The sequence below is a fragment of the Melopsittacus undulatus genome, chromosome 2 (genome assembly GCF_012275295.1).
Source record: "Melopsittacus undulatus isolate bMelUnd1 chromosome 2, bMelUnd1.mat.Z, whole genome shotgun sequence".
Taxonomy (NCBI): domain Eukaryota; kingdom Metazoa; phylum Chordata; class Aves; order Psittaciformes; family Psittaculidae; genus Melopsittacus; species Melopsittacus undulatus.
This window is the reverse complement of record NC_047528.1, coordinates 69,507,397-69,651,575: the sequence shown is the minus strand read 5'-3', so window position 1 is coordinate 69,651,575 and position 144,179 is coordinate 69,507,397. Positions and strand designations below refer to the sequence as shown.

Here is a 144,179-nt window from a genome sequence, read left to right as displayed (position 1 = left end):
ACTTAATTACAAACCACAAAAAGCCTAGAGGGAGGGAATAGGTAGGAAAACCAGACATATTAATATTAAATGTTCACATGGGGGGAAAGGAATTAAATCTTTAACATCATAAACTGATAGGTAATTGGTATATAGAGAGCAAAATGTAGTACTCAGCATTTTTATAAGGCTACAGATGTTATAGTATTAGGATTCCAGATCACAACATGTAAGGTATAAGCTGAAATTCCAAGGGTATTTTGACATGTTTGTCTACTCACTTCCTCCTAAGCCTACAGATGTGGAAAAAAAAAAATATTTCAGGCCTCCTAAACCATTATTTGTTCTATTTAACCCTTCACAGCAAAGCTGTTTCATTGTGGCTTTATTAGGAATGTTCCCACCACCACTGATTTCTGAAGCAAAGCTGCATTCCATGAGACTGCAAACAATATCCCTGATCAACCTGCACATCTCCTTTCTGCAGTGCTGAGGTCATTTGGGTGCTCAACTGTTGTAATTGTGATGGACAATTTATTTGACTTGTGATTTTAAACAGGCAAGGGGATCTACTCTGAAGGCAATCCTCAGTTCTGAAAGACAAGCTCTCTTCTGCAAGTCTGCAATACAAAAGTACTATTACAAGGGACTTTGATTTAGCAAGAATTATTTTTAATCTTCTGTATTTACAGGTCACTGTTCTCCTTTTTTATCTCCATTGGGTTTTTTTGGTGGTGACAATTACAATTAGTAAGCTTGAAATCAAAATGTGTCATGGCTTTTGAAATGCTAAACTCAAAAACTGATGCTTATGGCAGTTGCCAGAAAAATACTGAAGAAAGTTTTAAGCCAACTTGTGAATTGTAGTAACAAGGAGCAACATGTCTATAAATCTAGAATAGTAACCATTACCAAAATGTACTCCAGGGTGTATTTTTGACTTTGCCTTTGGATCTGTTTGCAGATAAACATGAGTGTTGTTCTGAACCCTGCAAGGTATATGCAATCTGTATGCAACATTTGGTCTCTGGTACTGTTTCCATTTCCCAAATCCTGTGTCATGGATTTCAATTATCACTTTCTAGTAGACAGAAAAAAATGACCTGAATATGAAATACTCCAATTATCAGGCTGTTTATTTTACTAGAAATTTATATAATGTCCAATTACTAATAACCATTATTATTAATTGCTAATTAATAAGCAATAGGAACTAAAGCCTCCTATACTTCATCCTGAAAGTCTTTGATGAAGTAAAATAGCACAAAGGCATTCCTGACTTCATACAACTCAAGTTTATAAAAACATTGAAAATCTGTGATACCCTGTTGAGTGTCTTATCTAGTCTTTATTTAGTGACACTGGTGGCTTTTGTTTTTCTACTGTGTTATCTTATAAATTATCATACTAGAATTATGCTTAGACAACACAGTAAGCTGGGGTTTTTTTAATGGAAATATACACCAGTTTTTAGATTTCCTTGAGAGGTTAGGTGGTGTGCAAATAATCTGTAACATTCTCTAAGATCTGTATGCAGCAGTCTTCCAAGCTGAGCCTTAGGCAGGAATTGGGGTATCTGAACTACTGCTTTACTCCAGGCCAGGAGTGCACTTTGGAAGTGACTCTCCCACTCATCCCCATTTACCACACTTTGGCAAACAGTGCAGAGCAGTCCTGGAGTGCACAAGCTAGGTTCCTTCCCAGTGTCACAAACCTCTAGTACATGCTCCAGGACAACAGGTAAGGCTCTGCAACTGCTCTTGGGCATTCAGGCCTTGAAGATCTAGTATAAATCAGAGTTCAAAGAAATAAAATCATTTTAGATCAATGTGCAATGACTTTTGGAAAGGTAGAGTGTCAATCAAATTACAAATAATATTTCAAAAATAAATTAGTCGCTAGAGGGAGCTTTTTAATCATCGTATGCTAGTATTAAACTGCTGCTAACTTGGACCTTCAGTTCTTAGATGTTGAAGTACTTTAACAGGGTCAGTACTACTTCTTCCAGTACTCAGCTCAAAGAAAATGAGAAGAACAAGCACTTCTGCAAAATTCCCCATCTGTTCCACATTCTAAACAAATACAGACTTTCTAAAGATTTTCACACAGAAAAACAGGTACATCTGTTTAGTGGGAACAGAATTAGCTTTGCCTAGTCCCTTTAAAAACGCTATCTTTAAGTGGCATCAGTGAGAGTCCATTCACTTTTCCCTCCTTCAAAGATCAAATGCCAAAATAAGCACAAGTTGTCGGTGTAAGAGGAAAGTCTTTAGACCACAGGCACTATCCTGCCTCCTTTATCCTCACTGCACCATAAATGTGCACATGAGGTAATTCCCAGAAGCCAGATTTCAGTAAGTGCTATTTACAGTGGTGATCTGCTCTAGCTCTCTCTGTGTTAGAAGAAGGCTATGTACAAAACAACAAAGTGTTCATGCATTGTAACTGTACACATGAATTCAATTTTCTGCTATATTCTAAATTTGGTAAATAACATAGGAGTTATAGTTTGTGGTTCTCTGGTATAAATACCATAGAATTTGCAAGAAGTCCTAGAAAAACACAAGAATACGAATGTTGTGTCAGAGACCCCATCTGCAAGGGCCTGACTGGAACTGTTTGCAACCCAGACAGAAAACCCAGCACCTCAGAAAGGTGCTTTCTGATTAGAAAATACACAGCAGCAGAGGGCATCAGACAACAAAAAATCCCATATACCTTAAAGAATCCTGAAGGGCTGAACGAACAATGAAGGTGAATTGGAACTGGAAAGGTACAGACTGAGATGCTGTAACATGGATGGGGTTAATGAAACAAGCACTGAGAGAAGCAAAACCAGACACATGGTTTCTCCTCTGTGTGTTGTCTGTAACCATTCCAGTATGGAAACTCTGGGGTGGGAGACAGCAGGGGAGGGATCACCTATGGTGCTGTAATTTAACTCCACTAGAAAACCAACCTGAGCATTGCAATGCGTGATGAACCACCAACTCACAATATCTCCCTTCTCTTTTAAGATATGAAAACAGGAAATTCTCTGTCAGTAAAACAAGATCTCTGTTTGATAGTATTTCATGCTGTCCCAAAACACTTAATACAACAGGACTCAAAACACTTAATACAACAGGACTCAAAGAAAAAAATCAAGAAAACAAGCATTAGCCAGCATGTAGCCTTAATTTGTCCCTTTGAGTGATGAATGGAAAAAAGGAAGCACTCAGAAGTGAAGCCAAATGACTCATTCTCGGGAACAACAAATTCAGGTATCTTGCTGGCATTTCCTCCCCACATCCTAAAACAGTTTCTCACTGCGTGTGCAGAGATAACCTCGCCATCACTGCAGGCACTCGGGGCTGCCACGAAGTGAAGATATTTGCTCAATTTTGATTTCTATAGGCAAAGAATTGCTGCTTTGTAAGTACAGTGATTTTCTGTTTCTGTGTTGGAAAACTGGGGAGCTTTAAAGGGAGCTGTTATTTATAGTGCCTTTCATGGGAGTGTCTCATACTTGAAGGAGGTCCTTCCCTCCCCTTCAGAAACTGGTGGTTGGACAGAAAGTGTTTTTAGCTACATCTGTGGTGCTCCCCATGCTGGCCCTCACTGGGAGTATGAATGTCGCATTGTGCAAACAGCAGTGGGACATGAAGCTTTAGGTTCTCCAGGATGCATTAGACCACCCAGCCGCTCGCAAGCTCTGATGTAACATGGCTTTCCTGTGCAGACTGCGCATGAGCAGCTAGGGCAGATTTAAGGAATGCCTTCAACAACAGATGTTAGACACTGTGCTGTAGCAGCAGTTGTTGTGCTGGAATATGTGGAATAGCTTTAAGTCAACCAAAAATAAGTTCACCCTCCAGATTATCAGCTGCCTGCTTTGAGCATAACTTGACCAGGTACAGTATTCCTCCCTTACTCTGTTGGGAATGCACAGGAAAATTTTACTGGGTATTTGGAAAATACTGTTTTCTTTTTGGCTATGTAGATAAAAGTATCTTGAGAAACTTTTTAAAAGGTATTTTCCTTTACAACATTACTTTCATACAAGCCTATGTATAAAGTGAGAGTTGCAGCTATTTGTTACCATGAGGGTGGCTTTTATTTTGTCAAGTCTACAAAATACGCTTTTTTAAAAGGTATTTTCACAGACTGAACAGTCAGTACTATTCTTGTGAAAAGTGTATCTGAGTGCATCTAAAATGATGAATATTTTCTCTTATGCGAACTGGCTTGAACAGGGATTTCAGTATCTTTTAAGTATTTGATAGAAATTAAAGACAGACTAGAACATTTCAGTCAGTAAAGGAAAACAGTTAACAAAATATGAAAGATATGCAAGCTATACCCCCCTGAATCATTAAAATGGCTGAAGGGATAAAATCTAAATTGCTATGGAAGAACTAAATAATGATAGAGGGAGAAAAGAGTTTTTCTTTAAGCTGAAGCTGGATTCAATTCAGATAAGAAAGGGGACTCTGCTTGCAGCATGGCTTAAGTGCCACTTCAGCAAAAGTGGTCCCAAAGAGGCATCCTCTAAACTGCTTGTGAGTGAATCAAACAGATGCTTGCTGCTGCCCCAGCTTCCGGGGCCCAAGAAAGGAGCTGTACTGCTGTGTGGGAAGCTGGGTTCCCCCCTGCTTCTCAGCAAGGGAACAGAGCAAGCTGCTTTCACTGCCCCTCATGCTCCCACCAGGGTTTCTCTGCTAAAGTTTCTCTGACTGGATTCCCATTACCTTTCACTAGGGAAATAGCTTGACAGGGATAACATCAGTCAGTTGGTTTTTTTCTATACCACAGGCAGCTTCTGAGGAAGCTCAGCCTTGCGCTCCAGGTTGTGCTTTGCATCAGTGTATCACTGCTGTGAAGTACAGTCAGTTAGTGACAACCAGCAATGGAAAAGAATTTTAGTATTTCCAGCTCCCACTTATTTCAGCTGCTTTGGAGGCACATAAGATGTAAATGACAGCTGAGGTGTCCTCCAGTATCTCTTCTATACCTACTTAGGATGCAGCAAAGGCACAAATCTAAATGCAGGAAACTGAGTGTCTCTGTAAACAGCGATGCTGCATCAGCATTGGTGTTCATAAATAAGTGTTTAGAGCTGTTTGGATGCCAATTTTCTAAGCATAGAAATTTATATTTTCCCATTGAGACTTGCAGTATTGATGAACAAAACGTAAGAGCTGCTAAATACTATTTCTGGAAAAAAAATAAAGTAAAGCCAACATAATATATGAAATTGGGACTCTTGGGGTAGCTTAACCAGATATGGGATAAACTTGAAAGCAGCCACTTTTAAGGCCTTTGAACTAAGGGCATTTGGCCCACTCTTGAGAGGCTTTAAACAGTTGTCTCACCCTGCCAGTAAGAGAGAAATCCCCAGAGGAACCCTTGCAGAAAGCTGTGCAGAGAAGGGAAAAGGAGCATCACACTCAGAAATCTGTCACGTACGAAGAAGGAAAAGGCTCAGCTCAAACAACAAGAGTTCACAAATTCAGTGTGTTCTGAGAAAATGTTATTGTTGGAAGAGGATGACTAGAATTCCTGCAACTAAAGATAACTCTTAAAAGCCTGAAATGAAACCTGGCACGTGAATAAGCAGCAGTCTGCTACTCTCTCTGTGATTACAGAAAAATAAATTATATTGAGGACTGGATTTATAAAGCTCTTCTCTTCCTTTCTGAACAGTAAGTATTTTTCATATGGCTGAGTCGTTTAAGAAAAGAGAATTATTTTACTATTTTAAGTTAAACTTCTCTAAAAAAAAATCCTCTAAGAAGTGAAGAAGTGCCAGCAATAAAAATAACATTACTGCCTTTACCCTTCTTCTTTTAGGGTATGATCTATGATGCACTGAAATAAATGAAACAGAGAATGTTGATAGGCTTTGATTAAGTTTTTTATCCATTTTTATTGCAGCAGCTACTAGGCAGATACAAACATGATAAGGCTCTCTCTCTCTTGGCTTTGCAGGATCTGAACACTCCAAACACAGAAATGATTTGGCAACTAACATCTTGCTGGTAAGAAAAGAGTTCATGATTTATTGCTATGTCATACTTAGATCTGAAGTGAGAAAAGTTTAATAATGACATAATACTGTATTATAAAAAAGTAGTGTTACCTATAAAGTATACTCACAATGTTAATTTTGTTTGGTGGTTGTGTTATTTTCTTATTCATAACTTTTTCATAACACAAAGGTTCCAGTCTGGACAAGAAGGATGTCAGAGGAAGTTGATTCCATTCTCAGCTTCTCAGACCAACTCCTAAAAAACACCCGAAGCCACTAAAGCAACAACATTTAAACATCATGTGTCACATGTAAATTCCCAAGCCAGCGTGTGAGAATAAGAAAACCAGGGTTTTACAGTTATGGTCCTAACATTTTCCTTTTCATTAAATCTGTTTGGGTCAATGATTAAAACTTAACACTCCCTCTGTACCTGGGCAGAGAGTGAGCTGGTCTGCAGCCAAGTAGACCATTAGGGTGCAGGAAGGTGTTCAGCCACATGCAATGGTACTGGGGAATGGCCTGGTCATCGGCTTGTTTCTTTCTCCTGTGTTTCAGGACATACCTTATCAGATCCCTGATATTTGGTCTACTTCTGCAGACTCCAGTTGCACAGCTTTCCATCATCACACAGCCAAATATAGTCCTACTCATGGCTGATGACCTTGGCATAGGAGATGTAGGTTGCTATGGGAATGATACCATCAGGTAAGGAAACTAAGCATAACAGGGAACAGAGCTGGTGTGCTATTTAACATAGGGCTGCAATTCTCTGCCTCTGGTTGACATCATCAGCTATTCAAGCTGTCTTCAAGTTCATTTCCTGGAGAAATCAGAGGATTTCCCATGGGTGCTATTAATGGTAAATTTAAAGCAGTACCGGGATTATCTCACAGCCTAGAAAGCATTCCGAGGGCCAACTTTGCCCTCCAGAGCTGCTTTACTGTGGGCTTATGTCAACTATTCTTGTGTATTCTTTAATTGCCTGACACTGAGAAACAGCTATGCTCTTGCATGTACCCAAAGATAGAAATGTTATCCCTCCTTCAACATATCAGGCCTCAGTACCTCATTTAACTTTATTCTGCCATTCTTTCCCAGTCTCCAATCAAAATACAGTATAAATCACTTCAACAAGCTATGTTACTAGCAAATATGTCTCTTTTCAGACCCAAGGACATAGAGTTTGCCTTGGTTTTGAAAATCATGCCATAGTATTGCCTCCTGGCTTCCTACCAGTTTGTCTCTTCCTTGGTACAATCCCTACCCTCGTCCAGCAAAGTAGTCAGAATCTCACCCTGATTAGTACCAGCTGGAAAATTTCTGACAGGTAGCTGATAATCACAGGTACCTGATGAGGCTCTTCATGGCCGGGCCTCTGCTTCAGCACAGCAACATGCTCAAAGCATGAATTTTCTTTTCAAGAGCAGTGAGGTATATTTCTGCAAGGCCCTTCACAGGGCTCAGGAAACATGGAGTTGTTTGAATGATTGGCTTGAAATGTATCTAGGTAGAAATTGTTAATGAGGAAAGAAAAACTATATTTTCCCATCACTTGAAGAATTTAAAATGAAATAAGAAAAGTATTTCCTGGCCATCTAGAAACAGAATAAGCTTCCCAAAATGAAGATAGGTACATGATTCCTCATCCCTATTCCCTCAAGGACTCTCTGACAGTGTTGGTTGCATTTTTAGGACCCCAAACATTGATCACCTTGCAAAGGAAGGAGTGAAACTGACCCAACACATTGCTGCGGCTCCACTTTGCACCCCCAGCAGAGCAGCTTTCCTCACTGGCAGATATCCCCTCCGATCAGGTTTGCGTTGCAAAACCAAGCAGCCTTTAAACATTGCTTTGTTACTGAAAGAAACAATGTCATATATTGAGACCAAAAAGAAATGAGGGTGTACAAATAGAAGGGGTGCCACAGATGTGTCATCCCTCACTGAGGCACACAAAAACACACCAGCTAGGATTTACACCTTTGAGGTGACATCTATATTTATAGGGTACAATGAATTGACCTAGGGGGAAGCAGAGCCCAGAATAGCCAGCCCTGCAGAGCAGCTTGGTCCCCCCAGCTCACAACTTCAGTTGCCTGTTGGTGCTCTTTTGAACAGACTGCAAGCAGAATGGAGTTAACACAAATTGTTACATTCAAAAAAAGTCGTGGCACAGAACATGAACAAGAATAATACATTTCTAAAGCACTAGTTACATTAATTTCTCATGGATGACTTCTCATCATGTATCAGAAATGGCTTGGCCCTGCAGGGAGCAGCTTAGATGTATGTAGATGTGTGTCCATTCCCTCCAGTCAAGGTGCAGAACGAGTAATTTACAAGAAAGCTTTGTTACCTATGTGTCAGAATTCATCTGTCCTATGAAATAACAATTTGACAGCTATATTATTTTTCCCAGTTGTTTCTGACGAAAAAAATACTATCCTGTCAAACCACATCCCTGAGATGAAGAGGTATGAAAAATAAAAAGCTCTGCGTGTTTCTAACAGCAACTCTCTAACATTTGTTCTATTGCAAACAATCGTCATTCATTCACAAGGCATTTTAAAGCTGACACGTCATCCTGCTTTTGTCATGACAGCTCCCACTGAGATAGGTAGCTTGAAAATGCACATGAGCTTGTACAGACTCCCTCCCACTATAACAATGGGGCCAGAGACATTCAATACTTCCACAACAGATTGTACTTCACGTAATCTTATACAATGGGGTCATGCCACTATATAATGCTCAATGGCAGGGCATAAACCTGAAGGTGAGGAGAAGATTGCAGAGCTAGCTAGCTACTCTGTGGGTTTCAAAAGTCACTTACCAGCCATGCCACTGCACAGGGAAAACTTGAACTCCCATGCAGCCTTCTGCAAGCTGGAGTTTGAGGCTGATGGAGGGCTGAAGTGTCCCTACCCTTCTCCCTACACTCACAACCATGATGAGTAAGTGCAGTACACACAGCCTGGATGCCACTGAGCCATTCTAAATACAATGAAATAAAATGTCTCAGTATGAGATACAAAGAACAGGTGTTACATAATGGGGAGTCTTAACTCTTTAATCTTGAACAGTCCTAGATTCATTTCTCCAAACAAGCAGCATTAGGATAAATATTTAAGACTGTAATATCAGTAAAATTAGGAAACAAGAAATTTTATTTCATAAAAATACTTTACCAGCTACTCTTACTAAGATTTTTATTACTGTATTTTTAGGGATGGATGCTGTAAACAATTATCGTGTTATCTTTTGGAATGGTGGCTCAGGAGGGCTTCCTCCAAACGAAACTACTTTTGCCAGAATACTTCAGCAGCAAGGCTACAGCACAGGACTGATAGGTATGGGAACACTCCTGAAGACAGCCTAGAATGTCCTGCACATCTCACACAAACTATTTGTTATAGTAAGCAACTGCTCATACCTCAGTTGTAATATTATTATTTCCTGATTTAAGAATATCCTGTAAGAAGAAACCCTGAACAAAAACAACTTCTCTTGAAAGAACAGGCATTTGATAAAGAGAACAATTTTTACTGCTGACCTGCCTTCAGGCACAGCTGTGGTTGTTAAAATATATAAAGGAAAATGTTAAGATTTCTTCAGTATTTTTCTATCAGGAATATGGTAACTATTCCAATACAATGTGATTAAAAACAAAACCATGAGTGCCATTTAAATATGCATGGTGATGCTTTACACAGCTCAGAGCAGATTCACAACAAAACAGAACAGCTGCTGCTTAAACCAATAGAGCCAGTTCATAATGTCACAGCATTTGTCCTTTCAAACACAGAAACAAATTTTTTTTACTTACCTCATGCCACTATAGTTCACCAAGATTTCAGCACAGCCCATAAAACACTGCCTCCTTCAGCATTAATACAAATGCCGTTTTCTTTATATTTTATAGGACTTTTTTTTTTATACAGTTGTAACTTTTGGTGATGATCCAATTTCAAATAATTGTCTTACACGTGTCACATAGTTCCACAAACCGATAAAACACAAGCATTCCTGAGAAGAATTTTCAGCTATTTGCCCTACCCCTCTGAGCATTTAAATGTCAATATCCAAAATCTATGTCTGACACATAAAAATACTGGCTACACAAATAAACTGAATTTACTAATAAAAGTGTCTGCAGAAATGGATTTGTATTCATTCAGCAGAATAAATCAAAACAATAAGGACAATACTAAATTAAGATCTCCACAATTTTTGGTTCTATATTACTGAATCTTCCCCTGTTAGTTTTGTACCGCTACAATTTTAATTGCTTTAATTAGCTCATAAAAAAGCCCATGTCTATTAGCCACGTGCTTCAGTTTGGTTTCAGATGTTATCACTAGCAAAACAATCAGATTTGTCTCCACTTTGTCAAAGGAACTGCACTGCAGGGAGGTTTTGCTGCATACCTCCTAGAAGCTAGCTAGCAAAATGGGCTGGCATTTTCCCTGTTGGCATCTCAGCTAAAATCGTACTATAGACACCACTAATATAATATAAGCATCACTTACTTTAACCCAGTTGACAGATTCTGGCTAATTGCACTTTAAGGGATAATGGAAAACACTGGTGATAAGTGGCAAAAAACCCAACAAACCCAAGCATAAGAACTTTACATTCAATTCATGAAGCAAAAAATCTTATGCAACATCTACCTATGTCACCACAATTGATCGAGTACTAAATATTCTCACCTGAACGGTTTGTGATTGTTTTGCTCTGAGCACAGTTTAAAAGTTAAAGCCTATTAATAACCTGCAGCTTGATGTGTAATAAGATTTTTTTGTAGGGAAACTCTATGCAGTCTTTGTAGTCAAAAAGCCAATGTTGTGTAGCATATACTCTCAGAGATTAATTTATCTTAATTATACATTTAGTTCATCTTCTGGAGAGTTCAACTTTCGTAGCATGTCAGAAGCCTCTATCGACCTCAGTTGGTGATTTAGATGTTGGAGTGCATCTGAAGTCCAACAACACTTTAGCTGCACCTGTATTTATGATCAATGCATCTGTGTATTGATTATAAACCTGTTTCATTCTAAAGCTGGCTTTAAATGTTTGAAGAGGTAATCTGAGCAGAAATTTTAGCTGAAAGCAATTCATTTACCTGGAATGGAATTTTCATTCTTTCTTTTAATTTATATCCAAAAAGTATCAATTTCTTTTTCCTCTGAAGCAGCTTTTTCTGCTCCTACTGTAATGTATGGAGATTCTATTGAAACCTGCTCAGTGTTGGCTGCTAGTATATGTATTTGTAACTTCATGAATGGTTTGTTTAGGTTAATATCCTTATGTAAGTGCACAGTTGCTTAGTCCACAATATTAATTAGTTGTAAATCAGTTTTCAAGTAAAATTCCAAATGTTCATTTTTGTCTATAGATCTGGTATTCAAGGAATACTTTACATCAGAGATCATAAAATTCAGTTAAACTTGATTCAAATATTCACAAGCCTCAGTGTTTAAGTCAGATGATCCCACTTGTTATTTCTCCATGTAAGTGCTTAACCAGTCTATTAGAATAGACAGGAGGGGAAGCAAAAGCATGGTTTTTATATGCCATTCATCATAACAGCAGACATATGTTCATAATAAAGAACAAACTGCATCTCAAAAGGTCAGGAGATGCTCCTTTTGATATACGAAGACTTCAAGATTTAAAAGGTGGCTTCAACTTTTAAAACTGTGAAGAAATACAAGTAAATGGTAAAAATATTCGCAAAACAGAATCTTTTATTCTTACCTAATATATGGAGATACTATTATAAGCAAAGTTTATGTACATATGTACGGTTTCAGAAAAAATCCTTACCTCCTGAGCTCATAGTCTCCTGAAATTGGTGATTTGCTTTGGCAACCCCACTGCTGACCTGCCAGTTGCTTGACTATACTGTCCCTAGCTTCCCTTACTAGTCTGCCACCAACACATTGCTGATTGTTGCCATAGTCCTGACACTAAGTTATTCAAAACTTTACAGAAACAAGTCTGCATAGCACATTAATAACAGGGTAATGTTATTTTATCCTGTGCTTACCAAAGGACTTCCTCCTATTTCATACCTGACAGATCTCCAGGAAGGCTGTACATTTTTGCTCAGTTCTGAATATTTGAATTTTCCCCAATTTACAGTTTCCTTTGTAGTCCAGGTTTTTATGCTTGCTAGAGGACATGAATATGTGTATAGAGAACCAATTTACAAGTTTTAGGAGTTCACTTTCAACAGTCATAACATGCATCCCATTATATTGCTACACACTCAGTATATATGTGTAGGATGAAGAAGTTATCACAGGTAGGGATTTTTTTTTCAGAAATGTATTGTATGAGGAAAAGCACATTGTTTAATATTATCTCTTTACATTTCAATAACCTATATTTTCAGGGAAGTGGCATCAAGGCGTTAACTGTGAATCCCGCAATGACCATTGTCATCACCCTTTAAAACACGGGTTTGACTACTTTTATGGGATGCCTTTTACGCTAATAAGTGACTGCCAACCAGCAGAAACACCAGAGATGGACAGAGCCTTTAGAAGGAAGCTCTGGTTTTCCACTCAGATGATTGGCCTAGCTATACTCACTGCTGCTCTGGGAAGACTTACTGGCTTGATTTCAGTCAGCTGGAAAACACTGACCTGTCTTGCCGGGCTTAATCTCCTGTTCTTCATATGCTGGTTCTCCAGTTATGGGTTTGTACGATACTGGAACTGCATTATGATGAGAAACCATGAAGTTACTGAGCAGCCAATGGTGACAGACAGGACAACAACCCATATCTTGAAAGAATCCATTTCATTCATTGAAAGGTAAAGTATGTTTCCACTGATCACAATTTTTCCAGTTCTTACATGTCAGCTTTTAAATGTCACTTTCCCATGTGAAGTCTTTTATAATTTTGTAATATTATATAGTATTTATTATAAGTACTATTGTGCCAATTAATTATTAGTGAAATGCTATTAAACAAAAAAAATAGCTATGCTTTAAGGATGTCTGTTATTCACAGCTTCACTAAAGCTGATAACATTTCCAAATTTCCAGGGAGTGGATTGAGTATTTCTAGGCTATATTGAGTAAATATATATTTCTGTCAATGAGACCAACATTTCAGCTTTAAGTGATAATAGCTGATGGCAGAAATACATGTGTGGGCTGAGGAAGGAGAATTAGAGCTGTCATGTAGCCTTATCATATGCAGTGCTTTGTCCATATGGACCAGCTGGCAGGAGATGAGCTTACTGCTTTTGTTTCAGTAGCACAGTTGAGGTTTGCAATGGCAGGAAGTAGAGCTTCAGTCTGGATTTTTTTTAACTATGATTCAGGGAAAAAAGACAGTCATTTTATATTAGCCAAACATTATTTTAACATGCAGATCTTAATCATTGTGGTTTAATTTCTTACAAAGTAAGATGTTCCTGAAGTGATTTTCGAAATGTGTATATATGCAAATCATAATGCCATTTTCCATTACCACTGATCTCTGTATGTATTGAGAACCTTTCTCCCTAATAGCAAGGGGCTTTAACTTTTAAAAATCTGATGAAATACAAGTAAATACCAAAATTATTTATAAACCAAAATTTTTATTCTCACCCAGTATATGGAGATACTACTATTAGCAAAGTTATGTACATGTGTACAGTTTCATGAGAAATCCTGATCTCCTTAGCTCATGTTTTTCTGGAAGTGGTCATTTGCCTGGCAAACCCACTGCTGAGCTGCCAGTTACTCGATTACACAAATAACAAAGTGTTGATTGAATTGATTTCTGTTTTTTAGAAATAAGCACAAGCCATTCCTCCTTTTTCTTTCCTTTTTACATTCCCACACCCCGCTCATCACCACAGAGAAGTTTCTTGGGAGGAGCAGCCATGGTTTATATGGAGACAATGTAGAGGAGATGGACTGGATGGTGGGTAAGTCACCATAGCAAATAATGGTGTGTTCAACTACCTAATACCTTGGTCTGAATATATAATAAAAATGTTACTAAAAGAATGAGGAAGAGAATTAAAAACAAGTAGGAGAAAAGTTGTAAAGTTTCCACGAACATCTATCAATTTTGTATGAGCACTGTTGGCTCACAGAGTTGGCTTTTTGTTTTCTCCAGTTTTGAACCAAATGAGTCTTTCTGTTCATTCAGTTTTTTTGGTCTAGTGTTTACCAGTTTTAACCATATTTCCACATTTACAACCATGTCCCCTTGGCTCCTTACTAGAAAAATAAGAATTATTTAGTTTTCTGTGATTATTAAAGATCAGGGAATTTCAGCTTCTTATGTCTTACCTAAGTAGGACACATCAGAAGGTGATGAAACTGACAAATGAAGTAAATCTATGTGCAAACCAGCAGGCTATTTCTCTGTGACTTCTGCATTCAGCAGCACAGTGAATATTTTTTAGCCCCATTCATAAATCCAGAAATGTTCATAAATGGTAATTGGTATGCCCCCAGAAATTAGATTAATGTTATTTTTCAGCGTGGTTTATGGAAGAGAAGGAGAATTATTTATCACCCAGTCATGGCAGAGGAAAAGGTAGAAGAATCAGGTACGTATACCAAAAGAACTGGATTACATCCATCCAGTAATTCCATACAAATACTGACTGTGCCCTAGACATCATAATGTGCATGACAATTTTTCATCATTTCTCATTGCTCAGTGATCACCCCTACAGAGATAAAAAAATTACACTGATGAATGTTTACAATTCAGAGGCTAAAATGTATTCAGTGTAAGTGGTATTTTTGGTTTTTAATATTTACATATTCCTGTGTTTACAGGCCAGGTTCTTGATGCTATTGACAAGGAAGGCTTGAAAAATACGACACTAGTTTACTTTGCTTCTGATCATGGTGGATGGCTGGAAAGACAAGAAGGCCAAAGACAGCTGGGTGGCTGGAATGGAATATACAGAGGTAAGAGCTGTCAGGTTTAGTGACAATCTAGCAACAACTAGTAAAGTACTCAGGACACCCTTAAAGTTTAGGTAAGACTATATGCCCAAGGAGTAATAGTGTTTTATCATTGAGAAGCAAATCTATCTCATTCTAATTAGGCATTTAAAAATGTAGACAATTCTAGTCTGTGCAGGTATCCTTTATAAACATGAATTCTCAAACTGTCTTTTCCTCCTGAGGCAAGTGATCACATTACTTTTTATTAAGGTAATGTAACTTCTCACTAAGTATTGTATCCTACATCTGAACCTTTGCTTTAGCTACAACAGGTGTGTTACATGATTGTAAAAGAAAGAGAACTAGGCTTGGAAATGACTTTGTGCCTGAAAATTTTGTTCACAATGAGTTCTGAAGGGGCACTGTGTAAAACAATAGAACAGAGTAAGTGTGTAAGATCACTGGAGGGGTCTCATATAGTGAACACACTTCCACTGAAGCTGAAGAGAAGGAGCTTAGTAGTAAGAACAAAAGGAAAGTTCATAAAGGCAACATTAACTCATGATAACACAGTAACATTGGTCTGCAATTTCTCCTTATTTTAAAATAAATTATTTTAATTTTTATTTTTTCTTTTAATGAAAGGTGGAAAAGCTATGGGAGGCTGGGAAGGAGGAATCCGTGTGCCAGGGATATTTAGATGGCCAGGAGTTTTACCTGCAGGCAAAGTTATCGATGAACCTACAAGCCTTATGGATATTTATCCTACAGTAGTTAATTTGGCTGGAGGGGTACTACCTCAGGACAGGTATAAACACATGACTTTATTCTTCCTTCACTCCATAACAATGGAAAATCGAGTTTGGAAACACATTCTAAGAGTCTGACATTTTTGTTTTCCACTGCTGCTCCTTTTCTAGACTCATAACTGTCACCACAGCCCAGTCACCTCTTATCTACATGTGAAATTCACCATCTACCTGCAATCTTCTACAAGCATCTTCCCCATTCACATGTCCCAGTTCCAGCAAGAGATATGCAGAAGGAACACAGTCCTGTACAGCTTACATCAGTCTGATGGTCTCCATTTTTTCTGTTAGGGTAATTGATGGCCGGGATCTGATGCCTTTACTGCGAGGAACGGTTGAGCACTCGGAGCATGAGTTCCTGTTTCATTACTGTGGCATTCATTTACATGCTGCAAGGTGGCACCAGAAGGACAGTGAGTACAGAACTTTCGCAAGAATTAGGTTCTATTTATGGGAGGGCACATTTGTATAATGCATTTTTTCTGGGATCACAGCTTTCCGAGTAGTTCCAGGTGTAAAGTTGTAAACAACTTACTAGCATTGCCTGCATTGTATGGCACAAAGAGTTTGATCATGGCTTCAAGGCACAGGACATGTCAAGCAGGCTATTGGAGCTCAGGTGGGTCTCACCCAACTCTCCATATGAATGTAAAACCTGGGGAGCCCGTGTCTTATTTGTCTCATGCAGAAGTCCTTGCCTCAGCCCTTTGTCCTTCTGCTCACTTAACAAGGAAGCAAGCTATGAAAACTCCACACCTTTTTTACATGTCTTCATAAAAAACAAAGTTTTTTAACTGATACTTGCTGAAAATTTTGGAGAAATTTCAAATCATCCAAAATCATTTTATATTATTAGTTTATTTCTGTGGCACTTAATGATATATCAACTAACACATGTAGAGCTGAAGTGCAACCAGAAATGAGCATTATTGCAATATTATATCAACTAACAAGTGTAGACCTGAAGTGCAACCAGAAATGAGCTCTAGAAAAACATTCAGTCTTCCAATACCTTGTAATATCCACCAGTATCATTGCAAGTCTTCTTTTTTTTCCTGCCAGGTGGAACCATCTGGAAGGCTCACTATGTGACCCCCATCTTTCGTCCTCTCGGAGCTGGGGCTTGTTATGATAGGGGATTTTGTCCATGTTTTGGGGAAGGTGTGACCCATCACGACCCTCCGTTGCTGTTTGATCTCTCACAAGACCCTTCTGAAGCCAAACCTCTGTCATCTGACACTGAGCCCCTCTTTGACACTGTAATAAAGAAGATTGGAAGAGCCATAGAAGAGCATCGCAGGACACTGACTCCTGTCCCAGAGCAGCTTTCCACGTACAATGTGGTGTGGAAGCCGTGGCTGCAGCCATGCTGTGGAACATTCCCATTCTGCTGGTGCGATAAGGAAGGTGACAATAAACCTGCCAACCTATAAAAGAACAGTTACTTCCTCAAAAGTGTTCTTAGATCCAGAGTGTTTTCTTTATGGGTGCTGATTGGTTAGTTGTTTGTTTTAATAGAGCTTTTATATGAGAATTGTTCCATCAGATGGCACAGTATTTGTCAAAGGTGGTTTTAGGCTGAACACTCTCAGGGCGGGATAAAGAAAGAATGATCTGAAGAGCATGTTTTAACTTGCATCTGCTGACAACTAACTGAATAGTTCAAATGCACTGAAGCAGACCAAGATTAGAGCTGTACAAGTAATGATATAACTTTGGTTTTATTATTCATTAATATATACTTAGAAGCTTTGTTTTATTGTTCTGAGTTTCTAAGTAATTCCTGGACTAAGGTCTCCCTTAATTTTCTTACTGCTATGCACAAGATGCCCCTATAATAAATATTTGCAGACCAGTGCTTCCAAAATAATTAAAATATAATTTGCCCACAGTTCCTCACAGAATCTGCTTCAAAAGTATCTTTCTTCTTTCCTTGTATCTAGTCCCTCTAGCAGCAGTGATGATGGCAGCTTCTTAGTGTGAGGCTTCTGAGCCAGAAGAAATTACCTGGTTGAGGCATAAAGCCTGGAAACATGACAAGCTGGATAACAGCTCTCTGCACTTTCTGGGGAAGATGGGACTTCTCTGATTGGAGTCAGCCTCTTTTGATGGGCAACACTAAAGGGAAAGGTTTTCCCCTTTCCAAAGGTTCCCATTTCACCCAGCTCACTCAGAAGCACTGGCAAGGGCATAGTGTCATTGATGTCCGCAGAATTGCCACGCTGACAAGTTGAGCTATTTGAGCAAGAACTGCACAAGTTACCTTGCTGCCAGTATCTGTTATAACTGATTCCTGGTAACAAGTAGCAGATTCAGAAAAAGACTCTTGGAAAGATAACCAATACTAGTTATGAAAACAAACTCTAATTTACTATGGAAAAGGCATCTGGCAACATAATTTGCCTATTCACTTCATTTCACATTTTTTACTATTTTTCTATTCTGCTAGTACCCATTTTTCTTGTTAATCTCCTTTGATATATATTTATTTTATCTTGGTTTTCTTTCCTCCCATTTCCCACAATTCAGCCACCAGAAAATCTGCAGGTAACCAAAGCCCTACAACTTGAAAGAAAGGGTTTATTTTATGCTGTACCTTCATGCATTTCACAGACTAAGTCACCAAAATGCTCCATCAGTGCTATTGATTAGAAAAAGACTGAGTCTTACTGTGGAAACTTCAAGAGATTAACTGAATCCATCAATTCACATGTACTGGATTGCTGTTTTATTTCCTCCACTGTTAGCGGTGTGTGCTTTATTTCTCATTTGAATGTGTTCTATTTCACTGATCCTTTCTTTGGCTAGATTTAAGGTTTTTCATATTCAATGTGCAGTATTTTCTTTACCTGAAATTACTGTAATCAGACTGGCATTTTCCAATTTTCTCAGTCATTTTCCAAAATCTCACTGCCATTCTCAAGCCAGTTTAGAATCTGGGATTTTACATCTCATCAATTTTTTTAACACCTTTAAAAATATGTGGAAATACCTGTTCATATGATTGAACCAGTTTTCTTGCACTGAAATACTTCATAGCACTGGATATGCATTTGGAGTTTGGGAACAAAGGAAGACATCTGAGCCAGAATTTGTCATGGACAGAAGTGTTTGCCCATGATAGACCAGCCATCAGGCCCTGCTGACATGCAAAGTACCATGGGACCAAAAAACATTCAGGACTCTGTAATACAGACATTACATGTGGAACTATCATGGACAATAATAAAGGTTGCCTTGACAAAACCATACTGTCTTTCTTTTGGGTAGTCAGAAGATGATAGTGTCCTGCTTTCCTGTGCAGTTGCAGCAGAAAATCAACTTCTTAAAATTTGTTTAATTTCCTTTTCCTTTGGGAAATATAACCTTACATTTGTCTATACTAAATGATGTTAGGAGCATAACCACCTCCTCTAGTCACCACAGCCCAGCACCTGCCTGCCCAGCTGCTGGAGCCCAGCTGGGTGTGTGGGGACCTGGGGTCTCTGTCCAGGCTGGGGACACAGCTCCTGCTTTTCCCTTTGCTGGTTCAACCAGTGGTGAAGCTGAACATGTATCCCAAAGATACAGACACACAGAGGACAGTGGCCCAGCCAGTCACTGTCTCCATGTATCATAATCATGTGTATTGTGTAGTCTGAGGAACATGGTGTAGGCATACAAGCAGTTTTAATAGACTCAAAATGGCATTTTTTAGGTAAAAAACAATTGGTCCATCAGAATAGTCTTCTTGACAGCAAATATAATTACCATCTATAACATTTGCCACTGTTAGGAGTCTGTTAGACTGTTTTCCAGTTGAACAGGAAGTGTATGATTAAGGCAGATATTTCTTTAGGGTAGTCATATTCACTTACAAAGAATGTACAATTTCCTGTACATTCTATTAATACCACAGGACTGGTTTCTCTTTTTGCAGTTTTTAACCTCTTCTTGCTTATTGAAAAGCAAGTTATTTGAAAGCCTCTTTTTTTCAGAGTAATTGTTCACCTTCAGGCTATCCCCCTTTCCATTTGTCGTGGTGTTGTTATGGCACTGAGAGTTGCGGCTTCTCACTGCTGCTCTACCAGCTTTTTCCCATGTCAAGAGAGCATCCAGATTTATTTTGCAAATGGAAAGATCTATCAGTAAATATTTACTATGCTTAATCTCAGGTGGAGCATTTGAGCTCTTGTGAGCTAACCAGGTAGTAGAAAGTAATCCAGGTCATATATAAATAATACAGTTAGTATTGAAAATAAAAAAGGGAGATAACAAGTTAAGTGCTCTGTTCACTCCACAGTAAATTAAGCTTAACAGACTTCATATATGTGAAATAGGTCATATGATTTCTGCTAGCCTCAGGAATTTACAAGTTGGGTCATGACATAAGCAACACTTAATTTCACTGAGTCAAACCATCCATCATGACACAATGGGCATCTTATGTCTTATATAAATGAACACATTTTCATTAGATAGAAATGCTATCAGTGAATACTACTGCTCCCAAGCTCTATGCTACTCAAGGTTACCTTCATTCTCAGCAACACTAGTTCTGATAATAATCCAGGATTACAGGTCCTTGGAGCAAAGAGCCTTTGAAGCTTTGCAAAACACATCAACAAAACTGGTGCCAGAATGAAATAGCCACATGAAAAGAAGGAGGAAAAAAAAAACCCATTAATTTATACTCTAAGTGAACCACTTACATTGGGACTGTAAAATATTGACTAAGTAGCCTTGAAAGACAGAGAATGCCTGTGAGATTTTGCCCTGTGTTATAAGTGCTACAATGGCCTTTTAGACTGCATAACTCCCAGCTTTACTCTACTTATGATAGTTTGGATAAACAGCTTTTGAGAAGCTTTCTTCAGCCAAACAAAAATAGTTCATTGAAAGCTCTGCAGGGTGCTGAGTGTTCCTGCAGTGATGGGAACACTGCCTTGAGAGCCTCACATTTATCCAGATGGAATTTTTTTCCTTATTGCAACAAATGTGCATTCCACTCCTGTATCTGAGAACTAACTGAGAGACTGTGTGACCCCAATCTGTTCTGTGTTGTCTCTCCTTTCCTCATTTATTTCCCCCTGAAACTCCTCATGAAACTGGAGACAGGCCCTGTGTCTGGCTAGATTTCAGGGAATGGCCAATAAGTGTCAAGCTCTTGCTCTTGTCCTAGCTCTAGGAAACTCCCCATGTCCCTTGTGACAGGCTTCTGCTCTCTCTCTGCAGGAGATCCAGTGATAAGTCATGAATAGAGAGTGAATTAATTGCAGTCTTGGTGGAGCAGTTGGTCACAGCAAGTGAAGAACAGATAGCTTACCTGTTGAAGATGGCAATAGTCTGCTAATATGCAGCCCCTAAGAATACAAACAAACAAAAAGACTAAAATGCAAATAAATGTAGGTATTATTGCCTGGTTATCTTTATGGACTGCCTTTTAGCTTAGTAAATATCTGTCAGACAACTTAGTCTCCAGGACTAATAAGAACCTTCAGTGTGAAGCACTGGCTTTATAATCAGATGAGTGGCCTAATGCTCACTTTTGTCTTCAAATGTCTTTTCTGGCTTGATTTCAGTCAGCTGGAAAACTGCCATCTGCCTTGATAGGTTTGGTCTGCTTGTTCTTTGCCACCTACTTCTCATTATCCATTTGTAAGACACAGGAACAGCAGCAGGTTGAGAGTCTATGGAATTACTGTAGAACAAGTGGTGATGGAAAGGACTTTATTTCTCATTCTCAGGAAGGTAACATAACCTACTGAAAGTTAAAAGTATATTAAAAGTGTATTTCCCTGCAAATATACTTTTGTTTCTGGAGCATTTTTCCCAGATGTTTGCATGTCTGAGAAATAAACACTGTTTTAAGGCAAGATTTTACAAGTAAGACTGACTCTATACTAGTGATAATGTTATGCCTTCATTCCAAAAGCTAAGGTAGGCCTGAATTTTCCATGTTCATTAGCTCTTTTCAGGCACTTAAATTTTTTAAAAGCTGTCACATTTTGTAAAAAAAAGAATTGTCTAGACTATTCTTAAATAATTATTTATTTTTGCCTAGGAGACCTAAACTTTTTAAACGATTGCAGCCAAAGACAGAAGCAGACAGGCCTTCCAGAACAACACAAACTATGGCAAGTATTTCATACTCACTTCAGTCATGGGCCCAACAAATTATTCACATCTGATTGTACTTTATGTGAGCTATTGACCCATGTATGAACTACAGAAAGGCTTTTTCTACTCTCTACCCTGCACAAGCCAGCAGAAAGGCCTCATCATAACATCCAGTCTTCCCACTTCTGGCAGTACAGCTTAGGGCAGGTTCCACAATGACAAATGTCACTAACAACTTCACTGAGGCATCAGAAGCCAGAGAATCTTATCTGCTGTGCAACTCACAATTGGCTGTGAAGTTTAAAGCTTTTCCCGTTTGTTTCCCAGTCACATATCAAGAAATGCTATCACAGCATCTGTAGTAGTAGCTGATCCAACACAGATCTGTGGAAGAGCAGAGACTGATTTGTTAGTCTAATGTCTGTATGATTAATAACTCTACTTGAAAAAGTCAAATGAAATAATAGGTATGTAAACAAAGTTATTGTTTCATCTGATATTATTTTTTATTTGGAAGCCAGTGCAGGCATTCTTTCCCTTTTAACTCTGTTTATATGTCCACATACCTCTCTTTATCACTGAGAAATTTCTTGAGAGGAAAAGCAGAGATAGTGCAGACTACATGGACTGGATGATGATTAAACTGTCAAATAAGCATATCTTCAACTAACTACTACATAGGTCAAAATATATAGGGAAAATACAATTGCTTATAAAGAAACAACAAACAGAAAAAAACAGATTTTTAAAAGAGAATGACACCTGCCAATTACTCTGATACAAATGTATGAGCCAGGGTTTCAAACACCCCTCTTTATGAGCAAATATTAGGAAGCTTGGGATGAGGAGAAAAGTGAGAACAAAGCTGCTGCAGTGAGGGAGCATGGACTAAGTAAAAGATTGGGTTGGTTTGGGCTTTTTATCTGTAAAGGTGGCCTCTGTTTTTCCTTCAGAGAGGACTTTTTCTTTCTTCCTGTAGACAAAGCTGACACATCTCTGGAGCAGGGGGTGAATGCCCCATTCCTTGCCACTAAACACCAGTACCCAGGACTGCACTGGTGGGGCCAGTGCCTATCCTGGCAGCATTCAGAACCTTTCCCAGGAAGCTGGGCAGAAACAGTGAACTTTGTCCCATAGAGCTGTGCTTTTCCTTGGGCAGCCTCTGCTCTCACTGGCACCTGCCTTTACTCACCCCTGACTGAGAGGCACCCAGCCTCTGCCTTCCAGTGAGTGGATCCACCAGACCATAAATAGCAAAAACAAGGTGTGAGCAGTGTTACAGTGTGTGTATGGGGGAAGGGATGGGTGCTGTAATCAACAACCTGTGTATTCCTTCCCTCTTTAGTATTAAAAAAAAAAAAACAAAACCTCCAGGTTTTTGAGGGTATGTAGTGAATGGCAGATGTTCCACTTTCATCATTATTATTGCTGGAGATACTGCAGGTTTACAATGCTGTGTGCTAAGCACAATTTATCTCTAGATTACTTCCATCTGATCTTCTGTTTTTTTAGCATCAGTGCTCCTAGTTTCCATCCTTTTAATCTCATTTGTCAGCCCTGTTTCTGTCTCCAAATTGTGCATTGCTCTTGCCCTGACTGTAAGGAAAGCAGTGTGTTCCAGGAGGTGTAGTTTGAAGCCAGAAGGCACAACTAGATCATTTCGATCAGGAACTGCTAATCATGATGTCAAAATGCATAAGGCAATTTAAAGCCTAGGGCCAGACCACCCCATTCTGCTGTTGCTCTGAAGGCAGGGTGCTGCTGCACAGCAGCAAGGCCAGAACAGGCTCACCATAATAAATTACAAAATTTTGGTTGCTTGTCATTAAAATTTTGGTTACTGATGTTGCTCAGCAAGAAGCAATAATACAATGCTGTAATTACGATAGCAGATAATAAGTACTGATATTATCCAGGACAGTAAGGACTATGCTTTCCCAGTGAACACTGTTGCAGCTAATTGCCTGAGAGTGCAGAACAGAATGGAAAAAAGACAAACCACTGAGCATCTCCTAATTTTTGGCTTCTACCTTTCTTGCAAGGACATCCCTTGTTTCCTGGTTGATGAACAGCACCTGTTTCTTGCTCACCAGCTGCAAGTACTGAGGAAATGACTGTGATGAAGCTAGCTGGAAGCTTTTTCTTCCTTGTTTCCCTCATTCTTCTACTTGTTGTTTCTCCTCTCCTGAATGCCTTAATGCCTAGAAGCTGTGGGAGAGAGAGAGGAAAAAGACAACAAGGTGGAATAGTCTGTTGCATATGGTATGTTGTGTGTGCTTTTTAAAGAACCATAACGGAAGCCAAAGTTAGTGGGTTTAATTACATTTTAATATAATGCTCGATGTGATTAGCCTGGTATGTAGTATATTTTTATAGAAGGCTGAAAGTGTTTATTCTTGGATCACAAGTAAACAGCATTCCTCTGTATCTCTGCTTGAAAATGCTTGTCCTTATAATTCACTATTTAAATGTAAGTGGTAAAGGGTTTGGGTTTGGTTTTTTTTTCTGCACCAGTGTGTAAATAATTTTTTTTTGGTACCTGAAACTGAACAAAGAAACCATGAAAACAAAGTCTTTTGTTGTGTCTGGTTACTGACTTTTAGCTTAACTGACAAGAGAGTATCCCAAATCTTTTTGTTAGAGTTGTACCTCTCTTAGCATTTTTTAGAATGAGAAGTTCCCTTCAACTCTGAAGGATTCCCACTGTAAGTGGTGATGTTGCCAATTTTCTAGTTATTAAGGTAAAATATGAAATATGTCTGGCATCAACAAGTGTTTTGGTCATGGGCAGATGTTTTTGAAGTGGAGGTTTGCCTTCTTTTTTTCTCTGTAGGACTTCAAGAAGAATAGACTCTAATCTGGGAAAATATTCAACAACTGAAATATTTGGAGGATGGGGAATTGCCTGGAGCCAAGCTGCAGTAGGAAAAGCGGCTAATTATATAGCAGTTTCAGGCTTGCAGCTTGCTTTCTGTGAAGAGAAACTGGAAAAAAAACCCAAAGCAACAAACAAAGGCAGACCAGGGTCTGCATAAGGCAACTGGCTAGAAAAAGCTGTATAGCACTGCTTGGATTTGTAACAAATCCATTTGAGTTAGGCCTACCTAATTTAGTCATCTAATAAACCAAGCAAATCTTGTTTTGCTAAATCTCTTCAAGTAACTGTTGAGGCAGATGGAGGCTTTGTGGCATTCTTGGCAGGGTGAATGAATTGTATTGTAAGTCAATTAAGCCTCAATTAATGTTTGGTGAAGTTGGTGAAGGAAGTGGTAGGGCACTTGTGTAGTATCAGCTGCAGAAGAGAATATGTTTTGGATAGGATTTACAGGCAACCAAAATTGTTTATCTAAGGTGAAGTATCCACACAGCATTGCAATGATCTGTTTCTCCTCTGCATGGGTCTTGAGGGTTTGGCTTAATTTTGCAGAAATGTTTAGACTGAACTATTATAACAGTCCTATGATGTTTTATGTGGAGGTACTAGGTTGAATAACTTATGATGTGTACTTCTGGTTGTAAATGAAGTAATGTTTTTAGCTAATAATAAAACTTGAGAACTCTTCAGTTGTAAGTAGTAAGAGCGGTGATAAATGCAAGACTGTACTTGCTTTTTGTCTTGAAAATAATCAGCTCTAGTAGATGCTAGGGAATCTACAGTTGCTTCCAAGGATTCTTTGCCTGGGGAAGAGTCCCATTGAGAGTAACTTTGTACTGTCACATGTATTCAGAGCCCCCTTTGTCTGCTCAAAGACTAATCAATCCATAGCAGTAGTATTTTGAGATAACTTTGGGATTACATGAACCAGAATTTATATAGTGAGAAAGGTTATTAGTGTGAGAATAAAAAGCAATCTTGAAATAGAAATGTTTTGCTGAGAAGCATCTTCTTCAAGTCAAGGGCTTTTCAAGTTATTTCCACTCCTTAGGTGAGAATCTTAAAATTAGCTTTAATTGAGCTCCTTTAGGTAGATTAGAAAAAGGTGTCTCATGAAGTGGCTCCTGGACAAGGTACTATATAGTTTATAACAGACTGTTGCTCTGATCATCTTTACTGTGAACTGTTAAATTTCAGCTATTACACCACGGAGTCCCACAACTTGTGTTTCCTTACAATACTTTTCTTTCTTTCACTTCAGGTATACAGTCATGATTGTGTTATGCTCTGCTTAGAATGACAATTGAACAACATATCACCTTGCAGAAAATACGTGCTCTGTTTGTCTGACTTCGTTTTCTAAATAGTGGCTCTGTGTCAGCAAAATCAATGAGCCTTCCCAAGACCTGTATTTTCTCCAGATGATTTTATGAGATAATTAATCTTTTACTGTCTTGTTCTTGATTAAGCTCTTGTTCTCTCAAATAATCTTTTCTCATTCTTGAATCATTTATATGACTCCATTAAAAATCATATCATCATTGCTCTTTTCCCTCTGCTTTTTTTTATCCCTCCCTGACTGTGAGCCCCACACAATTCTGAAGTTGTTGTTCCCTTCGTACAAACCCTTAGAAAAGTAGTCTAAGGCACCAGGCTCTTACACAGGTGTAATTCACCAGTGAAATGTAGAAGGAGCAGATTTCTTGGACAGAAGTATGCTATAATCTCATAATGCTGCTTTTCCCTAGGTGTGCACTGAGTACAATAATATCACCTTAAATAATTCTAAGGCAAGTACAGGAACCAAATTTTATAGTTTAGGAAGATTTTTTTCAACAGTTGAATGCTTGTGCCAGTTGTTTCTAACCTGTCCTCTGAATGTCATTGTCAATAAAGCTATGAGACCTTGTCAAAGCTATTTATTTACGGGACAAGGCTTATTTGTTTACAAGACAAAAAATCTTGTAAGTAGAAGTTACATATATTATATACAGTGACCTGTCATTTCCTAATGTTTTGCACTTACATGATGCATTAAACAGATGTTGTAAAATCACTTAGCAATAATAGCTGCCAAATGATTTTTAGGACTATCTCAACTATATACTTATTTCATGTCTTCATGTATTTAAACAATAAGATCTGTCTTTCAAGTGTAAGTCTCTGTCTATGACTTCAACATTACAATTTCCAGAAACAGAATAGCTTTCTAGGTAATCCTGAAAAGTTTTATATCTCTCTATGTATCTGCACATTTTATGTCCTACTTCTTTCAGCCCTATTGCTTTCAAGACTTATCAGTGCTTAGTAATTAAACTCATGCATTCTTCCTTCATGTATTCCTGAACGATGATCAATTTGAGCTCTAAAAATGGTTATTTTATAATGTACAGTATTGTTAGATAGCAGCTTAGGATATAGACTTCAAACTGTAAGCAGGACATTATCTGAGGTGAAATTTGTCCTTGACCCTATCTTAATCCACAAGCAGGATTACCACAGGGATCAGCAAATATCCAGCACTTAGCACTGTGGGAAAACAAAGTGCTAAGATGGGGCTGCAGACATGAGTAAAAGCAGATTTCATCATTCCCTTGGGTTTTTGGGTTTTTTTTGTTTGTTGTTGTTGTTGTCTGTTTGTTTGGGGTTTTTTGCTTTGTTTTGTTGGGGTTTGTTTTGTTTTGTTTTGTTTTTTTTTGATGTCTCAGGAGAGGAAAGCACTACTCTTGTCCCCAGCTTGGAAAGAATGCCCAAGTGAATGACATAGGTTGTCAGGGTCTCCTTATTTCCAGGGTCTTTTAGAGATCTTCCTGCTGCATCTCTGATTGTATTTGTCCTCTGGAAAGACCAGTGTAATGCCCTGTAACTCTTGAGAGGTGCAACACTTGCAATAGAAAATTCTTCTTGCCTTAAAATGAGTAATCCAAGTATAGAGATTAAAATTATCCAAGTACAGAGATGAAAATTACCCACAGTGCTTCTAACGCAAGGTTTCATCACAAAGCTCTGTGCCAGCTGACAGAACTCTGAGCATACTTGAATGGATGGTTCAATGTCCGGCTGGAGACCAGTAACAAGTGGTGTCCCTCAAGGATCAGTGTTGGGACTGGTCTTGTTCAACATCTTTGTCGGTGACATGGACAGTGGGATTGAGTGCGCCCTCAGCAAGTTTGCTGATGACACCAAGCTGTGTGGTTTGGTTGATACACTGGAGGGAAGGAATGCCATCGAGAGGGACCTTGACACACTTGTGAGGTGGGCTGATGCCAACCTCATGAAGTTTAACCATGCCAAATGCAAGGTCCTACACCTGGGTCAGAGCAATCCCAGGAACAGCTACAGGTTGGGCAGAGAAGAGATTCAGAGCAGCCCTGCAGAGAAGGACTTGGGGGTGTTGGTCGATGAGAAAATGAACATGAGCTGACTTCAGTGTGCGCTTGCAGCCCACAAAGCCAACCGTATCCTGGGCCGCATCAAAAGGAGTGTGACCAGCAGGTCAAAGGAGGTGATCCTGCCCCTCTACTCTGCTCTTGTATGGCCCCACTTGGAGTATTGTGTGCAGTTCTGGTGTCTTCAAAATAAAAAGGACATGGAACTGTTAGAACAAGTCCAGAGGAGGGCCATGAGGATGATCAGGGGGCTGGAGTACCTCCCATATGAAGACAAATTGAGAAAGTTGGGGTTGTTCAGCCTGGAGAAGAGAAGGCTGTGTGGAGACCTCATAGCAGCCTTCCAGTATTTGAAGGGGGCCTACAGGGATGCTCATGAGTGACTGCAGTGACAGGACAAGGGGTAATGGGTTCAAACTTAAGAAAGGGAAGTTTAGATTGGATATAAGGAATAAATTTTTTACTGTAAGGGTGGTGAGGCACTGGAATGGGTTGCCCAGAGAGGTAGTGAATGCTCCATCCCTGGCAGTGTCCAAGGCTAGGTTGAACAGAGCCTTGGGTGATATGGTTTAGTGTGAGGTGTCCCTGCTTGTGTCAGGGGGATTGGAACTAGATGATGTTAAGGTCCTTTCCAACCCTAACTATTCTATGATTCTATGATGTGGGAGATCTAAATGATAAAAATAAATAGGTATGGAAAAATGCCAGCAGTAGTAATGCCTGTCAGTTCCTCACTGCAACACAGACTGGGGCAAACTGGTGGAATATCTCTTGATGGTGATGGTTAGATGTAAGGGGTTGAAACAGGGCTCCCAAGAGAAATGGTCAAGTTTATTGCTGACAGTGCAGAAAGTCACAAAACTCCATTGGATCCATTCCTCATCTGTCCAAAGTGCCTTAGGAAGGACTTATAGATACTCATCTTTCACTAGACGCTCTAAAGGATAATTAGATGCCTACTTTGAATTCTAAATGCAAAATCAGTCTGTATGTTGGGTGGACTGTCTCTCACCTAACTTCATGCAACATCCCTGAGGCAGGGAAATGCAACTTGTTTTGCTTGTGTTAGGTAGAGAACAGAGAGGCTTAATTATCACAGTTCCTTAGAAAGGCAGAAAATAAAACCTACTGTATATTGTTGCCACTGATTTTTTTTTAATTTTTTTTTCCCCCAGTTTGATGGTAAAACTGGTGCCAAGTAGTATTTGTTTTGAAATATGATTCTTGACTACTTGAAGTACTTAATATATGCTGTTGATAATGTGATGTGAGTGCCTGCAATGTATGTTTGGCTTTACATCTTGTGAGGAACATTGCTGGCTTTAGATTGAGCTCCTGATGTGGAGTTTGGCAGGAGCAGCCCAGTCTCTGCCAGCAGAGAGTGAAAGGCCCAGAGGAATGACCAGAGCTGTTTCTTGGGAATGGTGTCCAGCAGTAGGTACCAAGCACTGCAGTGGAATACTGGGTCAAGAAGGCTCCCTCCTAATAGGACCACATTTGCCAGGCTGCTGCAACAAGTCTATACCACTGGGCTCATAGGTAAGGGAAAATGTTTTAGTGTGACTTGAAGGGAATTTATGTATCTGGTTCATGTATTCACCCAATATGGTCTGTTAGTCACTGATACAAATCCTCTCCAAAAGGGGGGGGGGGGGGGGGGTGGAAGGGGGAGTAACACAGGATGGGAAGGAAAAAAACCCTTTTAAGATGAGTAAAAATACTGCGGTCTAAAGACTTTTGAGGCAATGGTAATGTCAGTAAAGAGCACCCAAAACAGGAAGAATTTAAAACTGTCTCATGTTTATAACGGGTATCTATTTTCCTTGGCCTAAGATTTTTCAAATGTTGGTCCACTGTGAGAGTTTTTTAGTGTAGAAATTATTCCAAACAAAACAATATCTTCAGTATTTCATTTGTCTTTAGGTGGCAAATGGCAGAGGAACAAAAGAGAATAGAGAAAGGAAAGAACAAAGTTTGTACCCACCAAGCACAAGCATCTCATAGATGAGGCTATTAGGTCCCAAGGATATATGGTGGTTATTTCTTCAGATTAAGCCAAAAATGCAAAGGTGTCAGGGAAGCACTGTCCCAGAGCATCTTCCTGTCTGTGGCTTTGATCAGACATCAGCAGTTTCAAGATTCATCATTCTTTTGCCAAATATTTAAAATATTACATGGAAAAATCTCTTTTCCCTTCCATTTGCTTTTATTACTGTTAAGTGTCAGACACTCCACGATGGATCTCTTCAAGTAAATGAGTAAATAGGGTAAGCACTATGTCCCTTAAAACCAGAGGGTTTTGGGCTGGCTGTGCCAAATGCATTGTCATCTAAAAGTGCTGGAAATAGATGTGGCTGCATTGAATCATGAGCTAATGAACTTCAGTCTTCCTGGCCTAGTCTGTAAATATTCAGCAATCACATAACCCAGCAAACCTCAGCATACTTTGATCCAGCATATTTTCTAAGCAGACAACAGCTTCTGTCTACTTGCTCTGTTTTGGCCAGGGATAAAGTGAAATGTTGGTTTATATCCTTTTCTCCATTTTATATGGAGTAGAGGCATGCCTGAGAAATCATCTTGCTGAATCTGGTGATCAAGATGTTTGTTAACATTGGGTAAAAGTTTAGCAGATCTTAGTTATCTTCTCTATGTTAAAATGAAGTTGTGAATTGAAAGTTTGGAAAGGAATCTGTTAAAGAAGCCAATGAGTTGGGGTACTTTCATTTGCTGATCCTCAGTGGGTGAATGAAATCTCATCCTTATGTGACCCTTTCCACCTCAGTAGCTGAGCATCTTGAATATTTCTCTGTTCATTCCAGGACCATTCAGTGATTGCCCATTATGGTATGACATTCACCTGACCAGACGCTGATTTCATGCAGCATCTTTGTGCATATGGAGAATGTGTTGATACTCTTGAAAAATGGATTGACTCACCTAATTACCAAACAGATATGAACAATGCTATCTTGGGCTCTATTTGAGTTGTCCCCCTTAATGTTCTCATTTTTTTGTGCTTTAAAACCTTAAGGAAAATGGCATTGTGGTATAAACTGTGAATCTTCAATGATCACTGTCACCATCCTCTCAGTCATGGTTTTGACTACTTTTATGGGATGCCTTTTACACTTCTAAACAGCTATCAAGGAAAAAACCTCCAAAGGCAGATGTAGCCTTCTGTTGAGCAGGCAGCAGTAAGAAATATTAGACTTCTCCATAGAACTATAGATGTTTGTAATTGTGCCTCTATAGACTATCCCAATATAGTAGTTTCAGTCTTACTGCTTTCTGTGCTGCTCTGTTATCTCTGCAGAAATATTGTGGAGATGCTGAGCAGCACAGAGTCAATCTGATTTAGTGAGGGATCATCTTCAAGTTGTGAACAGCTTTTTGAACAGACCTGCACCTTTAGCTTTAGCTGAGTACCAATAAGTATCACAGGCAGCATGAAGTACAACATGTTGATGTGCAGAACACCCCTGCAACAGTTATAAAAAAGAAAGATTTTTCTCCTCAGAAGGTGGTCCTGGTGCATGCTAATTTGGTGGAAGCATTTTTATTGCATATGAGATGCCAATAAAAATGGTTTGGATTAATAATTTGCACTATTTCAATGCCAGTTCTGGAAAAACAAGGTTCATTTGAGAGTCATGTTGGAATTAATGCTCAAAAATATTTGACAGCAGTATATATAATTTCACAAACTACAACTTGTAAAAAGTGATGTTGCCAATACTAGTTAAAAAAAAACAACCAAACAAACAAAAAAAAAAGGCAAAAAAAACCCCAATGCATGCAGCAGTGTCACCCCAGCCAGGCTTTCTAAGGAGATGTTACTTTGCACTGAGGTTTGCAGTGAAATTGCAGAGATTTTAGGGCTTTGAACAATATTAACAGCTGTATTTGTGTTGGAGTAGATGAAGCCAAAGTTTATTATATGTGTGCTTACAGAACTTTAGAGAAATTGAGGTTTGAATTTAGTAAATGGAAAAAGTTCAGTTTAGTTTGTTTTGTGTTATTATTTCCCTCTCCCTGCCAAGTAACCCTGGAAATATTTTCTTGCTCAGCCAGCTTTGTTGATTAATGCTTTACTTCTTAGCTCTTAGTGCTTTTTCATAAGGGTGACATAGAAGCAATTTCACAAATTTCTGTTTCTTTCAATATACATTCTTCACTACTGTAAGTTCACTCGGACAACTTGACAAAGGTAGAAAGGACTACATGGATATCAGTAATGCTTTTAGTACTCACATATCTGTGAAAAGCCAGATAAAAAGTGGTACTATACGCACACAATTACTCAAAAAAAGTAAGTTTTTGCTGGCAGAGTATTTGTTTGTATGCAGCAGGGAGTAAACAGAAGCTTCCTGTACTCAGGCACAGCAAAAAACTGGTTAGCTGCAGAGGAGAATACTGCAGGGCTCAAAATGCGCACATAAAAATCACCTCCTTTCTGCCTCTGTTACAAAGCTCTCTTTGTACCAGTGTAGCAGAAAGAAAAATAAATTAAGAAAAGGGGGAGTTTCCCCCTTAAACAAGAAAATTCTTGTTTAAAACTTAGGTCTGCTGAAGACAAAGTAATCACAGCTATTACTTCTGTACTGGGTCAAGCATGCTGTAATTTGAGAAATACAGGTTTTTTTCAAGAACAGTAACTTTGCCCCACAAGCATAACAAGCTGGTTAGCAGACATACAAAACAAGTATTGCAGTAAAATAGGTATGGGTAGAAGTAGCCCAATATGACTAATTTTATCTTGTAAAAATAAGTTAATATAGTCGTAAGTTCAAGGAGGTCAACAAATGAAGAACTTTCACCAGCCCTGAGTCTGATAGTTTAAGCTGCTTTATCTTTCCACCTTACGGACTCCTACCGAGTTTTCTAGAACACAATGTTAAATTCAGCATTCACTGTATTCCAGTAACTTAGAGAACTGAAATGACAGTAAATAGGTGAGATCTCCCACAAGTAATTGCACAAGACCTTTGGAGTTTATAAGAGTTAAGTTCTGAAAGAAGGGGGAAGGACACACTAAACTTTCAGTTCTTGGGGGTGGGCAAAGAAAATGCTGTCTAGATATCTTCAGTATTCTACCTGAAAATGTAACAATGAAGAAAAGCCAACATGACAGAAGGGGGAGGACAAGCTAGTCCTGTTATCCTTCCTGCGACGCTGGAAAAGCAGAGTGGGAGAAACAAATTGCCAGGGGGCTATTATTGTTATTACTTAGAGCACCTCTTGTTATTATTGTTATTTATAGTATCTCTTCTGAGGCATTGAAATAGAGCAGATAGACACAAATCTGCCCGGAATTAACTGGATAGGGAAGCTAGACAAGGCAGTAGCCATGTTCTGCCAGTATTTCAAAAATAAGCACTTTGTACTCCGCCTGGAATTCATGTAGAATCCATGCAGCAGTTCCAGTTTGCTGGCGAGGATCCCAGATGGAGTCTGTGTTGCAGATGGAAGAGGAGGGATGGGAGGGAGGAGGGAGAGTGAGAGGAAAAGGAGCAAGTCCCAGCCTGCTTCCTCCCATGCACTTCTTAGAGGATTAGGACTGTTCAGCATGCCAAGGAGCAAAAGGGATTTCAGAACAAGAATAATTGAGATGAAGGTTTGTTTTGCACATTGTTAAAAGGAGTTGTCCTTTTCTGTTAGTCTTGATGGTCATTTATTTTGTCTTACTGGCATACAGAAGAAATTAGTGTCTAATATTCTCTCAGATTTCTGTAAGAAACTTTGCTGATTTCTAGAAGTTGACCTTAGATTTATGAATTAAGTTGGCTTTTTTTCATTTAACAGCTAAGGAACCTGCACAAGCCCTAGGGGCCCAGGAGTGGATTCATCACATCCTAGTGAGGTTTTCCAAACTCTGCTTTCTAAAAGGAATCAGCCTCTAACAGAAGAATGTGAATATACATATTGATGTTTGAAGGCATTTTTTTAAACAAGTCCATTTGTACTTCTAGTTCTTCAGTAAGTGCTCCTAAAATGACTTGCAGTAAATCAGGAAGCACAGCCAATGGTATTAAAATCCAAGTATCTTTTAATACCACCACTGTGCATCCCTGGTCAGAAATTTATAGCTTTCCTGAGGGGTTGGACAAATTCTCTATTTAAATATCAAAGTGTCTGCTGTGACAGGCTTGATCTGCTGCATGAACCTGTGGGGAGAATGTGGAAGGCAGCAGAGCTCTTGTACCAGCTTGGAAAGCTTATCAAACCCCTATGTGAAATCAAGGGATTTCTTAGATGTCCAGATCAGTCTGGTTCCTTTGCTCCACTACAGCTTCCGAGTCCTGTGATGGCTCAGCTACTTAGTGTAGCCTGAGAACAGTTTCATTGCAATAGTTTTGGCTTAATCATGCACCCAAAGTCCACCAAATGCTATGCTGCTTACCGGTTGCTGGGAAAACAGAGCTCTGCCTCCATTGTTAAAGCAGTGTAAAGATATTCCCATTACAGGTAAGTACCAGAACCATTTCTGTTTCTTTCTTCTCACAGATTAATGCCTTCATTCACTTGCCTGATCACCACCTCAACTCTGTCTTATGGGACCACAAGCTATGGTTCATTGGGGCTTCAGGGGAACTGCTGCCAGCCTGTGATTCTGAGATACTGCTACCATACTAATCAAAATTTGAGATCCTAGTAGTGAGTGAGTCCTTTGTTTCACACTAATACAGGCTGCTTTTCAAAGCATGACTTTAGGCTTCTGGCCTCATCTGCATTAGCAGTAAGGTCTTGCTTCAAACAGCCAATGCATTGGGTAACAGGGATTTTGCTGCTTCCCCATTAATCTCCAACTTTGCCAGTAGGCAGGCAGGATGAGGAGCTCTCAGTACTGCCCTTAAATACCTTGCCAACAAAAAGGGGAAGCGTGAACAACCCTATTGAAAATAATAGAATCAAAATTTTTTATTTTTTCTATTTTTGTTTTTTTTTTAGATTATATTGTCTCAGCCATAGGCAAACAAGCACCTAGGTGTTATTTGGAAAAGTCATCCATGGACCCCACATTCTGACTCTTTTAATGCTATTTTTCTGTGAGGAATAACAACATCTGCAAGTTTTTAATCCTATGTCTCATCCTTTGAAATGCATAAGGCAGGAATATATTCTGACCAGTGTGGTGTTCCTCTGACATTGCAGGTAGCTGTAACACTCTCATGTACCAAAAAGGCAGAAAGATGTTCTCTCAGAACATGCTGTATTTTTCCACTAGAGAACATAATGATTTTGGAGGGGGAAAAAAAACAACAAACAAAACAACAAGTCAAGATGGACCCTTTCAGTTCTCTGTGTTTAGAAGAGACTTTGTGTTTATAAACATGGTTTTAGTTGTTACAGCAAGTAAATATTTTTATTAGCTTCAATCTGTTCCTTAACAGAGCAAACAGCATCTTTGTTCTTGTGCTGGTTTGAAATGAAAAGGTGTGGAAAAGTAGGCATTTCACATGGATGGGATATTTCAGATGCTTATCTCTTTTCACAGTGAAGGAATAAATGTCATCTCTAATTTACTTCAGTGTACAGCACAAAGATGAGCGTCTGCCAGTCCCTGATGGAACTGGTTTACTATGTACTTCTGCATGATTGTTTGCATGATTCCAGTGCCATATTATCTCTTAGTCTGTGGCCATTCATGAGGAAAAGGAGCGCATTTCACAAGCTATTCTTTGTCCAAAGTGAGTAGGTTTGCTCTCTATTTCAGCAAAGAAATTGCTTCCACTCATAAAATTTGAATGTCCTAGATGTCATCCAAACCTAAGGTTGCTACAGTCTCTTCCCAAAGAATTATACTGCCAGTATTAGATTCCAGGATGGCTTTTCTCTAAAGTAGTTATGGTATTTTCTAAGCTCACGACAAGGGTTAGATTCTTTTCCTGGACCTTTTCACACAGAAAAGATGAGAGGTAATGGGCACAAGGGGTAATGGGCACAAGTTACTCTTGTGTCCAGTCAGAATCTCCCCAAGAGGAAAATTTTCCACAATAAGAATCAGCCACTGGAATAATCTCCCCAGGGAAGCGACGGAGTTTCCAATGTTGGACGCTTTAAAGATTTGGCTAGATAGGGACATCTAGTCTAGGTCATTTTTGTCTAGAAAGGTTGGCCCAGATGATCTTTGAGGTCTCCCCCAACCTGGTATTCTATGATTCTATGAAAGATAATTTGTGGTTAAGTAAAAATGAGATACTACTTTTACTTATCATTCTCTTGTCTGCAAAATGGTGAAAACCTTCCTTTTGGTAAACATCAACAGTTCTGTGCATGTATTGAGTAACTGGCACTTTTACACTGTTTAAAGCCACAGACATTTAGCCTTCTTTCCAAATGTCCACAAGTCCCCCTGGAGACATTGGCAGCAGGGAACAGGCCAGATCTTGCTAAACTGCTTGTTGTGCTATCTGACCCTGCCTGTCCTCACAAGAGCCCTTTCTGCCTTGTAGTGTCAGTTCAACAGGGCTCTGCAAACACATGTTTAGGAATGTAAGGACTGTGTAACCAAGGCCCAGCAGTTAAGCCCTTCTCTGTTCTAGCCAGCCACAGGCAGCCACAATATGATTACAGTAATGCAGGACAGGTAATGAGCAACCTCACAGACAAGATCATCACAGCTACTGGACTTTGATTTTATTTTTACTTTTCAATTTTTATCTCACCAGAATGTATGTGGTCATCTAGGTACCTGTTTCGTACAAGGGGAAACAACAAAGTTTACAGGGCAAACAATGGTAAGAAAAGACATTTGTTGTCTTCTAGTGTTGTGCTTAGGAAAATGTAAATTGATTTCTCTTCCCCATCACCTTACCCTCATGAACTCATCGAGAATCTAAGAGCAGCTAATACAGGATTAGCTATTTCTAATTCAAATCCTATTTGAAGGACTTGAAATTTGAAAGCATTTGACATGCCTATTGGTATTTCAGGGCCTTTTAACCTACTTCTGTAGGACATGATGGAAGTTTAGGAGAATATGTAGAATCATAGAATAGTTAGGGTTGGAAAGGACCTTAACATCATCTAGTTCCAATCCCGCTGACACAAGCAGGGACACCTCACACTAAACCATGTCACCCAAGGCTTCATCCAACCTGGTCTCGAACACCGCCAGGGATGGAGCATTCACAACCTCCCTGGGCAACCCATTCCAGTGCCTCACCACCCTTACAGTAAAAAATTTATTCCTTAGATCCAATCTAAACTTCCCTTCTTTGAGTTTTAACCCATTACCCCTTGTGCTGTCACTACAGTCCCCAATGAAGAGTTCCTCCCCAACATCCTTATAAGCCCCCTTCAGATACTGGAAGGCTGCTATGAGGTCTCCACACAGCCTTCTCTTCTCCAGGCTGAACAGCCCCAACTTTCTCAGACTGTCTTCATATGGGAGGTGCTCCAGTCCCCTGATCATCCTCATGGCCCTCCTCTGGACTTGTTCTAACAGTACCATGTCCTTTTTATGTTGAGGACACCAGAACTGCACACAGTACTCCAGGTGAGGTCTCATGAGAGCAGAGTAGAGGGGCAGGATCACCTCCTTCGACCTGCTGGTCACACTCCTTTTGACGCAGCCCAGGATGTGGTTGGCTCTGTGGGCTGTGAGTGCACACTGCTGGCTCATGTTCATTTTCTCATTGATCAACACCCTGAAGTCCATCTCCACAGGGCTGCTCTGAATATCTTCTCTGCCCAGCCTGTAGCTGTGCCTGGTATATAACACATAGTATGATACATTTATTATGCATTTATCACATTGAGGTATCTAGTAAGCCACTAGCAGCCATTTCATTAAATGTTTCATATGTATTTTACTTCAGGTGAACATTTGTAAGCTGCCTCTTACACATTCTGCAACTGACAAGTGCTGAGATATTCTTAGGATCTTCTAGGAAGAAAACTAAGTTTAAGACTGTTGCTGAAACCTTGATTTCTGCAGATGGTACCATGGCTCAAGGAGCGCTTTCCAGATGCTCTGTGTAGCATACAATACGCACACAAAATTCCTGTGCAAATACAAATAAATAAATAGATTATGCTGGTTTTAGAAAATGCAAGAACTTTTGTAAGTATTCAGGAGCTCCATCTGCTGGCAGTATTTCATAGCTGTTTGCACCTATACTGAGTCCCCATAAGACTTTAATAGTTTAAAGACTATTATGAAGCTTACAAATGTTTTCATAAAATTATCTCTTTAATTTAAATTTCAAAAATTGCCTGAACACTTGGTTAATTTTATACTTGTTTCCAAGAACCTATGTATCAAATTCAAAACCCAGGTTTTTACTGATACTGGATGATCATTGTGGTATTGGAGATGTGGGTTGCAACGGCAACAATACAATAAGGTAAGAATGCGTTTAAAAAAATAATCCCTTCCTGGTGAATTTCAGTGAAATAAATCTGATGACACTTAGTATTAGAAGATACATTAATAACAGTTGAAACTAGATGATCTTAAGGTCCTTTCCAAACCTAACTATTCTATGATTCTAAGAATAATGGATTAGTTTAGACAGATCAGTCTCTTTTCAAACCATGTACAAAATAAATGTTCTACAGTAATTCCTGCTGGAGTAATAATGGTTATTACTCAGCCTGCTTGAGCAACATTCTTGGACTTCTAATCTTTAGCATATCCAGTAAAAACTTTGCAAATGTCTGTACACTGCATTTGTCAGGCATATAATTTATAGTTTTCACAACTCCATGGTTGAGATATGAAAGACTAAGACTAGGATTTAATATCATTTAACAATTCCAGTAGGCTTGTTTATGAAAAGACAGCTCAGTTTATGTGATATATTTATCCCCAGTGCAGTCAACAATCTGTATATAGATTAGTTGATAGAATGATTGTGTACCTATCTACCTATATATATATCTATATAGATATCTATCTCCTGTGTTTAACCTGTTATACTCTTGGAAATTGTGTTGTACTGCATCTAATAATGGATCATTTTTCACTATGCTGCATGAGCTTCAGATATGGGATAGACCTGAAATGCCTTCCCTCGCCAACCTGCCCCCTCATTTTATTAATAACAACACATTCATCCATGGAAACAATAATTTCTAAGTACTCAAGGTATCTCAAAATATACACAACAGAGCTTTTCCAGATAAACAGAGACCTTTGTAAATTTCATGGTGAGGTCCTTGACAAAACTAAGAGTGGGATACTAAAAACTTCTGTGTGATATGTCTTTATCAGAGATGGGATTTTTCCCTTTAGGACCCTTAATATTGATGGCTTGACAAAGGGCAGAATGAGACTTTCTCAGCACATTGCTGTAGTTGCTTGTCTGTACTCCAAGCAAAGCAGCTTTCCTGACTGGCAGATAACCTATCAGATGCGGTTGGGCCTCTCTCTAATGGTTCATTGCAGTTTGTCTAGACATTGTTGCTATTGAAAATTGCTTTGAATAAACCACTTTAAGAACCAGTTAACCTAAGGATTTGGGGCCTCAATGAGATGGGCAAAACTAAAGATGACCTGAGTTAGTGATTGATTTCTGTGAGAAAATCCCCACATAAAGCATAAAGTGTGTCAGACCATGGAAGAGCTCTCTGCAATTGCATTTTAAAACAGTTTTACTTCAGCCATGTAAATTCCTGACAGAGAACTTTAGCCACCACATATGGCAGAAATAATTAGTGTAGCTCCTCTGGTGTGATTTTTGACTTGCTAAAGGAGAAATGTAATAATGAACTGTACACTTCAGAAGTGTGTACTGCTGACTCTGTAAGCCTTTTATTCTACTTAAGCTTCTTTTGTTCACCACCCCCTCCCCACCCCACCCCCACCCCCACTTTTCCTTTAGTGTTGTGTTCTACAGAATCAGAGAATAGTTAGGGTTGGAAAGGACCTTAACATCATCTAGTTCCAGTTCCAGCCCCCCTGCCATGGGCAGGAACACCTCCCACTAAACCATGTCACCCAAGGCTCTGTCCAACCTGGCCTTGAGCACTGCCAGGGATGGAGCATTCACAACTTCCCTGGGCAACCCATTCCAGTGCCTCACCACCCTTACAGTAAAGAGCTTCTTCCTTAGATCCAATCTAAACTTCCCTTCTTTGAGTTTTAACCCATTACCCCTTGTGCTGTCACTACAGTCCCCAATGAAGAGTTCCTCCCCAACATCCTTATAAGCCCCCTTCAGATACTGGAAGGCTGCTATGAGGTCTCCACGCAGCCTTCTCTTTTCCAGGCTGAACAGCCCCAACTTTCTCAGACTGTCTTCATATGGGAGGTGCTCCAGTCCCCTGATCATCCTCATGGCCCTCTGGACTTGTTCCAACAGTTCAATGTCCTTTTTATGTTGAGGGCACCAGAACTGCACACAATACTCCAGGTGAGGTCTCATGAGAGCAGAGTGGAGGGGCAGGATCACCTCCTTTGACCTACAAAAAGGATCACCTCCTTTGATCACCTACCATTGACCACAACTCTTTGTGTGCTGCCATCCATCCCATTCTTTATCCACTGAGTGGTCCACCTATCAAGCTGATGACTCGCCAGTTTAGAGACAAGGATGTCATGTTGGACCGTGTCAAACGCGTTGCACAAGTCCAGGTAGGTGATGTCAACTGCTCTACCCACTGCCCCTCAGTTCCACAGCTGCATCACAGAAGGTCACCAAATTGGTCAGGCAGGATTTCCCCTCATTGAAGCCATGCTGGCTGTCACCAAGCACCTTGTTGTTTTTCATGTGCCCTAGCATGCCTTCCAGGAGAATCTGCTCCCAGGTTTTGCCAGGCACAGAGGTAAGACTGACTGGTCTGTAATTCCCCAGGTCATCCATTTTCCCCTTCTTGAAAATGGAGGTTATATTTCCCTTTTTCCAGTCATCAGGAACTTCACCTGACAGCCATGATTTTTCAAATATGATGGCCAGTGGCTTAGCAACTTCATTCACCAGCTCCTTCAGACCCGTGGATGGATTTCATCAGGGCCCATGGACTTGTGCACATTCAGGTTCTTAAGATGGTCTCAATCTTTGATAGAACTTCAGTTGTAATGCTTATATGTCCAAACACAGCCATCTTATTGCCATTTGTAGACACACTACCATAGCTGAGGCATCTGCTATTAGGGCTTGGAGGAGTCATTGTTCTGGGGGTCAATCAGAATCAATCTGGGGGGCATACTAAATGGCTTATAAAAGGGCACTAGGTTTAGGTAAATGAGGCCTATTCATTAGCGCAAACAATCTGAAAAGACTTAAGATCTGAAAACATGCTTCTTTTATTTTATTTGCTCTCTAGACATGGCATCCTGCACTGACAGGTGGATTCTCTTTTAGAATGGATGTTCTGGAGGGCTCCCAACAAACGAAACTGCTTTCAGCAGAATACTGAACCAGCAAGGTTATTCTACAGCACTTGTAGGTAAGACATAGCAAGTTGCTGCCTTTCCATTGTTTGCTATTCAAATGGAGCTGCTGCTGTAGATATTTTTTTTTGCCAAAATGTCTAGGATCAGTTGAACTGGAGTTTCTTGTATGCATAACCTTCAAAATCAGCAGGGTTTTCAGAACACCATTCACAGGCCCCGGTGTCAGCACAGCATATCTGACAAATCCAACATGGAGACATGGAATATGTAGATGTACGCTGCAAACACAAACAAATGCAAAGGAAAGAATCTTGTTTGCCCAGTACACATTGCTTTAGGAAGAGCAAAGATATTCACTGATCCATTAGAGTAGAAACATATTGTTTGGTACCCAGATACCCCAGTGGTCTTAAATATGTCTTATGGCTACATTTTCCGCTTATTGATGCATCTTGCTTGTTGTCACAGTTTAGCTCTAAAAGTAGTTTTTTTCTGAAAACAAGAAACTCTGACAACAGCTGAAAGAATTGCATTGACTTCACAGAATCACAGAATCACAAGGGTTGGAAGGGACCTCCAAAGGTCATCTAGTCCAACCCTCCTGCAAAACTTCAGTGGGTATCAGATCAGAATACATGTCCAAGAAAAATAATCCTATTCACTCTTTGCTAAATTTGTCTGAAGAGCAATTAAAGGCTGTGTCTTTCAAACACTTGTCATTTTCCAACTTTTTGATGTAAATGATGTCATGTGCTTAATTGTAATTACTATGATTTTCACACCTCTACTTGGCTGCAGCACACTGAGGTGTTATTTAGCTCCTAAACTGAAGTCAGCCTTTGCGATGTGCTGACTTCACAACAGCTTGTGCAAAATGGTGAATTTTCCCTAGCTCACTGCAGTCGTCTATCACTTACTACATTCAAATACTTAAGTGCAGAACTGGTTAGCAGTTCTCAGAAGTTATTTATCTAGGTAACAGTCCCTAACCCTGTCCATCCTTCAATGTCATGTTTCAGAGAAAACTCTAGGAACAAACTTGCCAACAAAGTTTTCAAGCTGACAAGCAGGTATTCTTTATTGTGGCACTGGGAGACACAAGGGATAGCTCCTCCTAACATGTGTCTCTCTATTGCTACACAAGCCATCCTCATATAGTCCCTGGGCATACATACATATTCATGAGGCTACGTATGGATTACATCACTTTCCAGAAAGTTCCCCGCATGCGTACAGAATTGTGGTGGTGGTCTCTGAGGGTCGTTTACTTCTTCCAACAATCTTCATCACTTCTGGCAGCCTTTGAAGCACGTGCAGTAGATGCTTATACCAGTTTAATTGGTTCATTAGTGCCAGAAACATAATAATCCTCCTATCTTCCTACTTATCAGTTTAACTGTAGCCCATGCTGGACACCTGCCATTCCCAGATACTCCTTATCCCTGTGTCCTGTTCTTCTAGACTGTTTTTCTTAAAGCTACATCAACTGTAACGATTTATCTTGGACAAGAATTCCCAGTATGCTCTCTGGCTGTACTCTACTTTTTTTTTTCCTATGTATCATGCACCTCAGTAATTTTCCATTGCTACTGTTACAAAGTTATCAAATTTAACATTGCTTAAAACTAATTCTAAAGGTTTATATATTCCATTTTGTGATTTTGTGTCCCCCTTGTTTCAATCAGGATAATGACACTGCTCTGTAATATGACTTCATTAAGGTTGATCATCAGTGTATGACATACTCTGATATGTTCAGTTGTATTGGATAATTGGAATGGCCTAATTTTATTACTCATTTCAGGATGAATATAGACACACAGAGCCAATATGTACACCTTGAAATGTTCCTTGACTGTGAAGGTCAGACAGAATTTGTGCATAAATTGTTTCATACTTCTGTGCTTAGCTGCTTCTTTTGGCACAAGGGTTTCTCCCATCAGGCAACCTATTATTGTGAAAAATAATAAGCACCCATTATTGCAACTTCTTATTCAGGGAAGCCTCTGAGCTGGACCACTGCCCTGTGTGGAATTTTAACAGATAAGTGAGAAAAAAACCATCTGTTCTAGGCAGACAAATTGCCAATGCACAATTGTTCCCTGAGTTTGTCCCATTCCAGACCAGTTCCTCCCTTGGCTGCACCTTAAGCAAGGAGTGCAGCCAACCCATTAGACATACAATCAGACACACCCAAGAATAATGATGTTGGATTGAAGATCTTTGTTTTATTTTTTCAGGGAAGTGGCATATGGGTGAGAACTGCAAATCCCACTGTAATCACTGCCATCATCCTTTAAGTCACAGCTTTGATTATTTTTATGGCACACCTTTCACCCTTCTGAATAAGTGTCAAGGCACAGATGACCCTGAACAGGCCAAATTTTCAAGATACATACTGGCTTTATACTCAGATGATCATCCTTTCCGTGCTTACTCCTTTGATTGGAAAACTCGCCAATTTATTCTCAGTTAAATGGAAAATGATCGCATATCTGGCCATCTGTGGTCTGTATTTAATCTCCTTGTTCTCCAGCTATGCTTTCACTAAGTACTGGAACTGCACCCTGATGAGAAACCATGATATCACTGAACATCTGATAAATCTAGAGAAGAAAAAATAAAATGTTTCTAATATGCTGAAGGAGGCAGTTTCATTCATTGAAAGGTAACAAACAAAATTGTATTGCCTTTCTAAGGATTTTTAGAAATTATGTGATCACTGTATCATACACCACTAGGTTAGGCAACTGGCATGTGCTGAACTATCTGTCCTGATGTTGGCAAGTCCTGTTCTCCTTGACTCTGAGAGTCTGTCACTTTTGGCTATGAACAGTTTTTTAATGTTCTACACATGTCTAATTCAGAACCAGAAAGAGAAAAGGCCCATTATTATTTTGGTCTTAATACAGAATCAAAATCTTAGAGGGGTGTTCTAATCCACTAAGTCTCCCAAAACTTCAAAACTGCACAGATGTCAAAATCAAACATTTTTGGTTTAGACCACAGTAATATTTTTTATTGCGATAGTCACTACAATATCACTGTTATATTTTGGGTTGAGTGAGTTAGCAGAGAAATTACTATTTTCTTTAATTTCACAAACAAATATAGAAAACTTCTTGTTTTCCTTTTACATGTTCACAAACCTCCCATTACCACAGAGAAGTTTCAGGGAAGAAGCCAGCATGGCCTAAATTGAGATAATGTAGAGCAGATTAACTAGACGGTGGGTAAGTGGCCATCTTGAAGAAAACCATTCATTTGAATGTGAAAAAGAATGTAAAGGGGTTGTCACAGAATTCGCTTTTTGCCTTGTACACACAGTTAGGTCCAGAGGATGCCAGATCATCACCACACCTCTTTGCTTTGTTTTTTTTTGGGAGGGTTTGTTTCTTAATTTTTTCTTTAAGATGAAAGCTCAGATTTCCTTGAGAGGATTTGTTCTTTTTCTTTAATGGACACACACCTGTGCTGCAGTGTTAAATGCAATCAAATAATCAAACATGTGCTTGATCATGTTGTTAATCAAAATGTATGACATTCATCCAGCTCTGTCTAGTCTCAGAAGATCAAAGTGGTGCTGATGATATTACATTATACAGTGGCTGATTTGTGTGCTTGTTCATTTTTATCAAATAATAATCTTTGGAGCATAAGCCAGAATTCTATCTTGGTCGAAAGGCCAAGTTAAAAAGCTTTGGAGTTTCACTTGATAAACTGTGTGAAGTCAGTTCATCATGAAGACTCACTGCAGTCTAAATCCAGACTCTGAGTGCCAATTAGTTTTTAAACCTAAGCCTTACTTTGTTGTTCCTTTCTGCTTCAACAAGAGGGAGCTATGGCAGCTGTTCTTGGTGAATATGGTTAATGCAGAAGCTGATGATGACAAGTAATCAAAGAGAAATCATATTCTGTATAATCATTTGATGTTATCAGTACTGAAGCATTCCTTATGAAGTTAGGTTTGAATTGCAGTCTGAAGTTTTTGTCACTGGCATCAAGAGAAGATTTTGGTTGATAGTGTGCAGCCTCACCTCTGGTGTGACACAGCAGTTTTGGATGATTAGGAATCTAGGCGGCGCTGTTAAGCACTACTTTAGCTTTTCAGAATGCTAGAGGCTACACAATAGATAAAATCCTTGACTCAGAATTTACAGCATAAAGGTGACAGTATTCTGAGTACTTTGAATAAAAGGGTCATTCATTTATATTATTTTACAGTTGTTTTGGGGTTTTATTTTTCTGGATTTATAGACATCACAAACAAATTTTGGACACTTTCATCAGTTTTCCATTGGGCTCTTATTATTTGTCTAATGTAGGATTATACTTTGCATTGCTTGTGGTAGCTCATAACAGAACTCATTCAGGTTAATAGAAAGACTTGGTCTTCCTGAATTTTGAGTCAACACCTAAGAAAATTCTGACTGCATCTCTGGATATAATTTTGATGTTTTGCTTTGTTTATAAGCAGACTTTTGGATGTTATTGACAAAGAAGGCTTGAAGAATACCACATTTGTTTATTCTGAATCTGATCATGGAGGATTCCTAGAGACTCGCAGAGGAAATTCTCAGTTGGGTGGGTGGAATGGGATCTATAAAGGTAAAATTTTGGAAGTGTGTGCATGTACAAGACTTCCTCTTAAGAAAATGATATAATAAAATATATCTAGATAGACCATATTTACTAAACTATGTGCTGGGGTGATAATCTTGAATTGCAGGGCTGAGGCAAACTCAGGACATCAGTTATTCATCTTTCTGCCCCCAGACAGCATCACTTTGCCCAAAGCTACTCCTGACAGCTATATTGTCTAACCAATCCTTTACCCCTTGAATGATTTCCCAGATAATCCAATTTTCATTGTCTCTGCTAGTGAGGTCTTTTTCATGGTACCTACCTTGGATTTCCTTCCTGCAGTTTAAGCAACAGATCTTGCCCTATTCACCAGTCTGCGGAGAAGAGATTCTGTTATGTTCTCTCCTTGTTCATCTTTTCCTTGGACTCCAGTACACTTGTACCCCTTTTTAGTTCCATGTTGCTTTTAAGACTGCTAAGCCTTGAAAAGCCACTCTGACAGCTTGGGCAGCTTGGCACTTACTGTATAAGAAAGCATGAAAATTGCTCCTATTAGTTATTTCCTTACAGAAGATTTTGGTGTCTTGACCTTGCTCAGCCCCAAAATGCACATTGTCTAGTAGTAAATTACTTGATGAGCCATACAAGCAATGTGTGATACATCTGAGATCTCATCTGGGAACAGTCCTAAATGTTATAATTAGCCTTCAGTTCTGGATATGAAGCTTCCTTACCAGTAGCACATGCAAGAAGGCCAATGAGCTCACTTGAATAGCTCAGAACCTAACATAGGGGATTCACTTTGATTACCCTAACACAAGTATATCAGTAACAGGAGAGTCTGGAGAGGAAAGGTGAATGTGATCATACAGAGGTTTTGGTGTGAGAGGACAATGAAGAAATCATGCCTGCTTAGAGACAAGAGGAGATACCATATCAGTTTGGAGATTAATTACAGAAAGGCATTCTTATTTATGTTCACATACAGCAGAACAGGGGATGCCCCATTGAAACTAGCTAGATTAAAAACTCTGGTGTAATTCATAAATATCTGTATAACTCACTGCTGCAGTTGCTAACAGGATATTAAAAACAAGAGGATTAAATCAGCCATGTATACGAATAATGATAACAGCTGCTACTGAGTAACAAAGCATGAGATACCATTATCTTACATAGCATGAGGATTACTGCACAAACAGCTGGACTTGCCCTGTTTATAATCTGTCATGCCACCTTGTCAGCCTTTCAAACCGAGCTCTGCTTTTTGGCTGTAACTATGAACGAACCTCTTCCATAGTAAAGTCGGGTGCTACTTAGCAAAGTGATAAGCTAATATAAGCTACCATTCAGCTGGTGATTTATTAGCTGAGCTAATAAGGTAGTTTCAAGTTTTGTTTGCCACTTTCCCTACAATGCTTTCCAGCAACGACTTGTCATTTCTGCCCGTGACAGGAGGAATAACAGAGCAAAGGTCTTATAGGTGCCTGAGCTTCAACATTTTACAATTTTTTGTTTTCTAACTCAACCCTCACCTTGGAATCTCGTGTTTTAGCAACATTCTTTCATATCTGTAGTTGGTTAATGGTTCTCACCTTGAAATTCTATTTGAAACAATAAGTATTTTGAATTTTAAGGGAGCCAAGGGAGAAGCAAATTTAGAAGACCAGAGGAATGGAAAAGAAATCAAGTTAAAACAAATAAATCTTTGGATTACCTCAAGACAACTTCAATAGAAACTGCAGTGGGAAGTCTTCGTTGCTGTAGCATATTCAGAGCCCTTTCCAAGACTAGATGCCATGAGTACGGAGGGTAGAGCAAATGGCATGTGGCCTGCATTTGGCTGTGAGTACCAGAGAAATAGCTTCCTCAACAGTAAACAATTTGTAGCATCTATGTTAGACTCTTCTACAGAAAATGAGAAAGCATGAGTGGCTAAGCCATTCCAGCAAAAAGCATAAAAAGTACTGGTGGTGTGTAACTGTTAGCCAGTTCAGTAAGTGGATTTTACTTTTTTACTCCTTCCCCCAAAGCCTTGAGCTCCCAGAGCTATCAGTGACTTCAGTGACTTTCATTTCAGGGAGCAAAATTGAAAGCTGTGAACCATGCCTTCACTGTGATTATCACTTACTTCCAGGAAAATTACAGTAATGGTGACTTATCTCCCCAGGCAGGATGTGTAAACTAGCTGTAATTGCAAAAGCTGTTAGTAACTGCTAATCACTGGTCTCCACCTATCCACACAATTAAAAATCTTAGGGCTTATTAGCTAAACAGTAGCTTGGTTTAGAAATGAGACTTGAAATCCTAATGTGTTACATGTGGAGAGTGAGTATTGCTCATGCTCCAGCTGCAGGCTGAGATTCTGAAACAATCTGGAGAGTCCATCCTCTGTCATGGCAATCGACACACATACCTTGCGCCTTTGCTGCAGGGATAATTCAGCACTCCAGGAACAAATTCATGTTTCACTACTGTGGTGTGTTTCTGCATGCAGTGCAGTGGCACCAAAAGGACAGTGAATATAAACATCCCCCTCCTGCAGATCAGAGATGAGGCAATGAATTTCCAATAGAATATCATGTAAAAGCATATAAACATGCATCTGGAGTAAGCTTATTGCTTCAGTCTCCCAGTTCTTCTTCAAGATGCAGAATGGCTCTGTTGTTAGCTGTCCTGCCTTGCCTGAGATCAAGGGTTTTGCTTCCTGGGTAGCATAGCTTGAGGAATCTCCCTGTTATTGCAGTGCTTCTATTGCCTTTTTTGTGGAAGCATTTGGGATCATCTTTAGTGCAAGACTGAAGAAAAAGAAACTATGCACATAAGGTCTTTATCTGGATCAGTAGTTTGTTTTCTATAGTCCTATGTTATTTGTTTCAATTCTTTTTCTGCCATGGCATTAGACAAGCTGGCCACAGCTGTAACACTTTCCTGAACTTTCAACAAGCACCCAGTCTTTGCTCGTGTCACCCTCCATAACAGTGTAAAAGAGAACAGGCCAGTGCCTGGTAGCTGAGTCCTCCTTCCTGCTCACACCGGAGGATGACATTTGTGTGACCAAATGCAGCTGCCTGGGTTTGAGCTGCTTGGTGTATAGTCACTGAACAGATGCAGATGTTTACAGGGTACGGTTCACCTCCTTCTGCTTAGCACATCCAGGCTAGATCAGTTGCCCTGTTTCTCTCCACTGAGTGAAAAGGCAGCCAAAACTGACCACGTCAGACAAAAAACCCACCCATTTTTTAACTTAGAATCATACATTAACTTAAAGTTAGTTGAGATGACTTTCATCTTCTGTGACTGAATGATGTGACAGTACGTGATGATGTGACAGTAAGTTGACAAATTCATGGTGATACTGTAAGCAGGGTTTTTCATTTTCACGGCTGGGGAAATGCAGAAGCCAGTGGCCTACTCATCTTCCCATTCTGTAGAATGAGCCATAATATTCTCAGCAATCAGTTTTGGTTAGGGGTTATCTGTCATGGTCTCTTTTGTCATGAAGCACCTTTACATGACTAAAATACGCTAAAAGCCGCTGCAGAAGGGACGGGCGCCCTCCTTCCCCGGTGAGCTCTGCGGGAGTAGCCAGCATTGGAGCCGAACGCTGCAGAGCTGTCAAGAGAATGCGCCGCCAGGGGGCAGCGCTGCACCGCCAACCGCCACAGCAGCCGCCGCGGCGCCACTCAGACCCCAGCGAGCGCTTTGGAAGAGGAGCGTGTAAAAGGTAACATGGAACCAAACCTCCCAGGTTCTCCGGCGCATTTCGCTGCCTTTCGCTTTCACGTGCCCTGCACGAAAGATGAAGTGCAGCGCCCAGTCCCCTTCAGGCTGAGAGCTGTGCTCCGGGCAGCCCCGACGGAGCTGGGCTCATAGCAGCAGGAGCCCTCGCCGGGCCCCCCCCTGAGTGCAGTGGCTTCATTTCCAAAGCACTGTGATCGCTAGTGCCTGCCTGAACCACAGCCAGACCACCAGGCCAGAGGTTTGAGCTAACAGCAGCAGAGCAGGATATGGCCTGTACACCAAGGAACATGGTGCTGTTGCCCATGGAATCTACAACAGCAGAAACATGAGTCACAGCCCTGAATATCTCTCCCTATGTATCCAGTACTCAACAGAGCAGTGATTTTGAGACTGACAAGGAGCTGCCGCCAGAGATGTGAGCGATCAGTGTTGGCACCAGACAGAGGCAATGAGAGGGAAGGCTGCAGCGCAGAGCTCGATGTGTAGAGAGAGCCTGCACTGGTCTGGTGAGGGGAGGGTGCACAATGGGCAGGGCTGCACTCGGAGCTCCCTGGTGGGGGTGCTCCTGCAGCAGGGGCTGAGCTGCGGGGCGCTGTCAGTACCTGAAAGGTGTCGGGAGGTGAGAGGGAGCTGGGCTGCTTGCTCCAGGCCCAAACCGCAGGGGTCACAAACATGCACCGTAGCACATACAGAAAAGGAAGACCAGCCAGATTTGGCAGGTTAATAAAAGGTTAGAACAGTGCTGCCATAGTCAGGGGTTTGGGTATAAATACCATGGGACTGATCTGGGAGGCCAGGTCTGCTGGAGGCTGGTGGAGCTGGTCTGACAAAGAAGGGGAAGACTACAAGAGAACAGACTTTGGCCTCTTTAGGAGCCTGCTTAGTAAGGTTCAATGGGATAAAGCCCTAGAGAGCAGGGAGAAACAAGCCTGCTGGTTGATATTCAAGAATCACCTGCTGCAAGGTCAGGAGTGTTGTGTCCCATCTAGAAGGAAATGTGCCAGGAGGGCCAGGAGATCTCCAGAGGCTATCAGGAGAGCTGGCTACACAGGATTTGGAGAAGGTTGAGGTTCTCAATTATTTGCCTCAGCCTTCACTGCCAAATGCTCTGACCACACCACCAAAGTCTTGGAAGGCAGACGCAGGGACTGTGAGAATGAAGACCTTGGGCCCACTGTAGGAGAGGATCTGGTTCAAGATCATCTTAAGAACCTGAATGTGTACAAGTCCATGGGCCCTGATGAAATCACAGAATCCCAAGGGTTGGAAGGGACCTCGAAAGATCATCTAGTCCAACCCCCCTGCAAGAGCAGGGTAACCTAGAGTACATCACACAGGAACTTGTCCAGGCGGGCCTTGAATATCTCCAACGTAGGAGACTCCACAACCCCCCTGGGCAACCTGTTCCAGTGCTCTGTCCAGAATAAACCCCCCAGGTTTCTCAAACATTCCTCATCACACTTGTGCTCCAGGCCCTTCACCAGCTTCACTGCCCTTCTATGGACCCGCTCCAGCACCTCAATGTCTCTCCTGCAGTAAGGGGCCTAGAACTGAACACAGGATTTGAGGTGTGGCCTCACTAGTTCCCAGCACAGGGACACAATCACTGCCCTGCTCCTGCTGCCACACTATTGCTGATACAGGCCAGGATGCTGTTGGCCGCTTTGGCTGCCTGCCACAGGCTTCTCATATTCAGCTCTGTCAATCAGCACCACCAAGGTCCTTTTCTATGAGAACTTTTCCAGCTACTTTTCTCCAAGCCTAGAGTGTTGCATGGGGTTGCTGTGGCACAAGTGCAGTGCCAGTGCACTTCCTCTTTCCATGTGCAATCCCCCTTCCCAAGAGGCATCTATCTCTTGCCAAGGCACTTAGGGTACAGAGACTTTACCTTCCCCAGATAACCAAGGTTAGAGTTTTGTGCTGAGTTCCAATGTCCTTTAGAGCTGCCCAAGGGGTGAAAAATAAGCTGGACAAGTAAGATTCCTGGGTGTGTAAGTTTGCAACTTTTGAACTGAAAAAACAGAGGGAAACAGCACAGACCATCACCCTTGATGCACAGTAGGAAAAATTACCTGGCAAGAGAAGTGTCCTTTGTTTCAAGCGTCGTTGTGCTGCTTACCAGGACATCCAGGTACATGATACCTTTCCCAGACAGCTTGTGTCTGGGAAGATTCAGCTCTTCTGAGAGAAGGCGCTCTAGGTACTTAGCTGAACCTAAATCCATCAACAGGACCTGAAAGAGCTGGTGAATGAAGTTGCAAAGCCACTGTCCATTATATTTGAAAAATCATGGCAGTCAGGTGAAGTTCCTGATGACTGGAAAAAGGGAAATATAACCCCCATTTTCAAGAAGGGGAAAATGGATGACCTGGGGAATCACAGACCAGTCAGTCTCACCTCTGTGCCTGGCAAAATCTTGGAGCAGATTCTCCTGGAAGGCATGTTAGGGCACATGAAAAACAACAAGGTGCTTGGTGACAGCCAACATGGCTGCATGGAGGGGAAATCCTGCCTGACCGATTTGGTGGCCTTCTATGATACAGTTACAGAACTGATGGATAGGTGCAAAGCATTTAGCATCATCTACCTGGACCTTTCCAACCCTAACTGTTCTAGGATTTCCTAGTGAAAGGCTAAATGCATACTCCAGTAAGAGATGAAGTTGAAGAATTGATTTTCAGGTTAAAAGACAGCTGTTAATTTCTGTTTTTCTTAGGCTATATAAGGTATGTATAGGTGACAATTTTAGCTCAGATCAGAAGTGTACTTTTGAAGCATATCCCTCTAGTATATCCACTCATTGTGCTTTGGGTTGCATTGTGGAATGGGCTTGGAGATCATAACTTTAGATGAGACTAACCTGCAATATAGGCTCAAGTATCATACCTAATATGCTCTAATCACTAAAAATGTTGTACAGAAGGAACCAGACAGGAGTTAGCCCTCAGCAAAAAACCCAGTTAGCCCTCAGACAAACACAGCATGGATGGCATAGAAGCCATCAATAACTGTTCTACTCTATAGATTGGTTTCCAATCGGCCAGAGTACCAGTAACACAGACAATGCAATATGCAGGTGCAAGGTATATTTTATGTTCTTGTGAAGTCATGTGCATGGCTAGGATACCCTGTGTATGCCCTTCTGCAGTTTTTCCCCATTGAACCACAACTGTTCATGACAAGGGTGTTGAAAACAAGGCCATGTTCTGCATATGAAAGACTGGATAATCAAATATTACCATGCAGCCCAGCTGTCAGCCAAGGCAGAAATGCTGATTATTTGCTCCCACTGCCATTACTTCTGACTGGGCTGCCAGACTTTTTAGTCTGTTTTAGCTCATTTACAAGTATACCATGTTCCTATTGCGTATTTATTGTCTATTTACTTCTATTGGACAGGCTAGATATGAAGCTGTTGTCACTTGATATCACCTGGGCAGGACCTATCAATTAAGCCCTTTACTGAAGCAGGAAGAATCTTTTGTCTGTGTGTTAAAGTCTTTTCCTGTATGACAGAACAATAAGTCTTATTAGTGACAGTCCATTTCTTTCTGCTCGTTAAACTGATCGATTGTTACCAGATGGGTTTGAGGGATGTTTGGATTGGAGAAGCAGGTTTCCTTTCCCTTAGACATTTATTAACATCTTGCCCTGAAATTCACATGCATCCTTCAAATTGTGTCGGATCTACTTCAGTAGCAAATTGCATTATCCCTCTTTGCCTCTTGGAGATGAGTGAAACCCCTGCTGCTTCCATCAGTGCTAATTTCTGCCATCTTTCTTGGGGTTTTTTCCTTTATCCTTCTGTAACCCAGCTGCCTACTCAGCTCACCAACACAGGTTAATTACAATTAGCATCACTACGTTCTTCAGAATGAACTAACAAGGACATGGTGCTCTGTACCTCCAGTAATTATTTGCAGCTGTGATAGGACAATTTTGAAATTTTTCAGAATCAGAACCACTCTCCTCACTTTACACTCACTACTCCAAATAACAGTCATAAGTTATAAGCAATTCAGCTCAAGTATTTATGGAAAAAGAATGACTACTTACCTTGTTTTTTCTGAACATCAATCGCAAATTCCTATGTATTAGAGTACTTGAACAGAGCCAATAAATAAGCTGGAAAGGGACCTTTTACAAGGGCCTGTAGGGATAGGACAAGCGGGAATGGCTTTAAACTTAAAGAGGGAAGATTTAGGTTAGATATAAGGAAGAAAACAACGCAGATGGAAGACTTTAATACTGAAAATCGAAGTACAGGTAGCTGAAAACAGCTGATAGTTTTCACATTCACGTGACTGCAATCATACAGAAATATGAGTCAAATTACACTGGAATAACCAAAAGGACATTATTGATGCTTATTGTCCAACCTTTTCTGTTACCCACAAAAATTCGATAAGCCTGTAGTTTAAAAAAAAAAATAAAACTCCTCTGAACATATTCCACCTCTGGGTGACCTGTATAATCTATGCCTCAAGTGCATAATTCTAGATCTTATACCCAAAAAAATGGAAAAAAGATGTCTTTCGTTACTGATTTTCAACTCAAGTAAATTATGAATTATAAGAAAGCAAACTTTAATTGTCACTGTTTTTGCAGGTAATATACTGGTTAAGGCAACAGGACTCAGTCCAGGAGGCAATCTCTATTCAGGCCTTACCTTAATGAATAAACTGTCCTATATCTAAAAGCACAACTGCACACTTAATTTGGAAACACACTAAACCACACTGGCCTGCTTATTTACAGCAATTTTTTGACTTATCTGTACATTGATTTATCTATCATAAAAGAATTCCCAGGAAATACTGAACTAGCAAGTATGTGTTAAAACACAGGTAGCTAAAGTTATCATTTCAGGCTAAGCAGCAAAGTATCTAGCTATTTTTAAATGCTAAAACACAGCAATCCCTGCTGACATATCTTTTCCATGTTGTTAGGTCATCTCACTCGAAGAGCATTGAAAATCATCATGCAGCTGCCCTGACAAGAGGGGTCCCAGATTTCATGATCTGTGAGACCAATTCATGAGCCACATGTCCCACTTGAGTGACAATGCTCCTGATTTCATGAGAGTGCTATTATGCCCCATTGTTTTGTGAGACAGCACTTTGTTTTCAGTAGGAGGTGTTAAAACAAAAAATTACTGCACATACTAATCACTTCAGTGTGCAGGTCATCTCCAAGCCAAACAAGTGTCAGTACTCTATACAGTCATTAGGGAAAGGGAGGGAATTAATCTCTCTAATCCTCTCTTGCTGCCCTCAGTTGCATAAATTAATCTTTCAGTATATAATCCTAACCATGCTTTTGCAGAGGTTTTGTATCAAACCCAGTTTTTAAGTGGAGGTTCCTACATTTTCTGCTTTAAGTAAAAAAAACAAGTAGGTTGTGAGAGAATCTAAATCAAACTTGAAACTCTTAAGCCAAGCTCCATCCCTGGCAGTGTCCAAGACCAGGTTGGATGAAGCCTTGGGTGATATGGTTTAGTGTGAGGTGTCCCTGCCCATGGCAGGGGGTTGGAACTAGATGATCTTGAGGTCCTTTCCAATCCTAACTATTCTATGATTCTATGTCTTCCTGAACACCATGCATTCACTCCTTCCACACAGCCAAATGTCACCAGGATGTTAAAAGTAACAAGAGATGGTAAGAGCAGCACAGTAAACACTTCAGGTGACTTGTTTCCTTAAAGCTAGGTGCCCTGCAGAACCACACCAGTGCAGCTCTGTTCAGTATCAAGATTGCCTACACTTCATTTGTCTCCTTTAGAAATAGGAGATAAGGATAAGGAGGCCACAGCACACTGCTCTATCATCTCAAGTTTCAACAGCAGATCCCAGCCTTTTTCCCCAGCCTCAGGGAAAGTGGATATGTATAGCTAGACTATGCACCTTTCACAGTGTTTTCAGGAAAGCTCCTAACATACCACCCTGATTGGTATGTCACCAGTGTGGTAAATCCCTGTTATTCTGCTCTAAACAGCACAGGTTGTGACTGTGATGTAGCATCAAAGGCAAGTCTCCAAAAAGCTGTCTAGGCATTTCTTCAAGTTATTTCCTGATTCACCATTCCTCTGAAAGGTCACCAAGCAAGTTATGTGGAAATTATGAACCGATAGGACAGATCAGTGTCAGATGTGACAGAAGCATCCAAAAATACATTTGTTCTTACTGCTTGACAGCATTTAAAACCACATCAGCATTGATAAGAACTTGCCAGATTTGACATGTTTCTGTGGCTGACATGGACTGAAAGCAGAGTGGCCACATTTCACTGGATTCATGCAGACAGAAAAGAGCATAAAAGACTATGCATTTTAAAGACAGTTTGACCTATTCAGAAATGGAGAACAAATCATATTGCTCAGTGGGGAACAAAGCCAAAAGGTGTTCTCTAGAGTCAAGCCAGTCAGTTCAGTAACATCTACACTATCAGTTAAGTGTGAGGATAAGCTTTTCCTCAGTTCACCCCACTTACCTGCCTCACCCACCCCATTTATACCTAAGACCATGTCCAGTCCTGGACTAGGCCACCATTAGGGCATTTACCAGGGAGAGGGAAGGTGTTCAAGCACTTAGGCAGCACGCAAGCACAGTTCCAAGCTCTCATTGACAGAATAGGAAGCCCAGTCCATCAGCAAAAACCCTCCACTGCATCTCCAAGCACAGAGCAAATGCCTTCAACCCATGTTTAAATTCAGGGTAAGATTTAGCAATATAAGCTAAGTGCATTTGGATTGGCTTATACCATGTCTATCTTGCAAGCTTGCCCTTCACCTCACATGAAAAAAAAAATACCCTATATAAAAATAAACATTAAATATTTGAGCAACACCTCACTCTTCTGAAAGGTAAATTTATTAAACTGCCATATAGAGCCAGACACTAAGTACTCAGGTGAATATATGTGCTGCTTTCTTGATATCCAGGCACAGAGTATTTAATCTTGCCTGGCATCTGTGGAAAGCCAGAGGGGCTTTCAGGCAGGAAGGGGAGGAAATAGGCTTGGCAGCATAGGAGTGACTAGCTTTTGTCAAGTAACCATTAGAGACCTCCACAAGGTGTAGGAAAATGGGCTCTCCCCACAAACAGGAAGAGGAGGAGGGCAGACAGTGCACATGGAGGGAACCTGCAGAGACAAGGAGAGCAAAGTAATGGGAAATCAACAAATAGGATGTACAACATCAGTTCAAAAAACATGGGGGACAGGAAGGAAGACTATTTTCAGTTCTAAATGCCTTTCAAAGTCTGAAGCTAAAATATGCAAATTTTGAGGAGACAGCAGTAAGCACAGAAAGGAGGGAAATTAATTTACCCATTTGATGCAGATCCTAGCCCTGGATCATTGCAGATCTCTTTCCATATACAGTCTAACCAGAACATGCAAGCTCAGCACAAGCAATTATACTCATCTGCCAGAAATGTGTATTTCTGACAAAGCAGGTGAACCCAGAATCACATTGAACAGTTGTCCTGGTGCACACTTCCATGTAAAATGCATCAATAGGTAAAAAACTGTTAGCATTTGAATAATACTGAAAGAAATAAACTCTTAACTCAGGTACCTAGGGTTGCTTGAAAAACCATCTGTAACAGTTTTTTGCAAAATACATGAATGTAAGAATAAAAACTAAATTATATTTTATCCTTTCTCCCTTTGTAGAAGGGAGCAAGCACAGCATAAAATGACCTGTTGGGAAAAACTGAGACAACCGTCAAGCAGTGTTAACCATAGGAGAATGTGCCTACACATGGTTAAAACATGGTTCACTCCACAGAGAGGGAGGCATTACTCTGTAACAAATAAAGTTTGTTTTTACTGAGAGACCTGTGGCTGAACTGTATATATGTTTGACACTCATGTTGTATGAAGCTGACTTGCACCTAAATAGTGTGATCATTACTAAATGACATTTGGATTTGCTGTGTATCTCAGACTCAAAAAAGTCTCACAGTAGCGTCACAATATGATTCTAACAGACCTCACTTCACCATGTTTAAATATCTGACACATCACTTTGCTGCCTGCTGGGATCAAAGAGAATGGCAGCACATGGATCATAAGATCATTTGAGGATACAAAAAATTGTGTAACAGAAACTGAGAAAAAGCAATTGAACTTTAAGTTTATCCAGCTTGAAATTCCTAAGGACTCCTGAATATATTTGAGAAGTATGTATGTGAAATGACAAAAAAGGAGGAGCAAATACAAAAAATCCTTTGCTCACTACCAGTCTGTAGGTTAAAATACACACACACCCCCCCACACATATATCGGTAGTGTTAAACTGAATAAAATATGGGAGAATTTTTGTAGAATGTTTTGATTGTAACGTTGCGTCTAAACAGCTGTAAAACCCAAACTTATTAAAAACCTGGTTTATCTTTGAATTATTCCATTACTAAGACTCTTTGAAAACAAGAAAAAATATTAACTCTCTCCCACCCCACATTTCTGAGATAAAGGGGGTTCTACAGTTTCCAAACAGCCCTGGCTTCTGTTCTGTCATTTCTCCAAAAGCTGTAAGTAAAAGATTTGGAAACAAAAAGAATTTATGGAGGCAAAAAAAAAAAAAAGAGTCTTTAAATAAAACAAACCATAAAAGAGGTACCCCCACACACACACTAAAAGCAGTTAGTTTTGTTCCAAGTACTTAATACTATAAGAAGGCTTTGAAAGTTTTATTTGTCTAAAATAAATCACCTGTTTATGATACTACACATCTAAAGGCAAAGAACTTGTATTTGTTATGGTTCAGAACCATGTACAGTACCATAAAAGGGAACAAACGCTTTTCTAAGGCATTTAATGTCATGTCATCCTGAAGTGGGAAGAGTATCAAAATAATCCAGGAGATGCAGTCTCCAACTTGTGAATTTTAGGGGTTTTTTTCCCCCTCCAGTTTGTTGAAGTTGAAAGGGTTCTGACAACCATCAGAATAAAATTCAGGAAGAATGCTTGCAAAGCTTTTTCCCCTCCCTTTACCCCTTTATTCATAGTATATCACTGTCAGTCTTCTAACAATTAGTTTTTATAACGTTTCAAGTCAATTATAAATCATTGGTTTTGTTTTGTTGTGGGGTTATTTTGTTGTTGGGTTGTGGGCTTTTTGTTTTTTTTTGGAGGGAGTGTTTTTGTTTTAACTACCTTTGCTATAATGATGGTATGCTACTATTACAAGTTGGAAGTTTATACCAGGATGCAATGTATTGTTTGAGTGTCACCCCTTTTAACTGTCTGCACCAAAGAAACTATTATTTATAAGCCAGCCAACAGGATGAGCAGAGTTTGAGCTGAAGTGTCTTGCAACCAAGATACTGAAAATACAAACTACTTCAATGACCAGCATTAACCAACCCTCATCCCTGGGTTGCAATGAGCAGGGACATACGTAGTCAATTAGATCAGGTTATCCAGAGCCACATCCAACCTGGCCTTGAATGTCTCCAGCCTTACAAAACAACTGCTATGAACTGACTGAACAAGAGAGACAAAGAGAACTTCTTTCTTCAGAACAACCCAGTTGGAAAGGTCGCCCCAAGACACCAGGCAGTAAGTAAAGTGATATTTCAAGAACAACCTCCTTTTCCTGTAGGCCAGGAAACTGCATTAACCAAAGTGTCTAAAATTTTCAATAATTTTCCCTGTAGCACACCCCCACTATCTATTCTTTACACATGAAGAGCTCCCAACAAAACTGTTGTATGGCAAATAAAATTACCCTCTAAGTCTAGCTGTGAATAACTCTAAGCACATGACAGGAGAAGAATCAGCGTGTTTTAAGCACAAGATGTCCTGTTTAAATACAGTCTGCCTCACAGCCGTAGGTCAGAGTCTGGCTTCTCAAAATCCTTACAGCTGCTTTTCAGGTTGCTAAAGCTTAAAGAACACTGACAAAACTCTGTCATACACATGCACAGCCCAGCTGGTAAGAGATCTGCAGTGGTGCTCATTTTAACATGACATTTTTTTCCCCTTCACATTTCATTCAGGTTTTTATCACAGAGGCCTTCCAAATTGCTGAAGTGAAATACATTTTGTTTATGGAGAAATGGTGTCACCAGAAGACTACATTTCTTAACTTTCTTCACCCTAAAAATATCTGGGGCTATACCAAACTTCAACATGGAAGAAATTCTAGGTGAACCTTGCCAACCTGTGGTTCATGGCAACAGGCAGCCCATAACACCCACCAGATCTGCTTGTGGACCCAAGATTTCAGAATGTCCATAAGGGTGAGGAATGCTGCCCAAAGCACAGCACTTGAAAATTCTGTATTCATTGGAAGAGCTAAGATTGTTCAACCTGGCAAAAAGAAGGCTCTGATGAAATCTTACAGCAGCCTCCCAGTACCTGAGGGGGGCCTATAGGAAATCCGGAGATGGACGTTTTACAAGTGCAGGTAGTGACAGAACAAGGGGAATGGTTTTAAACTGAAAGAGGGTAGATTTGGGTTAGATATTAGGAAGAAATTCTTCACTGTGAGGCTGGTGAGACACTGGCACAGATTACCCAGAGAAGCTGTGGCTGCCCCATCCCTGGCAGTGTTCAACCTGGTCTAGTGAAAGGTGTCCCTGCCCATGGCAGGGGTTGGAACTGGATGATCTTTAAGGTCCCATTCAATCCTAACAACCCTGTGACTCTATGATAATTCTCCCTTTTCACACTCTAGTGACAACAGCACTGTGCTAGAATACACTCTGATGCAATATTATTTATAACTAGTTCAACAATTTTTTTGTGTAAAGACAGTACACAAAAGCTCAGGCAGAGTTCTTAACCACAGCTATACTTTTCCATGAAATACAGTAAATCAACTACTGTTGTGCTAATTCAAGAGATCCTAAACCTTATAGTTATATATGTCTGTATAAATAATTATAACTCACACCTTTTAATTGTGTTCAACAGGTACTGATGTCTCAGAAGCAATTAAATAAAATAAAAAAAAATATGAAAGTAACTAGTCACAAATAATACTTCCCAGCATCAATAAACAAGCTGTAACACAGCATCATTTGATAAACACAACTTCATATGTCCTTTCCATTTCCATTTATTTCCATGACATTAGTGTACTACAGTTCTTTGCAGAACATTCCATTTTACATATTAACATTTTCAAATGTGTTCCATGACAGCTCCTTTTACTACATTCATAGGCCTATTTTCAAACATTTCAGTTATGGTAATTTTTCTCCCATAATCTAATTAATGTGTCCTGTAATATCGCATAGTTATTGTAAAAAGTACAGCTGCATGACGCATAAGTTCATATTGTTGACTACAGTTTTACACAGTCTTCAGACTGTTTGGATTATAATAGCAATAATGCTTATACAGCAGAACTTTCTCAGAAGTGCACAAGTTCACCAAGGAACAGAGATATTCGGCAGATGAAATGCTACATGAGCAGGAATACCTGCAGCTGCTATAATCTCCACATGGTGCTGCACTGGGCCACACACAAGAGATACAACACCTACCTGTGTTATCACACAAAGGCTATCTATCTAGGAGAGGTGGGATGCTGAGAGTCCCTGTATGATCAATGGAGAAATTGAGAAGAATCATCTTCTGGACATCTCTCTCTTTGACTTCAGAGACCCTAAACATCTCACTTGAACTAGAAGCTTGAACTCAGCAGACCCACCAAAGAGATGCCCCACTTTAAGAGTGCTTAGAATAAATGAGAAAGAAAGAACTAGATAAAATCAGATATATCCCACAGAAGTAAAAGCAAATCCACTATTTTGAAGTAATTCTAAAATACTCAGAGATCATTTTTCTTTCTTTAAGGGACATTTTGACTCTCTTCTTCCTTTCCTAATTTGTGCAAGTTCTTTCCCCCACCCCCTTTTTGATGGAGGAAAAAGAAACAAAAATTCCTTCCCTCCTACCCTTCCCATTTCTCCATTAGCATCTATGGCAATCCCTCTGATGCATTACATTACATTATTGTTCTTTGAACAGATTTCTAAAGTTATTTCATTAGGTTTATCTGTATACCAAAACTGGTGATATATTAAGACTGAAACATGTTTTGAGCCCTGCATCAGCACTGCAGACATTATTCTAATATTGAGTGGCGTTATGAATAACTGTGTCAAATCTGTTATTATACTGGCAGGTTTGTCAAGCTTCTTTTTGTCAAAGTTGGTTTTTTTCCTTGTTTGTTAAGACAAGCTTGCGAATCTTACTCAAATTCAATACCCAAATTCACCAAGCAACCTCCCATGAGTGTCCTTAATACAATGGAGTCTCATCAGTAAATTTTTCTGGAACTACACTCAGATTTATTAGTTCCCACACAGAGCTATTGTTTAAAAGATTTGATTAAAGGGCCTGTTTACTAAAACAAGTGTCAATTGTGCTTTTAGTGGCACTCAAATTGCCTGTAATATGGGATCAACCATGCTAAAGGAGAAGAATGCCCTTGTCAGCTGCATTTCGTAGTAGTATAAACTAATTGACATAAAATACCAGGTTTACACCATAGTGTCAGCAGTTCTTCCTCTGACTACACAGCACTGAATTTGCAAGTAAAGCTAACAATATTTATAAAAAAAATCAATGATATCCTATAGCAACAATATAAAAGGTTAACACACATTACCAGTCTATCTTAAGATAGATCACACTGATGATGAAGCTGAACAGTTTCCTGTAAATAGGGAGAACATCTACTAGAGATCTCAGATGAAGTCTGAATTGCCTCTAATCCTAAATAGACTTAAAAAGTTTTGTTGCAGATCCCATGAAGTCAGGATTTAATCTCCTCAATTCTTCATGTTGAAGGCTACACTATGGTTGCCCTTGAAAGTGTCAACTTGGTTTCAAGAACAACACTTTCATTAGAATAGTTTTATAGTATCTTTAAAGTACTTTTGAAATAATCTCAAGTTGTGAAATAATCTCAACTTCCAACATTTCACACTCATGATTGTTTTTGCAGAATGCTATGGGGAGGACGAGGGAAGAGTGATAAATGTGAGAGCTCAAGCTCAGATGGTACCATTCATCATACTTCAGAAGGCACTGCAGGAGAACAATGACAATGACACACACATAACAATAAAGAAGAGGCACATTTAACAGTTAAAAAAGTCTGTATCTGTTAATCTTCTCCCAAAATATACGAGGATCCATATCGACCTCTACATCTGGTGTCAAATGAACTATGAAGATAGCCATGTATTCAAGGATTGCATTTATGAAAGAAATATGGATTTGTGATGGCTATTACAATACACTCAATCTTAATGCAAAAATGCATCCAATTTCTTTTTTATATGTTCGAAAGCATCTTTCCCCATATAGTCTATTTGGCCTTCCTCCCATTTCTTCCGTTCATCTTCTGGAATTGGTTCTTGTGGTTTAAAATGAATAGACAGCTCTGAAATGGAATGTGCGACCTTGTTCTGTGGGAAGAAGAACAGTAGAAAAACAGTCAACTGGTTGATGTCCTTTCAGTACTATGAAGTTAAACTTTAAAATGTCAAACTCCTGCTTTGTACATTCTCAGTTAAAACAATAAACAGTATTCAAACATTAATTCCTAGTTTGATAACGTGATCTCATTTTCCCATGCTTTTACTACTTGCCATAGCATCTTTGAATATATCAAGCATTTACTTTACTTGTCTTAACTCAGACTTTGGCATACTCAGCAACAACACAGTATTACAAATACAGCTTATTTAGAGTGTCTCTTACAATAAAGTTAACCATCTATCTGTGCAAATTTTGTCTTTCACATGCACATAAGTTCCTAGAATTTTTGGTCATGTGTTTTATCTGATCTTCAGTGAGATAAGTATTGTTTAGCAGATGTTGGTTGCGCTATGTACTGTACTAGATACAAGTCCCTGACAACCTGTCACCCCTATCACTGCCAAAAGTCTGGCACTAGTGTCACACTGACCAAAGACACATGTCATGCAAGATCACAAAGGACAGCCTAGTAGCTTAGGCTCCATGCCTGACTCACTCTATGCTTATTTTCCATTTGCTTGAAAGATCACTTCAGCAGGTAAAGAAACAAACCAAAACAGAACAAAAAGATCCCAAGCAGCTTTGCTTGTATTAATATTGGAGAGCTACATGCATAATACCACGCATTTATTACTTGGGGGCTAGCACAGGAAAATATACATTTAAAAACTAGAAGTTTTTTTAAAGAAAACTAGAAAGGGACCATGTTCCAGTATTTGGAAGCAATTAAAGATTTGCATGTCTAAAAGCTTAAAGAATTTATTTGCAGATTGTATCATAATTAGTTGAGATTTCCCAAAATGATGTTGGCAGCATCAATTGCATGTTATTGTTAATTGCATGCAATTATCTACAGATGTACAGTGCAGAAAGCTACTTATACCAGTCCTGAGGTTTCCTGAAATGCAGGATGAAAGACAAGTTGTTCTGAAGGTCTGTCAGGCTCAGAGGGATGGACGTTAAAACCGCTTTGTTCAGCTTCACATATGGGTTGCTAAAAGACAGCCACTGAGGTTTTATTAGGATAATATTTTTTTCATAGTTTCCTTATAATGAGAACTCATACAATAGAAATCAGTTTTAGTCTTGGGGTAAGGGAAAGTGGTGAATGAGAGGAAAGGGAATGAAACATGTTATCACCAAAGACAAAATTCATCTTGCTCAGATTTAGCTATCAAAATGGCATTGAAACTAAGCTCCTACTAGAATCAATCTAGGGTAAGTACCTCCAGAGGGCATCTCATCTCATTTTAAAATAGGTTCAAAGTGGCTGTCATTCTCCAGTGACAGCCTAGAAAGCTAGCTTATAATAGATGCCTCCACTCACAAGGCCAAAAAAAAATCTCATTTTAGGATAATCGCTCTATAACTCATGAGGTTTTATATGCATAGAATAAGAACAGAACAATGCATTCCAAAACAGAGGCAAAAGAGATTGTCCAAAAAACACTGCCCAAAATATTTGCCTTTGCCAGATATCAATACATAAAAGAGTACAAAGACCCCAGTTTCTTCCACCAAAACAAGCCCAGAAAACTAAAGCTGAAGCAAAGCAACAAAAAGTGGAATGACGGTGTTCCTCAGCAAGAGAGCCAGGATATTTATTTCTAATTAATACTATCTTCTGATAAAACATTCCTACTAATTAAAAGATGTTTACACTTGAATTAAACTACCTGAAGTGAATATTTTGGCGGTTTTTACCCTCCAAAAAAAACCAACTTGAAAATGTGTCCCTATTTGGTTTGAGCATGTGAGGCACACAAGATAACATACCCTTTGCAAATAAATTATTTTTAAGTTATAGAGCTGGAAAGTTTGCAATTTTCCTTCAGCCTCTCTATACTCAGGGTAGAAAAGAAGGGAAAGAAGATTACAGTTTTATTTTATGGAGTAACTATAGTCTAAAAGGATGAAGCACCAGACTGTCTGTGTCTCACTAGAGGATAGTCCACAAGTTACAGCAGCAGATGACATTGGAACATTAATTTTATATTCTCCCAACTGTACTTTGCTGCAGCATGGTTTGTCATACAACATGTAATGACTTACACCTGCGGAAACATTGTGCTATTATGTCCAGCTTAATTCCTGCATAAAATAAGGAGAGTCAGTGCAACAGAAACACCCAAATATAAGAATTGTGACAAAAGAACCAGGACCCCTGCAGTGTTCATCAGTGCATTATTTTAAGAGACTTATTGTTGCTCAAATCACAAAAATCACGTTTTGTTAATTACCTAATAACTTTCAATATCTAGCTTCTTCATAAAAATTCAATGCAAACTCATTCAACCCCCCAACATATCATGTATGTGTCATTAAAGATTAAGAAATACTCTCTAGACTATTCCTGATGCTAGCAAAAAAAAATCAGTACCTCCAGCTAACATAAAGAAAATAAAATCTCCCAGATCAAACACATAATTTAAAAATATCAGTTTAGTGTATCTTTTACTTTGTTACTGCGCATAGTAATATACAACATACTTACAGCTTCAAAAGCTAGCTCCTCAGGTGAACACGCCACAGGGTGTACTTCATGTATCTGCTCTGGAAGCACAGGCATTTGCAGTGAATTTGCCACACAGGTGCTGACCTTTTTCAGAGTAATTTCAACTCCATTGAAAGTGTGCTAACAAAAATAAGAACATCTCAGCACTGAAATACGATTTTGCAGGAAAGCAATACCTTATTTAAAATAGTTTCACTTCCTTAGAGAAATTGTACTATTAGTGGAATGTTAATAAATGCAAAAATGTTTGCAGTCCAAGATTCAAAGCATGTTGCAATTTACATTTTTAAACTCATGAGTATGCCAGCATCACCAGGAGATAAATCTAACAGGTATTTCCACCTTCATGTTACCATAGCAGAAATAATTTTTAAGAAATTGTGCAGTAAAGAAATAAAGCATATTAATATATGAGATCAAAAGGAGGGAGATAAAATTGGGAGTGAAGCGGAAGAAAAAGGAAGAGGTGGAAGGGAGCTATTTTAAGATTTGGGTTTTATTTCCCATAACCTGACTCCATTTTGAGCTGTAATTAATTAATTTCTCCAAGCCGAGTCTGTTTTCCCCATAATGGTGACTGATGACTGATCTGTTCCTGTCCTTATCTTGACCCATAAGCTTTTAGTTATATTTTCTCTTCCCTGAGCAGTTCAGGAGGTGAGTGACAGAGCAGCTTTGGTGGGCACCTGGTGTCCAGCGAGGGTCAACCCACCACACCATGTAATTCCTTCCTCTAGCAAACACATAATTTTCAGATTTTTTTTTTGTCATTTCAGTATATTCCCACTGCCCCCTTATCAGTTACCTTACATTCCTCAGATTCTGTTTCTTCCATCTTTTGAAGTTTTTCTAACAAAGGCAGTATACTGGCACTGTATATATTCCACCAGAGGGAGAGAAATGATAGTTGATGTAAAGATCCATCAGTGGTGCCATCCTGCATAATTTTCTTTGTTTGAAGGTCATATTTGTAGTTCCAGGGCTTTCTTGCTCCCAGGAAATGAACAACTTTGGCATCTCTACCAAAACTGTAGAGATTAAACACACAGGTCTATAAATTAAGTTTTTGGGGGGTTTTAGCCTATATGAACTGCTAAAGAAACATGCTTATTCTCATTGGTGAGATAATTTTGACATTTCGCAACAGAACACATTCAATACAAGTATATGTATTCATAGTTTATTAGTCTCAGGGATCTTGTTTAGCATACAGAAAACAAAAAACTGTATTGCCATTTGCTTCCAGGTGCTGATTCTAGCAGGAAAGATCACGAAGGAAATTGACAGTCCTCCTGCACATGCTTTCACAAATAAATACATATCACTTCAAACACTAAATCAACAAAATTGGTTATTAGTGAACTCATACTAATACATCACTAAATGCACCACCCTAAGTTCACCTTCCAGCAAGTGTTTTGTGCAACTGGAACAGTAATTCATGACACCCTAAAGCCAACTTGCCTGCTGCCAGAAAAACTTCTAACTGCATTGTTAGAAGTGATATAATTACTAGCATGATTTTTGTTTCATAGAAGAATTTAAGGAATGGATTTATAAAAAAAAATTAATAAATAAAAAAAAAGAGCAACAATGACTCTTTCCCATAGAACTGATTGGGAAAAGAAGGGAACAACTTTCAAAGTAAAGGTGTCGGAACCTAATGCTAAAGTAATCTACATCTGTTCAAACATCACAAAAGCTTCTCTGAAAAAAGACATATGAGACAGTGTAGGCAACTCTGGGACTCTGTGTCCAGATGCCAGACACTCTTATTGCATTTAAGCTTCTCTGCAGTTTTTACATAACCTCATTTGTGAATACTGTAATTTATAATCAACAGAATAGGCCTTCATTATTGTCTCTTATAATAGCATGTTTGTTAGCAGACTACAGAGGTTCACAGTCATTCAGAAGTGTTACTACTTACTGATTGAAAGCAGGAACATAGGTGTATACAGCACTGCTGCTTAAGTTGTAGAGGAAAGGTAAGTGTTTGCCAATGTCTGCTGTTGCCCAGTTGCTGAAGAAGCTATTCAACAAGCCTTGATCACCCCCTAAAAATATACAAACCAGTATTACTGCAATTATCTATACACTCAAATTTATACCAAATTTCAGTCCAAGGATGGGACTGAGACTGGTGTGTTCATGGCACTGTAACTTGGACTTGAAAATATGGCCATGTGAGCAGGTACAAGTGAATAATACCTGATCCACACTGATGCAAGCTCAGGGTAAATGAAGTCCTATTGTAAGATACAAAGAAAGAAGTAGGAAAGGGGTTTGATCTCCCTCAGAGCAGAAGACTGAAGATCAGCTGTATTTCTCTCTCCTAAACCAGACAGCAAAAACTTACTGAGCAAGACTAAGGCACAGTGTTCCTTCATTGCCCTTTTCTGGAAAGCACAGTCCACAAGAAGTCAATGGGTCTTAAGTATACTGTAAGGGGCAAAGGTCTGCACCTTAAACTTTTGTGAGGGCACAACTACATAAAGCCTGAAGAACTCCTGCCTTCCTCTATTCTGCCTGAGAGCACATAAGCTACAGAAAAACAGCTTACTGAGGAGCCTGTCTTGCACTTCAACCTTATACACTGCCTCTTACCATCAAAGCTGCCGTGTTCAGCTGCAAACTGGAGCAGCAGGTTGTAAGTTTTCAGAGAAGGTCGGAACACAAATACACCACTATTAAAGCAGTCAGGCCAGCCAGAGTCAGGAGCTGCTGAAAACTCTTCTCGATCAAACAATTCATCAACATTGCAAAGCACCTTAGAGACAGTAGGATGAGAGAAAAAACTGTTAGAGCAAAGGCTTGTCTGGAATATGAGTTGCTAAACCAGTACCAATGGAGTGAATTGCTAGTTTGGCCAATTATATAGCTTGCAGAGCATAGAAACCAATGACAATGCAAAATACGCTAGGGGTCAGAACCTCTATTTTTAATATAATAAGGCAACATTAATTGTGATTCTCCGTGATTTCTCTGTGTCCTGGATTCAGCAGTAGCAACCACGATAGCTTAAACCACGACACTCTGATAAAAGCACAAAGCCTGTGAAATTATTTCAGGAACCTCAGAGACCCTCCAGAAGGTCCCTTTAAATATTAAAACATACCACAAAAACACCTAGTTTTCTTCTTTCTTAGCTCACCTTCCCGTAGTCCATTATTCTCAGTAACTACAGCAGGGCCAAATGTAAGCTGGGAATCCAAGTAACTTGAGTTAGCAACAGACTGACTGAAGTAGTAGAAGAAAAACTGTCTGTTACCAATTTTCTAATGTAAGCTAAGCTCAGACGTTTGTTTTGATTTGTTTTTTAAGCTTCACAGGGTAGTGGGAAAAAGTCAAAGCAGGTGAAAGCCCAGATCACTTTTAAAGTTGGTGGGAAGACAGCTGTTCAGCTGCTGAAAGTCTGAGCCACTGTGAAAAGCAGGGGAAGAAATGCTTTCTAGGAAAAAGATTACTTCATTGAATTTGAAAATAACTATTTGCTTTCCTCTTTTAACGTAAAGCAGGAAATCATAGGTCTCCCTCCCTCAGCCTGTGAGATGAATAACTTAATTTGGTTGCTAATTTAAATACAAACCTATTAAATTAAAATGCATCACAGTCTTCCTCAGTGAGCCGTGTAAGTGCAGGGGAAGGCTGACATGACTGTACTTGTCAAAACTATGACCATTTTTAACTCTCTACTTTTAAAAAGTAATGTAAAAATATATTTTAGAAGTTATTAACATTTCCAGGCTTTTTTTTTTCTTTTTAAAACTGGCCTGTGCTCCTAAACAAAACCCAAACAAATATGTATGAGAGAGATCTATAATAAACATCTGTAAGAAGCCCACTTGCACAGAATTATTTTGTTATGCCTTTTGAGGACAGCCCTGAGGCTACTCTCAAACCAGGATTAATTGCTATACAGCCAGAAAAACTGTGAACATTGCCAAAACATGCCAGCTGGAGCTCCTGCGACCTTGAGACCACCAACAAATCTGGTCACTTCATGGGACAGCAGGCTGCTTGACAAGAAAGTATCCCACAGTCAAGAGCAGTTCTTTGAGGCAGACACAAACATTTCCACAGCTCCCACTCTACTCACCAAAGTGTCTGCATCCATGAAGACACATTTGCTATAATGAGTAAGAGTCCAACAGTGAAGCTTAGTGAAGGTTACCCCCAGTTCTGGTCTCTGCATCAGAGCCAAATGGACTGAGTCAGCGCTATCAAGCACATTCACCTCGATTACTTCGTCAAATACATTGCAGAGGACAGACCTACCAGAGCAAGCAGTGGAGAGAAAGAAGGGAATTTAGAGAGGTTCAGAGCAGACTTCTGGCATGAGAACAGTGATACACAACACCACATTTACTGTAACTATAGATTGGTTAGGATGAGAAGTCAGAAGTGAAAACCTCTTGTTTAACAGCCTCCTGAAGTGACAGCAATTTATCAGGCCATAAACTACCATTTTACTACCATTCTACTTTTGAGTTGTAAGCACAACTCTGACAACTCAAAAAGTGACAAGCACTATATGGAGAAGAAACCAGTCCTTATTTTAGTTACCTAATCTTCTAGAGAAACACCAAGGAAAATTAAAGCAGCTTCAACCCTGCACAATTGACTCTAAGTAACAGCACTCTCCCGTGTTCCCTGAACATTGCACAGGATGTGGCACACACTGCCAGCACAGACATTTACACCTATTATACCCAAGTATACTCAGCTTCAAAACTGTACCTTTTAAAACAGGCAGTATATACTTGTTTACTGCTACACATCCTTTAAAATGAGACTTTCAGCAACACATCTTTTTTCTATGCATATCTTTTCATGAGAATTTTATAGGGGACACCAAAGTAGGTAATTTTCCTTCAAGACACAAAAGACACTTTTGTAAACTCAGCTTATTTGTTTACATTACGCTTTTAACTATAAAGCTCCTGGATGTCATATAAACACAGAAAAATAAAAGCCTGTGCTGATTGTTTAGGTTGCAGAGTCATTAGCTTATCTGACTGATCTGCAAGGGATAGTAGTTAACTGGGAAAGAAGAATAGGTACAGATTTTTAGAAGCATAGTTCAGTGATGCCCTTTAAAAAAATAAAAAATGCTATTCTTGATTAAAAATATATTAAAGGTTTTTCTCCCCACTGAATGGAGAGAAAAGAACCTGATGGTCTTGATATCCACCCAGGTGTCAAATGTACACAGTATTCCCCCAGGAACGTTCCAGTGTTCTGACAAAATCCACACTCAAAAAAGCAGGGGGAATAGTAGTGCCTTTATCTTGTGTCAAAGCAAGACACGAAAATTGTAGCTCCTAAACTTTCAGCTTATGCTACCAGTTTATGGATTTACGGTAAATTCCAGCCACAAGCTCTCATTCTGCAAGTGAATTCTTATTAGGATTACAATATTACCATGGACAATATTTGGATCTCCTCTCAGAAATCACTAGCCAAGGGGGAACTTCAAGGCATAATGCTGTGAAATCCACAGGAAGCCTATTAAAATCTTCTATGCTGTTGTTTATTCTTTCATAACATCAACCTCCAAAAATACATGAATACTTACCTCAACCGACTGGAAACCTCTGGTGTAACTAGTACTGCCAATTTTCTAGATGTTCTATGGTTCCTCAGTGACTGTCCAAGGACCAGAGCACCTTGACAATACACATCGTTGGTAGCAAGGGTCACAAACGCTTGATCCGTTACTGTAAGCAAATATTCAAAAGTCACTTTACAGCTTTAGATCATCTCTTTTGGCAGGTTCCTTCCTCCTCCAGCTAACCCACAGGCTGCAGCTTATAGCAATCTGCTGCAGTTCCTGTGATAAGCTCTTTTCCCTTCCAAACTCCTCCAGAAGACACAACCAAGTAGAAAGACCAGTGAATATGAGTGTAGAATGTATGTCTCTGAATTTTATTATGTTTTGTTTGCCTCATTTACATAATAACAGCTATAAAGGTTTTGGACTAACCTTAAACAAATAATTATCTGAGTCTTATTGTCTAAACACAACGACAGTCAAAAGACGAACTGCAAATATTTAGATTTTACCTTTAACTAACACAGTGTAATACAACTGATAAGGAAAATGTTCCTGTTTATGTAGTACCAAAACCTAAGGAAACAACAGGCTGTTAAGTATAGCCAGAAACGTTGTTCTTTCCATAACCTCACTGAATCAGCCCAACAGGCATTATTCTTTGCTCTGTCCTCTTAGTACTGGAGTAACTGGGGCTGGCTCAAATGTACATAGAAGGATCCCTACCTCAAGTAGCTCTAAGAAAATTAGAATTGTTCCTTCTTGTCAAGAAACACATGGGAAAAAAACTTGCAATATAAAAGAAAGCAAGCTACATGCTGGCACAACAACTCTGTATCTTGCAGAGATGCCAGGCATGTGACAGTATCACCAGGGGCTGCTTCTTCAGCTCTGACTCCTGACAGAACCACTGCTATTGGGGTTCTCCTAGGGAGAGCCCGAACCTATGATTCAGCAAGGTGAACAGCCTCCTCGGAGCAGAAGGAAGACCTCAGCATTCTAGGCTGCAAAATTAACCAGAACAAGACGAGCGGGTCACACAGATGAGGGGAATTCCACTGAGCTCTACAGACCTTCAATAAATACTTGTTTAAATCCACCATCATCTTAAGAGACAAATAAATTAAAGGAACCAAACAATAACAACATAAACACCCTGTCATACAGTTTCCAGGCTCTGTGAGAGAGACTATGAAAGAATCTCACAGAACTAGTTGCAGAGAATCCAGCAAATGACCTCATGGCTGCCTCAGCCAGATACTGCCAAAATGAACATGTTCAAACCTCTAACTTAACATCAAGGTATGCAGTGAAGAATGGTGAGTACTGGTGACAAGCTCTAGGGTACTAAATATATTACATGTCCTCCAAATCCAGAGCAGAGCACAGACCCACTGCTATGCTGTCTTCTTCACCCTTTCTTGCCTTACTTCCCATTCATCTCCAGCCAGACCTTAATTCAAATCAAGCACACGCAACTTACATTTGCTGGCACTGTAACAGATTCCTACACCTCATGAGAATCCCACTTAGTGTTGGCCAAAAAGAATGAATCATCCATCCAAATTTAAACCAGATTGCAGGTCCCTTTTACCTGGTAAAACTGCAGGCTGAGAGAGTTGGGGTTGTTCAGCCTGGAGAAGTGAAGGCTCAAAAGAGACCTTGTAATAGTCTTCCAGTAACTAAAAAGGGCCACATAGAAAGCTGCAGTGGAACTTTTTAGAAGATCATGCAGCAACAGTACAAGAGGGAATGTCTTTAAACTGAGAGAGAGCTTTGGATTACACAGGAGGAAAAAAAAAAAAAACCCTTTACTGTGAAGGTGGTGAGGCCGTGGCACAGGCTGCCCAGAGAAGCTGTGGATGCCCCACCCCTGGCAGTGTTCAAGGCCAGGTTGGATGGGGCTTTGAGCAACCTGATCTAGGGGAAGCTGTCCCTGCCCATGGCAGGGGACTGGAACTGAAGATCTCTGAGGTTCTTTTGAACCCAAACCAGTCTGTGATTCTATGACCCCTCAGGGAAGCAAACTCCTGCAACATTTTCAATCACAATTTCCAGAAGAAGCAAATGAAAAAGGGAGCTTTCAAATCTCCTGTTATCATAATGGCTCAAGCAAGTTATGGGTGTTCCAGAAATAATGAATAAAGAGTTGCTTACATGGAGTTTTTTAAAAAGACAGTTGTGCAAGTAAACTGCTTCTAATGCAGCTTTCCAAAAGGTTAAGCAAATAAATCTAAGCACACATTAAAACCAATACAAAACAAAACAACTTAAAGCTACTTTAGCAATAAAATTATTCTCAAAAGACACAAAGAGTCAGCAAAGAAAAGCACTTTTGGCAACAAGCATCTTCAGCCGAATAAAGGTAATAAAACAGCCACTGAGAGGAATGTGGGAGGTAGGTTAATACAAAAAGCAAACTGTGAAATGAGTGGGAGTTTAAATTTTAAAATACTGTTTTAAATAACAGCCAGAAAACTGAACACATAATCTTCTTATTGCTTCTGCAAATTCTTTCAGCTACAGAAGCTAAATCTTTACTTAAGTAATACATATAAAAATACACAAGCTACTCATCAAATAGTTCAGTGAGCTGGTATGGTGAATTACCACATCCTATATACACTTCCATGCCCTGTACTGCTGGGGTAAAGGCTGTGGTCAGAACCACAAGGAAGCAAACTGCCAAAAAATACAGCTTCTGAGAAACTCTGGCTAACACCTCACACAGAAAAGAAGCCAATTGTCTGGTTTGAGAATCAGACGTGGGATATATATTATAGCCTTCCTAATAGAATGAATCATTACAGAGATAATTAAACTATGGACTGCAACCATGCAACATTAAAATATTCCTGGTGCAAAGACAGCGGCATGTCCTAGTCATTTTAAAATCATATAGGGGCATCACTGATCTGTTAAGAATCCTTAGGGAGATAAAAAAAAATCCATCATTAATTGTTCTTTCATCTAATCCCCGTTTTCAAGAAAACTTGATTTGCCTCATTTATGAAGTTTAACCATGCCAAGTGCACAGTCCTACACTTGGGTAGGAGAAATCCCAGGCACAGCTACAGGCTGGGCAAAGAAGAGATTCAGATCAGCCCTAAGGAGAAGGACTTGGAGGTGTTGGTCAATGAGAAAATTAACATGAGCTGGCTCCAGTGTGCGCCCACAGCCCAGAAAGCCAACCGTATCCTGGGCTGCATCAAAAGAAGCGTGACCAGCAGGTCGAAGGAGGTGATCCTGCCCCTCTACTCTGCTCTCGTGAGACCTCACTTGGAGCATTATGTGCAGTTCTGGTGTCCTCAATGTAAAAAGGACATGGAATTGCTGGAACAAGTCCAGAGGAGGGCCATGAGGATGATCAGGGGACTGGAGCACCTCCCATATGAAGACAGGCTGAGAAAGTTGGAGCTGTTCAGCCTGGAGAAGAAAAGGCTGTGTGGAGACCTCATAGCAGCCTTCCAGTATCTGAAGGGGGGCTAATAGGGATGCTGGGGAGGGACTGTTCATTAGGGACTGTAGTGACAGGCCAAGGGGTAATGGGTTCAAACTTAAACAAGGGAAGTTTAGGTTAGATTTAAGGAAGAAGTTCTTTACTGTGAGGGTGGTGAGGCACTGGAATGGGTTGCCCAGGGAAGTTGTGAATGCTCCATCCCTGGCAGTGTTCAAGGCCTGGAGAGAGCCTTGGGTGACATGGTTTAGTGTGAAGTGTTCCTGCCCATGGCAGGGGGGGTTGGAACTTGATGATCTTAAAGTCCTTTCCAACCCTAACTATTCTATGATTCTATGATTCTGTAATTTCTTTGGAACACTGTCCCTATAAGTAAACATTTTATTTTTATAACTTACAACTAAGGATCAGGTTTTCAGATACAGTTGTGAAAATACTCTGTTTAATCTGAAAATTCCCATTTAACTGAAATCAAGGACAATACTGTGTTGAATCTAATCTATATAGGGTTTCACTCACTAACTAAGCTGCAAAAGAATATTTGATCTTTCAAGTTTGAAAGCCAAAGGTGTAGGAAACTAAAATTCATTGCAGCTGGATTTTGGGGGCTGTTTGCTTGTTTTTTTCTGTATGTGTCAAGCACACCATTATGCATAACTTGCAATTCCATGTGCTGAATGACAATTGGATTTTTCACAGAAAATACCTAGTGTGAACAGTATTAAGTTTTCAAGCAAATTGTTTTCAAGCTGTGGAACCCTATGGCTAATACCATTAATGCTTAGTGAATTATTAGAAAACTAAGTGTATGATTAGAATCACATTAAACCCATGTTGTACGAATTTATAAATCTGCTCATTTCTCTTGTCTGTATTGCCACATAGCACATCAAGATGGAAATTCAGAAATCATTATTCTCAGTAGTGGCTCCTCAATTTTAATACCTAGTAACAGTTGCTTAGACCAAACCACGGATTTTCAAGGAAGTAAGGTGAATTTTCTTAGCACCCACCCTGCAGCTACAGATAGCAACAAGGATAAGACAGTAAAACTAATATGAATCATTACAGTCAGGGTGATCTTACGTGAAACTTGTTAACAGGTTGCTTTAGCCAAGGATCACCAACTTCTTATGCTACTTACTCATAGAAGGAGTACCTCTGACACTGCCAGAGACAAAATTCTTCAACAGGCCTGAAAAACAATTCCAGGGCAGCCAAAAGCCTTACTTAGAATCTGCACCAGCATGCAAACGGGGTGGTGCTCGCTTTGATGTTCAAAGAAATGAGAGAGGGAATGAATAAACACTAGGTACCCACTGAGAATCAGTACTAACTCATAGTAACAAGCACTGAATGAACTGTATGCACCTGCCAACTTCAAGACATGTTTCAGTGGGGTAGGGTTTATTTCCATAATTCACCAGACATAGCTTTTAAAACATATTTTGGTCTTTCTTCTGATAGAGAAAGTATAAACAAGCTCTAGCTATGGGTCCTGGAGTAATGACTCAAAAATGCAAAGCTGTCCACTCTGAAATTGCAATAGGAGACCAGAGTCATATGCTTTGACTTTCCTACAAGTATATTCTAAATAACATTGCCCTCTGATGCATAAGAGTAAGAGTAGATAAGGGTTAGGGTTAGGGTTAGCTATAATCCTCCCAGAGGCTGGTTAGGTCCCCAGTATGTACTGCCATTCATGCAAGCATTGCACAACTGCTTGCTTAAATTCCTCCCTAGTACAATCTGCTGCTCTTTTTGTCACCTCCCTGCTTCTACTTCAGACACAACCTGCAGTACAGACAAGCTGCAGTCTGGACCTGTGTCCACCAAGCCTGAAGTGCCTTTCTAAAATCCCAAGTGACAAAGACAGAACACAGCCCCAACTCACCACGTGTTCTCTGGCAAGTTTGTTACTCCCCTTCCCACATCTCTGCATCCTCTCCCAGAAGCACATCTCAGTGAAGACATGTTAGACTATGGCAAAGATAACAAAACCTACAGGCCTTCTCACCTCTCTGGCCCAGCACAACCATAACTGAAGCACTTGACACAGAAAGCTTTGCTCCAGTTGGCACCCACAACCTTAAGAGCAGTATAAATAGGTAAAATGAATAACAATGCCAGACAATAACCTGTGTCATACTGGCATCAGAAAACATTGTACAACTTTGCAGCAAAGAGGCAGTTCTTGCCCTAGTAAACATATGACAGTTTTAATCATGTTTCCCCTAGAAGTAGAAATGTTTCTACCTATTGGCCTGGGTCCAAGAGTAGAAACATTTACATTATCAATGAAGGTGGCACAGCAACACTTTACACAGACCTTTTCGTAACAGAATAGAAATTCACATTTGATGTCATGCAATATTTCTCTTGGTCTAACAAAGATCTGCCTGATCCAAAACCAGACTCTTTCTTATCCTTTATTAAAGCAATGCTGAATTTTACTACACAGGATTACAACTGTTACCTTGGAAGGCTACAGAAAGAGGACTTATTTCTCAATTTGTGTAGCTTTTGCTATGTATATTTCAGATAAGAACTGTTACGTTCTCCTTCAAGACCCTGCAGTTTCAACAGAGAGTAAATGATCCTTATGAAAAACCAAATGCAACAGTATTATAACATGCAAATAAGTGTAACAAATCAGCACCCAAAGCTAGTCCCAAAACATTAAGGTGCCAGTTTGGAAATAAATAGTTAAAATTGCCTGAGCAATCCAGGGACAGCTCAGAGGACTTGATAAGTATCAAGTTAGATGTCTCCAGTCTTTCTTCCCCCAGTGTTGAGGTGCCACATCCACAGATTCAAACTCAGGACCACAAGGCCAAATGCCTCAGTTAGGTGTCTGTGATAACCTCCGAATGGTTCAGAGCCTTAAACCAGTACCTCGTGGCTTTAAGGACATCTGAATAAAATCAGTAGCACTGGAACATAGAATGGCTGTGAGAAGGACTTTTCTGAGTCTGCCTCAGGCCGAGGGAGGTCACCCTGACCTGTCAACCTGCAGACGCCTCAGAGGAGCACACAGAGGCCTGGGCAGGCCAGCGTGTACCCACAAGCAGGATACATAAATGAGTTCAGCTCTTCCATCCCACCAGCCAGACGGTTTAAAACCTAATCTGGGAATGCTAATTACAGCAAAGCGGTCTGCGATAACCAAGCAGCGCAGACCCCCTCCCGCCCTCACAGCAGGCCGCGGAGGGAACCGGCCTGTGCAGCCCCACGCCGCCGGCGCTGTTGTGCACAGCGGAGCGGTCAGGGGACACGCGAGGGCAGCTCGTGGGGCAGAGCCCGGCGGCGAGGCCCGCGGTACTCACCGGACATCCTGCGGCCGGCGCGGGCGGCGGGGCAGGGGCGCGGGCGGCCGGATAGGGGCACGGCCAGCGGCGCCACCTCCGCCGCCGCCGCCGCCTCACCTGCTGGCGGCAGGCCCGCTAAGTGGCGCGATGGGATTAGCCTCTTTCCTGCTGAAGACAGTGGTACATGAACTACATCCGCAGGGGCTCCTGCGCCTTGGCCCACAAACGACATTAACGACAGAGACTGCTTGGGAGGGTTAGTACGACCCACCGACCCATCCCGACACCCAGGCACTGGCTTTACCGCAAGGGGCCGTGCCCCCCTCGCCCGCTGCCCCGTGGTGCGCTCCCGCAGCGACCCGTCCCTGAGACCCCCACAACCGCCACAGACCCAGCACCTGCTGCTGCTCCGTGCCTGACCCCTGCCCGGCACCCTCACAGCCTCAGGGGAGAGGACGGCACCGCGACGCCTCCTACCGGTGAGGCGCGGAGGTCTCGCCCCATTGGCTGCTGCGGGGCAGCGCCCACCCCTCCCGCCCGGCGCGGGCCGTCGCTCCCCGTGGTGCTCCCATCACGGCGGGGGCTGACGGGGGTTTTTCTTCTCTTTACTTTTACCCTTCCTCTTCTCCTTTTCCCCTTCCTTTCCCCAGAGAGAAGCCGAGGGAGACGCTACCGTGCAGCCCTTTAAGGGAAAAAACACCAATGCCGTCAGTGGTGAGAATGGCAGAGCATGAGCAGGATGAGTCCAGCATGACCTATGATAACCCAGCCACATGGGGTTCACCCTGAGTTAAGGGAATTTGCCCCTTAGCTTCTTTGTAGACATCATAAGCCTAAGGCTACATACAGAGTCTGGTAACTTGTCACCCAGGTAAGTAAACAGATATTTTCAGAGACATTATTCAGTTCAGAGGGCAATACATACATTTTCACAAATACATACATTAATGCACAGATATTTGCTCAACGTGTTTTTGAGGTAACCATTGCATGTAACTTAGACACACAACCTCTCTGCAAGGTAAATTTTAGGCTAATGTGGTTCAGCCAGGGCATTTCTGTATCTAACTGTTCTGTGGAAGGTTTAAGGTGTAAGGTTTAAACCATTACTTCCAACAATCTGCAATCAGTGTTGCCACTCCAAGGTGCAATATTTATTCTCTCACATGATGGAGGTATCCTAAAGGTTTACTGGAGAAGAGGAGGTTACTGCTTTGGTACTGGCAAAGTGTTTGAGGAAGGAAAGACCTAAATGCATAGGAAATCAAGCTTTACTTATCCCGAAAAAAAAAAAAATAATTGGGAAGTGTGTTCATCATCTGCTTATATAGACAGGTCAACTAAACTGCACTTATGAGTGTCAAGATCTCTGCTGTGGATAATTTTACTGTCAGATCTGTTTCAGCTGGGGGACTTCATAAACAACAAAAGTATTTCCTTGGTAATAAAAGAGATGTCTACACTGAGATGATTTTCTGTTTCACTTGTACGCCAGACAACTTTTTATGGTATAGAATAGATTTAAAATGTCAGAACCAATAATACAAGCTACAGTTCTGATGATCTGACAACCAGCTTATTTTCCTTTGTTCCGCTCAAGATTTAAATGCATTAGAACTTCACTACATAATCCCCCAATTAGCTGAAGTAATAATAATTATTACAATTAATATGAAATTATTGTTATTATTATCATCATCATCCTAGTTAAAAGGGAAATTAACACTGAAAAGTGTGCCTGCATGCTGGTATACTGATTGATTGTGCGCTGCTGTAATTAGACCAAAGAGCTTCAGAGGTTTAAACCCTTGGGTGGGCATGATTTACCAACTCATGTTCATGAGGTTTCCTCCAATTCTCCATAATAAAATCTGCTTTTTGGTTAATACTATTAACACAAGTAAGAAATTCATCTGAAAGTACTGTAAACAAATTTAAATAAATTATAATATTTCAAAACCAAGAATGTTAGCAATGCACCCAGATCCTTCTCTGGACACTGCTCCTGTGGGGGGAAAAAATCTAAAAAAATTAATAATTTCATCTTTTTTCTTCCCCCTCCCCCCCAGTTCTTTAATTTGAAGCATTTCTTTCTTTCCCCTAAGTAGGAGATAGGTGAATTTGTATGTTAAAGGTATCAGCTGACATATGTCCAGAAAGTAATGAAACAAACAAAACTCGGATCATCTTAGATAAAACACAGTATGTGTTTATTGAGAATTCTCAAGAGAAAGAAGTAAAATACGTACTTTCATTGTTAATAACTAACTTGGCAACACTAACTTTTCATTAAAACTTTATGTCCACCCAACAAAATACACAATAATCTGTTTTAACTTTTAACATTCAAAATTTGTATTTTTAAAGAAATATCAAGTGTCCATGAAAACCCATTAAAAAGATGTTCTCATTCACAAATTTAAAGTGATAGTCACAAAGTTCCTCGTTTGGTTTTTGTGTTGTCAAAATGCTTCTGTATTTAAACTGATGTACATTAGAATTTCTTACTTTCAGGATCAAATTAAGATTATGGCAATATCCTCAGTAACTGTTATATATCCATTTCATGCATACTTTAAATAAGATGGTATTTGACTTTATGAGAAGAGTACTTTTTCAGATGATGTCTTTCAATAATTTAATAAACACAAAATCGTGCTTACCTCCATCTAAATGGAATTTCTGTCAGAAAAAGCATCCTACACATATAAAATGGAGATATAAACACACAGACTCCCTCCATGCTTTGAAGAGTTTTCTAAAATGCCTGTATTGCAGAATTACATCAGTGAACTACTAGTTTGGTCAGCTTTCATGTGTATGTCATTCATTTGATAGTATTTTGAATCAGTTAGTGAAATTAAGGCACAGAGACTGGAAAAGTGTTAGTTTTTGTTGATAGATTTGTCTACATAAGGACATTTGTTAACACAGCAAGGCTGGTCAAGAGCAAAGGAAAAAGATGAAACAGCCTTGCTGGCAAAACCATCACAACCATACTTGCATATATGTATGAAGTTTAAAAGTTGGTGTGACATAGATTTGATAGAACAAAGTGTCACAGACTCATTCTAAATGATTCAGAAAACTTTGTACCTATTTCTCCTTTACAGAAATTATTAATAATATGGTTCTTTCTTAAACAAACAAACAAACCATGGCAGATTAATGCTTTTGAAGGCTCCTAGGGCAAGGTCTAAGTTTTCAAGAAGAGAAACAAAATTTACATCAGATTCCAGTTCCTGAGAGAATCTAAACATAATTTCAGTAATAAATAAATTAATAAATAAATAAAATCAGCAATTGTTCCTCTCATTTTTTATTTTTAACAGTGATTTATCAATTTACATGTTCTTTTCATGCAAAATTTTAAAATTAAGAATTAATTTTCCACCTATAACCCCTTTCACTTTGCTAAGATTCAGACATAAAGGAAATGCACTCAAATTTTTAATCCTTTATACAACTTACAGTTTTACTTAAACATTATAGAAAATACAGAAATATCATAGAATCAGATGAATGATAAAATGGTTTGGGTTAGAAGGGACCCTCAAGTTCATCTAGTTACAATCCCCCTGCCATGGGCAGGGACATCTTTCACTAGACCAGGTTGCTCAAAGCCCCATCCAACCTGTCCCTGAACACTTCCAAATAGGGGGAAGAGTGGGCATCTATACACTAAATATACTAATGAAACTCAACATGTATTAATGGAAATGTCAACTTCCTTATTCCTATTCTGTCTGAAGTATTAAGTATTTTGGGTAATTTTAAAAATCAGGGAAAAAAAACTGTTCAGTGACTCAAATGCTCCCAAACCAAAATATTTCCATTTTTAGCTTATATTAAACTTGATTTCTTTGTTGCTTGAAATAACTTCTGAATCAAAATGCAGGTTGGACAGCTCAATAGAATCCCTGGATGTTTTAAGCATGTCTTTGGTGACATAAAGCTCAGGGTGCAAGAGGGATGTCAGATGAAAGGGAGCAGGACTGCAGGGTCTCATCAAAACGTTCATTAGAGGAAGATTTCCTTTTGTCAGTATGAGAAAGTAGAAAAACACTGTCAGATCTGTGGGCCAAATGTCACCCATCAAAGGAGACTGTGATCAGAAGGCGACTCTTCTTCCAGTGATTTATACTGTAGCCCCACCTGAAAGATGAAGATTGAACATTCAGTGCATTCATGATGGATGCTCTTTGCCAGGTTTTGGGGGTTTTTTTTGCCTCAGCCCTCCCCCTTTTTTTCTCACTTCACATTTCCAGAGATACATGAGATCACTGACCTGATGCTTTACTTACACCATGGCCATTCAGACAAAGGAAAATAACTGTTGAGACCCTGATGGCACAAGCATCTGTTTGTGATGATGGCCTTCACAGTACTGACCAGTCTATCCCAGGGCATCTCAAGCCATGCACTGGCTGGATCTCTGCTTCCCAAGCTTTACTCCAGTGCCTAGGAAGCAGCAGCTGCACAGGGCGCCCCATGGCCTCTCCAGGCTGAGTCTTTCTGAATCACTTGGGGGATCCCATATCTCTCAGAAAGCTGCACACACCTCCTGTGCCTCATGTCATAGTTGTTAGTCCCATTATAGAACAAATAAGGTGAATTAAAGGTTTGAATTGACCTCTATGGCAAGGGCAAGATGCCCACCCAGGCCAAAGCTGAAATGGGAGCCCCAGCAAGAAGGTACATGGGGTGCCCCAGGTGAGGCACATACAGCCACATAGTCAGTCACCTCTGTGGTGGCAGATACTTCACATCATGTAATTTTCTTCATAAAGAGACTTACATGCAATTTCTGACCACATTATGGCTTCCTATACTTGTCCTTGATGAAGAACATTAAAATTACCACTGTCTCTTACCACAGAGGGTTTTTAGGATGAGATTTTCAAAGGCCCTCAGCCCTGAGCTGTTTCTGCCCCCACTGAAATTGTCTGTAAAATTCAAATCCATCACTAAATCATCACGGAAATTGGGAAGCTGATTTGGTCTTACCCTGTGGTTTGAAACACAGTTTCTTGTTCTTGTAAGCAGAGTAGGCTGCTATGGATCCAACAACCAGGATTACAAAAGCAGAAATTATAGGAGATGTAACTCCAGCTATTAATCCTGAATCTGTAGAAAAAGTAGAGTCTTTTTCAGAGACACCAAAACTGTTTCACTTAAGCGTATTCTCTACTAAGGTGTGCTTTTGCCAAACTATGAGAATTGTTTGGTGAAATATTAGAAATTCATTAAATAGAATTAAGCAGAAGATTGGAAATCATGTTACATTAGGTGGTGTAAAAAAAGTGTCTGAAAGTCTAATTTAGTGTATGTTTTACTTTTATAAGACTAACATTTTATGACGATATACAAAAAATAAAGAATACATTGTTTACTATACCTGTGTTTCCTCCACGATTGAAATTCTGCTCCTCTTCTCCTGGAATAGAGGATGAAGTTTCATCAAGAAATGTGTTTTATCATGTTTTGAGAACAAAGTCTTTACTCAGTAAAGTGTGATTTCATATAGGAGGTGAAAGGGGACAGCTCGGCAAGACTTTGAGAGAGGAGCTCCCTTTCTAGTCCTGCCTGCAGCTGTGCTGGCTGGAGGAATAACCATCCATCCCCCTGACACTTCATTTTTGGAGAATATTATCCTCTAAAAACAGGATAATACTTAGCAGCCTACATCAAGCTGATTTCACAGGCTGATTTAGCATAAGATCATAGGCACAGTTCCTCTGCTTGCAGTTCTCAGCAGAAGACCCTTGCTTGTGGTCTGTCCTAGCTGTATTCAACGGGATAAATCCTGCAGGGTTCTGGTGTACACCAGAAGGCTACAAAATGTTTAGGAATATAAGTTAGAGTTCAGAATCAAAGCCCTGGCTTGTGGAGGAGGACAACCAGTCTAAACAAAAACAGCAGTGTCTTGTCCTACACCTTCAGTGACAAACAGATTACAGCTAAAGCAAAAGCAGACAGTTCTGATAACAAGTATTAGGGAGAAGCTGCAAGAAGAATTAACAAATACTACCTGTTATGTGTGGTGGTAAAGGCTTCCCATCAAAGAGATCTGAGTCATCAAAACCTCCTGCAAGATAAAGATTAGGTTTTCTATTGCAAAATGTCTGAACTCTGGTAACCCCTTTGGCTCTCTTGTCTGGTCCTTTTGCAGTGTTCTGGGGAGGGCTGAGGGACTTTTGAAATCCCAGCTTTGACATGATGAGTGGGTCAGGGGTCTTGCATTGAATGGTCACCTATTCAAATTCACCTGAATGCTGGAGTACTAAAACTGTTGGTGCTCTGCCTTTCTGCACCTGTATTGGCACCTGTGGGATGTGTGGTTTTGGGCTCTCAGAGGCACAAATCCTTGTCCAATATGGACATCTCAAATCTCAGCAGTTCCTGGAGCAGGAAGCCAATGGGTCCTTTCCAAGAAGACCTGCATAAGGACTCCAGAAGGGCCTGTCCATGGTTCACAACTACAATCATACCAGAAGTAATTATGGGATACATGGTGGTAGCTGGGATAGATCTGCCACTTCCACTTCAATTAAGTATGTGTCTGGGACCCCACTCAAAAGCAATACAGGCTTACATCGATCTCCCCAGTCCCAGGGCCATCTCAGATGTGTATCTCAGTATAGAGTTGAACATAGGCTTACCCATGCCCTGTGGCTAGGTGTCAAATTTGAACCTTAGTGTGGTTCAGTGTAGACATATCCAAACCAAAAAGGCAAGCAAGATGAGTGTTAGTCTCATGCCACTTAGGAGTCAGTGTCCCACATTTTGGCCAGACCACTAAAGCTTTACGGTACCAACACTGAAACTTGGGAAATCTTTCCAAACACTATGTCAGGATCAGTGACAACAAAAGACAGATGGAGGGAAGGGGTGACAAAAATTATTAACAAAGAAATAAGAAAGTACATTATTCAAAATATTTACTCAGTATAGCTCATTGTGATAGATCTTCTTAGGAGAAAATATTCTTACCAGAAATACCATGGCTTCCTGGTCGTGGTGGAAGAGGTGGGTATAAAGGTTTTCTTGAGATGTCACCTATTGATAATTAATATTGTTAGATGTTGGATAGTTAAAACAGAAAGCTGTAAATAAAAAACTTGGCAACCTGAAATTTTATGCCTATTTTTAATTTGTTCTTCTGTGAATTAACAAAAGGATCTTGAAATCAGTTAAGAAGTCTCAAGAAATATATTAACAAATAACTGGCCACTAAAACTGGCTAGAAAGTGAAAAGGAAACATTTGCAAAATTAAAATGACAGGAGAATTCACAAAACTATTGAAAGAGAGTATTTCCCGTATTTCTGGGAAGTGCTGGCATTGTTTAATGCTCACATCTGGGAAGCACAGTGTGTTATTGTCGGTGTCAGGGGTGCAGTTAGCAGAGCTGACAGAGAAGCTGGTGCTCCAAGCTGGGCAGGAGACAACAGATTATCTCTGTATCAGCAGGTATTAATAAAATCTGCAGATTAGTTTCATCTAACAGATTCTGAATTTATCTAGTACATGATGAATTTTCTACTCTTGAGCAGTGCAAAATGAACTCAGACTTGAGCTTTGCCGTTTAAGACTTTGTGCTGGTATTTGGCCTTATTTTTTACAAAAAGTATTAGAAAGAGATGATTTGGGTAGAGAGGGAGATCTGATAACTAATAGCAGTTTCCCGACGGGACTAACAGTGATGGTGTAGCAAGGGCTGGCTCAGGTCTAAACCTGACAAAGTTAACATCCAGGGCTATAACTCTGTCTATGGTGGGTCCTTTTTTGCTGTCCTTTCCCCAACCAGTTCAGTCTCACATTTAACTGTTCTCAGAGCCAGACAGTGAATTTAGCTCTGAATAAATTAAAATTAGGTCACAGAAATAAATACCAGTTTCCCTTCCTCTCCTTGAATCTTTCTCCTTCAATACATGCCACATGCCCTTTTATCATGTTTTCTTCTTGCTCAGCTGTTAAATGCAACAATTCTGTTTGGGAGTAATATTTAGATTCTGATTCAGTAAATTATTTAGATATATGCTTAACTTCGTGTGAGTTCATCCTGCTGCAGTCAATAGATTTTAGGTAGAGTCTTAAAGCTTTGCTGAATCAGACTTTGCCCAATTAACTATATTCAAAAGAAGAAGAGACTTCTTCTCTTCCAGGTCTCTGTGTAATAAACTAAGACTCACCAGTGCACAAAAGCAGAAAACTACTGATCCCATTATTCATTTCTTTTATGGTGCTGCAGCACTTATTCAGTCTTCTTTAATCATAAGAAGATATATTTTATACCATAGCTAGTGAAAAACATAATGTCTTCAGAACTATTGATAGTGAGGTAGATATCATTAATCCTGTTATACTCTGTATGAATATCAATTAAGAAGCTGAACTGAAAATGGAGCAAAAAAATAGTAATTAAGGAAAACATCAATTGCCATCCTCTGAATTAAAGGGTGGCTTTTAGTGAAGACATTTAAGATATACATTTATAATTGAATCAACACCTTCCCCCCCTCATAACAGCACTAATTAAAAACTTGCAGGAATTGAACTGTTTGTACAGGCAAGAAGAAATGACAATATAAATGTAGTAATTATAAAGAAAATTAGATTCAGCTTTATGACATGCAGGCTAATATGTCATTCAAACACAGGTATGAAAAGCCACAGAAAAACCTGGAAATGTGAAAACTATGGAAATGGGAAAAAATAGTGTAAATAGTATGATTCTCTAAGACTGAAACATGAGTAAAACCACTACAACTGCAATCATAATTCAGAGGATCTGTGCTGAGAAGTAATTCTTTTGGGTAGTCTTGATTCAAGTGGAATTTTACGGTTTAATTCAATGTGACTTGCATTTTAGGTAATTTCAATGTACCAGAAACTTCCATGTACCAGAGTATTTCAGATCCCTGGTGTATCTCTAAACATGCTAAGCAAAATGTCATGCAAAAGTTCCCCAAGTCAAGGATTTCCCATATCTACACAGCTCAGCACAGCACCATGAATTCTTCCTACATCAGGTCTGGATGTTGTAGAAACACTTGGAAGTTGTAGCATAACAGCTTGAGTGCTTAAACTTTAGCTATATTGTGCCATCAACGCTCATCTCTGATACATTCCTTCCTGCATTTCTGATTTGTGATCAGCAGAGCTACAACAAGCTCATGCCTCTCTCTATCCACTGTTACCTCTGATTGCTGACCTTAGACTCATTTTCGGCAGCCAAAGAAATAACTGCCATCACGTGCTCTCTTCAGAGGCCACCACCCTGAATGGTGCATCACAGCTGAATGGGCAACACATCCTCTCCCCAGTCATGACTGTGGCAGCCTGGCATGGTAAAGTAAACTGGAGCTGACTTCAACACACACAGGTAGCCAGCCTGCAAGGTCCCATTGCTAGCAACCAAACACAGCCCATCCTCCTGGCTCCACTCTGAGTGATGGCCTCTGGCAAAAGTTGTAATGACTCCCACTACCACAGTTCTGCCACTAGTCACTAAATTTCTTTTCACAAATTAGGCAGACTTCTGAAAAAGACTGTGGAAAAAAGCCTTCCTTATATTGAGAAAAGAAGACAATACTCACCCCCACCAAGAGCACCTCCTAAGTGCAGATCATTGTCTAAAAATGGAAAGGAGGATGATGCAGAGAAGTGAGTTACACACAATTCTTGAGGGAAGTGAAATGTTAGTTTTAATAGAAAACGTACAACCGAATGTTTGAAAAACAACCTTTTCAGGTCAGACACACAAATACAAATAAGGCATTACACTTTTCTTGAAAACTTTTATAGAATGGAATATTTGTCCATACAGCAACTGATAACTGAAACAATATTTTCTACTCAAAATACAAAAGACTTTTGCCTGCTTTAAATAAGCTCAGAATAAATACCATAATGGAAAGAAGATCAGTACCTCTTTAATATATCTGCAAATACATAAATGAAATTAGCTATGTTAAAATATTAAAATATATCTATTTTTTAAATATACTTAAGTATGAACAATGATGTTTGCTGTTAAAATTGGTGTTTGCATGTTTGGCTCAAGTCTAATTTGTTGAACTGCAAAAACTGACTACTCATTTCAAAACAAAGACTGGGAAGTAATAAACCTACTTGAGGAACTAGATTGAATCAACTAATTTTTGTAAGGGTCATGGTGACAAAAAGTTTTGCTTCAAGCAATCTTATGTGCCAGTTTGAGGCTGGGAGATTTCTTTTCTTTGGCTGAGCTATAAAGGTTTTCATATATACATCAATGTTTGCATGTGCATATTACTCAGTGAACAAACAGGTAATGACTATTCCCCCAGCCCTGTACATGTGTTCCACTGTACCTGGGATGGAACTTCCATTCAGTAAACTGTTTATGAGCTGCAGATGCATAAACAAGAGGAACTCCATTTCAACATGTATGACTATGTGGGTGACACGTTAGGGTGTGTATGGAATGATGGTGAGCTCTGCAAGGTCACTGAGTGATAGGCAGAAATACGTTGGATGAATGTCATAACTCCAAGAATCCCCTTCCTTCTCATTATAAATGTGGAGTGCTGGAATGAATCAGAAGAAAAGAGATGGCAAAATCTACCTAAACCTTTATACTGATACTTGTTGCCACAGAAAATTAAACAGACATTCAACTGGGCTTTTTTTCCATTATAATTGTGCCAGAACTCCCAAAACCCAGTATAATCCATCCAAATACAACACCAAGCAGAACTCTGCCTTCTTGTGTTCTTTATATCCAGAGGGAGTGGGAAACTGATTTTGCACAGTATCTAGTCTCAGTTGTGCAACGACTTCTAAATGTTTTGATGTCACCAGGAAATTTGACAGGAAAATAATTGTATTCATACTACATGACTGGGTTTGCTCTTGTCAGGCATTGCTCCTGTCTGTGTGTGGCCAGCAGAAAGTTGCATTTCAAAAATACCTTTACCTGTCAGATGCTAACAATAAGAAGCAATAAACTGCAAACTGGGTTCAATTTATTATCAAGTTGAAGAAGTTAGATAAAATGTAAGGTTCTGCTCTGAAAGGCTCATGCAGAGATTTGTTACAGAAATTGTAAGGCTGGTATGAAATACAAACAGAAATGCATGTGTCTGTAAGGACCAGAAAAACAGTTGAGCAAAGGGTTAAAAGAACAGACAATAAAGGTCACCATTCCCAGCCGTAAAACTGAGGAATGTGTCATGTCTGTCAGAACCACCAGGCCTGTGCTCTGATAAGATGACAACACAGATGACTTGTCATCAGAGTTAAAACAGAAGGGAACTGTAAAGCCAAAGGTAGCAGCATATCACCTGTTCCACTACCTCTCCTTTTCACCCACCCACAATATAGATATAGTCTGTGTGCCCCAAATAAGCAAACCCAGGTAGGAGGCAGCAACCTGGCCTAGGGTTCAGAGTGCTGAAGTAAACAAGATTACAAAGCAAATAACCTCTAGCTGGTAACTCTTAAGAGGTGTAAAAGATCCGTACATAAACTAGCCTGTGATTTCTGATCTAGAATAACCACAGAGACAGCATAAGTACTCAGTAGCTAGTATGTTACGTACGACACTCAACAGACCACCTAAGCACACACATCTTTGAGGTCATGCACATGTGGATTTGAGCATATGGCTGAATTAAATCACTGGCAGGAAGAATGTGAGTGGGTAAACTCAGCTCTTTTAGAGATTTTGTGAATAAACATCACCTTCTATTAAATTTTGTGTTGAATATTGTTACACTAGATGGGAGGTGCCTACAGGAGAGCTTCGTCTCAGGCAGAGGTGTGTGGGAAGTGGTGCCTGGGGGACACAGCCTCTACAGTAAATTGCTTCAGCTAAGCCAAAATCACCGTCTCAGCCAGCCTCATTTCCCAATGATACTGGCTGAATGAGACATAGAGGAAACCCTGAGGTTAAGAAGCAGCATTAGGCAGATACTAAGGCATACTTTTGTATTATCTTTCTGCACTTTCCAAATCCAGTAATTGATTTTTAACTTTTTTTTTTTTAAACAATTTTGGTTGTTTTTACACTCCTTGTAATCCTCCTCAGTGCTGAAAGAGGTCCTGCCATGGTCTGGAAAACATGATTCTTCATTCCCAGGCATCAATGAATTTGACTCAGGTAGGTAATCATCTCATAGTTCATACCTCTAACAGATTTTAAAGTCCCTAAAAATCAAATTCCTTTCATCTGACTGAAGCAGCTTCACTGCAGATGTTGGCATCCCCAGGTGACCTTCAAACACAACCAAGGGTAGTCTTTTAGGGCACAATTCAAGTAACCTACTTGAAATGTCTATAGTAGGATAAGAACAAATTGACATTTACAGTGATATGACCATTCCTATACATGCTGATTTCTCTCCACTGACTTTGAAGGAAGTCAGGACAGTAAGCTCAGTGGAGACAGTGGCTTAACAGTATTTTACAACAGACACTTCTACGGCAAACACAGATTTCCTCTGCAAAACTAAGTGGGAAGGTAAAATGCAACCTTCACAGGATTTAGCAACCTCCACATTCACAAAAAGCTGCCCCTGTTTATTCAAAGAGTAAGCCAGAGAATCATGTGGGAATGTAACTGCTTTCATGTACCTAAAGACTTACTGCAACTTTTATCCAGAAAAAGACTGACGTTGTGTGGGCTAAGGTTATCTTACATCTCCCAGTTCAGGCATTTTGTTTGATAGCCAGAAATTCTTTCAGTATAATTTAGCTGAAAAATCTCTGTGTTATCATTAAATTCCATCATAACTGCATGTGTGTTTTTCTTCTTGTCTGGAGTTTGTTGTTTGGGGTTTTTTTAACAATAACGAAGATCATTAAAAATCATCATTCTCAGGACTGCAGCTAAAACCTGTTGGTTCTCTCCACTGTTCATCACCTTTTTTCCTTTCTTACACAGGTCTTTGTAATAATAAATACTAGGTAATATTAAACAAATACATGCAGAGAAGAAAGAATACCCAGATACCTTCTGATTCTTTTCCAAGTCCATTATCAAGCACATGTTTATGCTAAAAGAAAAGACAATGGAGAAAAGAATAGAAGAACAGTTACCCATGTTTGGCAACAGCTACCTAGGGAGTTCAGTACCAGCTGGAAAAGCATGAAGATCTTCAGGAAATAAACTGCCATCACTGGCCAGTTATACTCTAAAGCCTTACTGGAAGCAGCATGTCCTTCCTTACTGGAAGAGATGTAATTGGTAATAGTCAAAATAACCCTCTTACTTTACATATAGAAGACAGTTTGTGTTCACAAATGATCTCAGCTATGGTACTTTAGCAGATATGATCAAGAATCTCATGGAAGACAGTTTCTACATATCTAAAATAAGTTATGACCAGTTATGTCTTCATTACTTACTCAGCATAGGCCTTGTCGGTCTTCTGATCACTGTAGGCTTCCTGGTAATTATGTCATCTGGAGAAACAATGACATACCAATAAACAATAACAGCTTAATCTTTTTCAACGTCACAAAAGAAGGTATCTGCAAATCTATACAGCTTCATTCATTAAACCTTTATGTATCAGAGCAGAAGCTACAAATTAGGGGATATGTTTTCAAAGCCTTTCTTGTTTGTTTGTTTTAAAGAAATTTTCATTTTAATGAAAGAAACATTGAACTCTAGCATTTTTCAGTTCTTTGTATCTTTAACTTCAGTAGTAGGTACTTCATACTCCAGTCTTCAAGGAAAAGGACTTAAGTTATATTATTGGGTCTAAATGCCATGGTAAAATAAGGATAGGAGATTTACTTACCTGGGTGATCAAGAGCATCAGCTAAATCAAAATCACGTTGACCTAGGAGGAAAGTGACAGAAGGAAAGAGACTAAGTCAGAGGGAAGGTTCCATAACCCTCAGGTCTGAGAGCTCTGGACAAAACCAGAACACCATTAAGAGACAAAAGAAAAACCCATCCAAACAGGAGCAGGCACAGAGTAAGATGTCAGTTGTTGATCCAACACCTTATAGTCCTGAACAACCATGAGGAATGGGCTGATCTAATGCAAAGAAGCTACTTGTTTAGATAGCGCAAAGAGATGCTGTTCTTTCCTGTTATCCATATTCAGTGGCTGTGCAAACATGCCTTTGAAGAACACAGGTTGCCTGTTACAGGGCACAGGGTCACCAGGTCTATTGCTGGGAGACTGCTGAAAGTAGCATTCAGCATAGTAGTTGCATACCGGAATCGTTAGGTGAGAATTTTTGATGTCTTCATTATTATTTTACTAGCTCAGCTTTACTGGCAAATCTCCCTTGTGATCACTTGTAACATGAATCAGCTCTTTCTTATAACTCTTCCTGTAACATATGCCAGCAAGTAAAAGCTATAAAGATGTATTTATCCAATTTATTTTCTACTGTACCTTAAAGAACCTGAAAGGGGAGAAAAGAACCCTTCCTGTTCTGTTGTAGGTGACAATGATGTCACTAAATGTCACAGCAGGGGAATTAGCATCCTGACATTTGAAGTTAGCAGTCAAATGCAACTGGAATATATTCAAAATGTATAAACTGAAGTATATGATTTTCAAATAAACAAACACAGCTATTCATGTGAGTTTTACTTTCCACTCTCTACAATCTGCCACTTTCCCTTTAACAACCAGCCTTCCTGAAACGCCTCTTTGCAGAGTACATACCCATTAATATTCGTCCAGGCTGAAATTTCACCGTCCTCGTGTTTGCACACCAAATACAAGATTAGCCTATACAAACCCACAAAAAGTCACAGTGTGCCATGGCTTCCCTAAGCAGAAATGTTTTATTGTGCTCTATTGAGTAAACCTCTTGATCAGGGTCTGTTTATTATCTCATCCAAGTGGCTTAATACCTAATTCTTCAATAAAGTGTTTTTCTTTGTAAGGATTAAACACTTCACAGCAAGGATTATAAAATGGTTTGGGTTGGAAGAGACCTTAAAAATCATCTGGTTTCAGCCCCCAAGAAAGGCATCATTGTTCAAGAGGGGAAACTGAGGAACAGGAGAGGCCGTCAGAGGTTCTCCAGCAATGCTCTGGGTTCAGCTCAGCCCTCTCTTCCTGACAGGTGCTGTCTTCATGGCATTCTTCTCACTAATCACTGTTCCTGATTAATAGCTCTCACCTGTGTCAGAGAGCTCCTGGGAAGATTAATTGTCAGTGATGAAACACTGTGTCACCCTCAAATAACAATCATTGCAGGAGCATAAGGTAGGAATGTCTTGATTCCTGTGAGGATTTTCATGTAAGTCTGTGAACCTAATTATAGCTGGTGTCTAACAGAAAGGATAAACCAAGGCTGGAATGCAGAATAGTGAATGACTTTTAAAGCAAAACTGTTCCTATAAAATATTATAACAAACCTGTGTTTGAAAGGAAAAGCAGGTAACAGCATAAGGCTTTCCCTGTAATGTTATCAGTGTAGCATTTAATCCCTCATACATTTGAACTGATCTTGGAGTGCCAGCTCATTCAACAAGCTCTCCTCCTGCCCTGGCTGCTCAGCCAACCTAGCCGAGTCCAGTAACCTTAGGACTGGGTTCTTAGATGGGTTGCTAGTTTGATCTATATTCCCCTACCTGCAGGATGACGTCATGGTATTGCCTCTACTAATCTGGCCAAATTATATTTCTCTGAAGCATTATTTTTCAGTGCCAGCAACACAAGAAGTTTGACTGTCCTTTGGGTTTGTCCTCTGGATAAATCTTCATTCTCAATCTGCGTTCCATGTGCTGACAGAGGTTATCTGACCTGAGCCCTGCACCACCGGCAGGGCTCAAACCGTTGCTCATCAGAGCAAGTAATGAGAAACCATTCTGTAACACTAAAGAGCTGTTGGCCAAACCAGGCCTTTGTGGCAGGTCCTGATATGCAGGTAGTAACAATATGGAAAGCAGCTACAGACGTCCTAGTGCTGTAAAGAGAATCATAGAATAGTCAGGATTGGAAAGGACCTCAAGATCATCTAGTTCCAACCCCCCTGCCATGGGCAGACACACCCCACACTAAACCATGTCACCCAAGGCTTCATCCAACCTGGCCTTGAACACTTCCAGGGATGGAGCATTCACAACCTCCCTGGGCAACCCATTCCAGTACCTCACCACCCCAACAGTAAAGAATTTCTTCCTTATATCCAGTCTAAACCTCTGCTGTTTAAGTTTCAACCCATTACCCCTTGTCCTATCACTACAGTCCCTAATGAATAGTCCCTCCCCAGCACCCCTGTAGGCCCCCTTCAGATACTGGAAGGCTGCTAGAATGTGACAAGTTTGTCTTGTGAAGGAAGACTCTGGAAAAGTTTCAGGTAAAATATTTATTTGAAGTTAGGTAAAAGAAAAAATAAATAAATAGGGGTAAATCTCATAAAAAGATATTATGGAATTCAAGCAAGATGATGCAGATGCTCCCAATTACATGAGAACCAAAACAAAACAGCAGACTGAAACAGTTACTAATATCTGCCCTTCTGTATGATACCAACATTTCCCTTTCCTATTGTGTGTCATGTCTGCTCTGCTATCAAATAGGTGAGAAAAGACAAGAGATGGAGTTTTAATCCTGAAAAGAAGAAAGAGAAGACAACTACAGGATTTTTAAGAATAGAAAAGAAAAAGCCTTAAAATCTGCAGGAATTATTCAGATTGGTTTGGGGTTTTTTTTAATTATACCTGATGATAAATGAAGTAATAAAAAAACCCAGACACCAGCACAGAATGACTGATTGGGAAAAAGACAGGGATTTACATTGAAATCTCTTTGGCTGTGTAAATATAAACCTTGACAGATGGGCAAATTGTATGTTGACATCTGTGCACCATAGTAAATGATATTCCAATAAACCAAAAGATTGCTTGGACTTCCATCCCAGCTTCTTCTGGTAATAACATCAAACAACCACAAGGCGTAAGATCTTGTGGAGCTGAATTTTAAGTGCTCATTACCATTTCTGAGACTGCACCTAGACATTTAAAGAATGTAATTTGGCAGGATAACAGATGGTTAAATAGCTGAAAAGCACAGATTTCATCCACAAAATGGTGGGTCTACAAACAAAAACACATTTAGAGGCTCAGAGAATATTTAGCTCAATAGGAACTGGATACTTCAGGGAACTCTGAAGATGAATGACAATGGAAATAAATTAGTCAAGCTGTTTTACAGAACAAACAGACTGAAAGAAATTAATTTTCCACAAACAAAAAATGGCTCTTTTTTCCTTGGATGAGCTTCCATAATAGAAACAGCTGGAAACTTATGAAAATGTGAATAAAAGGAATTTCAGTGGGGGGAAAACAGCTTTGTTCCCTTGGGGGTTTTATTTGATGGTTTGGGTTTTTTTTGTGTGCAGTTTTTATTCGCTTGTGTGTGTGCATAGTCTTGGTTGGTTGGGGGCTTTGTATTGTTTTGGTTTGTTTTTTTTTTATTTGGTTTGGTTTCTTTAGTCTGGATAAAGTTATTAAGAGGTTTAGCTATGCAGGAGGCATTATCTCAAAGTTATCTGTTATTGCTGCTTTGGGCTGGTATGCTATTTCTTGGCATCACTTCTAGCCTTTCTTCTGGGAGTATCCCTGTTTTTAAAAAGAAATGGAACTATTGCAGTGGTGTTTTTTCTTGGGTGGTCCACCATGATTCACAGCAGAGAATCTGAGAAATGTTTATACGCTCCTGCCTGACACCACAGAGTAGTCCTTATCTACAAATAAGAAAGCATTAAGCTAAGAAAGCAAGCCTTCCAGATGAATACACAGTTTGCATTGCAAAAGGACCTGTTTTAATCATGTTTCTACTAGCTGCTCAAACACAAGGAATTAAACTACCAGCAGGATTTCTGCTAGCACTGCCAGCCTTATTTGGGATGTAATTCCCTCATCCCCACCCAACACATGTAGTCGTGCCAGTAAAAAACTGTGTAGTAGACCTGGCCTACATAGCTAACAGTAGACTCTCTGTAGCTGCCAGGCAGGGGAGAATAGACTCCATAGAGCGAAACTTCAAAACATAGTAGTTTAAATGTCAAAGTTGCTAGATTTCTTTTTACAGGCATTTTTTCAGGTAGGACATTTGCTTTCACTAATGTGCATACTTTCTATAAGCCTTTATAACGCCATGTGTGGAAGGCCACTGACATAAAATCCTTGTTAGTCTAACTGTTCTACTATGGAGACTATTATGGCTGCTCTTTGTTACAGAGATCCTAAGCCAGCTTTCAATAAGTTTCCTTGAATATGAGACACATCCTGCTGAAGCATCATGGAAGTGAGGTTGTCCCACCTCACCAAGGCAGCACCCTACAAAGCCATGTCCTCAGGCACACGTGCATTTAATGTCCACAAACTTTTTACATTTACATTGCTTTTCTGAAAATGTGTCCCACATAATCAGTCACTAACATGCAGACAGCAGCATCTTTGTCTATGGTTTGCTTTGTGACCTAAATGTTAAATGGATCCATCACCCTTTACCCATGTAGCTGACTGATCAGAAGGGTCTGAGGTCCCACAGTTTTTGAGAAGGATTTATGAGGAAGAAGGTTAGATTCTGCAGGTGGGTGTTACCTGTTCATCATTACAAATCGACTACAAATTTTTCTGACAAAAGGCTACTGTGGCAACACTCTGTAATTTTATAAACTCCATAAGTAGGCTCAGTCCTGCACTGGATCTATATAAACAGTTTGTGGCCATTAAAATGACACACATTTAAATAAGGCATCATGAGTATTGCTAAATGAGAGTCAGGTTATGAGACAAATGAAATTAACTTCTGAGGCATTTAATATGCATAGTCTGCTATTAAAAATGAAGCTAAGATCCATGAGAAAACGTGTTTCTATTTGTATATACGTGTGCGGACATACATCTTAAATGTATATATGCACATGTGTGTTAGATAAATCCTTTTTTCATTAATATGATTAACTTATGGGCTTTGAGAGCATTAAGATTACCTGTGTTACAAATAAATTAGAAGCAACTAGCTTAGAAATGTGAGCTAGATAGAAAGGGAAAATATGTTGATTTTATATTATTTAAAAACAAGAATAAAAATATTCCTTCAGTGTGATTAAACATGAATTGCTTTGTGAATACAATGAGCTTAAAACATTATGAAGCTGGCAGAGATTGAGGAAGAAGTGGGTGACTCACAAATGAGAACAAAAATTTTCTGAAGAGGAACAATATGTTACCAAAGTCACTCATGGGACCCATTTTATGTTCTTTTTTTGCTGAAATGGTAAGTTATTCTTTGCAGAGATCATTTCTGATTATTATACAATTATGAGGCATATTTCCTCTGTAATAAGAAAATGGAATGTTTCCTCCCAGGTATGTGATTCAGAACATACCCATTCATTGGTTCAACTTTATTCGGGAGCTTTGTTTGTTTAAAGGAAATTACTCATGTAAGAAAAATTGTGGGAGAACATTAAGGCTTATACTCCAGAGTGGACACTTCGGACAAAATCTCAATGAGCAAGTACTATTTCTTTGATGTAATACACTCATGATCCATATTTCCTGATGAGGCTACTGTAGCTTTTCTTTCCATCATAGCCCTTTCATTCCATAAACAACGACTGCCATTACAGCCCATTGATGTTAGGGTGGAAAATGAGTTTGCTTTAAAATCTGTAATTAGTATCCAAGTTCCAGTCTGTAGACCACAGCATATGGACCTGATAATTGGCTTCATGTTTTTTGTTAGGCCACTTCTGTTTACAGTTTGAATTCAAGGGAAATGAAAAGGTCTCCCTCACTTATTCATACAAGAACACATTTAAATAATCACCAGCAAATAAGATGCACTAATAAAGCAGGAGTGGCAGTACTGCTTTAGGTCTGTGCAGCATAGTTTCATCAAACATGAAAGAAAATCTTCTGGTTCTGTGGTGTTTGCTTTGCTGTGGACAAACAACAGCTGTTCAAAGGTAGCTGTCATTCTTTATGATGTGATATGTCCTGCATACATAAAATAGAGCATACATAATTTCTATGTTTTGCTTCAGAGCTGGTGCAGAGGAAGCTGTCATATGCTGTAAAATTACAGGCAGAGCAAAAACAAAGGGCTCTCCCACGAAGCAGCACTATTCGTCTGAGCACTTCAGGTTTTCAGCTCTGTGTCACAAGGAAGCAGAGATCAGGCCATGGCATGGGCTGTTCACCCGGAGCTTCTCTCTGTCCCTGCATGGTTCATGAAGCTATCAGCCTTTTTCAGCCACTCAGTCTGAGAGTGTCAGGCTTAACAATGGTCACATTACATGAGAACTGTACATGAGATAGGCTCAAATGAGAGACCAAGATGAGTGTTCCTCCTAAAACCCTATAGTATGGCACAAGCAGCAGCTGCTCTCATAATGACCACTCACTGCCTAAGTACCAGCTGGCTAATCCATGCTGTCCCAGCTGGTGGGGTAGCGACAACACAGGGAGCTGAAGATAATGCAGGTCAGGCAGATGCCAGGCTTCACTATTTCTGTTGCTCACAAAGTGTCTTTTATTGTTCCTCTTCCCTACATCATCCCAACTACACTAGTAAAACATGTGCAAAATACCTTTGACTCTTCAGTATGGGTAGCACAGATGTCAGTAGGGCTATTGTGGAACTTAACATTGGGTTGAATGTGTCTCAGGGATTCTGTTGTATAACTAATCTGTGCCCCCCAAAGTCAGCATAGCCCATCAGTATAATTATTTATATTTCTTCCAAAGGGGTTAGTAATCTGTCAAATCAAAGTGGACTTTCAAAGCATTTCATACACATTCTTTGCTTGTGTTGAAGATGCAAGACAGAAAAGAATCAAGGCCTGCATCTTCTCTTTCATATCATCAATAATAGGTTTTCTAGAAAACAATAATGCTGGAAGGAGTTGCTGGACATCAGCAAGCAGGTCTGCTCAGCCACAAAGTCTCTGTGGAGTCTTAGGAGCCACCTTCCATCTCATTTGGACTACCTGAGAGAAGCAACCAGGCTCCCTTCACAGAGCTAAAGAAACCGTTGCACATGCCACCAGTGCGCACAAAGAAGCCTCTTTGAATGACCCTGAGAAGAGGGTGATTGAGCATCAGCTGGTATCTGAACTTCAAAAGCAGGAGACTCAGAAGATGATATGGTGGCTTAGCCTTCAAAGGAAATAGAAATCAAGAGTCTTGGCATGCAGAATGCTCTGCAGATCTGGGTTGGATTTCTGAACAAAGAGCCAGCCTTCTTTTTGTTACCATTACACTCAGAAAGCAAGATGTTCTGTATGATCTTTGTGAATAAAAATACCTATCTTGTATCTCAATTTCTGCTCCTTGCTGGTGGCAACCTGATAGAGTTGATTAGTTAGAGTTACAGTTTTGATGTGGTATAGATTGTGATCTAGGAGGCTGTGTTGCCATTAACTCGGGACTGTTCCTAGTGTGGAGTGGGTACCCCTGGTTCCTCCACCACTAGATGTAAGACCTGAGACAAAAGGAAGAACTTTGATTTGTCTGCTAATCTCAGCACCTACTCTGGGCTTTGTTTTCATTTGATCTGGAGCATTGTTGCCCTTTGAAAATATATTGGTGTGAGTTAACTTTTAAAAGAAATTCCTCAGGAATTAAAAAATGCATTGATTTCAGGCAAAGCTCAGACAGTGGAAGTGGGAGTGTTAAATTTTCATAACCCATGCATGCCCTTTCTTTCAACAGGGATGGCCTACTTGCTGTTGTGAGATATTGTACTACAGATGAGATTTTAGATAGTATTTTCCCATAATATTCACACATGTCAACTCCTGGTGGAAACAAAGGAAGACTCTAATCAAAACAATCTGAATCTCCTCCTAACCACGAGGCAAAATGCCACAGAAAGGCATATTTTAATTAATTTTTAATATTGAAAGAATGATGGCATTTATTTGTTTACTTACTACCCTCAATGGGATGGAAAGGGATTGACAATCACTGATGCAAATGACTGAAAACAGGCAGTCTGAGCACTGCTACCAGGCCTGCAGTGCGGCAGCAGTGCTTGAAAAGTGAACTTGAGAAGCTGAGTAATGACACAGGTTATAAGCTTTTCCCAAGCCATGATGTTGCAACAGTTCTGCTGCAGCTACACATGATAGCAGCTCTGGTATTGGGAGTGAAATAGTTTTGGTGCCCAGCAACAGAAGAATTCATTGTCTGACATATACCTTCTGATACCGTGAGTGCTTCAGCATGTACACAAAGGACCTCACATGCGGTGACAGCAAGGACTGGAGCTTGATGGAGCAGTATCAGAAAAACAGGACTGTGTTTTTCATCTATCCTATTCTGTCTTCTAACTCTAGTGAAAGCTACTTTATTCATAAAACTAAGTCACATAGTGTCTCAAATACAAACAGGTCTGTAATTTTCTCCCATAAAGTGCCCATCTAATTAACCAAGAATACAATTAGTTTTGAATTATTACAACAGCTTTGTAAACGTCAGCTGGCCAGCAGTACGTGATTTACTAGTTAGCAATAAATGCTGTTCCCTTTACCTGTGTAGCATACAATACCTGATGGAGTAAACTTAATGTATCTTAAACACCATCAGCCTTTGCACTGTCTTTGTTACTGACTAAACATGTGATCCATTGTTTGATCTTGAAGACCATGGGTATATAGGTTTTATTCTCTATTGGGAAACTGAAGGGCATTTCTGAGCAGTCATGTCTGAAGGAGAGTCTCAGTTGCTTTCCAGCTCTATGTAGGAAGGAGAGAGCCCTTTTGCACAGCTGCCCCACTGCGGGTATGCACACATATGTACAGCCCAAATGGGACCTACAGTATGTGTCAAACAGGTGCATTATCTCAGTTACTGGGGGACTAGGACCTAAACTGTGTCTTACCACACTGCATTTGGGCCAAGCTGCAGTAACCAACATGAGGTGTTAGCATGAACTTTAGTGGAAGAAGTTTCTATGAGGTTTCTTTCATTTGGATTGGTCTAAAAGACACTCAGAAAACTAGTTGTAACAGCTCAGCTTACATGGGGCATCTCATGTAACTTGCCTAAGCGTGAAAATAAAAGCCAGTGAATGCAGGTAAAAGTATGGAAGACTGCAGTGAGAATGTAAGTTTCTGAACTGTATCAGGTCTCACTTTCCTTGTGCAATGTGGTCTTTGGGTATGTCACATTTCTGTTGAGATGTGTCTGTCAAGGCAGTCTAGCCAACTAACTAAAGATAGCAGGACATAAATGCTAGATGGTAAGAGAAATGATGCGGTGTGCCCTAGCTGTGGTGGCACAGTAGATTCTAGAACAGTTAAAGCTTAGATAAGAATTAAGGCTGCATATATAAAGGTGAATCATGTCATAGATATTCTTATAATAAGGACTTAGACCCGCTTTTTACCAGCATGGCCAAGCCTTTCTCCTATCATGTCTTAATTAGGACTGAAAAGTGATTCCTGTAAATGTTGTCTGAAACATGGGGAGATGTATTCTTTCACGATAAAATTCAGTGGCTGTTGCCATAGACTTATGATAATTAATTTTGGTTTTTAAAGTGGATTAGATAGTTTCTACAGCTATAAGACTACCCAAAGCTCACAGCATCTTTCAGTAATGATTTCTTCTCCAAAGCAGTGACTGAACAGACTCTAAATTAGCACATGTAGAAGGCAAGAATGGTTAGGCTGACTATCCTTGTAATTAAAATGCTAGAGTGTATGGCAATTGGCTTGCCTATGCTCAGATTGTTTGAACAGAAATATTCAACACAAGACAGTCCTCCAGAACAAGAAAGTCTGCATACCAGTGGTGAGAGACCATGTGAGTCATCGCTGTTCACAACATAACTGCAGAGCAGCCCAGCACAGTCCTATTGCCCTGCTGTTTCTCAACCACGTTACTTGCTGAAGACCTCTAAATAACTCCTTATTTGTGAAAATGGAACTAGGGCACTAATTTAAGGCAAGTTTTTTCACTGCCCATCACTGCAAGGTCTCCCAGGGACTGCATTTACATAGGGGGTGGTGGGAGGAGGAGCAGCAGCAACTATGTTGGAACTTGTGGTTAGTGAATGATTTCTTGCTGCAGTCAAACACTGTGCTGCAAGTTTCTGAAATAATGCTAATGTACAAAAATTAAAAGATTACAAGTACAGTACGTGGCACATGCACAAAAGGATGACCCTATTTGGTTTGACAGCCAAAAAAGCTTTACAGAATGTTTTGCTAAAAGAAAATTGTGTTTGAATATAGAAAAATTACTCAGTATAAAAGGACTACATTTTCCCAACTGCTATTCATTCATCAAAAATATGTCCACAGTATATTCAATTCTTCATTAACCCTGCATGAAAAAAAAGAAAGTATGCCTGTGTGTGGAGTTACTATATTCAGGAATGTGTTGGCTAAGGTTAATAAATTATTAATTTAGAATTACTAAAGCATGGCCACCAGTATGCAGGCATGAGCATCCTTTTAGCTGTAAAAACAGTTCTGTAAAAACAGAATTTGTTTTTACAATATAACTAACACATTTCAATAACTAAGAAAAGCTGTATAAACATGAAGTAAATAGTTGGCTAAGGATCTCTTTGGAAACTTCAAGTTCCCTTGGAAGCTCTCATTTTACAGCTTTCATTTTAAAAGCTGATACTCAGGTCCAAGCTTGTCAGTAATTTTAGGGGAGCAACACTACAGAGGAAATAAGAAATTATGAAAAACAAACAGACTCCAACTAGCACAGCTGTTATGAGCAATCATCCAAAAGATATATATCTCCTTAGAAACTGCAGAAGTACTTATCTAAACGCTCTTAAATGCTTCTTGTGAAATGAGTAACAAAAATAATGTCAGCAAGCATTTCTAAATAAACAATTTTTTTTTAAGGTTTAGGGTTTAAGTTTTTATTGTGTTTATTTCATTTTTATAATCATGCCCTAGAAATAAGCCAAGGTGAAGGTTGCTTACCTCTTACATGGACTAGAAGAAAGCCAAGGCACAGAAGAATGATACTTTTGAGTTTCCCCATTGTCTTCTATACAGTGCCTTGATTGTCTTGTTTTTTTCCAAGTGATGATGGTAGATGTTGCAACTGCAGTGCCAAGGTTTGAGGGAGACACTTGGAATCAGCAGCTCTGTCCAAGGAGTTCTCTCACCATCACACCCAACCACCACAGAAGAGAGAGAAGTCCCTAAAACCTCTATTAGTACAAGACAAGCAACAAAACCAAACAATCCCACTATGGCCAAGCCATGACCAGCACTGTAGGTGCCCCCTGCCCTCTAAGAAATCTATTTATCACCCAGGCAGGGAGTGTGGAGAGCTGGAGAACCAGCAGCAGCACCCAATGAGGAGGGAGCCAACCTACCTCCTTCCCTGAGGGAAAGCCAACCTGTTTGACATCCTCGCCTTCAAAGCAGGGTGTGGTGCTGTGGAAGCTCAAGCAGTGTGTGAGAGAAGGTTGGCCTTCTCTGAAGTGTGCTTGGAAGAAAAATCTCTCAGATAGACTCTGTCCTCAAAGTGCTGCTTCCCTGCTCAGGTGTTGGCTGAGCAATAGCTGCTCATAAAGGCAATCTTGTCAGAGTCCTAACTGCTCACTTGAGTCTCCATGCTGGGGAAATGGAGGCCAAGAATCTTCTTTGCAGAGACCTGGGAATTGTCTGCAGGGGAATGACAAGAAAGTTATATTTTATAAACTTAAAAAGTGATGTTGCAGGACTGAAGCATGCTCAGGTCCTCAGCAGATGCTTTTCTTCAGAAGGTAATATTGTCTGTTGTGATTTTTCCATGGATTTTTTTAAACATAAATATCCTACATGGAGAGAAATCTCAGTGTCAAGCGTCAGAACACAAAGCTTTGGAAAATTAATAAGTATCATCTATCCACCCATCCATGAACATAATTTAAAACCACTAATGTGATTTAAATTCAGTTTTGTCATAGCCTCTCTCTAGGAAATACCATGTCAAGAGACACTTGTCTCTTGAACTGGATTGCCACTGTCACACCAGATCCCAGACTGGTGTGTGTCCTCCCTTTTGCTGGGGGTTAAGCTGCAGGGGGGCCAGTCAACACTGTTTTGACTAGGGCTGCAAATACACTGAGGACTCTGCTACCATGAACGGCCAATCTGTACATTTGCAATGTTGCTGGGGGACGCAGTCTGATGTGGGGCACAGGCTGGCCCAAATTGTACTTCAGTTACCTAGAACATACAGTGCATGTGCTGAATTCATGCTTTGATGTCAACTACAAAAAACTGACACAACATAAACTGGACTGATAGAACCTGGTGATATTGGATCTTCAAGAAGCTTCATGTAGGTCAGATTTGAAACTCCTCCCCCCCAAAAAAAAATCTGGATCAGAATGGTTTATAAAGGCCTGGTTTACTTGCATCACATGGCTTAACTATTTACACTAGCAGTAGAAGCTCTAAAGCTCAAATTACATACCATCATTCTTGTTGTCAGGGCAAATTCGTCAATCTCAGAAGAGTTAAGAGCATTTAGGTTTAAGAGGTGAGTTTGTCAGCTAAAGTTTGTCTTAGTTAAAACAAGAACTATAACATGACACAAGCAGTCCCATAGGCCCACTGTTTTTTCCCAGAATAACAAAAGTAGGCACGTGTGTGCTAATCTTTGTATCAGTGATGGATTTGCCTGAAGGGAACAGGAAAGTTACCAAGGCTATGTACTAGAACCAGACAAGTCCAAGCAGCTCAGAAATGTTCAGTAGCATTACTTCAAAACAGTTGTTTTTGTAAATGAAATGATACGTTATCCCACCTGCCTGCTGATACTAGCTCATTGGGATATAGCACATTCTTAAGTTTGAAGATGATGTACCCTTCATCTAGCTTTTCTGAAGCCAGATACTGCTCTATCTAGCTAAAGAGAAACAATAGGAAGGTGGCACAGGAAGAAGTGGACCTAGCATTGGAGTCCGGATGTCTTGAATACCTGTCCCAGTTCTGTTCTTGGGGACATTACAGGACCTTCTTAATCTCAGCTCCCTCTGCCAAAAATGTGCAACAGCCTGCCCAAGATATCAAGTAAGCAATGTTATATATTGAAAACAAATATAAGGCCTTACACCTGAGCATAAATTGGAGTTTTATCACTTTAAGGAATTATTGACCCATCTTTTTCAATTTAACAGGAAAACAACATTCTGCCTAATATTTATCTGACAAGGTGGATGACTTGCTGAATTCTTTTCACTTGTTCTTTCAGAAAAAAAATTGTGTTTAAAAAACAGCAAATGGGTGGAGTGTCTGTCTGTCTGTCTACACCCATCAGGCCTCTTTCAGATGAGACAAGCTGAAAGAGAAGAAAAGGACAGTCACAACTCACTGCAGTTGCAGCCCCATCCTTCCTGTGGGTACAGGTTAGACATTGCTCCCTTTGTCATGGGAGACCTGCTGTATGAGTCTATGGGAGATGAAAGAATCAAATTATACACTACAGCTGCTAGGAAAAGCCACTAATATCCTACAGTATTCATCTTCCATCATAAAAATGGAAGTATTTTAATTAAAATATTGAAACATCCAGTAATATTAGACATTAATTTAAATATAAACCAAATACATGAGTGAATCAGTGATAGAAGTTCTTGGCAACAGAAGAATACAACTACTATATGCTAGCTAAAACTTCAGTGGTTTTTCACAAAGCAGATGAAGGAACATGATTTTTAGTATTTTATTCTTGTGATTCCTAAAGCACTCCAAATGTAGGGGTTTGAAAACCCTGTATTTTTGCTTCATTCAAGTCCTTTTCCTATTCCTAATCACCTCTTCCCTTTCTTTCAAATGTGTCTTTCATACTTGTGTAAAAGAAAAGAGCAAGAAGAAATTAATCTTTTCAGTTTATGAAAAGGTTAAGGTTTGCTTCATAATCTTGTCAGGTGGAAAACACTCAGAGATTAGTACAGTTTACATGTTGGCCTAAAATAATTAGCAAGAAAAACACCAAAATGCACAACTGGGAGTGCAATTCAGCCCAAGGTACACTGAATGCCGAGTGCACTAAATAGTTTTCTTTAGCATTCAGAATTCAGCACAGACATCAGAATGAGCATGAATAGGAGCTACAGTAAAAAGCTGCAAAATCTTTTGCCTAAGAGTCACCTGCTTTTATTTCCACAGCCCAGTGAATTAATGTGGATAAGTTTGGATAAGTATTTGACAGGGACATCACATTTGAAAATGGTCAAAATATTTTTCAAGCAGTCCTTTTCACTGGCGCTTAGGATGGACTAAACTGCCACCACAGCAGAAACTAAAGTGACATGATGTTCTACTAAAAGATACTGCTTTGATCCTGCATGGCCTGATCTAAAGCTGTACTGGAAACTGGAATGGTAGTTCCCAAATTGAAACCCGAGTATCACTGACAGCCTGTTAAGACCATTATGGACAGCAGCTGATCTGTGGGGCACTCTACTTCAGTAGTGATGAATAATTGTTAACTGATAATTTTTCTTGACCAAATGAATGTGGTAATTCCTAATAATGAATTAGGAAGTTTAGTTAAGCTATGCAAGAGCAGTTGAGTTAGGAAGGAACAGATCAAAGTCTCAAGGGTAGTAAGACAAATAGCAGCGTACCAAAGACTACCCTGATAACTGAAAAACAAGTGAACTTTTTTTATCTACAGATAAGAAACAGAAACCCAAAAAAAAATCAGCTGGACAGCCTGAAATTTCAAACCTTCTCGTTAACCTTTTCTTTTGCATTGGGTTACATGGCCACATTTGGGTAATGGAGGAGCTATAAGGGTGGTTTCTGTGAGAAGCTGACAGAAGCTTCCCCTGTGTCTAATAGAGCCGGCTCTAGGAGGGACTCACTGCTGGCCAAGGCTGACCCCATCAGCGATGCTGGTAGCACCTCTTGGATAACGTATTTCAGAAGGGGGAAAAGTTGTTGCACAGCAGCAACCTCAAGGAGACAAAGAAGTGAGAATGTGTGAAACAGCTCTGCTGACTGTGCAGAAGCACAGAAGGAGGGTGAGTAGTTTGCATTTCTAGAGTTACTACAAAGGAAAATACATAAACATTTTCTTTTTTATATATTTATTTTTAGAAAAATCACAATGTTGATAGGAGGTTTTAATAAGTGATTTCAGGCTTGCAAAAGCTGAAGAAGGATTCAAGAGTCTGGTTAGCTAAAAGCTAGTCTGAGCCCACCATTTTATCCCTAATGAACACTGGCTTATTTCTGTTTTCTCTGTACTTGGCATTGATATGAGATACCTGTTTATTCATGTAGGTAAGCAGTATTTACTTTGAATTTACATAGATCAAACGTTTATATAAAAATCATTTTTCCACCCTCAAACACACACTTAAAGGTTTTAGTTCTTTTATCCTAAAAGCAGAAGTAGGGAAAAAGAGGTTTACAAATTAATTCCGTAACAAAATACTAAGATCTGTGTAAAGCTTTGTTGCAAGCTAAGAAACATGTACAAAAAATTCTTAAATGAATTATGTTTGGCATACATTCATATTTGAATGCACAGATATATTTACATGTTTAATATCCAAATTCATGACTTCTAAGATGTTCTGTGAAATGTCATCTTTCTGTAGAACCCTTTGGCCAGGAGACCGAAGCACATTAGTAAGACACATATAGTAAAACTGCATGAAAATTGGAAACAATTAGAATGCAAGCCAACAGAACTGGTCAGACTACACCTTCCAGACAGAACTAGTTACTAGTCCAGACTCAGTCCTTTAACTGTTATGAGTTGCAGTTTTCCATGTTTCCACAGATCTTTGAAACCTTCCTGTAGCTTTCGAGAGCAACGGCCACTAGTGCTTTCAGGTGAGGATGCAGTCACAGGTCCTGATGGCAATCCTTCACAAGTCCAAAAGCATTCTTCACATATATGCTATTTATATTGTTCAATGGATACTTGTGGAGTAAAGCTGGGTTGTTCTGGTCAGTCTTGCATTTCAGCACTTTTGAACTGTAGCACTCTTTCTGTGTTTTTAGGGTGTATGACAAGCCTTCTGAATTCAACATCATTTTCTGTTAAATTTTTAGTTACAGGAGCCTGAAGATATCAATCCCCACTCCCTAATACTTCATCTACAACTGTTTAGACAACTGCCAAACACCAATCTCACCAGATGTACAAAATCCAATTATGGTTCTGATTTTCAGATCAGGCTTTTCCACATCTGATCGGTTCAGTACTTGCTAAGCAGGAAGAGCCAGAAAGGATAAAGGGTCTCTGTGCACTAGTTTGAGTGTTCTGAATCTGTACCAGACAGATGCAACAACAACATCAGAAAAGCAAAAACAAAACTGAATTTTTGTCTGTTGGATGCTCAAGAACAAGTATCTGTTCCTTCCCTAGTGGGTGACCCACGCAGTTACATGGATTGAATCAGCAGCACCCACACCCAGACTCATTATGCTACACAGTGAGCCATTTGCTTTCAAGGTGCCCACAACATATGCCAGGTTGTTTGGCTGGTACACTCACTGTGTACAGGATATTAGAAAAACTATTTGCACACTGCCTGAAAGCAATGGCATAACAAAACATTACTTGCCTCTTTTTTTTTTTTGGAGGCGTATGGAAAATTAAAAACACTGAATGCACTTTAGACACACCTATTTGTTAACAGGAGTAAAGAATGTAAAGGCACAACATACTTCTGCACTCCTGTCATTAAGGCCATATATTGGTGTGCAACAATGCTTCACAGGGCTAACCATACAGAAGTGCTCAGGTCTAAGGCAAACTCCCAGAGGTGTTTCAAACAAGAACTATTTTCTCATGCAACTTCAGACTCTGCTGTTAACGTTATGCTTCTTTTTTGATTCCTTTTTTTCCCCCAGGCAGAATGTAGGCTCTCTATCCAGTTTCAATGATCTGTTTCTTCATCATGTTTTCTTTATTTCAGTTCTCCAGAAGTGTGCGCTGAACTAAAAAGTGAGAAACAACTCAAGATTAGCACACTATGTCATTGTAAGCTATGTATTACTATGCAACAGTATATGTGGACAACAGATCTTTTGAGCAGGCATTTGAAACTGTGGGATAAATTCAGGTAAGCAGAGGCTTGATGCTGTGAAGCCAGTACCCTGCATACCAAGGGATATTACATCCCAGATTTCTCACTCAAATATCCACATCCTGCTTGATCCGTACAGCTATCTACACCTGCAACATAACCTAACATGCAGATTTTTGCAGAGGCAAAAAACTAGATGGAGTACAGTCTGCATAACTGATAGAAAAAGTGGGTTACTGAACAGAGGTGCTAGGATGAATCACCTTATTTTCAGGAAGTCAAAGACAAGCCTACAAAATATGTTAAAAATGCAAAACTCTTCTGCCATGCCATCTGACGTGGCTTAATGCAAAACTGCTTCTAACTAGAAGCCATGTAGGTACATCAACACTCTACGACCAAAAGCAGATCTAATGAATGCTAACTCCCAGAACTCAGATCAGGAGTAGCACCATGCTGACCATGGTTGCCCAGTTTCTTGGTTCAAAACATGCTCATGCTTGCTTGCAAAATATAACAGAGGTATGAAATTTGGGATGTAATGTGACATCAATATATAGTCAGGAGTAATCATTCATGACAACATCCCAACTTTGACTTTATCAGTTAAAGTATGCATCATTTGATGCATTTCACACCTGAGTTCTGGTGAATCTTAGGCAAATTTTTGCATCTCTTAGTGACAGAGGTCTTTCAACAGCACTGCTTGCTTCACTAATGCTTAGCTGAATTGAGGATATCCGTTTAACTCCAGTTCTGGCTTCTATAACCAGTCACAAGAAAACATCTTCTCCATGAGTTTTATATATTTAATAGCTTAAAGAAAAAACATTTATAAAGAGGATTATGAACCAGATGGATTTTTTTAGCAAACTGATAAATTACCTGAGAGAAATAAGGTGTCATTTATTTATTTTTTTGTTATAAAAAAACAGAACTAGTTCCATGGGATTTGGATTAAGATCACAGAAGAACGTTCCAGTTACATCAACATCCTACTAAGTTCAGTCCTTCTTGCCTCCAGTGTAGTTTCACCTCTGCCCAAACACTATTAACATTTTTAATATATATTCTTGAATAGTTCTGTATGGACTTGCAATCAAAAATGGTGGTGTCCGATTCCAACAGACACAACACACATGAGTAATGCACCTGCCAGTTATCTGCAGTTACAGATAACACTAAAGGAGCAGGCTTCTGTATTCATAACTGTATTTTATAATACTTTCACAGAGAAAATTCAATTCTTTACTTTCTCTAAGCTCCTGTATGTCACGGACTCCTCAAGACAATAAACCCATCTGTTCAAACAATAACAAACTAGAGAAGAGTGGCCATATTACCAGAAGTGAAATCTTAATTTAGTTCTAAGTTAGTTGTTATGGTAGCCACAAACAAAAACCAGAACAGCTTAAGTAATTTTCTTCACTATGTTAGATATCAATAAAGTGTGTTTAATAGGATCTCCACCAAAAAAAGTTGCTCTTCCATTTAAATTCTTCTCTTACCAGGTGGCTCAGATTGTGCTCCTCGATGGCTTTCCATATTCACATTCTCTTCATCTGCTGGGAAACAAGCAGATGTTTAGCATTCAAACGGTCTTATCTTTCAAGTTGTTGATTAAGAGAAATAATTAATAGAAATAATTTGAGAGAAGAAATAGCACCCAAGAAACTGAGCTACTGATGGCTGTTGGGTTGCCTTTGTGTTACCTGCATTTTAGTTTATTTTTAAAACGCATGGTAGATGTTTCTAAACTTCCCAAATTACAAAACTGCAGTGACTGGCTGGATGACTGCTCTATCATCACCTTCACCAGCCAGTCAGACAGATTAAAATGGACAAAATGAAAGCTTCTGCCCCACAGTACTCCCAAAGTTCCCTGATCCAAATTATATTTTATTTTGGTGGAAAGGAAGCAGATAGCAAGCGACAGATGACTGCAGAAGGAAGAATCATTTGGGAATGAATATCCAGGTAGTTGTCAGAAAGCTGATATGTAAGCAAGTACTTTGTGAAAACACAAAGGCAAGATTTACAGAATTAGAAATGACAAAGTATTTTTCAGCATTAAAATAGTCTCTAATCCCCAGCCTCCACTCATTTTTTTCTTAAAGAATTGTTTTCTTGCAGTCTCTCCTACTTACTATTTAGCATGAAGTAGTTTCATTTTAAGAAATGCAAAGCCTAAAGTCTGTCTGCTTCTGGAAGTCTCAATTTTGGGCAAGGCATTCTTCAGACTCCCTGCTTTAGATGACCAGTAAGAGAGGTTACTCCCCATGAACACAAATTTACCATGCTATTAAAACTACCTTATGTATAAGATCAATTTCTAGCTCCCATCTAAATTAAAAAACGTATCTCTTCAGACAGTAGAAAACAAATCTAATTTAGAATTCTTACCGCTTTGTTTGAAACAGAGTTTCTTCTTTTGGTAAGCAATGAAACTAGATACTGCTCCAATTACAGTAGCAACCACAGCACTTACAATTCCAGCTATTGCTCCCTGAGAACCTATAAGAAATCAAACCAAAACATGTATATTGTATATATTTTTCAGAATCGCAAGCACTGCCTCTAAGTAAACCCTGTGAACACTTCCAAAAAACCAATAAACTGAAATTATTACATTAAACCATAGTAATCACATTTTGTGAATAATGAAATGTGAATCCTAATTTTATAATCATTGGTTACTTAGCAATGTTAATTGTTAAGAAACTTAAGCATGCCTGTTTTAAGTTCCAGTAATTGAAAAAGCTACCTATGCATAGCCTACTATGCATGCAATCACGGTACCAGCATCTCTGAGACTGTAAGACTTCTGAATCATTTGCAACATAGAGACTTTAAAGAATTATGAAAGAGCTCGAAAGTAAGAATCCTAGATGCCACAGAAGATTTTAAGATAAAACACAATACCAGCACTGATCATTCTAGCAGAATATTAGCAATACAGAAAACCCCAGAAAAATGCTTCAGACGTGAATACACATAAATTTCTGCATTTACCCTCAGCTTCTTCACCATTCTTTGGACTTGGGTCCTTTCGTTCTGTGAAAATGAAAAAAAGGTTTCGATTTTACATGTATAAAGAACAGTCACAGTATCACTGACAATCTTTTTGTCAATTAATTACACAAAATTACAAACCATCTATTATATTCATGTAGTGCTAAACCCTGGCTTTCTATTTTCAAAGCACAGCTCGAGCCAACTTCAGCCTTGGTTACTCAGTGCTTCTACCAGATGAGTGGAGCACCCCTGTGAAATGTGGTTTAATCAACTTGCTCACCACCACAGAATACTCAGTGGAGAGGAACAGCATATAATTTCAGGGTAGTATTCAACTGTATTTCCATGGAATCAACTATCTTCCCCTAAAATCCCAGCCTCATTTACTAAATACCTTTACAAGTCTCTTAGCAAAGACAAAAATTCTGTAAATACTCCTTATTTGTCATTGTGCAACTCATACCACTGAAGCAGCAATCTGTGCAGATGAAAACACCACACAAGTCTCAACAGATGCTTCCTGCCCCTGCCAGTTTTCAAGTTTCTGCCACAAAGGAACCCTGGGAGGTGAAAGCTTCAAAAAAATTAGCATCAGTAATCTTTAGGACAACCGTCTGAAGAAGTCAGTAACCAGTGGCACATCTTAACACCACATCAAGATACTTAAGCTAACTCCGATCTGGAGACACTAAAGTTGCAGTAATGCACACAGGGATAACTAACCTCATCCTAAGGATGACCATTACTGCAGCTTAGTTCCAGTGACCATCTGTATACTGAGATGTATGGTAACAATCACACATGGCAGATTACTCAAGAAAGAGTTTGGTAAGCTATGAAATGGTTTTATAATGCTCAGAGTAGATATATCTTATATCACTTGGAAGTCTAAGGATCATTTCATCCTGTGGAACAGATAAAATTCTTGAGAACACAAAATGGACCCTCTTCTGGCCCACATCTGGGCTTCCTAACCACAGGAACTAAAAGAAACTAAGAGCTTGTCACAGAAGATCTGCAAGTAACACCTGGATTCCTTTAAGAACTATATTCACAATGAATTTTGAAATAAGTACCACATTCACATCTCACTTTTAACTCCCTTCTTCCTTAACATAACAGTAAAAATCATTTAAGGTTTTACCTCTAGACCAGTTCTACCATTTAATTATCTGTGGGTTTTTGGCAAAGGCAGAACACATTGCTTTTGAACTGGAAGGTATACTCTTAGCTTTCAGAAACCAGAACCAAAGGTATTATAAATTGGACCATATTAACCAGCTTGTAAGCAAGCTTTTATCAAAAGCTCAAGTAGCCATAGGATCATTATGAAGCACAACCTATAATCTTACCATTGTGGCCACTATCACCACCTCCTCCTTTTGATAAATTGTCTTCATATAGATCTGAATCTTTAAAGTCTATAAAAAATAAAAATAGTATTATGTTACATGTTTGAAGTTCAGTTAAAAGACATCTCAAGGCACATGGAAGTTTTCTCTAGTTCATGCAGATGAATTTCTGGTGGCCTGAGACTCAGTGTCATAGTAATCAGTATGTTCACATGTCAAAAGCCCTCCCAATCTCAAATCCCTTCAGATCAGCACTATAAAGTTTGACAGCAGCACTGCTGCCTCTGGATTTCCTGAACAACTGAGAGAAATCAGTGTTCAAGAGCAGGTAATACTGCACAATTCAGGCTAAGCAAGCAAAAACCCTGTAAGCTACTTAACTGGAAAAGCCCAAGTCTCAATATCCTATTAGAACAGAGGAAGGACATGGATAGGAAAGAACCATTTCTTTTCAAGGCTGCAGCTGTCAGTGTTTCTTCAGAACTGGGTTTCTAAGTCACAACCAGTCTTTTCAATGTGTACAACACAGTAGTTAGAGGGGGAAAAAAATAAATAAATTTAACATGCCACAGAATCACAGAATTCCAAGGATTGAAAGGGACCTCGAAAGATCATCTAGTCCAACCCCCCTGCAAGAGCAGGGTAACCTAGAATACATCACACAGGAACTTGTCCAGGCGGACCTTGAATATCTCTAACGTAGGAGACTCCACAACCCCCCTGGGCAACCTGTTCCAGTGCTCTATCACCATCCAGTGGCTGCAGTATTTGCACAACGGGAAGATCCAAATGCAACTCCCTCCCCTGATTTTTTGCAGGACACTGAACCAGTCCCTCTCCACTTCCACTAGACCCTACCACACAGGGCCTGAGTTCCCCTTTCCTGTACTGCCAAGTGAATCTTTACTGTATGAAGAGCAAATGTGTTTCAAGCAGCAAAGCTAAAAGAACTGCATCAGCAACTGTTTCAGTTGGGTGGTAGAAGCACTGTACTGAGGAACACAAGACTTGAATTCAACTTTCTGCTGCAAATCAATCAAGCAATGGAGGGTACAAGAACCAGCACCTGTGTTCCAGGAAAGGACTCTTTATCACCATATTAATGGATAATGGCATCATCACAGATGCATCTATGTTTTGCTCTGAGTTAGGTAAAGCCAGAAGACTTCTAAAGCACAACACAAAGAGAAGGACTTGTATTTTAAGCCTCTCTTTCAAATACAAAAGAACTGTACTTATTAAATAAGCCTTAAATAAAATAAAATAAAATAACCCTTTAACTCTGAGCTCCACCTTTAATTTGGATACTTTAAGAATAGAGATCACAGGTAGTTCCTACTTACTTTTTAGCACGACTAGTAGGGATTCAAGTACTAAAGACAAAAGGACCCAATCCAATCCACAGGTGCTCCACCACAGGCAGCCAAGAACAGCATTGCCACAAGCACACACACTGTACCATCCTTCCACCTCCCCATACCATCCCACTTTTAAGTGAAAGCAAAGTGACTCAACAGGCTTGTTATGGCATTTCAAGACTGCTGCAAAGCTTATTTACAAGACAAGTTTTCCTTGGTCCTCAGTGTTTATTCAATGCAACATCTGACATACACAGCAGCCAGTCAACAAGGAGTTATTATTAGAAGTTAAACTGAGATAGTAAAACCATGTCACAATTCAGGAGTTTGTGCTACAAGCCTTACCAGAGTCTTTAGGAAGTACAGGTGGACTTCGCTTGGGGTTACCTATGCACAACAGAGTAAAAAACCCCAAACTATTAAGATATCAAAAGCAGACTACAATGCAGTAACTTTGAAAAGGATTAGGGAAGATTAACAAATACTTTTCTACCGTTCAGAAATTCCTGTTAGGTTAGTCTTACCAGTGTCCTTAGGATTTGCAGGTTGAGTTGGCTTGGAGTCATCTGTAGTCAAATGGAGTTAGAATGAAGTGAACAAAGTTACTAGTGTGAAGAGACAAAATGCAGAGCATATAGTAACCTTGAAAAACTATCTGACCTAAAAAATAAACATTTTTCTGCCACATTATCCAGTATGTCAGAAGACCCTTGCTATAACTGAACATATACAGAAGAACTCACTAAAGTGTTATGCAGCATTTCAGTTTGCACATCTGATTTCAAATGGTAAAGTTCTTTAAATTTTTCTACCAGGTACAGATTACCTGGCTGTTTCCTCTTTTAAAACAACCAGATTTTAACCAATAATAGAGCTTGGTACCTCATTTAATAAAAAGTAAAAATAAAAATTCAATAATTTTAAGAATGATATACATAAAGCAGTAGAAATAGTTGTCTCCACAGTTACATTTCATTTAGCTTGCCAAAAAATAGGAGGATAAGAGATCTTAGTAATTATCTCTGTATGGTTTGGCTACAGACTGTTGCTTACATCAGATAACACACCAAGAGTGGGTTTCTAAAACTGCATTTTCACCAACAGCTGAACCAATCTAGCAGCCCATTTCTTCTGCATGCTACTTCTCCTGGACAGTGCATGGTCTTGCCTCCTCTTAACTCTAGGCACAAGTCAGATCAGGTCTCCTTAGGCTCTCTGCATACTCTTAAGAGGCAGGCACCCCTACAGCACAGTTCTAAGACCCCAACTTAGGCCTGCCATCCTATAAAAGATTCTCCCCTCTTCACTTATCTGAACTGATTCATTTAACCAATTGTTTCTCAGCCAACTGTTTTCAAAAATGACAACAGTTGAAAACAGACTGCTTTAAGAAACAAAACTTCAAAAGGCTATATCAAACAGAGCACCAAACAGTGCTACTGTCCTACAAATATATGCCCTGTGTTAGGAAAGCTGTCTATATTTCAACAGGTCTACTGATGGTACTTGAAAAGCTACTGTGCATTATCTGCCTAACTGGATGCACCTTTTACTGGCTGAGTGACAACACTGCCATCTCTACTGCTTCCCACACTGCAGAGTTGAAGCACATTAGAAAGAGGACTTTCCCTCATACTATAATGTTTCCTTGTGCTATTAAAATTACTTCCTGGAAAGGAAGAGACTACTTCAGATTTAAAAACTACTTCCATAAGTAATAGTTTATGGAATTAGTGCCATCTAGTGAAGACACAGCAATGAAACAAGCAGGACTTGGCTGAGAAGTACATACGTTTCTGTATGGTGATCCAGACCCTTAAAAATTAAGGTAAATAAACATACCTAGACTGCAATTATTTTTATCTACAGTCTGTTACCTCAATCAACTCAGTGCCATTATTATGTTTAGGTAATAAAGTACAGACAGACACTGTACCAAGTACTGAGCAGTATCCAGAAAAACATGATACTTACCAGGCTCAAGAGCATCTTCCAAATTGAAATCATCTACAAAGAAAGAAGGAAAGTTTTGAATGCAATTTAAAAACTGGACTATTTTAGGCTATTTTAACACAAGATGCACCTCACAATGTTTTCACCAAGAATATGATGGCATGCTTATTCAACAGTGGCCCGCAGAGGAACACTACACAATTAGCAGGCATTATCTCTGAAACTAGGTGCTGCTTTTGGTGATCATGATACACATCAAGGGCCATGTCAGAGGAAGCTCAAAACATACAGATTGAAAGCCAACAGAAGGTATTCTCATAGGGCCTTTAAGCTTGTGAAATCACAAAGTAAATTTGTGAAAGCGCTAGCAGAAGACTCCAAAATGCAGAAATACCTTTGCTATTAGGGAGCTGCTTTTTTTAACAGAAATACCACAATTCAGTGTGCCCCTAAATCTAAATATTCAGGCCCCTAAATCTAAATATTCAGGCTTTCAAATTAGTATGTACAACCACACTAGACTTCACAGGAGTACCAAATGCATCTTCTAAGTTGAAGTCATCAAATTGCCTGTAGAAGACGAAAGCAACAGTAAGAACAGTTTTTTCTCACTCAAAACCAACACTTACTACAGTCATAAACATGTTTCTGATCTATCTTGAGGAATGTTTTCTGCTTCCTGCATCAGACTAGAAGAATATTTTGAGTTAGGGCTGAAGATAGACATTCTTCTCTGTTTCTCTAGAAAGAGACCACTATCCACACATACCTTCAGGAAAAAAGAAACAGAACTAAAAATTGTCTCTTTAGAAAGTATTTGGAGGGCCAGAACACATATTCCTACAGTCAATATAATGCACTTAATCCTTTATTCTTGCCACTGTTACTGCACGCTTTTAATGCCATCCACAGCATATTCTTTCCACTGAACCACAAAATGAGCAAGGGTACAGCTCCAATTCACAAGAGCTTACACGACTCGAGTGTAAAGGGCAGCCTTGGAGCACAAAGCCCAGTGTGAAAATTATAGGTCAGGTAATGGATTTAATACCTTGGCATTAAAAATAATTTTCATGGGTTTGTAAGACTTATCTTTTATCTTAACAAAGGCAGGTGGTGAAGTTTTTAGCACAGATGATCTTGAGTAGGATCTTCAATTTCCTAAAAGACCACTAAATGCAGCTGTCACCACTATGAGCTCTCCACTCCAGGTAGATTAAGTTTCATTTTCAGCCCTCAGGAAAAGAGCATTCTCTCCTGCTGTATTAGGTCAGTTGCTAGAGGTACTGCTGCTTACTCAGCCAACTGCAAACACATTAACTCAATATATTAATGATACAAACTGCTTTTGCAGCATAAATATAGTAGTGTGATCTCAGCAGCAGAGGTCTGCCAGGGAAATGGACAGCTAAAACAACTGCTTGGGATATTTCTGAGAGTTCCTCATTCCTGCTTTCACTGAAGTATGGAAAAGGGCATAAAAGTAGATTCCAGCTATTGAAGAAAAAAAGACACACAAAAAACACTGCTCCAGCCCCAAAGAAGCTCCAAGACTTTTTTACCTACTGAGTATCAAGCCAGCGAGAGGAAAACTTAACTCCAGGCAGAGCTACCTTAATTCAGAAGATAAATGCATAAAGCATTGATGTGTCTGGCTTTTTCTGTAAGAAGGTAGCTACAGAAGAGGAATCAGAACTCACGACTGCAAAGTATGAAGAGAGGAATAACAACCTCAAAAACCAAAACACAAGCACAATGTTCCTTTTCTGCTTACATGACAAGCCAAGCCACAGACAAGTCACAAGTCTAGCATCAGGAATGACGGATGTTCATACACTTGGTGACATCTTTTATCCCAACTGAGGTAAAAATTGAAATCTCTCTTCTCAGATAACTGCACTAATGTCTTTTCTTTTTATTTTTTTTCTCCAGAGAGGAAATGCAAGAAACATTTTTTTTTTTAATATGGAAGCAAGGAATAACAACTGGAATTAAAAAACAAACAAACAAAAAAAAAAGGCAATCTTGCAGTTTCCTGATGTCCTGGTTTGAGCCGTAGCAGTCATTTTTTCTCCTTCTTGGTAGCTGGTGCAGTGCTGTGTTTTGACTTTTGGGCTGAGAACAGCTGCTGATAGCAAGTATGTTTTGAGTTACTGCTCAAATGTTTGGTTTGTCCAAGGCCTTTTCTGAGCTCATGCTCTGCCAGGGAGGAGGGGAGGCCAGGAGGAAGGAGAGACAGGACACCTGACCCAGGCTAGCCAAAGAGGTATTCCATACCATAGCACATCATATCCAGGATGTAACCAGGAGAGACCCAGAAGGGCTGGAGCTCTGGAGGGATGAAGGAGGTATCGGTCAGTGCTCGGTTGGGCAGGGTGGGGTGAGTTATGGGTCGGTGGCTGGTGAGGTGTTGTATTCTCTTCACTTGTTATTTGCTTCATCATTATTGTTTGCAGTAGTAGCAGTAGTGATTTGTGTTATACCTTAACAATTAAACCGTTCTTATCTCAAGCCGTGGGGGCTACATTCTTTGGATTCTCCTTCCTAACTCTCTGGGAGTAGGGGGAGCAAAGGGGGGGAGTGAGTGAACGAGCTGTGCAGACTTGGTTTTAAACCATGACACCTGAAAGCATCCTTCAAGCTTGTCTTCAGTCTGGCCAAATGAACTGCCACAGCAGAAACTGAGCTTTGAAATCTAAGCAGCAATTCCCACACTGTAACATTTGACCTGAGTACCACCTTGCCCCAGAGCCCAGCAGGGAGGCAGCACAACCTGGACTATGACAGGCCTAGTCACAGAAAGAGAGGCAATTCATGGCTTTATTGCAGTGCCATAGCAAAGTGTATTTAGAACCTCCTGGATAAAGTCATTAAGTACAGATCTTGGACAGAAAGCAAGAAGATATTTTACTGGGTGTTCTTCACCCCAAGAGGAAACATAAGTTTTTTTGGGATACTTAGCTCAGTAAAAACTTTCACAAAATGCAAAAATACTTGCAGGTTGTTTATCTGAAGACTACATCACCTTGCAACACAATCTCAAAACGCTCAGTAAAATTGGCTGTTGTGAAGACCCAAATCTCAGTTGACTCTGAAATTATCATTTTGCTTATACTACATTATAAAACCTCCATATTAACAGGCAAAAAAGGTCAAAACACTCAAGAGAAATTTAAGCAGGTATTTGCATAATGGTTCCTCAAACCTGAATTCTGGTTCATTTGTTTTCTCTCAGGCTACAGCTCTCCAGGGACGAATGCTTAAGACAGGATCTGATCAGATATTTTGCTAGTCTAAGGCGGCAGGCAGACTGTTGAAGATGCACGCTTCTCAAAACACTCTACCTGAGTAGCAACCAGAGGGTGGACCACCACCATCTGTCTCAAAGTTAGAGATGTATTACTAAGTCAACAAAAGTTACACTGGTAGGTGTATCTCTAGAGTACTATTTATTTTTAGGAGTGGAAGACCAAAACACAGGCACATATATGCAACATTATGCTTTGGTGCAGCAGAAGTTTTACCTGGACCAGAAAAGAGACTATTTGAAGAGTCTCCCACTGCCACCATGAAACTTAGTCTGAGAACTCTGAATGGTTCCAGCTAGAGAAGTTTCCCTAAAAAGGCAGAAACCAGAGTAAAAGGTCATGTATTCAGTGATTTTGCTATTTTAAGGGATTGTTTTCCCTTACTTCTCCATGATCTTCATGAAGGAGTAATTCAGGAAGAGACTGCTGACTACTCTTCTCATACAGGACATGCTTTGAGAGAGCAGCAAACAAATTTGAGAGTTAATTAAAAAAATAAAAATTCTATAGTGACTGGAATTACTCAGTACTCTGCAACCACCATTTTGTTTTCCAAGCATGCAGCATCACGCGCTTCAAACACATAAGCTCTTGAAAGCTGATGAGCTAGAGAGTATCCAAGAGAGTCAAGTAACTACGCAAATAGGAGTCCTTTGCAAAGACCCCTTACCACTCTCAGATACTTTCTGTTCATGTATCAGGTAAGTCATAGTTAGATTCCACTGCAAAAGAAGAGATGAGCTTTGGAAATTTCCTCCATTAGGAGGAATGTGTATGGCAACATACCAAGAGAGAAGACTTGTGATGCATCACCACAAACATAACTTTCTGACTTGAACAACAAACTGCTTGAATTTTATTTTTCTAAAAATACTGGTGCTCGTCTCTCTTCCCAATGCCCTGGTCACCACAGAGCCTGCATGCTGCAGTTGGTCTTCCAGTGACAGGTATATGGAGCAGATGATAGTGGTCAGCTTGTCCCTGCCCACTGCTAGATGTTACCTGCTATTCTGTCAGTGACCAACTAACTTAGAATCACAGAACCATAGAATATCTTGAGTTAGAAAGGACCCATAAAGATCATTGAGTCCAACTGCCTGTGGGACTTCTTAAAACTATACCAAATGACTAAAACCATTGTCCACATGCTCCTCCCAGCAGGAAAACTGGATTTTATACTCCTGTGTCTTGTACTCCTTCCCCTTGGGAGACTAGAAGCATGAATAGAAATAATCATCACTTAGCCTTAACAGAAAATACAGGAAGACAAACACACTTATTCATGAAACTTGTTCATGAAGCACTTTAAATAATACAGCAAAGCCATTGCATCCCTTACAATTGCTTTTTAAGGTTACCAGCACTTGATTTCAATCCAGGTTTTGCCCCATCAGGATTAGTTATCTACAATAAAAGACTTCTACTGATCAGCTTACATTCTGATAGTCATTTTCCAAAATGTCCTAAGCAGGCAAAACCAACAGGAGACAATTAGTAACAAAAAACTGGGAGAAAAGTGACTTGGCTTGCCATACCGCTCTGCCTTTCTAAGGTCTTAATTGGAGAACCTGGAACTTGAAAACTCACTGCAAATGGAAGAATGCACTTAAAACTGTACTCCTCCTCTCAGCCAGGGCAGAGGTTTGCAAGTTCCCCCTGCATCAGGGAACGCAGATGTGATGTTTACTCCCACTGCCAAGCAGCAGTTTATAATTAGCCCTGCCTGGAGTCTCATGAAATTAAGAGACAACCCACACTTGGTTTCAAACCCTGTTCCTCCTGTAAGGACTTACCTATCAATGTTGCTTTTCAAGTTAATTTCTCTGCTGAGCAAGAGAAAAGAAAAAAGCTTTGCACAAAGTTCTGCTTAGAAAACAAAGCTCCTTCCTACCTAAAATAAACATGGCCCCAAACAAAAATACAACTTAAATCAGTCAAAAAACAATGATTTTTTGTTGTTGTTTTTACATCTGGAGAATGTCTGCTTTCTGCACATCTGGAGCTTTCACTAATGTAATCTGATGGGAATAAAGTCAGCTGAGCCTCTGATGTAACCAATAAAGATTTATTTCCTCTTCAAAAAGACACATTATGCTATCCTAATAACTATCATATTTATTTTTTGTACAGTCAAACTAAAGTTCCATCTCTGAAAAATTACTTTATTTGCATCAATCTTGAAAATACAGCATGGAAAAAGCAGACAATTATGTAGAATCACAGAGCAGTTAGGGTTGGAAAGGACCTTAAGATCATCTAGTTCCAACCCCCCTGCCATGGGCAGAGACACCTCACACTAAACCATGCCACCCAAGGCTTTGTCCAACCTGGCCTTGAACACTGCCAGGGATGAAGAGCATTTACAATTTTGCTGGGCAACCCATTCCAGTGCCTCATCAACCTCAAGTAAAGAACTTCCACCTTATATCAAACCTAAACTTCCCCTGTTTGAATTTTAACCCATTACCCCTTGTCCTATCATATAGTCACTAATGAAGTGTCCCTCCCCAGCATCCTTACAGGCCCAAATCATTATGCAGCCTAATCTTTTTCTGATGTGACTGCTAGAAAATGCTTTTTAGACTAATTGTGATTTATTTTAATATTTAAATTACTAACTGTTCCTTTCTCCAAATAAGTAACTGCAGTCTCATTAGGATTTTTTAAGAGAACACAGTAAAACAAGCCATTTACTGTGGCAGAAAGAAAAAAAAAAAAACCCACATTTTTAAGCACATTTTGGGGAATTTCACTTGTCTAAAAGTTTCTCATGCACTGGAAAACTGGTTCTCCCCCCTTTGAGCTATAGCAAGCAGGAAAATACAATGGGGCTTGAAATGCATCTGGAATATTGCATCCCGTTCTGGGCCCCTCAGTTCAAGAAGGACAGGGAATTGCTTGAAAGAGTCCAGCGCAGAGCCACAAAGATGATTAAAGGAGTGGAACACCTCCCTTATGAGGAGATGCTGAGGGAGCTGGGTCTCTTTAGCTTGGAGGAGACTGAGGGGTGACCTCATCAGTGTTTACAAATATGTAAAGGGTGGGTGTCAGGATGATGGAGCTAGGCTTTTTTCAGTGATATCCAGTGACAGGACAAGGGGCAATGGGTGTAAACTGGAGCATAGGAGGTTCCACATTAACATCAGGAAGAACTTCTTTACTGTAAGAGTGACAGAACACTGGAACAGGTTGCCCAGGGGGGTTGTGGAGTCTCCTACGTTGGAGATATTCAAGGCCCACCTGGACAAGTTCCTGTGTGATGTACTCTAGGTTACCCTGCTCTTGCAGGGGGGTTGGACTAGATGATCTTTTGAGCTCCCTTCCAACCCTTGGGATTCTGTGATTCTGTGATTTGCAATAAGTAGAATTTTCTGGGAAGGATTTAATATAGGAACTAGACAATAGAATGAATAGCTTTAAATCATCAGAAAGGATAAAGAACAGTCAACCACAAAGCTAGAGAATTAATATGATGGCAACTGTCCTGCCAAATACTGAGCTGTTTTTTCCAGAAATGAGAAGGGGTAAAAGAGAACAAAACAACGTTTACAGGAGGTCTAAGAACTCCTGTGAGTCCTTTAAATCAAGTAGTGAAGATAAATGCAAGGACTTGGCATCTTAATCTCAACCTACCCAGTGATGAGCTGTCTACCACAGTCTGTTTGTTTCCATACAGTTTGTAATTCTGCACATCCATAACCAATGTGACCACTTTTCCTCTAAGCAGTGGTTCAGATGCTTGATGGTTTTCTGGCAACAACCCTCAGTGGCAAACCAATGTCAAATGGCAAGCCACAGGTTTCAGAGCTCCTCCTTAAGCTTAAAAGAGCTTCCAAAGCACTAACAGCAGCTTGGGAAAAGCTGAAGTATTTTCTGTGCTTCAGGGAAAGCTGTTTCTTGCAGATTGTACCTCCCACACATATTCAATATACTCAAAATCCCACTGGCCACTGTTCTGGGCAACCTTCAGTGGCTGACCCTATTGGTGCAGGGGCTGGGACCAGAAGGTCTCCAGAGGTATCCTCCAGTGCCCTGTGGTTATGTAACCAAACCTAGTCGCTGGGCTAAATTCCTTGTGCTACAAAATTCATATAACTACAAATACAATAAATCACTCTGTCTCTCTGCAATTCTTTCTAAAGATAAGAACTGAAATGCATTGCTTTGTCTCATGGTATCTGTAAGGGGAAACACAAGCTACACTAACAAAAGCTGCAAGAACATTTGGGTGACAGGACAGCACTCGCATCAAAAAATTACAAGATTAAGTTTTGGGGGCACTGGGATAGAAAATGGGAAGAGAGAAAAAGGGTTTTGCAAAATATAATAAAGGTGCTGAATCCAGATGGCAACAAATGAAAAGACACTGGACATATTCATTTTATTTTCACTCATTTCTTCTTCCTGTAACTACAGAAGGGCCTGACCATGCTTTGAGACTGCAAATATCATATACTATACCTACTGCTATTTCACTTAAGTACTTGGCCTTACCAAGCATAAATGCATTACTAAAATTAGTGAATGCTTCAATAAAGTATTTTCTGGAAAGAAAATACTAAGTTTCCTTTGCTTAAATTCAGTGAGTAAGGCAAAATACAATTGGCAGACAGAAGCAGTCTTGTCTGCATTTATATGCAGCATACCCTTGATGAAGGCTGCAGGTGTCTGACTAAATATTACCTAGCTTTATACTATTTAAAGCCTGCATATTGGTTCTTATATTTGCAAGTGCTGAAATTTACACTCTAGATAACTGGTCTTGAGTTGTTGGTACTCTTCCTCATAGCAGCCCTAAACCACAAAGACACCACTGTGCATTAAAGATTAAGTTATTTCATGTCAACATCACCCCTGGGGTCACTGTTGCCACTGCCCTATCTTGCATCAACAGAGCACCTGCGGAAGGCAGCCCTGTCCTTCTGCCCCTGGGACAGGCAAGGAGGACCCCCGCCCCTCTTCCCAGGTCTCAGGTGCTGGTGCGATCACCAGTCTGCCAGGGAGCCTCCTGGAGCAGCCACAATGGGCCAAGACACTTCTGCTCTCCATCACTGCCTCTCAAGAAACCTGTGCTGGGAGCTCCGAGGCATCCTTAAGAAACCCTGTTCTCAGATCTCACCCAGATCAAGCAGGCACTATGCATCTGCTTTGTATTCAGCCACTTTTGAAACTGTCTTGGGGCAAGAAATGGCAGTAGTTTGGGGTTCTTTTTATAAGCCTAAGAAACCCAAATCCTTTAAGTACACGTTTCTCACAATCTACAGCTTCAAAATTTAAGCTGCTCAACATACAAGATTTTAAGATTCCACAAGGCTGACAAGCCTTGCAGCTGCTACTCACATAGTCTAAATTTCAATAACCAGGTGCACTATTACATCAAGGCTCACATTTACTCTTGTTATGAAAGGTCTCTTCCCTACTTTACCAATCAGTCTTTACAGTATGAAAGTGTATTAACTTTGTCAATAGTTCACATTATACACTGCAATGCAATAAGGTAGTGACTGGAGACTTTGGTGCTGTTTATGCTTAAGTAAAAGAAACAAAAGGACAGGTTGGTTCTGTAAATAAGAACTTTATTTCTTGGGATTTTAGAGCTATCTGTGAAGGACAGAAGATTCCTTTTTTAAGGATAAAAGATAGACCTGTACAACCAAATAAATTAAATGCCACCATCCCAGCCCCTTTAACACCTCTTTAAAACACTCCCAGCATCAGCTGGCACCATAGATAAGTAACTGTAGCAAGACTAACTCCAAAAACATTTGGATCAATAGACAAGCAGCAAGAATGCTACAGAAACACAGGCGTTTTGCAAAATTTGACTATGACTGTAAACAGTAGCGTGGGTATCAGTGACTAGTCAAATCACATTGTACTTGAATGGTTGAAGGCTATGAGAACCCTCTGTGAAAATACATTCAGGGTTCCCTAATTTAATTAGGCCACCTTGTGCACATGAATAAATATTTACCCTTCCAATTCTTTATTTTGCATCCTAGTCTCAAGTTGGCACGGGCTAGCTGCAGATTTTCATAACTCTCTCTGAAGGTCAAAGTCAGTACATCAGCACTCCTCTCTTCCAAAGTCAAGGAATCTTGTTACTTCTTGAGGATTTCTGCGCTTAGATCTCCTAACAGCTTCAACAGTTCTTGGCACCAACCTTTCCACAGTTGACTGACATCCATGAAACCTCTTGCTCTGAAGCATGTACTCCAGAACAGTGGGCACAACAACAAGCAGGTAAAACTACAGTTTGAGAACTGTAGAGCAATATACACACTTATGGCATCAAGATGGACATCAGAGCTGGAGCATGTATTCAAGCCCCTTTGAACACTCAGTGTTCTCACCTTCATGAACAGTTTCATGACCGTTAAACCACAGTGGGATAACAACCCAAACTGCAGGCAGCATCATACACTGGAAAGAATAGAATGGTGGTTAATCAAGGAATTAGTCTCAAATTTAAGAAAACTGTTTTATCCAAGCAGGCTGCAAGCTCTTCAATGGTTGTGTAATTTTATAAAACCATTGGTTCTCCTGAAAGTAAAACTGACAACACACAACCTAATGCTATTTTATCACCAGAAGTTTATCTATACTTCTATTCAAAAACAACATTCACCTCCCTTTGCCCTAAAAACCTGTACATGCATTTGTGCAGTTCAGCACTGTGCCCAGCCTTGTGTGAAAAAATAGAGGTGTGTTTTCAGGGCAATTGTGTGATCTTGAGCCACGACTTCAAGAGTCGAGTGTTTTTTCTAGTCATCCCAATTCAATAAAAAAACTTTACACAGCAATAAAGTGTGCAGGATGATAGACTGGAGGCTTTCCTACCCACCAAATCGACAGCAAACATCAACATTTCGGATTGTCTGTATCCTTATTTGTTCACACTCTGCACCTCTGGCAGCCTCTTGGTTTGGGCAAGGAGGGACAGAAGAAAGAGCAGTCCCAGAGGGGGCTCGAAAGAAAAGGTAAGCGCAGCAGCAAGGCTCAGCAGCAGAAAGGCTAGGGAGGTCTGCACTAGATGAAAGATGGTAAAATTTCAGCACAAGGAAGAAGGAAGCTTTAAAAAACCAAGATTTGTGATATGGCAGAGTGAAATAAAAGCTCCAAAACCTCAGCAGTTAGGAGTGGTAAATGATCCTCACTTTGATTAAGGAAAAAGAATTTCAATTATAATTTATTATGAACAAGTAAATGAAACATGGCCTTCCATTTAGAAATTCATTCTTCAAAATAAAATTTAGTGGAGATATATAATTGCATCATGCACTAGGTCGAGAGAACTCTTATTTTTTTTACAACAGTACACCAAAATGATGGCTCTTAGTAAGCAGAATTGTTTTATGTCTGCAGATAGCTGTCAGCTGACAACTCACTTCATGGCCTGTTTCTTTTACTTTCCTCAACAGAAATGTTTACCAGTTTAATACAGTTTGTACTCTAATACCAAATCCAAACAAAATCCGTAATCTAGTCAGAAACATTAACTGAACAGTAAAATTGACTTTGCTTTCCTAGACTCTTCTTCATCATGGCTTGTTCAGCTATGGCTAAAACGACTTTCTCAGCCTTTTCAATCTGCGTATTTAAAAATAGCTACTACAGCTTTTGCTGAAAGAAAGAGGAAGAATTTGGGTTTTACAATGACGGTTTCCTGCAGGAAAGCGGGGGTAGAGGAAACCAGACCCAGTACAGTGGTTTGTAATGATTCAACTTGTATTTTAATCCATTGCTCTCAGATTGAATCAGTTTTGGCAGTAATCAACTCATTTTATAACAAAACCTATTGTTCTGCTCAAATTTCAAACACTGACACGTTTCAGTGGTACCAGTGACGCTTTTCTTCCTACACATATTTATTATTAAGGGATTAATTGAGACAGAATTGCATTAAATGACAATTCAGTGAGCCAGCATTTTGCAGCTCATGCTCCATTGTACCACACCAGTACTGGTTGGGAAACGTGCAGACTAGCTTCAGCCACAGGATGTGTGATGTGACAGCAGCCTGCTTCTCCGGGCAATGTGCAGCGCTGCAAGAAAAGACTTATTTTTGATACTTCAATTAACTTTGTGTCATGTACACAAAATTAGTACCTAAAAGAAATATTTCTGAAGGACAGCCATGCACCCAGAGATGCTGCATGCACCCAAGTCAATGTGGCTAGTCCTAGTTGCCTAAACCAGACAGATAAAAACCCTGAATAAATTAGTTGGGATTTAACTAAGTGACAGCCACGTACAGCAAGCCAGAAATGTGGCACAGGTTTTGTCGGATGAGGGTTTATTTTTTGTTTCTCATTTTAAAAAGGGTTGGGGTTTTTGTTGTTGTTTGGTTGGTTTGGTTTTTTTTTACCACTCATCCTTCATTACTGTTACTTGAGGAAGTAGATAAATCTTCCTTCAGTACCAAAGCAATCTTCCTCATAGTTCCAATGTGTTTATGCACTCCGCAAAACATCTGGAATGCGTTCACAGTGAAATCATAAGCATTTCTAGTTCAAGTGCATCTTGTGAAAATACTTCTGCTATATTTAGATGAAAACTTTTATCAAGAATTCTCCATGTCCACCCTAAGAAATAGTTTCACCACCTCCACTCTGATTCTTTATCACCTTCTAACATGAGCTGGATTTTATATTCCAGGGTAATCACCTGCAGGCAGCTATTACACATACCAGACTTTAATCTGCAGTATACATTTACTTGTTTTGTACCCCACCACAGGAAAGCATGGAGTGGATGGAAAAATTGTCCTCAGGTCGGATAAGAATTGCAAGCTGAAGGAAGCTGTGCTTGGGTGCAGGACTGGCAGTAGAGGCCAGGGACAAAGATGCAATGGCAACACACAAGGGAAGGGAGTAGAAAAAGCTGTGTGTGGGAAAGAGGAAGGAGACAGAGTCAAACAGGTCTGGATGCAGAGAAGTTACCAGCTTGCTACAGGTGCAATCACAGGTCTTCCTTGAGGTGTTTGGGGAAAAAAAGTCAACATCTCCCTGTAGTTAGCAAAGAGCTGGCCTTTACAGAGCCCAAAACAGCAAAAACAAAAGCTTGGAAGTTTTGAGAGAAGGGGGAGGACGTTGAAAATCAGACTGCAAACCTGGCCAAGACAAGAGAAGGGGCAGATCTGATCTGAAGAGATGATGTTTGTATAACCATTTGCAACATTTCGGGAGGGAGAGGGCAGGGAATAGTTGGTGAAGAAACTACTGCATTAGGGATTCAGTTGCAAGATGCCTGGCATTCAGGATATACTAAGAATCATAGAGGCAGGCAGAGATTCCTGTCATCAAAGGGGGAATACAGACAGGCATGAATAGCTGAAGGTGAGGGAAGAAGCAGTAGATTGAGATGAAGAGAAATACAGAAGAAGATAGCCTTATGCAAAAGCTTTCCACACAGGCTTCCCCAAACCCCTCCCTCGAACCTTACCCTGAAACTTCTTGTTTCTAAATTTAGTAACAACTTCTGTGACTCCAGAGTGGTTTGTTTTGTCCAACAATAGCATCAGCTCTAATAAAAACTGTATGCTACCCAGCACATTCGCCCCACTTATTTTTAATTCACCACATCATGCTACTATTACTATCACTTCACAAAGGTTTCGTATTTTCCTCCAAATCACAGGAAATAAACAAGTGGCAGTAAAATGTAAATATGACCACTGTAACTCCATGTTTTCCAGATAGAAGAATCATAGAATAGTTAGGGTTGGAAAGGACCTTAAGGCTGTCTAGTTCCAACCCACCTGCCATGGGCAGGGACACCTCACACTAAACCATGCCACCCAAGGCTTCATCCAGCCTGGCCTTGAACACTGCCAGGGATGAAGAGCATTCACAACCTCCCTGGGCAACCCATTCCAGCGCCTCACCACCCTTACAATAAAAAACTTCCTCCTTATATCCAATCTAAACTTCCCCTGTTTAAGTTTTAACCCACTGCCCCTTGTCCTATCACTACAGTCCCTAATGAAGAGTCCCTCCCCAGCATCCTTATAAGCCCCCTTCAGATAATGGAAGACAGAAAAGGTTTAGAGGGTAGTCTTTTTCTGGCAGTAACAAAACAAGTTGTACTACCAATATTGCAAAGTATAACTAGACTTGCAGAATTTGTTGTCCTGGAAATATCAGAATTTAACAAATTTTTCACTTAGTTTTCCCCTCAAAGTATTGGACTTCTTCACAAACAGAAAAGATGGAAGCAATATTTTATGTAGTTAAGCAAAAAGCATATAAAGACAGTTTTATAAATAAAATAGGATTTTTACCAATGAAATCAATGGGTGTTTAATTAAAAAGAATTTCGATTTCATGGAAAGATTAACTTTATCCTGAGTTATAACATTTATCTGATGAAAGTACAACTGCTATCCTAAAAAAATAAAACAAGTTTGATTTTACCAAGATTAAAACTCTTTGGCTCAAATTGAAATGTGTTTTGTGGATACTCTACACACATCAAGTAATCAGTATCATTTCTCATGAAAAATTCTGAAGAAATGAGAGATTCACCTGGAGTTTTGCAGGCTCAATCTATAAAGTAAGTAGAACAGAAATAACATCTGCAGTTAGTTACCAATTGCCTCAGTCAAAAGATTTTCCCTTTAGAAGTACAGTTAAAGACAGCATTTCTTACATGTTTGTAGTATGTGTACTCATCACAGGTGACTGAAATCTCTATGAAAGAAACAAACTGCAATTATTAAGCATCCAACGATGTTGTGTTATGAGACCTGATTTAAAATGTAAATGTTTTCTTCCAAAATGATCTTTTCCCCAAAATATGTCAGAATGATTCCTGCGTTTGACATTTTAATCATGTATTTTACAGGAACTGTTCTACATTTTTAAAAAAAACAACCTGTTATATATATAGAAAAACTATTGTAAACGGGCCTGATGCCACAAAGAACTAAGTTCTTGGACTGTCACAGGAATGTGCCCTATGACTTTTTGGAATTCTTTGTAGAAAATCTGGATCCTATTCTTCTGGGCTCCACAGTCACATCAAATGCAGAGACTAAACCAGTTTAAAAGGAGTTTGTGATGAGTATCACTGCAGTAATTTTTATTCCCATGAAGTGAAAAATATGCTTTCCTGCAGCAAGCACCAAAATCTTTCCCAGACTAGAATTTACAAGCATACAAACAAAGCAAGACTTCTGGTAGTTTTTTTTTTTTAATACAAAAACACAAACTTAAAACTAGTTTTTATGATAGCAAGCAACCTTCCAAACACTAGCTTTTGAAGTGTTGGTCCCAAGTCTGGCAGCAGGCACAGATTTGTTGGGTTGTCTGGGGAAGGTGGCAAAGCACCAGCTGGCCCCATCTACATCATGCCCTAACAGATACTGGTGCTCAGTGCACCTTATTGCCCTTGTGTAGCAGTGATAAATAAGTAGCTATTCCCAGAGTAACTGTGGAAAACACATCTTCCTCTAGTTAAAGGGAGTCTCAGCTTGAGGCTACAAGATTGGTAGCCCCTACCTGTTGCCACCACTGCTATTGCCCCTACCCTCCTAGGGCTTTACTTTCTTGAGTAATGTAGACAGACATATGAGACAGAAAAGCACTGGGCTTTTTGATACAGGCAGTGTACTTTGTACAGGAGGGAACCAGCTACAGGACTCTTACTGACCCCAATAATGTTGCTTGTACATATATAGACCCAGCAGTTCTTCCATTAGCAACACAAACTATTTGCTGAAAAGGTATTGAACTGATTGATGAGATCTAAAAAGAAATTAGCAACTGATTGCTGGAAAAATAAGAGGAGTGGGGCTCTCAATCGCATTTACCTTACAATAGTCCTGTTTGGCCCATCCAGAAGGATGGTCTCCATACTGGAGAATGGCTGTTAAAAACAGACATCAGAGATTTGAATAATGCAGCTGCTGCATTAGCAAATGTAGTTCCAGGCTCGTTGCAGCTCTTGCATGAGCCAGAAGCCAAAAAATATGCCTGTTACAGCTGATTAACATTATAAATGCTACAGCTGATGTTGCAAACACTTTCCAATCCCTCTGGATGGAGAAGCAAGACCCCAGTTTTCTTCACCTGGAATAGTGCGCCATGTCTCAAAATGGCTATTGCAAGGGGTGGAAACAGCCCTACCATCTGCCATGGCATCATCCACAAAATTTTAAAGCAGCTTCTCTCTAGAGAATTCTCCCACTGCAGTGTTTATTTATTAATTAGTAGAAAAACTGGAATCAAAGACTGGAATCATGATAACCAGCAGCAGTGAGGAAAACGACTTTCAGCAGAAGAACAGAAAGTAACACAACAGCGACTTGGAGAAACATCTACTTGAACACAGAGTGCTAATGAGTATCTGAAATACAAAGGCAATCTGAGAGACATAACCAGGATGACCTGTTAGCTCAACTTGTCAGAATAGATTTAGGGTGTGAGCACAAAGGAGAGCTATTTTTAGTCAGACAGGTCCACAAAACTACTGCTTATGTACTGAGGCAGAGAACATGGCTTAGACTTATCTCAGGAAGCCATAGCGCAAGCAATCAAGCAGTGTGAGATGCCACAGTGTGATCTGCGGAATAATATAACATATATGGAAAGTATGAGCCAGTATGTGTCTGAAGAAGCGTGGCAAGCAGATTGTCCCCTTCTCTTCAGCAACACCAGCATGTGTTGTGTCCTTACAGTGGCAAAGCTAGAAATGCATTGCTAGGAACTTTTCTACTTGGACAGAATACATAGGCAGCACCCTAGATGGAAAAAACAAGCGTAATTGTTGGTATGATGGAATGCAGCTTTGGCTAGACTCAGACAGCAGCAGTCATTTCAAAACCACAGCTGTCCAAGAATGAGGGGGAAATTATGCAGCAGAGTGGTTGTTATTATATTCCCTCTAATCCCCAGGCACCTGGAAAGACACAGCAGTACAATGGTTTACTTCAAACTGCACCCCAGGGAAAGGGAATCTCACCTCTACAAAGCTGGGTGGGGGTGGAGGTGGGCTAGTTGACACAGAAGTACAAGCCCATCATAGCAGCCCTGCAGAAAACCATTTACCACAAGCTCAGTTGGGTGGCAAAGTATGAGCCAGCTCTGAGAACACCAGAATTCAGAAAAGGTTACTGTTTATCCTCCTGCAGCAATCCCTAAAAATTTTAATTCCTAAAGGAGTCCTTACCACTTGAAGACCAGAAAATGCCTAGTAGGCAGGATTTGGAAAAGTGATAATGAAATTAAATATGGGCTGCTACATATGATAAAAAAAAAAAATCTTGTTTTATCTTAGAAACTATGCCATATGTTTTGGAGACACAAGATGTATATGTCCAAACAGTTTGTAGGCACACACTGCTCAGGAATATACAGGACGTGAACTAGGCAGGGTTTCAGCAGCAGAGGGTGCAGGATGCCCTGCCTGGGAAGAGGCCATGAACTTCCCGGTGTTACTGTCATGTCACATTGGCACTGACACGAACAGTGTGCACCAAACCAACTGGCCAGAGGAACACAGCAAGAATAAGAAACAGCTTCAGCCAGCAGGTACAGAAAACACCAGTCTGAAAGACTTGCAGAAGGGACACGGCAGGAAATGTGCTCTGGGCAGGAAAGGTTCCATGCCAACACGGTATGTGCCTGAGGAACTGCAGCTATGAGCCATCTACATCAGGGAAAGGGCACCCTTGAGGGACTGCAGCTGTGGGCTACTGACACTAGAGCCACACTCACACCAGAGCAATGGCAGCCTTGAGGGACCATAAGCAACCCTCACTGGGGCAGGGGCACTCAGAAGCAACAAGTAGCAAAGGAAAATCAGTAGGAAGTAAGGAGGAGCAGCAGAAAGAAACCATGAGGTGTATGACTTCCTGCTCTGCCTGTCATACCACTGAAGGAGCAGGGGATGGGCCGAGCATAACCTGCAGCAAAAAACAGGATGGGCAGGGTAGAGGTGTTTGGCTTAAGCTAAAAGCAGGGAAGGGGGAGGACCTTAGGGGTTTTGATATATCATTTTCTTTCTCTCAATGCCCAAATGCATTAGCAGAAGTTCAGGTTAACTGACAGTAAACTAACTTAAACTTCCTGAGTTGAGACTGTTTTGCTCATAATATTCTCTCAAATTTTATTAGGCTTTAAAGAGCAGGTCTCCCTGCTAGAGCATGGAAAACAGTTTGGCTAAAAGAAAGAGGCTTGCCCCTGACAAGATGATCTTAACTGATCAAGTTTAATACTATTACTGCATTTCACTAACACAGCTGTCACCTGACAAAACAGAAGTCCATTGCAGTGAGAGGTTCAAGACAGCAAGAGGTAAAGCAGAGTCCCTTCTCAAGCACAGGCAACCCCACCACATGCACCAGAGTAACATCAGGAAAATACTGGTCTTGGCTGGACAGCAGTAGGCTGAGTCATGTTTACCTCCTGCCAAGCTAAAACACTGTAACCAGGGAAAAATTAGGGATTGCTGCAGTGATGTCATTTTGATGTAGCAGTACAGTGGCCATTTTATATAAATACCACCACATTAAAAAAAAAGAACAACCAACCTCTTAGCCATTTTAAATTAGAGTACACAGAAAGATGCAGAAACATGTTGCACCTTCCAAGTTCATGCTGACATGTATGCACACTAGCACTGCTACTAAAACTGCTCAACTGAAAGTAAGTTGTGTTGTGTTGTGTTGTGTTTGTTGGGGGGGCGGGGGGGGCTTGTTGGGTGTGGGCTTGGGTTTTTTTTTTTTTTTTTGCTGTTTTTTGTTTGTTTTTTAATCAGATTTAAACAGCAAACAACTCCAGAGCCCACAAAGCAGAGATCAGCCTCCAGCTGAAAAGCTCCATCTACTTGATTATACACATGCTCTTTTCACCATCTTTCATCCAGCTAGTCATTTTTCTCAACACTGACTTGCCTCAGCAATAAGTCAGGGGCACAAGTGTTTTCTTCCTTTTGCTCACAGCCCTATAATTATAGTAGTCATACAAAGAAGAGATATCTACCTGTAACTTAACCTAGGATACTGATCATACAACATAGATACCTCAGCTTCTAGCACATATTTTGCTTGCCTCCTGGTGCTTACTACCACAACTGTGTTTCAATCAACAAACTCTACTCAATCCTTGCAAAGAATACTTAAATAATATAATCTTCAGTCCAAACCAGAGATCCTCAGTCAGAAGACAGATTTTTATGCCTTTATCTTTCTCCAGTAGAAAGGAAGACTTTTGAGCCTTGTGTCTGCATGCAGCAGTTCTCTGCTGCTCATCCTGTATGAATTCTTTTGTTTAGCTTTCCTTCTGCTGTGCTCTTCCTATTAATTGTACAGAAGATCTGCTGCCTAATACTTTGCTGTTGTTGTATTTTGAAAACCAGATGCCTAAAATTAGATACTGGGCTACCCCAGTAATTTTACAGACGCAAAATGGCTGAGCCAGCATCATGCCTCACAGCCAGCCAAAGCAGGCATCCTCCTGCCCCCCACTTCCCCCATCCCACTTCCACCTCATTTCTACTGTCCCATGCTGTACCCTGCCACTCCTTTGTGCTGGGTTCAAAACTCAAAGACTGCAGAGCAAACTCAATGCATCAGATTAGTCACTTGCTGACTTATCAAGCTGAATCATCTCAGTACAGGCCCCAGTGGGCACTGGACCAAAGGAGGAGAAAAAATGGAAAGATCCCACTCCTCAGCAGGGGCAAGCTGTCAGACTGCATGTAGAAACCCATGATATAAAAATTCACATTCAACCTTCTTCTGGATTCAGCCCCAACAATATCTAAATTCCAGCTTTGCCTTACTTGGAGAGCTCATACTTGGCAAATGAGACAACACTTTAATACCAGTTCTGAGGTTAAAACTGCAAGCTCTTTTTCTAAGCAGGCTCAAATAACAAAGTTCACCCTTGCTTAATAATATATTCAAATCCTGCTAGCAGCTTTCACATGCCTAAAATGGATGATCTGATAATAAATTCTCAGTCCAGAGGCATACACTCATCCACTCAGATTATGAAAGCAAGCAGTCCCAGTGAAACCAGTCACCTCCAAACTGTCATACAACAGCTGAGCTGCTTGTAAGGCAAGACCCTTAACCTTCCACAGCAGTTCTGCAAATTCACACTACAGACAGCCTGCCAACAGTGACATCAACATTCCCGAAAGTATGTCATGTAGGTTTTGCCTTTATTATAATGTAAGTTTGCTCTACTAGAAATGTGCAATTCCCCTGGAGGGCCCCACCCTCCCAGGGCTGACGTTCTCAACAGTTCTGAATTCTTATACATTTTGTGTAAGTAAAAAGTGTCCAAACTAACTATAACCTATCTACTCAGCTTGTGTTATCAGGAGTCAACAGTATGCACATAAACTAAGCAGCTTTTTCAAAGCAATCTATTAAAAATGTAGGATCATTTCCTCAGAATTCAAAACAAAAGCCCTGAAGGCAGTTTCTGGGCACTTCCTCTCCAGTGAAGCAGAAATCAGACAGACTCTCTTCACCTCCAAACTTCTTGGCAGAAAGTTTAGGAAGACTACTTTTGAGTCACACCAGATACTTCCACATCTTAAGAGCATCACACAAAAACCTCGCTGTCCATGACTGTGAGGACTGCTTGCAGGGGAAAAGAATCAAATTTCCCAGTTAAGCAGTAAGGTGATATCTAAATGTCAGAAGCCTGAATCATCTGTCAGATTTAAAGGTGGTTTCGGTAAAATTGTACTAATTGTCCAAGAGCTCAGCTTTGCTAACCAACTTGTTAAGACTACAATAAGGCCACAGCATAAAAACTGAAATCAAATGGGCTTGATGCCAAGCTGCTTATCCTGCGTACATTATCTACAGCTTCCAGTCAAAGTTAAGAGACAGATATTTAAGTGTTACTTTTACAAAGCACTGGAAAGAAAACACCTAGGCATAGCACTGAGTATTCATATTAACACAGGAAAAAAAGGTTCCTTAGAAATAAATCATATAAACAGGAAATAACAATTTGCATGGCATATTCAAGTTAGGAATCTTCCTCCAGAAAAAAAAAAAAAAAAAAAAAAAAAAAAAAAAAAAAACCGACCCCCAGGTACTGGGAACTTTGCTTCTTTTCTCCCCCACTGAAACTGTTCCCTTATACCAAATACGAACGTTCTATTTATTACATACACACCATTTTTATCAGTGTTCAGAGAAATTCATCCCTGACACAGGCTGAAGCCATGAGCAGCTTATCAGAAAAATATACTGGTGGGTTTTACCCTGCTGTTTTGCCATAGTATATTTACTTTGGTTTGAAGGTCTTTTGTGGTAACTAACTGCCTGATGCACTCGAATTGCTGTAACTCCGCTTTCTTTCCTAAAATGGAAGCAGAACTCCAGTAGAGCCCCCCGCCGCCCCGATACCCCCTTCAAGCCTCCTTCACGGGCCCCCAGCACCCAATGATCCCAGTGGGGAGAGTGCCACGTATTTACCGAAGAGCTTCAAAACAAGACAGAGTTTCCAGTCCCGGAGCCGGACAGAAAACTCAGGAATACTTTTCCAGTTAACAGTGGAAAAAAGTCAAACCAAACACACAGGCAACAAAAAAAAAAAAAAAAAAAAAAAAATATGGAAGGACAGCGCGCCATTTCCCTGTCCCGGACAGAGACGGCAGCCAACGCCTGGGGACCCGCCAGGCTCCATCCCGTGCCCCTCTCCTCTGTGCCGACCCATACCCCGGTTATAGAAGACAGACCAGCAGTCCCCACCCAAGACCAGCGGGGCAGCGGGGATCCGTGGCAAGTCCGCTACCCTGCGTCCGCCCGTCCTCACCTTGGGCAATAACCAAGAGGGAGAGCAACACCAGCACCAGCACCCCAGGAAGAAGCCTCCAACGCTGCATGACTGCCTGCCTTACAGACGGCGCCCGCTCTCTAACCGCTACAGCTGCTCCCGCTTGGCCAGAGAGCGGCACCGTATCCGATAAGGGTGCGCCGCGAGGTACCCGCCCAGGCAGCTGCGCTGTTAGGGGAGGAGGAGAAGGGCGGTGGCCGCCTTTCCCTTCGGGGCTTTTCCCGGCGTGCGGGGTGCCAGCCGCTCCTGCCCGCTGCCGGTGTGCGAGCCTGTCCTCGGGGTAGTGGGGAGCCCGCAGCTCTCCTCAGGGGCGGGCTGTGGCTGGAGCCTTGTTCCGCGGCGGGCTGAAGCCAGGAGCCGGGTTTCACGTGTGGGACACGTCGAGTCGTCCCGGCTCCGGCGGGCTGGAGCAGGAGCACGAGTATGTGCTGCTCAGCACCGGCGGCTCCTGCAGACGGAGGGAAGCACCGGACCAAGGAGCCCCGAAAAGACATGTTCGCTAGACGAAATGAGCCTCCGCGCTTGAACGCTGGCCACAGCTTTTAATAGTAGATGCGTACTGCTCTCTCTTCACCCAGCACTCTCTTTTCCCGCTTTTCCTTAGGAGAAGTTACCCAACACTAAACATGCCAAGATGCTGAATAATATTGCCCGTAGCAAGCTTTGGGTTTTTTTTTTTTCTTGTTCATTTGATTGGACAGAAAGTCGTTAAAATAGCTTTAATATGTGCAAGCAATGCTGCACTGCGTGCACAACTGATGGGTACAGATGAAACCTCTGTGCAGTTTCTTAACTAATTTTGCTGGTGTGGGAAGGTGAATACTAAAGACCCTGTTTTCATAGAAGTCCTTTTCCATTGGCCATTTTGTGTCATGTATTGAATACTTTGGGTTGAGGGCCAGCTGGTCTCCTGGGAGCTGTTGTATCAGCCTGGAAGTGCTGCTGGTGTGGGTCAGGGTGTTGACACAGTTGTGTTGTGCTCTGCCTGGGGACACAGATGACAAAACACTTCTCCTAGATCCTGATTTTCACTTAGTGACTATGCACTGATGATTGACTGGATGATAAGTAGTTCACTGGCACACAGAGTGTGACTTTGAACATAACTGGTGGTGTGCTGCCGACTTGAATTCACTGGTCATAAGCCTGTACCTTCCTCTGAGGTGTCTATGCCTCTTCTCTAGCATTTGTAGGATCTGGAAAAGTGGGAAGTGAAGGAGTCAGTGAATCTCTGTCACCAGTTCATAAATTGATGGTAATACTTTATTCTCTTTGACAGCACTTAGGCATGTATTTTTTAAATTTAACACAAGCGATAAAGACTTTAACTGTAGTAACAGATTTAAACACACTTAATCTTAAAATTGTGTTGCATTTTAAAGTAGGGATAAACATTTCCACTAAAATACTTGAGTTTTGCAGAAGGAGTACTGGAGTTAACATTAGGTTGTTGTTAGTTGCTTCCTTTTTTTCTGGACTTCAACCCTATAAGGTAACATTGAATCTATACATATGCATTGGGTATGCCAGTAGCGTAGATCCAGTCATTACATTTAGGTGCACAAACACAGGACATTATTGATGTTGCTCAAAGGATATCCTTTAACAGAGTGTTTGTTTATAGTGGTTGTTAGTCATCATCTAAGGAGTTGCTGTTTTGACAAACAGAACAAGAATTGGTACTCCTCAGAGTACTGCATGCTTCTCTGTTAAAGTCATCATACCAAAACACTTTTTTGGTCTTTTGTTTTCTTCAGGATTGCAGAAGTAACAGAGAAGGCCTGGTTATCTCACCGAAATTACCATGCCAGATCAGGGCCCTGTAGCTTCTTGTTTCCAGAATTAGTCTTTGTCAAAGTTACCGTCTTCAGATGAGATAAAAGCCACTTCCTGTTAGAACAGATAAGAGATGACTGCTTTGCACTGGAGCCAGTAGGTTTTCCACTTAGTTCAGTCCTTGAGGCAGGGGTGCAGTTTGCTGGTATATGCCACTTTATAGCTAATAAATTTTTCAGATTTATGAATATCAGGATATTTTTTTTTCAGTCTTACTAATCTTCTGATCTGAATGTTTCACTGACACCTTGTGAAAATGAGTTCATAATTTGTGGTTACCAGCTCTTCTACATGTGAAATTTTGATCAGAAAAACACCCAGGCTTTGTCCTTCCACATGTATAGCCAACTCATCTGTAAAAATAAAAATAATTTAGTAACAATGCTGGTCATCCGATTGTGTGAGTAATCCCAGACCCACTTCTTCTGGTAGCACCTGTCTTTGACCCACTCAACCTGAAATGATTCCTCTGCCAGGTCTTTCACTCTGTCTGTGTCCTGCCCATAGCCTCTACTAGGAAGCTTCTGCAAACAGCTTGGGCATTCTGATCTGAATCATGGCTGATCTGAAAATGCCTTAGAAGGAGAGAAGGTTACCTTAAGACTTATTCCTAAAGAACAGGATCTTTAAAAGACATGCACAGTCTATTTGGTCAGATAAAAAATAGGACTTGTACAGAAGCACAATGAAGGCTAGAAGTTGTAAACTCAGATTAAAGTGTTCAAAGTTAAACAAACTCAGTGATGTGAGTAGCTTTGGAGCTGTCTTTGGAGCTGTTTGTGACCTATGAAGATAAATGCTCCTTCTTCTCAGTTTCTTCCAATTCATCTTCTGAAGTAAAATCATTGTAGCTCTTTTCCTGCCTCAAAATAATTTTTGTCCCTTTTACTTATGAGCTCCCAGTCTTTTCAGAAACAGCACAGATCTCCAAATGTTCAAAGAAGCAAAGGAAAGACAAATAGATTTTTATTTTCTAAAAGCAAAGTCTTCATGGGGCAGTCAAAACCCTACTGCTCATCTCCTGAGAACACCTTTTGAAAGAAGGCGGCCACAGCCACTGCCGTGGATGGTAAAGCAGATTGGTGAAGACAGCACTAGGGAAAAAAGGAGGTGTGCAATATTGGCAGTGGTGAAAAGCTATTATATGAAGTGCACACACATTTGATTACTGTTAAAAAGTTGGTATGAGTACAAAAATAACCAGATTACATTGCCTTTTTTACTTTTCATATCCACCAGAATTTGGCAATAACTCTATGATGATTCTTTTTATTTCAGGTGGAATGTTTCTGACACCAAGAATACTTATGAGTAAGGGGCATATTTGGGTGTGTTGATGTTTTAGTTGTGGCCTCATCTATCAGCATGTATAGGAAGGCTCTTTAGCAGAAGCATCTCTTACTTTTTTTTAATCAATTGGAAATCAAACTGAAGGACAGGGTTTCACTGCTGGTTTCTGCTCTGGCATCTACTGAAGCATGTATTCCAAGCTTTGTTTCTTCTTTCTGTGGGGATATAAAGGTTCACATATGTACTTTATTTTTAAGTAAAAGTCAAATACATGAAACCTTATGTTCTCCCAGTGTTTTCATACTTAAGCTGTGGGAAGGTGAAGGGGTTAGTTCCACCAAAAAAGTTTCCTCTATATAAGAATAGTATTTTAGCAGCAAAATGAAGTTTTAGGGGCACTAACAAACTGATATGGTATAGTCAGTCAGTCAATGCATTTGAAAATTTCTTTTTTTTTTTAAAGGGTGAAATATAAAACTTGTATTACAAACATAGTTAACCCCCATTTGATCCTTGGGTAAGGATTATACAAACTGCATCAGATTTGTTTGGGATTTTTTGTTTGTTTAAAAGCAGCAGTATTATTTCCTGTTTTAAGTGTATGTTCAAAATGAGCCAAAGCTGCTGCAGGATCTGCTGTGTAACGTCTGCTGGCTCCCCTGTTGTGACCTGTTTTGTGATGCTCTCTGTTTTGCCAGACAGAAGACACATTAAGACATTGTAGCCTAAGGGTTTCTTCCTAGAGAAACAAATTACATTCCTCTACAACCAGCCTGTTCAATAGCAAAGATCATTTCAGAAAGGAGTTTCTGCAGCAGATGTGTAGATCCCAAACAGCCTCTGCAAAGGCCAGTTACATGGTCTTAGTCATCCTCGTCTTTTCCTGCAGTAAATACCTTCTCTGTTGATACTTGTTCCTTCCAGTAGCAGCAATACTGCAGTGTGTGTACATGACTTAAAGCACTAGCTTAGACAGTAAGGCACCAAGGTCTGTAGCAACTGAGAGCTCATCTCCTCTAAAGCTCATCCCATTTCTACTACTGTAGAGATTCATTCTATTACAGCTATCAGCTAGGTATTATTTCCTTTTCAGGTTCCCTCCACATAGCTTTCTATTTTGTTTTATTCTTTTCTGTCTTCCAGTAACATCTGTACATACTTTAGCTACATTTCCTATAGACTATCCAAAGATCTTTCTACGTCCAAAGTTTATTATTATTTTCATAACAGCTAATAAAGAGAAATATGATTTTATAGATCACTTTTTTTGGCATGATAATCGACATTTGAAGGGCTCTTTAAAAAGTAGCTGTATTTTGTATATCTTGTATGCCACTCAAAGTTTAGTTTCATAATAGAACATGCAGCTTATTGATTAATGAAATAACTTATTTCTCTTACAAGTTGTTGGTGGTTCTTTGTCATTATTGCAGTTTATCAGAAAAAGAGGGATATTTTATTTCCTGCGTAACCTTTTTTAAGCAAATACATCCCACAGCAGCAATGTTTAATATGTTCTTCCTCAGTAATGGAGACTCAGCTATGCTTTTATGCATACATCAGCAGAATACAAAGCTGTCAAACAGATTTGCGGTACTGCCACACAGGCTATTTGAATGGATTAATCTTAAAATCCATAATTGTAGATACTCGTTGCTACTTCTCTTCTGAGCATGTTTTCTTAACTAATATGTAGATCTTGAGGAACTAACTTTCCTGGAGTTTTCTAAGCAACCTCTTCTCTACTATTCTCTCCTTCTCTTAGGAGTCAAATTAATTTTCTTCTGGAATAACACACACCAGTAGAATTGGAACAAGTAACCTTTATTAGGATCAGGTGTTAAATAGCTAGCTGCCCATTGTCTAAGACACTGAATTAATTATACATAAGCAGTGGTTTGCTTAAGATGTTTTAGTAGCTCCTCTGAAAGATACAGCGATGTCAATGTAAGCAAGACTTCAAGAGTTCTTCTTTGTTAGAACTATTTCTGTGATATTTTTAGGCAAAGCATACCAAATGTGTTGCTTTTTAAAACATTATTATTTTGTATTTTTATCATTTCTTTTCTGTTGAACAAGTTTGTTTTGTTTTGTTTTACAATTAGTGCAGTGTGTTCACATTTCTGTTATTTATTGTTAAATATTTATATTCACCTTCTTTAATTAAAGATCAATTTTAATTCCTGTTTCAGAAGACTGCAGTATCTTCACTGAATTCTAGTAAGTTGAGGGAGGTTTTTGCTCTCTAGAGAGCAATTTGTAACAGTATGTCTTCATAATAGTATTTCCTATAAATGTCTAGTCTAGTACAAATGCTGAAAGCTGTCTAGTTGTAGCAGTATACGTTACAGACCTCTACATAGGTTTAGCAATTATAGTGAAAAGTGTTTTTTTTTTAAACAATAAAGGCTTGTAAGGTATTCTATAGTATAGACATATCCAAAGAAAGTAAAATAAGTCTTCTGCTGATAGAAGCTCTTGATTCCTCTAGTGATGTTTCAATTTTACTAACTGTATAAATCTCTCTTTGTAATTTAACTGCTGAGATTCAGGTTTAATGTTATGTATCTTTTGAAACCTGTTTTTCCTATATCCACATATTTCTATGAAACTTTGACAGTTTTAAGTCTGTTTTACTGTAAATATTTGGCTTAACGAAAAGGAAACCTGTAATATCTTTCCCCAGTTTCTGGCAAAGTAGTATTTTCAGTAATGAAATGTTTGTTCTTTTTGAAAAACCTGCGATGTCCAATTCTGTTTATTTTTTTATTCTAACAAAAAAAAATTAAATTTTAAGATGATAACTTAGTGCTGGTTTTGTATGTTGTATTCCCTGATATTAAATTGTCTTTGCTTTTCAGAGGAAGGAAGGAGAAAACTGGGGAGTTGAAACTAGATGATCTTTAGGGCCTCTTTCAACCCAAACCATTCTGTGATTCCACGATTCTGTGTCACTTCATGTGTTCCCCTTCCTTTCCTCTCCTTGGGAATGCAGCCCTGGATAACTAGGGCTTCCTAGGGCTTTCTTTCCTGGGTGCCCTCTGATCCATATAGCTGAAGCCTCCTGCAGTTTGCACCACAAAGCCACCTGCACCAGAGATGGGTGTTGGACCAGTTGCCCTCAGGGGCAGTTAGGCTGACACCATAGAATCATAGAACAGTTA

At 39.9% G+C, this 144,179-nt stretch overlaps 4 protein-coding genes and 1 pseudogene across 12 annotated transcripts; 2 read left to right on the top strand and 3 right to left on the bottom strand.

Moving 5' to 3' along the window:
* The first annotated feature begins 3,335 nt into the window (after nt 1-3,335).
* Nucleotides 3,336-18,963, top strand: LOC101876906 (arylsulfatase D). 4 transcript variants are annotated; one of them, XM_005151417.4, is made up of 11 exons: nt 3,336-3,393; nt 5,950-5,999; nt 6,548-6,697; nt 7,685-7,806; nt 9,220-9,342; nt 12,393-12,816; nt 13,790-13,926; nt 14,795-14,929; nt 15,554-15,716; nt 16,009-16,130; nt 16,780-18,963. In XM_005151417.4, the coding sequence occupies exons 2-11, from the start codon at nt 5,974-5,976 to the stop codon at nt 17,148-17,150; spliced, it is 1,773 nt and encodes a 590-aa protein (XP_005151474.1). In that variant the 5' UTR covers nt 3,336-3,393; nt 5,950-5,973; the 3' UTR covers nt 17,151-18,963. The 4 variants fall into 4 exon arrangements, with proteins under 4 accessions (XP_005151474.1, XP_030906957.1, XP_030906958.1 ...); XM_031051097.2 differs by lacking the exon at nt 3,336-3,393 and adding an exon at nt 3,626-3,872; XM_031051098.2 differs by lacking the exon at nt 3,336-3,393 and adding an exon at nt 5,567-5,663.
* A 15,541-nt stretch (nt 18,964-34,504) lies between these two features.
* LOC101869058 (arylsulfatase D-like) lies at nt 34,505-49,885 on the top strand (annotated as a pseudogene).
* A 10,920-nt stretch (nt 49,886-60,805) lies between these two features.
* GYG2 (glycogenin 2) lies at nt 60,806-78,550 on the bottom strand. Of its 4 annotated transcripts, none has more exons than XM_031051093.2 (9): nt 78,492-78,550; nt 71,353-71,494; nt 69,874-70,048; nt 68,382-68,544; nt 67,705-67,831; nt 66,580-66,802; nt 65,754-65,894; nt 64,143-64,253; nt 60,806-63,186 (listed from the first exon to the last, which is right to left on the bottom strand). In XM_031051093.2, the coding sequence occupies exons 3-9, from the start codon at nt 69,967-69,969 to the stop codon at nt 63,025-63,027; spliced, it is 1,023 nt and encodes a 340-aa protein (XP_030906953.2). In that variant the 5' UTR covers nt 69,970-70,048; nt 71,353-71,494; nt 78,492-78,550; the 3' UTR covers nt 60,806-63,024. The 4 variants fall into 4 exon arrangements, with proteins under 4 accessions (XP_030906953.2, XP_030906950.2, XP_030906951.2 ...); XM_031051090.2 differs by lacking the exon at nt 78,492-78,550 and adding an exon at nt 78,112-78,229; XM_031051092.2 differs by lacking the exon at nt 78,492-78,550 and adding an exon at nt 78,112-78,229 and having other exon boundaries at nt 63,053-63,186; nt 64,143-64,267.
* A 1,736-nt stretch (nt 78,551-80,286) lies between these two features.
* On the bottom strand, nt 80,287-103,392 carry XG (Xg glycoprotein (Xg blood group)). The gene is made up of 9 exons (XM_031051187.2): nt 103,029-103,392; nt 91,886-91,927; nt 91,488-91,544; nt 87,695-87,730; nt 85,087-85,152; nt 84,125-84,181; nt 83,492-83,530; nt 83,101-83,220; nt 80,287-82,248 (listed from the first exon to the last, which is right to left on the bottom strand). The coding sequence occupies exons 1-9, from the start codon at nt 103,087-103,089 to the stop codon at nt 82,232-82,234; spliced, it is 495 nt and encodes a 164-aa protein (XP_030907047.2). The 5' UTR covers nt 103,090-103,392; the 3' UTR covers nt 80,287-82,231.
* A 4,672-nt stretch (nt 103,393-108,064) lies between these two features.
* CD99 (CD99 molecule (Xg blood group)) lies at nt 108,065-138,332 on the bottom strand. Of its 3 annotated transcripts, none has more exons than XM_031051101.2 (9): nt 137,869-138,332; nt 116,796-116,828; nt 115,346-115,387; nt 115,167-115,208; nt 113,464-113,532; nt 112,109-112,150; nt 111,500-111,610; nt 110,605-110,661; nt 108,065-109,007 (listed from the first exon to the last, which is right to left on the bottom strand). In XM_031051101.2, the coding sequence occupies exons 1-9, from the start codon at nt 137,936-137,938 to the stop codon at nt 108,982-108,984; spliced, it is 492 nt and encodes a 163-aa protein (XP_030906961.1). In that variant the 5' UTR covers nt 137,939-138,332; the 3' UTR covers nt 108,065-108,981. The 3 variants fall into 3 exon arrangements, with proteins under 3 accessions (XP_030906961.1, XP_030906962.1, XP_030906963.1); XM_031051102.2 differs by having other exon boundaries at nt 110,605-110,658; nt 137,869-138,325; XM_031051103.2 differs by lacking the exon at nt 115,167-115,208 and having other exon boundaries at nt 137,869-138,321.
* Between the last annotated feature and the right edge of the window lie 5,847 nt (nt 138,333-144,179).

Excerpts from the sequence above, each read along its gene's own strand:
- CD99 (XM_031051101.2), bottom strand. The coding sequence starts at position 137,938 with ATGCAGCGTTGGAGGCTTCTTCCTGGGGTGCTGGTGCTGGTGTTGCTC. Across the intron at positions 113,533-115,166 it reads TGTACTTCCTAAAGACTCTG|ACTTTAAAGATTCAGATCTA; the intron begins GTAAGGCTTGTA and ends TATTTTTTATAG. Across the intron at positions 110,662-111,499 it reads ACTCTGTTTCAAACAAAGCG|CAGATGAAGAGAATGTGAAT; the intron begins GTAAGAATTCTA and ends CTTGTTTCCCAG.
- LOC101876906 (XM_005151417.4), top strand. The coding sequence starts at position 5,974 with ATGATTTGGCAACTAACATCTTGCTG. Across the intron at positions 9,343-12,392 it reads CTACAGCACAGGACTGATAG|GGAAGTGGCATCAAGGCGTT; the intron begins GTATGGGAACAC and ends CTATATTTTCAG. Across the intron at positions 15,717-16,008 it reads GGGGTACTACCTCAGGACAG|GGTAATTGATGGCCGGGATC; the intron begins GTATAAACACAT and ends TTTTTCTGTTAG.
- GYG2 (XM_031051090.2), bottom strand. Across the intron at positions 65,895-66,579 it reads CAGAATCTGAGGAATGTAAG|CACACTTTCAATGGAGTTGA; the intron begins GTAACTGATAAG and ends TATTTTTGTTAG. Across the intron at positions 64,254-65,753 it reads AGGAGCTAGCTTTTGAAGCT|CAACCCATATGTGAAGCTGA; the intron begins GTAAGTATGTTG and ends GCTGTCTTTTAG.
- XG (XM_031051187.2), bottom strand. The coding sequence starts at position 103,089 with ATGGGGAAACTCAAAAGTATCATTCTTCTGTGCCTTGGCTTTCTTCTA. Across the intron at positions 85,153-87,694 it reads AGGAGGTGCTCTTGGTGGGG|GTGACATCTCAAGAAAACCT; the intron begins GTGAGTATTGTC and ends AATTATCAATAG. Across the intron at positions 83,221-83,491 it reads CAATCGTGGAGGAAACACAG|ATTCAGGATTAATAGCTGGA; the intron begins GTATAGTAAACA and ends CTTTTTCTACAG.